This window comes from Anabrus simplex, chromosome 1 (genome assembly GCF_040414725.1).
Source record: "Anabrus simplex isolate iqAnaSimp1 chromosome 1, ASM4041472v1, whole genome shotgun sequence".
Lineage (NCBI taxonomy): Eukaryota > Metazoa > Arthropoda > Insecta > Orthoptera > Tettigoniidae > Anabrus > Anabrus simplex.
Window position 1 is genome coordinate 23,094,614 of NC_090265.1, and position 143,117 is coordinate 23,237,730.

The 143,117-nt window shown below is 39.6% G+C and overlaps 1 protein-coding gene across 2 annotated transcripts; it reads left to right on the plus strand.

Annotated features, from left to right (window-relative positions):
- The first annotated feature begins 2,544 nt into the window (after nucleotides 1-2,544).
- LOC136863968 (dynactin subunit 6) lies at nucleotides 2,545-89,731 on the plus strand. Of its 2 annotated transcripts, none has more exons than XM_067140845.2 (5): nucleotides 2,545-2,735; nucleotides 5,914-6,069; nucleotides 53,283-53,383; nucleotides 58,309-58,451; nucleotides 89,592-89,731. In XM_067140845.2, the coding sequence occupies exons 1-5, from the start codon at nucleotides 2,695-2,697 to the stop codon at nucleotides 89,640-89,642; spliced, it is 492 nt and encodes a 163-aa protein (XP_066996946.1). In that variant the 5' UTR covers nucleotides 2,545-2,694; the 3' UTR covers nucleotides 89,643-89,731. The 2 variants fall into 2 exon arrangements, with proteins under 2 accessions (XP_066996946.1, XP_068081440.1); XM_068225339.1 differs by lacking the exon at nucleotides 89,592-89,731 and adding an exon at nucleotides 83,224-83,400.
- The last annotated feature ends 53,386 nt before the right edge of the window (nucleotides 89,732-143,117 follow it).

The window sequence follows — 143,117 nt, forward strand, 5'->3', positions numbered from 1 at the left end:
GTTATTAGTGGTTCTATACTAATGAAAATCGGTATACAAAGTCGGGGAATAAGTCGCTACAATCTAGACCATAAATAATTGTATTCACGCTGAGTGAAATGGTAGTTTAGGGGAAGGCATAATATTTGATTCTCAAATATTTGTTATTAGTGGTCCTAACGATAAATAGTACATAACTATAGTTGTATTTCTGACAATTTATGTGTTATACATTGTTACCGTACCGGCTATGATCATGAATTTGGATTTTTGTTACTAAGTCCATATCAGCGCCGAGTCACGAGAAAATGAGTAAACAGAATTTAATAAAAATCGGTATATAAAGTCGGAGAAAACAACTACAGTCTACGCTACAAATAAGTTTACAAGACGCCCTAATATCACAAAGTCGAAAGAAAACTAAATGTGAAGGCCTACAATATAGAAATCTCATAAAATTGATCAACAATAACATTACATTGACCATTGTTTGTTGTGATGTGCTTTGTGTCTTCTGTTGCCACTTATCTCCGGTAGATAGGATTACTGCTGCGTACCGAGAATAGGAAAGGGCTAGGAGTGTGAAGGAAGCGGCCTTGGCCTTAATTAAGGTACAGCCACAGCATTTGCCTGCTGTGAAAATGGGAAACTACGGAATGCCATCTTCAAGGCTGCCGACAGTGGGGTTCGAATCCACTATCTCCCGGATGCAAGCTCACAGCTGCACGCCCCTAACCGCACGGCCAACTCAGCCCATCGTACCGAGTGTAACAGCCTGCCTGAATATTGAGAGTTAGATAACTTTCTTCTTTAGCATGCCATTCCTCTCGTTCGTAAATTTTCTGATACTACTGATATATAACACACTGGTCCATCATAGCATTCGAGCTATTCAATCTCTACTCTGATTGGAATGAGCAGTTTGCATGTTTAACGAAATAATGGCAGAGGAGTGTTCACGGCTGTCTGCGGCCTGGTCATTCCCGCTCGGGAACTTTGGATTGTTAGATCGGCACCGTAGTACTGTTCGTAAAAGTGAGAAAATGTGCGGTTTACATTTGATCGAGTATCTTACAGTATATGATAGCATTGCTTTTAATCGCTACATTCCTACTGACATTTTTGTAATGACCTATGTTTACTTCAGTTAGGAAAACCCCTAAGACAATCTTTCTGAGAATCCCGTAGCGAAGCACGGGTACAGCGGCTAGTTTAAGAATAAAACTCCCTTGTCCACTGGATTTACATTACTGTATTCTCTGTTCTATCATTGATAGTTATTACCTATTGTGACGAGTCACCTGTTGGAAATGTACAATAAGCCACTACTCCACTCCACACTCGTATGTTGGGTATTCAGCCCGAAGGCTGGTTGGATCCTCAACAGGTTCACCATTAGCTGTCATAGATGGCCTAGGTGTCACTGAAGAGACGTACTAGGGAAATGAGGAGTGATGTAGTTTCCCGTTGCTTTCCTCACTGAGCCAGATGTTGCTATTGCAGATCAGTCTGCCAAGCCCACTGAAATGCGTGCACCAACCGACCCCAAGAGCGACATTTTCACACCATTCATAGCAGGGGCTGGCTTCATAAGGAATGGCATTACTAGCATCGCTCATACCTCAGCCACTTTCATATTGTCAAAGCCAAGTATAAGACTGAGACAGGTCAACATGGGCGTCCGTACGACAGTTGGGCCAGACCTGGGGGTAAGTAGTAATTTTAATATTTTGGAAGATAAATGGCGATTTGTATTCTACTCTAGAATAACCCACGGTATCCGCTGCCTGTTGGTGGTGGGCGGTACTACCGCTTTTACGTAATACTGACTTTTAAATCATTTTCTTGAAAGGAAAACCCGTGGCTACACTAGATTTTTGCCTTTCCCTGAGAGCTAGAGGGTGGGCCGTGGCCCCACCTTGCCCCCGGGTATGGGCGCCCTTGTAGGTCAATGAAAGTATCAATTTTATTCTAGCCCATGCCAGAATACATGGTGCACTGTAAACACTACATCTTGCCAGCAAAGGCCTTCCACACTCGTAACCTGACTTAACATTTATTGTTATACACTAGTGCCGTAGTCTAGGCTGTTACAAATATTATAAATGTATGTCAAATCGTAATTAGTTGTTTAAATGGCGCATTCGATGAAATTAAATTATGGTTTCCTTCTGGGAACTTAATTTATGATATTGTTGTTTACGTATTAGTCAATATTTGAAAACATGGTTTCTTTATTATCTCCTGTCCGTATTTATAATACAATTAGATCAATAGGATGCAGGCAATGACTAGACAATTTAGGTTCTTTCCAACACAGTCCCTGTACCAGTACATGGTCTCCTTGCGCATGCGTATAGAGCGATATATGGATGCGTCCGTGTACTGACAGCAAACTGCGTGTTGGAAAGAACCTATATTGACAGAAGTTGCTTCGCGTCCCCATCCGGCACATTACGTTGCTCCGCCCCCTCCTTCCTGCCAGCAGAAAACATAGCGGAGCTGCTTTCAATTTTCCTCACAGATGGCAGGTCATTCGCCAGTCTATGTAGTGTATAAGTCGTTGGTCACTTCTAGTACGCTGGAGACTTCACAGGCGATTGTCAAGGCCAGTATAAGGAGCGCAGCGAGAGATCTACTCGGCCGGGGCTAATGCGAGGTCCAAGTGATTACGAAATAGAAGAATACTCCCTGAATCCCTGACTCATCATCACCATGACAATCGTAGTGACAGCTGTTGTTTTCTTCCTAGTAAGGTAACAATACTTATGGCTCGTTTACAGTTTTACAATAAGATTTCAGCTGAAGTTATGAATCTAAGTTGGAGGTGAGTTTAAGTACCTATGATTTTTCGGTAAATCTTTACCAAATTTTTACCAGCGGAGGTAGCGCTGTTTGATGTCCATTTTTGGCTAGGGATGTACCGTACTTTGTTACTTGCGACTGCTACCAACTGAGAAGGAGGGACGTTGGGTGGACCCGCTGATTAATTGATTCGTTGCTGTGTCTATAAATAAATTACTAGTTCCTGATATTCAATAGCAACTTATGGCACGGTGAGGAAAGCAACGGGAAACTACCTCACTCATTTCCTTAGTATGCCTCTTCGGTGACACCTAGGCTATCTATGACAGCTGTTGGCGGAGGTGTGGAGGATCAAACCAGCCTTCGGGCTGAATACACAACGTACAATACGCGAGCCCGAGGTTTACGGGTGAGGAGTTAGCTCAGTCGGTTTTTGTTATACTGCCAACTGGATGGAAATGAAATCTGAACTGAATCGATAATATGATCGATCGATATGAATTCTCTAAACATTTATTATCTTACGTCATCAACTGTGTCACACATACATCATTTAACATTATATAACATTTCTCGATGCGAATCTTGTTACTAGCATGAATTATATAGTTTGGCTTTGCTGTGTAAACAACAACAGTACTAGTTCGTGAAGTGTACGCCAGATGTTGCCCAGCGATGAATAAGCGATTCATAGTTTGTGTTTCAAATGTTGCCAATATGGATATCGAAGGTAACTGAGGTCTACCGATTCAGCACTAAGGAGCTCAGGGCTCAAGAAAAGGTTCGCGTATTATACTTACTGTACATGTTAATAAGCACGTTATTCGTTGCTATGGTAATCAACAATAATAGTTACATATTGCTTAAAGATCACTGATTTTAGTGAACCGGACAAAGAAAATGTGAAAACTGAGAGAATAGCATGACATTGAGTATTAGGCGAGGAAACTCCTCTCCAGTAAAGTATGTACAAATTTGCTACATTACTTTTTCTATGTACGTTGCACTTAGTTTACATGTGTGTATGAAATCATTTTTCATCATTCGTTTCCCCTAGACCAATTATGGGCAGCCCGGACCAAATATAAGACTTACTAACAAATTGTAGGAGAAATGAATATTTTTAAATAAGTGACAGCAGAATAGTCTGTTGCACACTGTTGAAAATTCTAATTAAATTTCGATTCACACATCTCTAGGACGTGGCGGCATCTTCCGTGAAAATAAATTTTCGTCGCCTTGTAAACAACTCGATGAGTTCGAACACTTTCCCTAATGGTATTCGCCGTGACCTTCAGTGCTTCTCCGTGGTCCGTACCCGCAAAACGTATTCGCTCGCCAACGATATTTTCTTGCTTTCACGGACGTGATTTCTCTCTTCGCACCTCCCCGCTTCTCAGTTATCTTAGAGTGCTGTGGTTATCTGTGTAAGTTTGAAATGATTCTTACCTCCCGAAACGAAGGACAAACTGCTGATTGAATTAGTGAAAGCATACTCTTTTTTTTTTTTAATATAATTTAGCTGATCCGCAATACATGGACAGTGGCTTGAAGAAGCGTTTATGGGACGAAATAGGAGAGAAAATGGAAGATGAAAGTAAGTAATTATAACTTTTTATTACTTATCCGATTAAGAAAAACTGTGTGTGATAGTTGATCCAAATTTAATGAATTAGTAACATTATAAACAATCATATAGGCCTGTATAATATAATAATATCATAGTAATGATAATATTAAAATATGACATTCTGAGAACTTGATATATTAGCAATTCCTTCGGTGTAATTGCAGGTCTCCAAATGTGTTATTTTTCGTTTTTAAAGGTGCGACCTTAAATAGCACACTGAATGTGTATTTCTGCTCATTCTGAAATATCCGTGAAATGTTATTTTGAGATCCATCAAACCCCTATACAGGCCTAGAGTAAAAAACTGTCCTATACCCCTGCGTTTTCATACAGAATGAGCCACTGTTTCTTTTCTTCCTCCCCTTCATCCAAGATTACAGCACGGAACAGATGTGAGAACATACGTGATAAATTCTTGTTGGAAAGACCGGGTACGGAAGCGGAGAGCGGGAGATGTGTGAATTGACCTTTAGACTTCCTTTTGTGAGAAATGTTTCATTCTGACAGTGACAATAGCAGCTCCCTCTGTGGGTGGGGGCTGTAGAATGATGCCCACAGTATCCCCTGCCTGTCGTAAGAGGTGACTAAAAGGGGCTCGGGCTCTCAACTTGGGAGCGCGTGTTGGCGACCACGGGGCCCTTAGTTGAGTCCTGGCATTGCTTTCACTTATTTGTGCCAGGCCCTGCACTTTCATCTATCTTATCCGACCTCCCTTGGTCAACTCTTGTTCTTTTCCGACTCCGAAGGTATTAGAGCACTCGAGGCCTAGGGAGTCTTTCATTCCCATTCCCTTCCTGGCCCTTGTCTTCCTTTGGCCGGTACCTTCATTTTTCGAAGTGTCGGATCCCTTCAACTTTTTCTCTCTGATTAGTGTTAATAGAGGATGGTTGCCTAGTTGTACTTCCTCTTAAAACTATCTGGTGTCGCACTTGTCCTGTACATCATGATAGTATATAAAACAACCGTCTTGGCACCAGCAGTATAGTGTTGCTACTTGATGACCGGGCGAGTTGGCTGTGTGGTTAGAAGCGTGCAGCTGTGAGCTTGCATCTGGGAGACAGTGTGTTCGAACCACACTGTAGGCAGCTCTAAAGATGTTCTCCGTGGTTTCTCATTTTCACACCAGGAAAATGCTGGTGCTGTACCTTAATTAAGGCCACGGCCGCTTCCCTCACATTCCTAGGCCTTTCCTATCCCATCACTGCCATAAGACCTATCGGTGTAAGTGCGACGTAAAGGAAATTGTAAAAAAAAAAAAAAAAAAAAAAAAAGCTGGATGACTGGTGCAGATTTAGCTCGGTATACAAAATGTTCAGACCCTAATATATAAAACACCCCACATACGAAAATCTGTCTTGGCAACATGTGTTCATTCATTTCTTTAAGTGACTGTACATGTATTTAAAGGTTCATCTGCTTTCTGTATTTTAGCAATATATGAAAGCAACATTATTGTATAATTATATCCGCTACTTTATGGAACTTTATTTTGTTACTAGTGTGAAGATTGCCCCTGGTGCTGCTGAAATGCGTGGTGATGTTACCATCGGCAGCAATAATGTAATTCACCCGCAGTCAATAATCATTGCTGAAGCCGGGCCAATCGTAATTGGCTCGAACAACGTCATTCAAGAGCGTGCAGTTATCATTAACAGGTAAGAAACTATTGCCATACTCTGAATGATTCAGCTACATGCTTGGAGGAGGTTATGGAAAACTGGCAGTTGTATTATAGAAGTGCCTGAGTGCTCATCAGTTTTTGAAATAGCACATTCTAGAACTCTTCTACACTATAAAATGCCTTTCTCCTTAAAAATTGTGACATTATCCTGTTAAATGCAGCTTTGTCTAACGTTCGAATTGGTAGTGGAAGCTTATTGTACATCTTAAGCTGTTGATAACAGTGGCTGTTTGTGCTTTTACTAAGCCTGGAGTGAGGAGTATCCAGATCATTCTTGTATCTTGTGTCGCGCATGTGAACTGTAGATCTTTCTTTAAATTCGGAAAGATTCTCTTTTATATGTATAATACACTGACTGACAGAGCAAATGCAACACCAAGAAGGAGTGGTCAGAACTTTATGCCAATTGCAGGGTAGACTGACGTCACTGAGGTATGCTCATGATGTGAAATGCGCCGCTGTGCTGCGCACGTAGCGAACGATAAATGGGACAAGGCGTTGGCGAATGGCCCACTTCGTACCGTGATTTCTCAGCCGACAGTCATTGTAGAACGTGTTGTCGTGTGCCACAGGACACGTGTATAGCTAAGAATGCCAGGCCGCCGTCAACGGAGGCATTTCCAGCAGACAGACGACTTTACGAGGGGTATGGTGATCGGGCTGAGAAGGGCAGGTTGGTCGCTTCGTCAAATCGCAGCCGATACCCATAGGGATTTGTCCACGGTGCAGCGCCTGTGGCGAAGATGGTTGGCGCAGGGACATGTGGCACGTGCGAGGGGTCCAGGCGCAGCCCGAGTGACGTCAGCACGCGAGGATCGGCGCATCCGCCGCCAAGCGGTGGCAGCCCCGCACGCCACGTCAACCGCCATTCTTCAGCATGTGCTGTTCCAATATCGACCAGAACAATTTCCCGTCGATTGGTTGAAGGAGGCCTGCATTCCCGGCGTCCGCTCAGAAGACTACCATTGATTCCACAGCATAGACGTGCACGCCTGGCATGGTGCCGGGCTAGAGCGACTTGGATGAGGGATTGGCGGAACGTCGTGTTCTCCGATGAGTCACGCTTCTGTTCTGTCAGTGATAGTCACCGCAGACGAGTGTGGCGTCGGCGTGGAGAAAGGTCAAATCCGGCAGTAACTGTGGAGCGCCCTACCGCTAGACAACGCGGCATCATGGTTTGGGGCGCTATTGCGTATGATTCCACGTCACCTCTAGTGCGTATTCAAGGCACGTTAAATGCCCACCGCTACGTGCAGCATGTGCTGCGGCCGGTGGCACTCCCGTACCTTCAGGGGCTGCCCAATGCTCTGTTTCAGCAGGATAATGCCCGCCCACACACTGCTCGCATCTCCTAACAGGCTCTACGAGGTGTACATATGCTTCCGTGGCCAGCGTACTCTCCGGATCTCTCACCAGTCGAACACGTGTGGGATCTCATTGTACGCCGTTTGCAAACTCTGCCCCAGCCTCGTACGGACGACCAACTGTGGCAAATGGTTGACAGAGAATGGAGAACCATCCCTCAGGACACCATCCGCACTCTTATTGACTCTGTACCTCGACGTGTTTCTGCGTGCATCGCCGCTCGCGGTGGTCCTACATCCTACTGAGTCGATGCCGTGCGCATTGTGTAACCTGCATATCGGTTTGAAATAAACATCAATTATTCGTCCGTGCCGTCTCTGTTTTTTCCCCAACTTTCATCCCTTTCGAACCACTCCTTCTTGGTGTTGCATTTGCTCTGTCAGTCAGTGTATTTGTAAGAATATATAAACAGGGAACTGTCATCATTTTTAGGCTCACAAAGAAAGTTTTACATGACTGTCTAAATTCTAATCCAGCAATTAGAGGGACTGCCTTTTTCTGCCAAATAAATGCATTATTTGATGTAGGACAATTGCCCCATAACCTGATCCCATACAGTATATCAGGGTGAAAGAAAGCCTGATAGGATGCAAGCAGCATATCGTCGCTGCCGGGACGAAACCTCCTATGTGAAATATTTTAGCTTAGAACTTTGGCCGGTAAGGTTCTGTCATCTAAGGTGCAATATTGTGTGAATATTGTCAAGGGATTCTCGCTCTTCATAATGTATGTGCTGCGGGTCAGTATATCCCCAAAAATATTATCACATAGGTTTTGTCGCGGCAACGACGATATCCCGACTGACGCAGGTTTTCAGTTTCCGCAACAGATACCCCACCCTGGCTAATCTCTTACAGAGTTCTGAAGTATGTATTTCCCAGGTAAGTCTTGTATCTACATGTAGGCCTAATAATTTAACAGAATTATAGCAGTCATTATTTAGAGTGTGATCCAAGGTAAACAGGATATTTTCTGTTTTAGTGACATTAATATTTAATTTATTGTGAAGAAACCAGTTTTCAGCAATATTAACAGATGTGTTGACTTGGTTTCTTAGTGCTGTGATATCAACATTACTATTTAGGAAAGTTGTATCATCAGCATATAGAATTGATGTGCAGGGAACATTACATGCTAGGTCATTGATATTGTAACAGTAACTGCCGTACTTGGGCTAGAAGGGCATGCACGGTACAGAAATGGACTGCTTACAGAGGGAGAGAAGTTTGTTGAAATAATCTTTGATTCAAAGAAGACTGAGTTTATTAACAAAAGTTCAAATTTCATATCACCTCTGTACAGAAGAAATACTGGGAAGTGTCCTTTCCTTTGTCCTACTGCTGGCGACGTTTCCGGAAATCCGGTTGCTACTCTCGTACCTACTACCATGGGTCTCCTCTCTGCGTCATGTAAACACGATTCCTCCCTCGATGGAAATTCTAGACGTTCTGAAAGATCTATAATTTCCAGAAGATTCATACGGTGTCTAGAAGATCTATATGATGTAAAAGTTCTAGTAGTACGGGCGTCGAGACTCGTCACGTATAGGATGAACGTGAATACCCTGGACGTGTTAATTTGGAAAACGGCTTCTGCACAGACGAGAAAGAGATAAAATAATGACCTTAAACAAGGTTTATAACACATGGAAATCGTGTAATCGAGGAATGAATTAATAACTATCACTCGGTAGAATGTCACTAGAATCTATCCCGTGTTCTGACACTCATCACTTGAAGTGAATTCTATACGGCCAAATGTCAATAAAATCGAACACGCAATTCAATCGTTGCACTTGAAAAGTAAATAAGTGGAGATGAATGTCAATAAAATCGAACTAGCAAACTAAATAGCCGCATACAACTGTAGGATAATGTAACTTCGTATTGTCGAATGTCCAATGAAATTCACCTAGTAAGTTCGAAGAATGTGACACTTGGCATAAGTTGAAGTATTATCACTTGACAAATATTCCTAAGTCTTTTACACAGTTTGAAAGCAATCAGTTTGATCGGATGGAAACGAAAATATTTTACTTGTGAACTTATTCTTCTTCACACGTGTTAATTGAAAAATAAATTGAAACTTACTCTCTACTTTAACAGTCCTTGGTTCGATCATACGTAAGGTTGATAAATACAAGTTCAAATACACAGTTCACAGTCTATCGCCTACGGAAATATTTCTAAGTGTTTGAGAATTATTTACGCACGAGAAAATTGCAAATCCGTAGAGTAGTTATAGAGTTTAAGTTAACGTGATACTCAATCACTTGTCAATGTTCGACACTTGAGGAATTCTAAGCCTTTTAGCACCATTATGTCAATGAAAACTCTCGAAATATTTCAATCTGTTCAAGAATCTATCACTGTTCAGAACGTCTTATTCACATTGAAATATGAGCACTTGGAAAATATACACAAGTCTTAAAATACTCATCTTAAATAATCAACCACTTGTAAATGTTAATGTCGGCGAAGCGCAAGTTGTATCGTCGGTAAATGCAGAGTGGGTTTCGGCCCTTGGGTTTCGTCCCTTAAGAGGCCACGGCTTGTCCGTGGTCCAACAGCTCTGTACTCTGACTGGCCAACCGAACAGAGGAAAGGTGGCCACGGCTCTACCGTGGCTCTACGCCTCTGCATTCGGGAGACGGGACAGGGGCACAGTGCTGGACTTCACGCCTGGCCCCACCCGTCGGCTGTCCTGAGAATGGTTTTCCGTGGTTTTCCATTCTCCTGCACTAAGGCGAATGCCGGGACAGTTCGTAGTGTAGGCCACGGCCGCCCACCCCCTCACCTTCACCGCACATCTCCCTCACCGTAACAAATCTCCCGGCCTGAGAGGCCCGCCTCCCCCTTCAGGGGAGGAATGAAAATGTTTGGTAGTAGTAGTAGTACAAGTTGTATTATATCGCTCTTAGTTTGAGAAAAATTATGTCACTCGCGAACTGGAGAAACTTTCCAAGTCCACTTTCAACACTGCCGAGTTAAAGTTCGCGAAGAAATTAAACAGTCACTACATCACGGCTGCCACGAGCCGACCGACCGGGTTCGACCGTGGTACTGTGCACACTAATCTGCCTTTTTCCCCCTAAATTTTCATTCCCCACCCTGAAAGGGTGGGGCGGGCCACTTAGAGGGTGACACCCTCTCTCTGGCCAAGAGATGCAGGCGGGTCAAGAAGATGTGAGGGAGAAGGAAGGTGGGTAAACGAAGTGAGAAATGATAGGAGATATGTGCGAAGCGGAAGGTTAGTTGAGGGTTCCAGGGCAGAGATGCAAGGTTAGGAGGTGGAGGGTGGCGGTGAGATTACAAAGGGAAGTGGTGAGGAGTCGAAAGAGAGCTGGCGTCGGAAAGGTTTGGGGGGAAATTAGTTGGAGGAAGGGGTGGACAGACGGGTTGACGAGGTTGAAAGGTAGGTGGATAGGTGGAGTTAGCCGGGGGCGACAGTAGGCAGTGGTGGAAGGATAGCGAACAGGTCGGGGTGGGGAACGAAAAGGCTCCACTCTTTAATGATGGTGGTAAATATGGGCGCCGTTGTCGATCAGGTGTTGGACGTCTGCTGCCGTTGGAAGGTGGAGGCGAACCATGTAGGTAGGGCCGGAGCTGTTTTGTTTCCGGGACGCTCGTCGGGCGGGGATTCCTGTTGTTCGAAGTTCACGAAGTATGTCCTGGTCAGAGATGCTGGGGTCTATGCCACGGAGCACGCAGCGAGGCATACCGTGGAAAGATGTAGGTGGCGACGGTGATGTTGAGGATGTGGCGGCGGCTGTTTCGGCGTTGTCTGGTGGGGATTGTAGAGTCGATGGCGGTGTTGCTGTGGTAGAATCCAATGGCGTGGCGGGGAGTTTTTGGAGACTAGGTTGTGCGGGAGTCGAGGAAAAGGGAGAGATGATGACATAGGTGAAGGGTGGCAAGGCGTGATCGTAGTGACGGGATTATAGGAAGGGGTATGGGCGGACGTCGAAGTGGTAGTGGTGGTGGTGGCGATGATGGTTGTAGTGGTGAGGTAAATGGAAACGGAAGGCGATGTAGGTTGTGACGGTGTATGAAATTGAGTAGAGGTTACGAAGGGCAGAGTTGTTGGATCTGCAGCGATTTGGGCCAAGATGGGTGGAGGAGTAGGCTCCACGAGGTAGAAGCGGTGATGTATGTTGACTCCGGTGGCGAGGAGGCGCTTCCAGTAGTCCCGCGTTGGTAGGTATAGGAGAATCTGCGATGACGGTGTTAAGCTGGAGCCATCCAACAGCCGGTAAACATCGTGGACTCCGAAGTTGGCTGCACGAAGTCGACAATTAGAGACGTAGTATGTAAGAGAAGAGACACCCCCTCTGCCTTGGGAATTAGTCCTCCTTATGTACGTAAATCGTGAAGATAGCAGCAATTGCATTTCATTGAATATCTTTAGCTTTCGTCGGATTTGCACCAAACTTGGTGCAAGTGAAGACCAAAACTTTGGCAACACAGTGATGTTGTTCCCATAATTTAGTTATCATCCTAAGGAAAGTTATTAGGTATAGAATATTTCGAATGTCCTCTGGCTGATTCAATTTTTCGGTCACAAGGGGAGGCAGGCTGTGACGTCATAAGCTCCACGTCGCATACGAACTTCATGCCGCAGCCTGCTGTTGAGTCGGCGCTGAGCGCTCAATTCAAGCTCGAAGTGCGGGTACTTTATCTTGGACCAGCGTTCCTGGTACAATATAGACCAAAAGCAGGAAAGGTCCCAAAACAGACCCTTGTGGGACACCTAATTTAACAGTTTCCATATCAGATTTCTTATCACTTATTACCTCCATCTGTTTCCTCTGATTAAGATAAGATGCCATTATTTTCAGTACATGGACCCTTACTCCATAATAACTGAGCTTATGAATTAAGATTTCATGCGAGACACAATGAAAAGCTTTTGTCAGGTCAATTAATGTAGCACCTGTGACTGTTTTATTCTCAAAATTATTTAATATGTCTTTGATAACACATCCAACTGCTTTTATCGTTGAATGACCCTTTCTAAACCCAAACTGTTTGTTGTACAGCAAATTATTTTTGAAAAAGTACTCGTTGAGTTGCATAAATATACAGGATTCAATAATTTTACTCAGAATGGGTACTATTGTTATAGGGCGGTAATTTTATGGGCACATTTTATCCCCCTTTTTAAAGATAGGTATCACTTTAGACAACTTTAAACACTCAGGAAAATCACCTTGTTTAAGCATTAAATTTATTTAAAATGTCAATGGCATCAATATCATGTCAATAACTGCTTTGATTGTATTGTTGGTGAGACCATAAATGTCTTGGGTACTAGATGAATTCAAATTTGTAACAATACTTCTGACGACTGTTTGCGGATTTATCTCCACCCACCGAAAACCATTATTCAGTACATTTGAGGGAAGACCAAAGTTATGCAACCGGTCTTTAAAAATTATGTTTACTTGCATCCCCATCTGATGAAATGCTATTATCCTGATCACATGTGCTTTCATGTGCATTGATAAAATACCTTTTACGCTTCTAGAGGAATCACATCTTTGTTATTTAAAGTTTGACTAGCACTTCTTATGACAGACCATGCAGCTTTGCATTTATTGTTCGCACTTTGGATATACCTGTCATTTGCTGCAAGTTTAGCCTCATGTATATGTTTTTATATAATTTCCTGTAGTTTTTGAATATATCTCTATCCTCTAAATTATTATTTAGCTTATACTTATTATAATAAGCTAACATAATTTCACCCAAATCAGGCTTAAACCAGTTTCTAACACTATTTCTTGGTTTAGAGCTGTTGGCGTTAATAGTTACAACTTTTTCAGGCAAAGCTGAATTAAAATATGTAATTATCGTGTTAATGAAATAAGAAAATGCAAAGTTGGCATCAATCATGGCATAAAGGCTAGTCCAGACTGTTCTTATTAATTTGTCTTCGAATTCATTAACCTCTTTAATTGATATGACACGTTTGAGGCATTTTAATTCTTTTGATGACTGAGAAACTCTTCTCTTACAGTTATTATCTAGGCATGCATTTATGTGTACAATATAAGTCATGTGATCTTAACATATTAAGGAAGTTTTGAGTATTTTGTGATACCTCTAAGATATTTATATTGAAATCACCAGCTATAGCAATATTTTGATCATATTTACAAGTTAAATAAGAAATTAACTTCTCTAACTGTGATATAAATAATTTTACGTTGATGTTAGGGGCACGATACATAGATACTGCAACAAAATAATATTCACACAATCTAATAGCTACTGATTCACATAGGTTGTTATTATTATTAACGCAAAACGAAGAAATATCTATTACTTCAAATGTAAGTGTTTTCTTAACATATATTGCAGCTCCACCATGTGTTAGTGGGAAGTCTCTAGTAAAAATACTTCCTAATTCAAAATCATGAGGTATATATAGATTGGTCTCATCTCTAGTCAGCCAGTGCTCATTTACACACAAAATATCAGTAGGCCTTTTATTGAGTATTACATCTAATTCATCCAGTTTATTTCTAATTGACTGTAAGTTAATGTGAAAAATAACTATGTTGATCATGATTGTTTTCAGTTTTGTTTCTACAGGTTCATTGATTTTACTGAACTGATGAGAACCTAACCTAGTCTGTCTACCTTGCACATTAACACTATTCCCCAATAGAGTTTTAAAAGAACCTAACTTGTATAGACTAACATAAGTATTAATATCATTCCTCGACTCTATCACGACAGACCGACCTACATTCGTCATTTTCTCTAGGTTTTTTTAGAGGAGTGGGAGCAGTTTTACAATCCACATCTTGAATTGCATTAGCAAACTCTATTATACTATTTACAACAAACCTTTTTCCCAACCTATTTAGGTGCAGACCATGCCGGGTATAAAATTTTCTCCCTAAATTACATATATTTACATATTTTTAATTCTTGAAGTGCCTACATATTTTCAAAAGTTCTTCATTAACCTTGTTTACATCCTTGTTAACACAAGACCATGCCGGAAGATCGTGTCTATGAGGAACCGTAAATACTACAACTTTGGTGTGATGCAACTCCTGTAGTCGTGATCTGAGGGAAGAGATCATTCCTCTTGCATTATTCCTTCCCACGGCGTTAGTCTCTGCCAGATAAACAGCAACCCCAGTAGCTCCTAATTGTTCACAGTATTTGTGACTTTCCAAGGTTATGTCATTAAAGTTTGCACAAGGCTTATTCACAGCAGAAACATCATAGAATAGTACAGAGTAATAAATAAGTTACAAGATTGTGAGCAACTGCAACGTGACCTCGATAATGTTGTGAGATGGACAGCAACGGGGTTAAAAGTCAGGTTGTGAGTTTCACAAATAGGAAAAGTCCTCTCAGTTTTAATTACTGCGTTGATGGGGTGGAAGTTCCTTTTGGGGATCATTGTAAGTATCAAGGTGTTAATATAAGGAAAGATCTTCATTATGGTAATCACATAAATGGAATTGTAAATATAGGGTACAAACCTCTGCACATGGTTATGAGGGTATTTAGGGGTTTTAGTAAGGATGTAAAGGAGAGGGCATGTAAGTCTCTGGTAAGACCCCAACTAGAGTATGGTTCCAGTGTATGGGACCCTCACCAGGATTACCTGATTCAAAAACTGGAAAATATCCAAACAAAAGCAGCTTGATTTGTTCTGGGTGATTTCCGACAAAAGAGTAGCGTTACAAAAATGTTGCAAAGTTTGGGCTGGGAAGAATTGAGAGAAAGAAAACAAGCTTCTCGACTAAGTGGTATGTTCCGAGTTGTCACCGGAGAGATGGCGTGGAATGAAATTAGTAGACGAATAAGTTTGTGTGGCGTCTTTAAAAGTAGGAAAGATCACAATATGAAGATAAAGTTGGAATTCAAGAGGACAAATTAGGACAAATATTCATTTATAGGAAGGGGAGTTAGGGATTGGATTAACTTACCAAGGGAGATGTTCAATAAATTTCCAATTTCTTTGAAATCATTTAAGAAAAGGCTAGGAAAATAACAGATAGGGAATCTGCCACCTGAGCGACTGCCCTAAATGTAGATCAGTATTGATTGATTGATTGATTGATTGATTGATTGATTGATTGATTGATTGATTGATTGATTGATTGATTGATTGATTGATTGATTGATTGATTGATTGATTGATTGATTGATTGATTGATTGATTGATTGATTGATTGATTGATTGATTGATTGATTGATTGATTGATTGATTGATTGATTGATTGATTGATTGATTGATTGATTGATTGATTGATTGATTGATTGATTGATTGATTGATTGATTGATTGATTGATTGATTGATTGATTGATTGATTGATTGATTGATCATGCTTACTGTTGCAATTGCTTTCATGGCCCGTACTTATAGACATGATATTGAACCATTTCAATCACATGCTTCATTGGCATAATTTTAATCATGACAGAACACTGTGGACTTATTGCCCAACATAGTGTACCAGGAAAAGATGTTTATATTTGAGGCGCTTGACACTAAATTGATGAGCATGGACTATATCTTAGGGAGTGGCTTAAAACATTGGAGTTGGTACAGAGAGGGGTATAGTTCATCGAACTAAGAGATTTTTTGATAATCTGAGTTTATTGATAATTGAAAGCAAGTTAAATATCACCTTCATACAGTAGAATTGAAGTGTCGTGGCTGGTTGGTAACTCCGGGTCCTGAGATGGTGCTGGATACGGCCTGGGTAGGAACCACGCCCGCCTGGATGTGAGGTTTCTAGAATTTCTCGAAGTTCTGGAATTTCTTGAAGTTCTGGAATGTCTCGAAGTTCTGGAATGTCTCGAAGTTCTGGACGCACACGTTCCAGGGTTCGATTTAAGATGTGATTCACATGCGAGTTCCCTGCACGGCATTCCACTCATTTATGGCACTGTCAAATAGATATGACCCTTCAATTATTGCATCTACTCGTACAACGAAATGTGACAAGTGTCACTACATCCTTGATTCAGACACTTCATTGAATCGAAAATGTTCCAAAATAGTCACTTGGAAAACAGGATGATTGTATCAAGTATTTGACCTTGTACTGGTAGAATTAATGTGTAAAATGTAGTTCATGACGTGAGCTTACTAACATAGGCACGGTAAACTAGAATGTTCTATAGGATTACAGTCACCACAGTTCTTAGTGCACAGTTTATGAGGGTTCGAAACACATTGGCACATTTGCAATAAGCTGAGTAAATGAAATAGCACTCGGAAAATGTCTTATTCCATCGATAAGCAAAGTAAATAATCATTAAAGAAAAATGGTACTTGGAAAACGTCTAACTCCATAAATTGTGAGTTCACTTAAAATTATGTTGACATGAATCAAAGCACAAGTCCTGATGTAGTACTCGGAAAGTATTTCATGTTTCACAATCGAACGCAATGTTTAAAAATACCTTAAGTCCCACAGTTTGTCACAAGACATAAATTCAATGTGGTACTTCGAAGAAGAGTCATACCATTCACGTGAAAGTTTACGTTGACACATCTTATTGTAGAACACAAGTCCAACCTACACACTCGGAGAATTTCTATGTTCCTGAAATTGATCCACGAAAGTACAAGTTTGAAATATAAGTTAAAACGTGGTACTTGCAGAAGTCACGACACTCACGAGAATTCTAAGTTCTTTCAATAGTCACGGGATAACAAAGTCCCACCGCGACACTTGAAGAAAATAACAAAGTTCCAATGCGACACTCGAAGAAAATAACAAAGTTCTAATGAGGCACTTTAAGAAAATAACAAAGTCCCAACGCGGCACTCGAAGAAAATAACAGAGTTCCAATGAGACACTTCGAGAAAATAACAAAGTCCCAACGCGATACTCGAAGAAAATAACAAAGTTCCAATGAGGCACTTTAAGAAAAGAACAAAGTCGCAACGCGGCACTCGAAGAAAATAACAGAGTTCCAATGAGACACTTCGAGAAAATAAGAAAGTTCCAATCCGATACTTGAATATAATAACAAAGTTCCAACGCGACACTTTAAAGAAAATAACGAGGTTCCAACACTCGGATTTCAATTTTTTCAACTATAACTTCGGCACTCACAGTGCTCCTCCCGTCACCCGTGCCGCAGAGACGGTGGAGTAACAGATACTGAATTTGTAGCCCGGGTCGTCCTCCTTTTATACCCGATTGTGTGGAAGCATCTAGAATATGGGTGTTATCTACCCTTATAACTCTTAAAGTATACGGTGGATTTTCCTGAAATTTTGACAAGTTGCGTCCATTATAATAGTTTTTATGATGGCAGTGTCAAAATAGCAATAGTGTAACGCAAAATAGACTTTTGCGGGTAAGCTGGGACATTACCATATATGGTCATGTAGAGCTCACTCGAGGCGGCTACGTCACTCGCTGCGTACGTCATTGAGATCGGCGGGCTGCATACCTTCCCCCTCGCGTGAAGTTCAGTAAACATACTTCGAACTTCTCTTCCGTAGCGGCGTTCCAGGTACCACAGCTTTGCGTGGGAGTCTGTTTGGAAGACGGTTAGATACCGGACCACGCCAGCACGAAAGGGAGCGGCCAGGGCGAGGCTTTATACAACGAGTTTGTTTAACTTTGAATGATTTTGCTGGAAACCTCCGCAGCACTCTTTGTCCAGCCAGTTTCGAACTCCGCCAATCACGAGCTAGTATTAGGACTTTGCGAACTGCCGAACCGCGATGGTAGGATGACCAACTCTCTAACTGCATGTTTGAACCAATTTCATTTATGATAATAATCTGTCATTGCGCCTATATTCCACAGTTCGGATGTGTCCAGAAAGACTAGTATAATTTTTCTGATGCTTGAGAATATATTTGATGCCTACTTGAGGACTAGATGTTTATTTCGCATTTATCAACGGTTTCTCATTCAAACTAAACCGCCGCTCAACAGACTTTCTATTCATCAGAAAGGAGTTCCCGCCTTTTGAATAAACTCTACGAGTCTTTATAACTGCTAGTAACAAGGGAGCGTCATCCCACTCTCTGTCTGAATTTCGTGCCGTTTGGTCGATCGCCTGCCGAAGACCATATTTATTAGAGGACGCTTCATTCTGATATTTGAGAACTGAACCAGTGATATGTGTTGGAATATAATACAATTTATAACTGTTTAACTGTGTCACAATGTATGTGCAGTATTTTAATTCGATCCGGGAGTGATCAGTATAAACGTAATAAGATAGTTACCTCTATCTGTAACGGTCGTGTAAGTTACGCCAAGCGCGGAAGTGGCGTATTTATCTGACGCTATCAGGACGGTAACGAATGGTGTTTCCAGTGCCGCCTATAATCCGGCCGATAACTCACGTCAATATTTGCATAACCACAATAACAATAAGAGTCCGCGATCCCGGAAACTTTCGTAATCGTATGTTGCGTTGCCACGCCAAGGACTCTTCGCGTCCGTGCCGACTTGCCCAGTCAATGGTGAGCGGAACGAAATAATTTTTCGCTTGCAGGCCGTAGTCAATTAACGGCCAAGCATTAAGGGCGTGATCTTACACACGTGTGTGACTAGCGGCGAAGATACGGTGCCTAATTCAAACGTTTACAGGAGCAACATCAATCAGCACTATGGAGCCCAGGCCGAGCATCGATGGAGTGACTTCCCACATCCTGAAGACTGAAATGACCATGGTCTAAGTTCGTGATGACGCCAGTGGCCATGTAATCGTCATGGATGATAAAGCCGGCGCAAGATAAGCTCTTTGTCATTTTTAACATGCCTGGGTAGTAGTCGCACACTAGTTTAGATCAGCGGTGTATAAATAATTTAAAGTTAATTGTCAGCCAGAGGGAACAGTGGTTTTCCAACTCAATTTACAGTAATTACGTCCTGGGCTGATGCATGATTTTATTTTCCTTTTTATCCTTTTTTCAGTTAGTTTAGATGGGTTTGAGGGTATGTCAGTGTAGTTATAGGAGTGTTGTTTTGTGTTTTTCAGTGTATTCCATTATGTGGTCAGTATACAAGCTCTGATCGTCATTTACATAGGATATACGCCGGTGATGATGAATGGGAGATCAGTTTACAGCTGTAGTTTTTCTCTTTTATTTTATTTTCATGCATGGGAATTTCAGATGTGGTCAGGAAGCAGAATCGCGGAAATTCAACATTGTTAGATAGAGTCATTACTACACTAGGGAAGGACGACTAACGGTTTTATCGAATAACTGACCGGCCATGTAAGACGCCGGAAGTGCACGTTACGATAGATGAATGTTAACCTGGGTCTGGTTATGTGAGCCGTGTGGAATCACAAGTATACTGATGAATAATTCAGGGGTTGATAGGTTGAGACATGTGAAGGAGGCTGAAATTGCCGTAGTCATGACATAAGGAGGGTCGAGAACCCGTACACTGCAAAATGCAAGGCCCGAGTATGGTCTAAGGATTTACAGTATGTGATGTGTGTATTCATGTGAGAGAGACTGACGCCCGTATTGATGTGCCTTTGTTTTTAATCTGCGAATTGAGATCACAGGTCATTATAAGTAAGAAGCAGTAATGGTGCTGCGAATGTTGTGTATTTATCCTTGTCTCCGAACGAGAGTTAGCAGGTAGAGACCAACTCTTTTCTTGAGAAGTTAAGTGTACCGCCCCAAGGCCGTGTTTTCGTAGAGTGCTAGGTGGACCGTTATTCGTATTCTCTCTCGAAAAGTAGGAAGTTACAGGTACCAGCTGTTTGCGTTAGTGAAAGTGTTTTCAGAATGAATGGCCGTTGCGTCTGACTTCTGGACGTAAGCCATGTGTCTGCCTGCTGAGGAAGATTTCGATGACCACATGTGGATTATTCATGCATTTTCCATGTGTTACTTTTACAGGTTCAACGCCTACTTTATTTACATGTGTTATGATGCCTGTCTGGTTTGATTGATGACATGGGTGTGATGATGATGGCTGATTTGTTTGTTTGTGTTTGTTTTGTTTCGATGTGATCAGCGTTGCTTTAGGTTAATTTTGTGTGTGTGTTTTATTGGCTCGGTAGATAATTAGATGGTCACTGGCCTTGATGCCATCCAATTGCTATGTGGGCGGCCACATATTTAGAATCTGTGTAATTATAAGTTGCAGCTCAGGGCTAGTGTTGCATTGAATTGATTGGTTATTGATATGTAAATATGTATAGTTTGGATCGGTTACTAGTGTGTTTAACTATCAACCGCGGCCATGTATAGACATTTTTCGAAGCGCATCCCATAAGGGAATTATGACATTGAAGCGAAGATTGCGTCGACTTAAATTAAAATGTATTCATCCGAAGTCGATCCTAAGTCGTGTGTTGCTTTAGTAGGGCCGAGTCCCTAGTGTATTAAATTTGTGTTTAACATGGAAATGTCACTCCACATGTGACATATTTTACTTTGATTTTATGTGGCCAACTGTCTTTAGTGTTATATATTTTCATGTCGTAAGTGAATGGATTAATGTCTTTAATAAATCCATTGTACCCCCATTTCTCTGTCTTATTCACGTAGTCTATGTACCCGAATTCCTGTCATGTACCTTTGGTATATTGCTCATGACGAGTTTTGAATTTAGTTTCACCATATCATTTTTTCGAACGGTAACCACGTCTCTGCCGCGACTAGCCCGGGATATTATGAAGACGGGTACGGTACAATGTAGGCTTTTGGGCCTATGCCGTGTCAAGAAAATAAGGTGAAATTCTTTACGTTTCTCTGGGAAACGAAAAAATCTTGACACGGCATAGGCCCAAAACCTATGTCATGTCTATCATGCTTACTGTTTCTACTGTATTTAGTTCTGAAGAAATATTCCTCCTCTGACTATCGGCAAAAAGTCTTATCTTCACAGATTTCCGCGAGGTTTTGCAACTTGGTTTTACAAGATTCCTGTTACTTTCACTCCGAGCTTCCAACAAATTTACTTCAGAGCTGTTATCTATAGATTCATGAGTACCACTTGCAAAGGGTTCAAACCTATTCTTTAAAACAGGTAAGTGACAATCGTCCTTTATACGCTTTCCGAAGCCCGCCCGGCGCCGATTCCCATCTTCTACAGTTTTTAGGCCTAATTGTTTCACTTCGCACAGGTTCGTAATTCGAATCCAACCCGAGCTCTAATCCACAGTTCAAATACTTGCTCTCCATCACATCGAAATGAAACGGCGTATGGCTTTTAGTGCCGGGAGTGTCCGAGGACAAGTTCGGCTCGCCAGATGAAGGTCTTTTGATTCGACTCCCGTAGGCGACCTGCGCGTCGTGATGAGGATGAAATGATGATGAAGAGGACACATACACCCAGCCCCCGTGCCAGCGAAATTAACCAATTATGGTTAAAATTCCCGACCCTGCCGGGAATTGAACCCAGGACACCTGTGACCAAAGGCCAGCACGATAACTATTTAGCCATGGAGCCGGACTCCACCACATTAATTTTATCTTTAAGTACGTCATTTTCAGCTTTAATATTCTCAATGTAATTTTGCAAAATATTTATAACTTCCAACGCATTTTCATACTCTATGTCTTTAGATTTCGATCCGCCACCAGCGATCGCACAAATCACTCAGGATGCCTTTTTTGACTACTTTAAGGCATTTACCGCACTTAACATCAAATTTTACACTTACATTCTCGGGAGTAGACATAACCGTGTTCACATTGCCGGACGTCATTTTGCAACTTCTTGAATTCTTGACTTAATCAATGCTAAGAAAATTTGCAATTGGTAGTTGTTGTTGTAAGAACATTAACATTTCACTGTCTTCTTTCTCGCCCTCTCTTCACTTCGTCGTTCTCCAGTTAGAGTACCGATGGCAAAGAGTTTTACATAGCTGCCAATATAATGAATACATAATGCACTAATCGCATTGTGGACGAACATTACTGTCAGTTAAGACTTCTTAATGGTTCTTGATGGTTGCTATTAGTGACAGGGTTAGGTTAGAGTTTGGCAAGGTCATACAGTGAATGTTATTCCAGGCTGTGTCAAAATTACTGATAATGATGGTTAGAATGTTGTGTTTGACAAAATGACTAATAGTGACTGGTTATGTCTGTTCGAAAATCACAGCACGCAGTAATCGTGTTCATCACAGTATCGTTCGGAGCTTTTAAAGGTAGGAACGGTAGAGGAATTAGGGAATGGAATCATTTATCAAGTGAAGTGTACAATAAATTTCAGAAAAGTTCTTTGAAATCATTTTAAAAAAGTCTAGGTAAACTAGTGAAAGGGAATTGCTACCAGTGCGACAGCTCTAAATGTAGATCATTGATTGATTGATTGATTGATTGATTGATTGATTGATTGATTGATTGATTGATTGATTGATTGATCTTAATTTCATCACAGTAATATTTTCAGATCAGATTCGTGGTTAAAAAACATGATTTTGAAATGCCTTATCTTTCTCCTTAGGTACAATTGTTTTACTTGGGTTCCTACCCCCTACAATAATAATAATAATAATAATAATAATAATAACATACAATAATAAATCTTCATTATAGACTGTTATGCCTTTCAGCATTCACTTCGGAAGCCTCTGTGAATTTACTAACTGCCGTCACAATCCTCTGTTTGTAGAGATGGGCCACGGTAACTCTTCAATCGTGCGACGTCATGGGTCACCGCCATGACTGACTGCAAAAACATCAGTTTAGATTTCAGCGAGCAGGTACCTGTCAGCGCTCTGTATGTTATATTGTATTCTATTTTGTTTCATCCAACAGACCATACAGTGATATAGGACGCGTCAATAAACATATTTACAGTACCAAAGCATAATATACATGCCAGGAGAAATAGAGAGAATTATACACTGTAGTAAAGAAGCACAGATAAAAAGGTCGATACATAAGTTAATTTTCAAGAGCTAAGTATTCTTCAATAGAATAAAAACAATGGTTAGAAACAAATTTCAACAATTCTTTCTTAAATTTTGAACATGGTTTTATATGCTTAATGAAGTATGTTCCGTTCCTATTGTCCACCACACATGGCTGTCTATAGTTATGTTATCCCGGAAGGCGAGTTAATTGTCGGACGTAATTTGGGATACTTTTAATAGCATAAATGATTTCGTTAGTGAGTGAATGAACAATAATAATCGCTGTACCAAAACAGTCCTTGATACACACAAATGAACGCTGAATGAAATGTCATCGACATCAACCGTTAATTCAAATTGGTCAAGAAATGACCTTATTCTAGCAGTCTGGCATTAATTTATTGTTCATAGGCCCGGTTTCATCAACACATGTTAGTACTTAACAAGGTGTTAAATCATTTTAACATACGATTTAAGGAAATTTGCGTTTCATCAACAACTGTTAACGTTAACATATGTTAAACTGCGTATTAAAGTTAACATCAGCCATTTCCCATGTTAAATGGAGCAACCTGTTCCAAAATGGCTGCTGTGAATCTCCCTTTAGATGCGAAATTGCTCTATTTAAATATTTTACACAATAATCCTGATTGAAGAAGAGTTCAGCGACGTAATGAATTTGAAAATTTGACGGATGCAGAATTCCTTCATAGATACAGGTTATCGAAAATAGTCGTTGCTACGGTTGTTGACGAAATTCGAGTGAGGTTGGAATATCCTACTGTACCGTACCAAGGGGTAAATACCCTCTAGGACGATGCCTCCATTTCTGTTTGAACATCCGACTAACTCAGGGTTGGGCAGAGAAGTGGGTGGTTACCGTAAGGGTCAGAATAAAAATCGAAGTTCAACTCTAAAATATCAGTAAATGACAGGAAATGGAGGTATAACACGAATGAGAAACAAACATAAGGGGGTAAGATGGATTTATTGATAAAGATTCCCAATCATATTATTTGAAAATAATTAAAATCAATGAATAAAAATATATCAAAATGAACTCAAAATATGGAAAATAAATGGACATAAAAACGTTACTAGAATCATAAACAAAATTTGAAATAAAAAATCAAGTTCAACAAAGAACACTTGTATATATCAAAACTGAGTTTCTTCTTATAGTCCATTGTTTATATTGTATGGCAACAAGTGTACGCAAACACTGCCACGTGATATTTCCGGATGGAGTTTCACACTATCGCATCATAACGATACAATTTCCAAAGTTAAGTTGAAAACGAGAGTCGCCAAAATTTTATCGTTAAATAAAAGTTACATTGTGAAGAAAAGTTACTATGAAAAAGAAAAATTTAAGACGCAATGGGACGCTATGTAAATTATGCAAAATACTAGGGTCATATCCTACACTATATTTACAACAAGTCAAATCATCAAACTAAACACTTCTATATACATCGGATATCGAGTAAAAACCTTAAATACGACACTGATTCTAATGTGAATCGCGGTTCACTGCAAAAGATCTAGGCAAAACTAGATAAACCATCAATAATTTAGCACTCGGGCTGTTCCCTTTTAAAACAACGAGACAAGGTATACAACAACATAATAGCACTGCAAAACATCATCCTGTAAGGGAAAACATATAAATAACCCTTGATGTCATGAAGAAAGCAATGGGCAACATTGCCTCCTTCTGTTGCGTTTAAGTGCTCAACAGCGCGGTCATCCGTCATGTACTTCCGGGTAGATTACGAGCTGAAAAGAAATGTTGAACTCCACTATGCTAAAGTTTGGATTCTGTCTCCCCGAGGCTGTCACAAGGAAGTCTCGTCTCATTCGCGCCTACTAATAAACACAAGGCCAGTAATCAGCTTGCCACGAGATAACGTCTCTCGCTGGCTACAGGAAACTCACGTATATTCACATCATCTTAGCATGCATTTACCATTTAACATCAGACTCAACAGTCTGGAATTAATACTTGCCAATTCTGATCACAATATACACTCAGAAGACACTTGCAGGAACACATCTACTGCACAATATTCTTTCTCTTGCCAGGCATACAATCAACCTGCACCAATACATTATCATTCAGCATGCAATCTAATATCTCATCTTTCTTATGAATCACATTGGCCTTCCACAATTATGAGACTCGGTTCGTTTCCTTGTCAAACCATCAGACAGAATAGATTCCAACTTAATTACAAAGATCTTATTCTAACAACGACGTTCTGCAGCTCCTTCCGTCAGCTTCTGTAATATCATGCGTCATGCAGATTATCTATTCCTGTCTCTCTGAATAGCCGAAATAAAATGAAGTCATACGTATTTAACGTTGTATTAAGATGAACCTGTCACACTAGCCCTTCTAGCATATATATAAGGAAAACTCGGAATATCCTATACTAAGGTAAACATGCATACATGAACAACAACTAATCCTATCAATCCCTCGTTTTCCCAAACATCTAATCATAGATCAAAATGAAAATAAAATAAACATGCATTACTCTCGTATCCGAAACTATCATAATCACAAAATCAAACAAATACATGCCGTCAGGCTTACTTTACATGAAATTAAAAGTCCTATCTACACTGGCCTAGTACCTTAACATAACTTACATATCATGCCATAAATAACACATGCGCCTTACTGTATTTACATGACGACTCTCGAGATACCAGGATAGCAGCTTACATCCCTGCTAATTTAGTGATCTACTCCATGTCAATCACAGTATTAGCATGTGGGAATACACTTCCTTCTTCTACGGTTGTAGCCATCATCTTGCTGGAAATATTCACTGGAACACAGAAGACTTTGGTTGACAATATCTTCACTGCTCAATGCTACGAGCCGAAATACCCTTTCTCCTTACTAGATCAGCAAACACACTGATACATTTATAATACACTTCACTTAAAGGGTAAAAACACAATTTTATGAGCAGCACACGATACGCAACGAGAGTTCCTCGCGATACGCGCCCGTCGCGAAATAGTGAAACGATCACGACTCCACTGCACTGACTACTCAGCGTTCAATTAACACCGTCTTTGGATATTGAAGGTATACTTCGCCAGAATATACTTTCCCATTTACTTAGGAACAGTTATACCTTCCAACTGCACTATTTAAAGACACTATTTAGAATCAAATACTACTTCTGGAACAGCACTTCAATAATAATGATCACCAAACAGAGTTTGTACTTCCGCACCATCCAAGCCTATAATCCCAAGTTTGTGCTTCCACACCATCCAAGCGTTTAATCCAAAGTGACGCTCTCCAGAGCTCGTGCTACCCAGGAGGCTTCGGTGACGCCGTTTCGATACAGGGATTCCCGGGTGTCTGAATCAACCACCAATCAGAATCTTCGTTGTACATGATGACACAACCTCAATTAGAATTTATATACAAAACACAGCTTAAACACTCGCAAATTTCTTTCTCTAATTACTATGTTACATTTTCGATGATATCTGACTTCTATATCTGTGAAAAACCGGTGACTGACAGAAATTGACTTTAGCGACTGAGCACGTTGGTCATACTGGAATTTCGACTTGGCGCGATGCAGCCCCCATGTTTAACTAATCTTCCAGTTCCTATTGGCTTAAATATAATGCTTGGTCAGCATCTAATACACGTGTCGATCCTGGCCAACGCTTGGCTTCACCAACCTTTTCTCACGGTCACTCGGAAATGTGAAGCAATGTCCCGCGACTTACTGTCGCCGTCGACATCCGGTATTACTGTCCTGGGATGCGATACTTTAGCATTGAAGACTGTAACTCGTGTGAATAAATTTTATATGTTGGGTCAAATAATACTCTAATTATTATTATGAGCCAGGAGGATACGGCTCACTACGAAAAGAAACTTACTTCTTTCTCCAATGTTGCAGGTACTGATATTTTTTGCTACTGGTTCTTTCCACATAATGGTCGGAGACAATGCTGGAATTTCTAAAGCCACTGTTAGTAGAGTTGTTTGTCGAGTGTCTGCAGCAATAGCATCCATGAGAAGAGGTATATAACATTCCCTTCAGTAGACGAGCGTCAGCAAATTATCCGCGACTTCTATGAAATAAGCCGTTTCCCTGGTGTTTGCTCTAGGTGCAATAGATTGCACATATGTAAGAATCCAATCACCTGGAGGAAATTGGGCCGAAATATATCGTAATCGGAAGGGATATTTCTCTGTTACTGTTCAGGTGATTAGTGAGCCTAACCTCCAAATCAGGGATACACTTGCTAGGTGTTCTGGTTCTGCACACGATAATACAATATTTAATAACTCTCATATCGGAGCACAGTTTGAAGTGGGGACACTTAACGAAGTGATTTTGTTAGGTGACAGTGGATATCCGCTAAGAAAGTATCTGTTAACCCCATTGACACCCTCGCGGACTTTCTCCCACGCCTCGTCCTTTCCTTTTATCGTCAAGCCATATGTGAGCTTGCACTCAATAACTTATATATATTTACTAACTAATTCAATTAACAACTCCTTTTCGAAGGAGGAAAAATTAGAATTACGATTCCGCTTCACTTCACGCGCCATATTTTACAGCTGTACAAAAACAAAAGCGCATCGGAGCGCGCTGTAAAACAGCATGTTCGTACCACTGCCTCCTTGATTCGCACCAGTTCGCAATGTTGGGAGGGTTAACAGTCGATTAGTTAACACTTCACAAGAAAAGTTTGATGAAACGCAAGAAACCTAACAAGATGTTAAATTTTTAACTCCGTATTAACTAACTACTTGTTAGTATATATTTAACATGTGTTGATGAAACCGGGCCTATAGTGTGGTAGAGAACATCAAGCACGAAAAGTTAATAACAGCCCGCAAGAGAACAATTGTGCGCAACTTATTCGAAACTGCGAGCGTAACGAGTGTTTTGAAGTATATACTGTTGATTAAACTGAGAAACAAGGAGTCACCCCATTTAAATGTTATGAAATTCTCGCTACAGGTGACTGAAGTTGCTTCTTGTTTCATGAACTAAGTCGCTGTATAAATTACACCTGCCTGCGAAAGAAAAACAAACCCATTCCTTTTTGGCGAAAGGTTGAAAAGGTGATTTACCCTAATTTAGGTGTACTGATTTCAAATACGGTATGTAAACCGTTTTTACATATCACGTACATTTTTTTTTTGCTATTTGAAATCCAAATTTGACATATTGTTATAATTTAGATAGAAAACACCATAATAGAGAATATATGTAATTTTAATGGGACACGATCAAATTGCAACGAATATACAAAAAGGCAACATGTTCATTGCTAGAATGTATGAATCTCACTACAAGAACACTATTGTTTGCTGCACTTTGATGTAAATGAACGCTGTGTTGATTTGCGTTTGTGTTCCTCAGTAGTGTTATCTCGCACTAGACACCAACAGTAAGCAGACATCGTGGACGCGTCACATCACCCCTGATACCTTCGTTCCATTTCTTTTAGATCCTGATGGAACCGCTCGCCATGTTCCTTGCTGAATGTTCCTAAATTTGTAGGGAAATAATCCAGATGACTCTGCAGGAAATGTAATTTTAAGCTCATGTGGCAACCCAATTTCTGGAAGTTGTACAGCATGGTTTCCACAATCTGTTGGTAGTTGACAAACATCCTAGAGTGATTCCCATGCCTAAAGCTGTGCTTTATTCGTCGTACTGAATGTCGGATCCTTCATAAGCTTCCGAATTTGGGGGCCGTCAAAAACACCTTCCTTAATTTTGGCATCCGACAGTCCTGGAAATTTCTGACAGAGGTAGCGAAAGCAGGGACTGCCTCTATCCAAAATCTTCACGTACTGTTTCATAGTTCCCAATTTAATATGCAAATGGGGCATTAACACACTTTGAGGATCAATTAATGGACGATTTACAATTTTTTCTCCAGACACGAACTGTTTCCTCTTGGGCCACTCAGACACTAACCAGTGACGATCCCTGTCCCGAGAGTCCCACTCACACAGGAAACAAGGAAACTTTGTATATCCTCCTTGCTGCCCTAATACTGTATGATACCGCACACTTTTAAATCACAGCACAGCAACCAACTGTGTTCATTGTAGTTCAGTTTCTGCAACACCATAGATAAACTGTGGTAGTTTTCACGAAGAGATGTGGATTGGGCGACTGCCACTGAAGCAAGTTTTTATTTCCATTGTGCAGAAGAACACCTTTCAGACTTCTTCTACTGGTATCAATAAACAGATAGGGAATCTGCCACCTGGGTGACTGCCCTAAATGCAGATCAGTAGTGATTGAAATTGAAATTGAAGGAGATCAAAAATCCAGACGCCAGTCCTTTGCTTGGTAAATAATTCCAAGACGAGGAATCAAGCCAGGGATATCACAGCAAAACACAAGTTCGTCTTCGTGAACAAAAAATGCCGGAATTCTTCCTCCCGATTCCTGTAACAAAAAATTTATCTCCTTTAATATTTATCCTAAAAGTTCACTCTTTCCTTTAGTGAGGCCTGGGTCACGAACCAAATCATTTAAGTCACACTGATTATAAAGACGTAAAGTTTTATTATCGACATCCGGTACAAAGGTATCATCATCACCATCCTCCGCACTTGAAGATGATGAAGACACACTCTCTGGTAAGTGTATTGGAGGTTTTGGGACAGGAATATCGGGTCCATGTAGTACAGGGGTTATGGCAGATGGAAGGCAGGGATACACAATGTGCTTTTGTTTTTCGTATTGAACCCGGACACTTTACATACACAAAAATAACATTCCTCAAAATGATTTCTTTGTTCCCGCGAAGTCATTGCGATTCCGAATGGTATTGGTGGCAACAACCCATTGTACCATGGCCGCATGTTTTCTACACAATATGGGGTGCGAAATACTTGTCCTGATCACCTAACTTTATGTCAAAATACCAAGTACAGGCTTGTTATAAATGGCGTAATATTTCGCTTCTGACCTTTAATTGTATACTGGCCACGTGTATAACAGAAGGAGTTGGGATTGTTCACACATAACTGCCACTTGCCATTTAAACACAAACTGACTCACTTATTCACACAATTGACTTCAAGTGTACGTTGTAACTTGTAGACAAAGGCGTGACACGCGTTCTTAGATTCTCCTCTCGGACTACGGAGAAACGCGATCTTGCGCATACGTGCATATGCGAATTGCAACTGTTCTAATTTTTCTTCCGGTGTTCCTCTATGATTACCTACTCCCCTCCAAAACAGAGCACTTACAGTATCTTCTCTCAGACATGTCCACACGTGTATTCCATACAATGAGATACCTGGATACTTATTGCAATTCTCCATGTTCCCTTGCTTATAGGTAGGTGCAATTACTTCTTTTGTCAAATCAGAAGGTACCTTACTAACACTCCGTATTAATCTCATTCCACTACGAAGCCTTCTCATCCCTGCCTCCCTACTATACTTCACCATTTCAGGTCTAATTTCATCTATTCCTGCTGCTTTATGACAATGGAGTTAATTTACTATTTTTTCCACTTCCTTAAGAGTAATTTCACTAATATCATTGACCTTCTTCGCATGAGCTCAGTTGTTTGCAATGTCACCAGGAAGATTTCCTTTTATATTAAGAAGATTTTCAAAATATTCCTTCCACCTGTCTAGTGATTCCCTCGGATATGTTATGCGTTCACCTGATTTACCCAAAACACTCTTCATTTCCTTTTTCCCTTCCTTACTCAGATCCTGTATTATTGTCCAGAAAGATTACCCTGCTGCTTGACTTAGCCATTCCAGATTATTACCAAAATATTCCCACGAATTCTTCTTGGATTCACCAACTATTTGTTTCGCTCTGTTTCTTTCATCTACGTACAATTCCTGTCACCATCCGTTTGTTTGGAGACAATTTTGATACGCCTTCTTTTTACATTTGCAAGCTGCTCTCACTTTATCATTCCACCAAGATGTTCGCTTTTTCCATCTTTACACACAGTTGTTCCTGGGCATTCCCCTGCTGTTTTTACTACAGCATCCCTGTATGCCACTTATTTTCTTTCTATGTCCTGAACCTGCTTACGGATCAGATAGTGGTCTACACATATCATAAAAAATATCCCTGGAAACCCCGCACATTCCTAAAAGAATTATTTAATTCAAAGTTGGTTTAGATATACAGTAAAACCTCGTTAAGGCGTATCTGCAGGAGACAAGAAAAAGAACGTGTTAAGCGAGAAACCGTATTACTGAATATACGAATAAAAGCTAGCCAACAGGAATATGGAAACACTAGATACGATTTTGTCCGACATAAGGCGATTTTCCGTCGTATATCCGTGGGAACAGTGAAAATTATATGAGAAGAGAGTATTAAAAATGTGAAAAAACACGAGAGAACAAATATCAGAACTTACTCCGGTGGGGCTTATAACATAACAATAGGGCACTGAGAAGTGTTGAAAACATCAAACAACAAATATAAAAACATTTGAACGGGGTCCTTAAATATATCGAAATATTGTTGCAGATCACACTCTTTCTAAAACAAATGTTAGTAGAAGCCTTTTACTTCGGACCAGTGGGTTATTACACATATTTTTCTGGTCACACACTTAGACAATGAATTGAAGGTTATACACGACCATGTGTGACTGCAACAGAATGACTTTGGCCGCCATTTGCAATCGAACTAAACTTCGACTGATCAAGTCCGATTCGAGTGATCGAGTCCAAATTGGAAGATGCGAGTTTCAGATTCACGCCACCTCTGTGCGCTTAAAGATGTAGATGTCAGTCGACTTGACGACAGACTTCAATTTTCTTTTCGTTAGGAAGGAATTTCACGACTTTTTCCGTATCCATAATTAGGCTATAAAAAGACAAATATGCAACACGCTCGTCGACTTCACCACGATTATGTTCCAGATGTAGGCTATCGCGAGCTATTCGCTACCCGTCACTGTACAACTAAACACGAAATACATTTCTAACTTCTGAATGGAATGCGAAATACAAGCACAGACAGGATCATAGTGTTGTTATGCAGTTTCACTGCTAACCGGCAAGCAAAACTGAGCATTCCTGAGGTTAACGGTTTGCACCCCGAACGTGCAAGTTATCCTGTGAAGATCACGAATTCAAGGCCTTTTCCAGTTATCACACAAAAGCGGCGAGGGCCCTTACCTGAGTTGGAAATCGCGTTCCTTCCACAAGGGATGACAAATAACATTTTCAGGGCTAGGAAAAATGTGATCGTACTGAGCGGTAATAGCGAAAATTCGTGATTTTGCAGCAAAATGAATGACTCAGAAGTGTTTCCCGGCTCGCTGATATTGTTCCCACAGCTTTCCATGATTGCCGGGTCTGTGCCTGTGGAGTGGAAAGAAGCCAACATAGTCCCGTTTTTCAAAGATGATTACCGCCCAGTTTCGATAACATCAGGGGTCTGTAAAATGTATGGAACGTCTAGTTGCTAAATGTATGTTGGATTTTCTCAAGGAGAGAAACCTGTTGAACTCAAACCAGCAACGGCTTCATTCCGGAAAAATCCTGCACAACACTTTTAAGAAAAGGCATTGATGACTGGCAGTTCTGTTAGGAGCAGACTGATGTCTCACAAATAGACTGTGTGACTCTGGACTGGAGCAAAGCTTTTGACTAGGTGTCACATCAAAGAATACTGTTAAAACTTAACAACTACGGCATTCAGAGTAAACTGCTGGCATGGCTGAGTTCATTTTTGGTGGATCGAACTCAGTGTGTTGTGCACGGAGGAGCCAAATCAGACCAAACCACAATTACTTGTGGAGTAATTCAGAGCAGTGTGAGAGGGCCCCTCCTGTACACGATTTATGCTCTCGACTTACCGGATTGTGTAAATTCGACCATTGCGCAGTATGCCGATGACACAGTCATTTACAGAGCCATGAAAGACAACGATGATATTGTACAATTTCAATCGGATCTGGATAGTATAGGTCTGTGGTGTGAGGAAAATAAAATGTATATAATATTAGGAAGTGTAAATATATAAGACTAAGTAGAGCTAGACAACCACTGCAAAACCAAACTACTCTATGTGGAATCCAACTACCGACTTCTAACTCCATCAAACTGCTCGGTATTCACATTACGGACAATTAAAGTTCGTGTTTTATAGCATTTAAAAATCACCAATTTAGCGTTTTGATTTTCAAATTTAGCGTTTTGTAGCATCTATACTTCTGAAATTTAGTGTTTTTTAGCAAATTTGTTGAAAATAGGCATAATTTGTGAATTGCACACACAACAGTTGGGAGTAAAATCATACTGTTTAATCACCAATTGTTCGTCATGCAGTCTTCAATACACTATGCAAAATAAAACAAATATCAATGTAAAACTGCAAGAAGTATTAACACACACACGAATATGCATATTTATAATTTTACCAACACAGTTTCAAAGTGAAAAATGCTATTCTGAACGTATTCAAGTTAACATGGCGCCTGCCGGTCGTGTTGCTCCTCAAGCTGTTGAGAATTTTCAGAAATGTAATAGTTTAATGGAAAGTAGTGAGTGCATAGAATGTAATGACGGGAAGAAGAAGGTGTCAAATACCAGTGGAAGTGTGGATCAGGACATAGGCCAAAGGGGAAATAATTCGCGAAGTGTTTGTGTATGTGACGCACGCATCGTGCATGCGGAAGCGTGTTGACTGTGTTAATTTATTATCCGAACTAGCCTCAAAGGATGAAATTATTTGAATGTTAAGGGAAGACATTGAAAGTAGTAAACGTACGGTAATAGACTTAGTTTAAATGGTGTGACTGAAGTGCAAACCGAGACATGGTCGGAAGTAATTACGAGGAGTTGCAACAGTAGGCCTAAACCTAATCATGATCGGGGCGTAGGCCAAGGTATTGAATTAAGGAATAATGTCCAGGTCCTTGAATCAATTACCTCTAGTGAAGAAAAATGTGTAAAGATTAATAACGTTCCAGTCATTACATGGAAGTCTGTACTGGGGTTGAGGAAGAACGAATGTAAGGTAGTTGTGTACGGGGAGAGCCATGGTCGGGGTATTGCTGTCGAACTTGGTGATATGCTACCGGGGACTGAAGTTGTAGGTTTTGTCAAGCCAGGTGCTCTCTTCAAAGAGGTTCTTAAGTCAGATATGGAAGAGATGGGAACACTTAATGAGAATGACTACGTGGTTATTATGGCAGGGACGAATGATATTGCTAGAAATGAAGCATCAAATGTGATTTCTGGGGTGAAGAAAGCACTTTGCAAATTAAAGACCACCAATGTAATATTATGTAATATTCCACATCGACATGATTTAATTGAATGGTCTTGTGTGAATAAGTTAGTTGATGATACAAACAGGCGGCTACAGAAAATTGTCGAATGCTTTCAAAATACAGAAATAATTGATATGAGCAATATGGATCGAGGATATTTCACAAATCATGGCATACATCTTAGCAGAAGAGGGAAAAAGCAGCTATGTGATATGATAAGGAAAAAACTACCACAGACCCAAGGAACAACTATCATGAATAATGCCATACCATTGCTGTTCGATAAAAATGAGGAAGTTGCAGAACATTTGAAGGTAATGAAAGTAATGAGGAAGTAGTTGAGGTGAGTGCTACCACCAAAGAAGGATGCCCAGGAGAAGAAAATCAGCTGAAATGGATTAATGTGATTCTGCCTCAATCATCAGAGACAGAAATACCAGAAACCACCGAGTACTCAGGGGAAACTCGTGAGGAAACCATTGAGCTCGTCAGTAGCAGTCACTTGGATGAACGAGGAGAGGAGTTACTGGAGAAGATGGATGTTGGAGCACCATCAGGACGAACTGAAGGAGGGCAAGCTAAACAACCAGAAATAAGAACGTCAAGTAGAACAAGGAAACGACCAGTATTACTAGAGCAGGATTTTTTAAGGTAAAAGGTAGCAATAGTAATAATTTCAAGGGAGTGCTAAATTTGTTCCACCAGAATGTTCAATCTTTAAGAAATAAAATTCTAAGTATGGAGGTTCTGTTGGCAGATAACCTACAAGGGTATGATGTTTTATGTTTACCTGAACATTGGTTCATAGGATGAGATTTCAAACTTTCTATTAGAAGGTTATGCTCCTGCAAGTAAGTTTTGTAGAAAGAAAATGAAGTGTGGAGGTTCATATATATATGTGAATAATAATTTCAAATGTAAGCAGCTGGATATCTGAATGTAGAGGAGCATTTCGAGGCTAGCTTTGTTGAACTAGTGGATTATAAGTTAATACTTATTATATGCATTTATAGAAATCCTTCTAGTAATGTTGTAACTTTTTATAATATTGAAATTATTTTAGATGACCTACAGAATAGGAACAAAAATGTATTAATCATGGGCGACGTTAATGTAGATTTTTTAGGAAATAATGGTGGGCGAGATAAGCAAAGGCTAGAAATGTTGCTTTCCTTGTATGGTCTAAAGGCAGTTGTAAATCAGCCAACTAGAATATCTGGGGATACAAAGTCAGCAGTAGATCAAGTTGTATTGAATGGGGAAATGTGGAATTATCAAATAGAAGTTTATTATACAGGTTTTTCAGATCATTTTGCTCAAATTGTGCATCTAAATTTAGGGTAACAGGAAACCGTAATTTAAAAATAACCATGCAATTTACATGGAAACTAGAATGTGTAACGGAAAATATTTCATATTTTAACCAGTTATTTTCCAAGGAAACCTGGGAGAGTGTATATAGAAATAACTCAACTAATGAGGCCTTCAGTGAGTGGCAATACCAGTCAAAAGGGTAATTGTAAAGAATTATAGGAATGGGTGGATTACAACAGGAAGTAGAAATTCAAGTAGACGATTAATGTTTTTAAGCAAATGTGTGAAAGAGAGTAACACCTCATCTGTATTGAAGGATTATTATAAGAAATATAAGAACATGTATTGAGAAGTTTTAAAGATTGCATAATGAGAATGAGCTAAAAAAATTCCAAACAGGTCTAAATGCATGTGGAACATTATAAAAAGGGCGAAAGGTACTCTAGTTCCAATAAAAAAGAATATTACTCTTACAAATTCAGGGAAAGAAGTCAGTGATCCAAAAGAAATTGCAGAAATCTTTAGTAACTATTTTCTAGAAGCAGTTTTGAGGTTAATGGAAAATTTTCAAACATCAATGACAAGAACAAACTTGAATACAGTTCATAGGAATGTATCATCCAGTTTCTTACTCCTGTGACTGAGAAAGAGATAGAGAAGATAATAAAACAGATGGGTAAAAAGAAGTCTTCTGGTTTAGATGGTTATTCAAACTATCTTATTAAATGCTGTTACCAATACATAATCAAACCCCTCTGTTATTTGATAAATTTGTCAGTAACCACTGGTATATTTTCAGACAAATTAAAGGTAACCAAAGTTGTTCCGATACATAAAAAAGGTAGCGAAGTAGATGCTGGTAACTATACGTCTGTCTGCCTCCCCTCTGTATTCTCCAAAATACTGGAAAGAATTATGTACGACAGACTATTATCGTTCTTAGAGAAGCATAATATATTAGCTGGTTGCCAAAATGGCTTTCGTAAAAGTAGATCAACTACCATAGCATTCATTAAATTTATTGAACGGATATATGACACACTAGATGGGAAGTGTGCATGCTTATGTATTTTCTTAGACTTAACAAAAGCTTTTGATATAATTGACCACAGCTTGTGTTTAGAAAAGTTATACATGTAGGGCATATGGAGTTCGGGGAATGGCCTGTAACTGGTTCAAATCTTTTTAAGGGATAGAAGACAGATTGTTGAAATATCACATACCGGTACTGATTTGAGCAAAAATGTAATTAAGAATGTGTATTCCTGTGCCAGAAACATAGATCATGGTGTTCCACAGGGGTCAGTTTTAGGACCATTATTATTTTTAGTATTTATTAATGATATTGTCCAAATTGTCGATGATATTCAAGGAGTGCAATTAACTTTGTTTGCAGACGATATCACTGTTTTTGTAAATGATGAAATTTCTGAAGGGTTAGAATTAAAGGCAGGCAATATAGTGAGTAATATCCTGAGCTGGCTTGAAGATAATAAATTAATTTTAAGTAGACAGAAAACTTCTGTGATTAGATTTCACCATAAGATTAATCTAAATATGGAAATTAGTCCAATATCATTAGGAGAGACCATAGTTGAGTACTCATCAACAACAAAGTTTCTTGGCTTGTGGATGGATGAATCATTAACCTGGAAAAACGTACAGAGTTTATAGGGAAATAGCTTAGTAGAATTAATTTCATGATAATATCTTTGAAAAATAGTTTTAATTTAGAGGCCTGCCGAATAATATATTTTGCATATGTCCATCGCATACTAACCTATGGAATCATTTACTGGGGGAATTCACGATATAGAGAAGTCATCTTTAAGTTACAAAAGAAAATAATTAGAGGAATCGCCGGTGTCGGCTGGAGGACAAGCTGCAAGAAATACTTTAAACTTTATTTTATTTTACCATTGCTTAGCCTTTATATCTTCCATACACTTGTATATATGAAGGAGAATGTAAACAGTTTCACCATAAACTCCGATGTACATAGGTATAATACTAGAAATAGACACAGTCTGCACATAGAACCACACAAAACTAAGCTATATGAATCAAGTTTGAGTTATGCAGGGGTACATTTATTTAATAAATTGCCAGACTACATTAAGCATATAAAACCATGTTCAAAATTTAAGATAGAATTATTGAAATTTGTTTCTAACCATTGTTTTTATTCTATTGAAGAATACTTAGCTCTTGAAAATTAAAATTCTTAATCTGTGCCTGTTTACCACATTGTATATTTCTCTTTATTTCTCATGGCATGTATATTACTGTTTTATCCTTTGTTACTGTAAATATGATTATTGACGTGATCAATTGGATGAAATAAAATACAATACAATACAATCACAGTACAACAGACCTAAAGGAAGAGGAATTTCAATGATGTTTGAAGTACAACATGCCAATTGATTGAATGGTATCCTCCTTCATTCGAGACCGCCTCTAAGTTACAATCATCTTGTACTTGCTAACAAACCCCTCTACCGTACATCGACACTATTTGTAGGGGCCCAAATGCACTGCAGTGTTGCCGAGGCAAAGGATGGACTCCAAAACATCTTTCTTCTTCCATTCAAGTCTTTGATTGCAAAGTCGGCACGCCAATATATCTGTATCGCTTGCATAAACATGCTACGATTTCTAACTCTCCGCACGCTGTTTGATCGTCACATCGCTTCTGCCCATGGCTATCAGACAATAAATCGGTACAGTACTTTAAAACAGAACGACTACTCAACACCTATGTCAAGAATAACTGACTATGATCAAGGGTCAGCACAAAGTGAATGAACGCATGTGCTTGAAAATGTATTAAGCTTTTTGAGTGGTTGTTCGTTGTACTGCTCTTTGGCCGTTGAAATATATTCCACACATTGAAAGATTTAAAGCTCCGTAATACAGCTTTCCCCTGAAATAAATAACAGCTTATATCTTATTTTTAAGAGAAATGCATCGTTTTTAAAAAGATATGTTTATTTCGCATAAAACGGAGAATTTCACATCTATTTCGCATAAATTGTATAATTTCCCATTTTGAACAAATTTCGCATTTTATCGCTAATTCAAAATTGCTAAAAACCACTCGTAGAGGTCATATAAGATGAAGGCACATACACTGACAAAGTTTCAACATACTTCGCATTTATCGCCAATACTAAAAACCACAAGCTCTACGGACAATCTGAAATTGAATAAGCACGTGGAGGAAGTGAGGTGTAAGGCATACAGAGCGCTAGGTTTTGTCCGTAGATATATCTCTGGAGGAAGAAGTAAAGCCCTACGAACGGCTTATATTTCCTTAGTGCGGCCTTCCTTCCTGGCATCCAACGACAACGGAAAATATGAGGAAACTAGCAGGTGTCTAGCGACGAGCAGAACGTTTAATTAACAAACACATCCATTTAAAGACAGCCAGGTCATTGCCACCAGTGAACTCGTTTTGTACACAAATAGACGTAGCCTTCCTTAAGAAATCCCTGACAGACAACACACACCATAATTACCGCTTCGTTACTCTCGTTCCTCCCTTCGCTATAACAACAAGGTCTTCTCGTACCATCTGAGGTAAAACTGCTTCCTCTTCCTCACTTCCTCCGCGCAGTAAAAGAATGAATATGTAAATAGAAACCCATATGCGATGTATATAACTTGTATAAATTAGAATTGTAAGAAAGATGGGTGCAAGTACAGTTGAATGCGGGTGAATGTGTATGCGTGTGGGTGTGGTTGTGAATGAGTGTGTATACAAGGGTATGTGTGAGAGTATAAATGACTGGGTCTTCTTACTCTAATATTCATTCATTCATTCATTATCATTATAGACTGTTATGCCTTTCAGCGTTCAGTCTGCAAGCCTCTGTGAATTTACTGAACGTCGCCACAATCCCCTACCTTACTCTAATATGTATAGAATAAATCTAGATAATAATTATTATTCTAAGAGTGCAGTGTTTGGAGTGTAAATTTGTAAATGTAAAATTATCTACATATATGTAAATATTTAGGAGAGCTTATGTACACATACATGTGGAGATGGAGGCACTTCCGTGTATGTGGGGCTTGCCCTTTCTCCATCTACCACCCAGAAATTGTACATTAAGGAAAATAAATAATAAGAATAAGAATAAGAATAAGAATAGATAGATAGATAGATAGATAGATAGATAGATAGATAGATAGATAGATAGATAGATAGATAGATAGATAGATAGATAGATAGATAGATAGATAGATAGATAGATAGATAGATAGATAGATAGATAGATAGATAAATAAGGAATGGGTGAGCCCTGCCTTCGCAGGGCTGCACATGTAAGTCTATGAAGACCCTTTGTGTCCCTTAAACAGGTTTGCCTAGTCCAGCCCTAGTGCTCCTATAAAGGATACCAGTGTCCGGATAGTGGCATTCCTGATGTCTTCCAGGTTCACGAAATGTGAACCAAGATAACGATGTCTAGTGCATGCAAGTGCCTCGCACTGACACAGCACATGCGCGGAGGTCTCTTCCTCTCTGCCGCATCTTCTACACAACGGATCTTTACCGATTTTCATGATGCGTAGGTGTCTCTCTAAGGTGTTATGGCCTGTTAACAGTCCAACTACCATTCGTATTCTGGTTCTATTCAAGTTTATTAGTACCTTTCTGTATCTTTGGCTGGGCCCTTCGATAAGTTCGCGTGCCTGCCTTACCGTAGTTAACCTCTTCCAAGTGTCTAAGTGAGACTGCTTTGTCCACTGGGATATTACCAGTTTCACAATTTGGAATGATATTCCCAGCAAGAGCTCTGGTCCTGTGAAGGAACCTTTTGAGCCCTGTTTCGCTAGTTTGCCAGCTTCTTCATTTCCACTGATTCCTGTGTGCCCGGGAACCCATAACCGGGTGACTGAGCTAAGTTCACACAGCTTATCTAACATCCTTTGGCACTCCCATACCATTTTGGATGTTGTTCTAACTGCACATAGTGCTTTTAACGCTGTCTGGCTGTCGCTACAAATGGTGATGTATCTTCTGCGCCCCGGCATGTTCCATACATATACAACACAGGCCAGTATTGTATATACTTCAGCCTGGAAGTCAGTAGCATATTTACCCATGGGAAGGGAGAGCCTTGTCTTAGGCCCCCAGATCCCGGCGCCTGTGCCAGTCTCCGTCCGCGAGTCATCTGTGTACCTTGTACAGTTCACAGACTTAAGACGGGCCGCAGCATCCGTACCCACTCCTCCCTCGTGGGTATCACCACTGTGAACTTATAGTTCAGGCTTCATCAGGTCCCCGATCATCATTATCGTCAGCCAGATCTGATGACCTCTATTCGGATTCTTGAAAGACCATCCTCCGAGTGACCAGAGGCGGTAGGCACTCATTCCCGCCATCTACTTAACATATAAATGTAAGGGAGGAAGGCATAGGATGGCCTCCATTGCACCTAACGGTGTGATGTCCAGAGCCCCTGTTATTCCTAGACACGCAAGTCTTTGGACACTGTTTAACTTGGTGGTTACAGTCTTACTCTCAGAACCTGGCCACCAGACTAAAGATGCATAGGTGATCGTGGGCCGTACGATAGAAATATAAAGCCAATGGACCACCTTAGGTCCTAGGCCCCAAGTCTTACCGACGGCCCTGGGACAGGCCCACATGATCTTGCGAGCCTTTTCCACCTTACAATCTATATGTTTTTTCCAACTCAGTCTTGCCTCGAGGATTACCCCTAGATACTTAACTAACATAATAATTTCGTGTGACTATTTCTAACCGAGTGCAGCCCTTGTAAGGCAGACCCTCCGATGAGGGTGGGTGGCATCTGCCATGGGTAGGTAACTGCGTGTTATTGTGGTGGAGGGTAGTGTTATGTGTGGTGTGTGAGTTGCAGGGATGTTGGGAACAGTACAAACACCCAGCCCCCGGGCCATTGGAATTAACCAATGAAGGTTAAAATCCCCGACCCGGCCGGGAATCGAACCCGGGACCCTCTGATATGAAGGCCAGTACGCTGACCATTCAGCCAACGAGTCGGACAGATACTTAACTGAAGTTGTCTTAAGTAGTTTTTCCCAAATAGGAGTGTCTAGCCTCCTCCTCCTGGTGACACCACGAGCTCCGTCTTATTGGCATTGACCGACAAGTCCGTATCGTGGCACCACCTTTCCACATTACGTAGGGAGCTCCGAAACCGTACTGGGGAAATTTCCTACGCCATTAGGCTGATATCATCTGCATAGCATTGGGCATAAATTCCTCCAACATTTAACCTGGTAAGTAGTTCATCCACTACCAGGCACCATAATGTTGGTGGACACCCCCTGTCTATATTAGCTCTCAACATTACTGAGTTGAGGGTAAACAGAACTTGACGGCCCCGCAATGACGCCATAATCCATCTTATGAGCATCCTGCTCATGCCTCTTCTCTCTAGACTAAGTTATATGGAGCCTAAAGACGTATAGTTGAAGGCCCCTTCTATGTCTAGGAATACCACCATAGCAAGTTGTTGTTGTTGATCCAAGGCACTCTCCAGCCTGGGGACGAGCTGGTGTAGTGCATGTTGATGAGAGTGCAGGGAACGATCTTTTAATACTTTCTCCCTGATATGTCTATCCACCAGTCTTTCCAGAGTCTTTTTTTTTTTTTTTTTTGCTAGTTGCTTTACGTCGCACCGACACAGATAGGTCTTATGGCGACGATGGGACTGGAAAGGGCTAGGAGTAGGAAGGAAGCGGCCGTGGCCTTAATTAAGGTACAGCCCCAGCATTTGCCTGGTGTGAAAATGGGAAACCACGGAAAACCATTTTCAGGGCTGCCGACAGTGGGGTTCGAACTTACTATCTCCCGAATACTGGATACTGGCCGCACTTAAGCGACTGCAGCTATCAAGCTCGGTCCAGAGTCTTAAGAAGAAAAGACGCCAGACTGACGGGTCTATAATCCTTAGGTCTAGTGTGTGATGATGACCTTCCGGGTTCAGGTATATATATACTACTTTCGCCTGACCCCACAAGGAGTACACGTACCCCATAGTGAGACACTCTAAAAATTCTGACCAGGTATGGTATAAAGACCACTCCCGCCTCCTGAAGAAGCGATGGATAGGTCCCATCTATTCCTGGACTTTTATAAGGGGCAAAAGATTCTAAAGCCCACTTTACCCTTCTTGGAGTAACGATCTCTGCGGCTTCCTTCCACCGACTTCTATCAGGTCGGAAGGACCCGCTCGATTCTATTGCACAGTTCGTGACTGCTAATCCTGGAAAGTGGGCATCAAGCAATACGCTCAGGGTCGTCTCCTCTGTGGATGTATGTCCACCCGAGGGAGACTCCAATGAGCCCAGCCTTGCCCTCCCATCCAAATTTAGAATTCTATGGAGCCTTGCCGCTTCATGTTGACTCCCAATGGAGTCACAAAATTGTCTCCAAGATTTCCTAGAGACCTTTATGACTTCTGACTTATACTTTCTTTGAGATTTTTTATAAGAATCTAGACTTTCTCGGTCTTGAAGGTCCCTGTATTTATTCCAGAGCCTTCGTGTATTTCTCCTCTGGTGACCAAATAGCTGTTACCGGGCGAGTTGGCCGTGCGTGTAGAAGCGCGCGGCTGTCAGGGGGATAGTGGGTTCGAATCCCACTGTCGGCAGCCCTGAATAAGGTTTTCCGTGGTTTCCCATTTTCACACCAGGCAAATGCTGGGGCTGTACCTTAATTAAGGCCACGGCCGCTTCCTTCCAACTCCTAGGCCTTTCCTATCCTATCGTCGCCATAAGACCTATCTGTGTCAGTGCGACGTAAAGCCCCTAGCAAAAAAAAAGCAAATAGCTGTTCCACTTGAAGCTCTATTGTCCTTTTTGCCTTAACAACTGGGCAACTCAGCTCATAAGAAGTAACTAGTGTCTGTGTGAGAAAATTCACACTGAGCTCTAGCTCTTCCTTGTTCTTAATTATATTTGAGGGCCCTCTTTCCACTCCCCTCCTCAAGTCCTCCCTGAAAGACGCCCAGTCCGTTCGTCTGGGATTTCTATAGGATGGGATCTCGAAGGAGCCCTCTATATGATACACAATGTGTCTGTGATCTGACAAGGAAGGTTCCAAAGAAACCTTCCAGTCTTTAAATTCCTATATGATTCCCATGGAACCCAGGGTAAGGTCTATGATCCCCTCACTCCTATTATTAAATGAAGGTCGGGGTATCACCTATGTTCATGATCTCAAGATCGGTTGTATATAGAAATTATATGAGGTCCTCTCCCCTTCGGTTTGTATATTTGCTTCCCCAAAATGCTGTGGTGAGCATTGGCGTCACATCCTACTATGAGGCTGAGTCCTTGTTTCCTTCAGTATATCACCAGTCTCTTGAATTTCTCCGGCGGGGGTGGAAATTCAGAGTCTCCTGGGAAATATGCAGAGCAGACAACCAAATCCCTTTGTTGTCCGCCCTCTTCATATCTCACCAGGACTGCTACTAGGTATCTAGTAATGAAGCCCGATATAGCACAGTCGGTGTGATCTTTAACTAATATACATGTTCTAGGCTTCTCCTCCGCTACTCCACTAAAGAGAGTGAAGCTTGCACATTTTAGTCCCATGATTAGGTCCTGTCTAAGCCAGGGTTCTTGTAATAAGGCGACTGAAGACCCACCTTTCTGGATACCTCTTGCAGGTACCCTAGTGGCCGCTATACAATGTTGTATATTTGCTTGTATGAAAGTAATCATTCTTACCTCCATGCAATACATTATGCAGTCTCCGGAACCTGCGACTCCAGCTCCCGCAATTGATCTTGAGGCTTGGCTGGTCCGGGCTCCTGCGCCTTGCCCCTGTTGCTCTCGATGATATCTGTGGTGGGGTTAGTCCTCTGCTTGTCGCGCTTACCCCCCACCAAGGTGAAGGTGGCAACATGCGCCCCACAGAAGATCTTCTTCCCCACCACTTTTTCCACATCCCTGGAGTCCATGCTAACCACAAGGCGTACACCTCTCTTCTCCTCCTTGCGGTCGTAGATTCTCCATCTACTGGGATTTAATCCATGGTTCTGGCGTGCCATTCTTCCCAGAAGGATATCATTGTCCTTCGGTTGTCCTGGTATCCAGACCATGACCCTCTTGTAGGAAAGGAGTTTATCCATGCCCATAATTGTGAGCCTGGCTCCTTCCCACGGCTGCATACTTATAACAAGACTGGAGAGCCATGCTACGTTCTCCTCATTTTCTCAGATTATAATGGCAGCACCTCTCGACAGATAGCAGTACAGGAACTAAGGCTTAAGAGACCCCTGCTCCGGAAGCTCATCTATTAGATCGGTGATAGCCTCTTCTACTGACTCCATCTGTTTTCCCGTTAGTTGCTGATAAGTTTATCCTTCGGGTACTATGGCCCTCCTGATCCCAGCTTTGGCTATTCTGGCATACTCCACCCTAGGTTTCTTGTAGACTTGCCGATCTTCTTCTGGGGTTGCCCCCGACAGGAGTCGTTTTTCCACCGACGTCTCGGTGGGAGGAGTCCTCTGTGCCCTCGAAGCAGAACCCGTTTTAGGGTCCCGCCTCTCCTCTTGTTCCCATTGAATCCCTCTACAGTCGTCGTTGCCGTGGAGGTAGAAGGCCTCTCAGATCCAGGAACTAAGTCCTCTTTAGCCTGATTCCGGCCCTTTAAAGTCTTCTTATACATTCTCTCCTCAGCGCCGGAGCGTTGTTTCTTCTTCTTCTTCTGAACTCGAAGCTTGCCCACCTCTAGAGTGAGCTCTCTTAAGGTCGATGTAGTGCTATCCGAGGGAATCTCCGCAGAATCCCCATCGGTTGAACTGGTGTTTCTCTCAGAGGCCCCAGAGGAGCTCTCCGGTTTTGGGTTCACTACAGTACTCATATAGGTCCCACGACTAGCTAGGGTAATATGGTGTCCGTCCAGGCAGAGCCCCATACCTGGGTAATGCTGCTTTCTTCAAGAAGACACCAGGTATCTCGAAGGCTCCGTTCAAGACACATCTTCCATGTGTCATGCACCCCATCGGCATGGGTCGCGTTACACCTTAGGGTTGAATGGTGCTTTAGCTTCCTCCTCCTTGTATACCGAATGGTTCCCAACAGGGCTCCATCCGGCATCTCAAGAAAGGAGCTACTAGTCCCCCTCACCACGCAGTTGAAGAGAGTAACCGAAGTTAGCCCCCTACACAAGAGGGGGAATAATAATAATATCCTTCAGTTCTATTTCAACCTCTCGCATTGAAATCGGGGACTTCATTTCTCCCATAGTTCCTAGACTTGTTTAAAATGTTATGCTTGCCATCATATTATCCTTAGCTGCTTTCTTTGCTAGATTCAATTTCCTAGTAAGTTCCTTCAATGTCTCCTTACTTCCACAGCCATTTCTATTTCTTTCCACTCTGCACCACCTTCTTAGTCTGTTTATTTCTTTATTATAATAAGGTGGGTCTTTACCATTCCTTACCTCCTTTAAAGGTACAAACCTGTTTTCACATTCCTCAACAATTTCTTTAAACCCGCCCCAGAGTCTGTTTACATTTTTATTTACCGTTTTCCACTGATCATAATTTCTTTTTAAAACTGCCTCTTGCCTACTTTATCAGCCATATGGTACTGCCTAATAGTCCTACTTTTAAAACTTTCCTTTCTATCACATTGATTTTTAACTACGACAAAAACCGCTTCGTGATCACTAATACCATCTATTACTTCGGTTTCTCTATAGAGCTCATCTGGTTTTATCAGCACCACGTCCAGGATATTTTTCCCTCTAGTCGGTTCCGTCACTTTCTGAATCAGCTGTCCTTCCCATATTGGGCAATTCGCCATACTTAGGTCATGCTTCCTGTCTTCGCATTTCCTTCATAATTAACATTTGGTAAATTCAGATCTCCCACTACAATCACATTATTTTCCATGTCGTTTCCCACATAGCTGATTATCTTATCAAATAATTCTGAATCCGTGTCAGCGCTACTCTCTACCGGTCTGTACACTCCAAAGACATCAAGTTGCCTATTATCTTTAGAAATGAGCCTTACACGTAGAATTTCATGTTTCTTATCTTTAACTTTTTCGTAGCTTACAAATTCTTCTTTCACCAGAATGAATACTCCCCCTCCCACCATTCCGATCCTATCTCTACGATACACTCTCCAGTTCCGTGAGAAAATTTTTGCATCCATGATATCATTTCTCAGCCATGATTTAACTCCTGTTACAATATCTGGTAAATATATATACCTATTAAATTACTTAATTACATTCCTTTCTTTACAATAATTCTACAGTTCAACACTAACATTTTTATGTCATCCCTACTTGACTTCCAGATCTCTGTACCCTTATCACCGCTCCCTAGACAACCTCGTTTCCCTGAATGTACCTCCCTATTACCCTTCCAAACAAATTTCCTAACTAATATGTACCACTGCGGTTTAAGTGAAGGCCATCTGAGCGCAGATCCCTATCTCCTACCCACCCATTAGGATCTAGAAATTTCACTCCCAGTTTCCCACATACCCACTTCATAGTCTCATTTAAATCCCAAAAAGCTTGTTATCAGAGATCTTGTATATGTTGATATTGTACGACTTGGAATGCCGAATGAACTTTCTTCCGCCTTTCAACATTTGTCTGCCAGGTTTGAAGCTGCGATCTTGTGGTCTGCAGGCCACCACTGATCCACAGAGAGAGCTTTGATCTACCATATAGTATTTTTCTTGCTCCATTAAAATATGTCACGGTACCCAACCTCGTAAACAAATAGCCCTTAATTTCCTAATTTGTCCACGAGAAGAGCTGTGTGACATTTTCCGCATAACACAGGTACTAAAAACACATATATGAAATATATGAACTAATAAGCACAGTAACTTTTTCCCCAACACAGAGAAACGCTCATATCTGAGGCACATATTTGTTCCACCATCCGTTTTATTCATTGTAAGCACAGTGATGGAGTTTAGTGATGAAGAAGCCGTTACCGTAAAACGTCGTGATAATGATGATGCTTGTACTTCGAATGAAGGCTGGAGGGAATACCGTGGCTTGGATATGGACTTTAAACGTATCCCTTTTACAGGTATGTCTGGTTACAAGGTATCACAAGGAAATAAACTTAAAACAGAACTTGATTTTTTTTCAGTCATTAATGACTGATGAACTGGTGACTGAAATTATGCAGGAAACTAACCGATATGCAAAGGTAAACATTCAGAAGGTTACGCCCCTGAGGCGAGAATCTATTTGTAAGTGATGGATATACGTCACTCTTTCCGAGAACGACTTGAAAACATATTTTTCTGTAACACATGCACACAAAAAACCTGGGTTACATCCTGGTTTTTAAAAGTTCCATACACAGCATGATTACTGCTGAAAATGAACGAACCTAGATGAATATCTGTGTCGGGTGTCCAAAATGCTTAATAATAATAAAGGGATACGTTTGAATAACGTCGAAGTGTACTACATTGTTGTATGTTATTTTGTTGGGAAATTGTAGGTAAATATTCTGTAGATTGTTTGTCAGCTACTAAGTGAAGGTATTTAAATAGACGGTGGTGGCGGTGATTATTGTTTTAAGAGGAAGTACAACTGGGCAACCATCCTCTATATAACACTAATCAGAGGAAAAAATGGAAGGGATCCGACACTTCGAAAAATGAAGATGTCGGCCAAAGGAAGACAAGGGCCACGAAGGGCGTGAAAATGAAAGACTCCCTAGCCCTCGCAAACCTAATAGCGTCGGGGTCGGAAAAGAACAAGAGTTGACCAAGGGAGGTCGGATAGGATAGATGAAAGTGAGGAGCCTGGCACAAGTAAATTTAAATAGACGTAGAGTGGCAGGTGTGTGCCTAGAAAAATGAGAGCTAAGGTTTAAAAAATACCTTGTAATCAAATCCTTCTGCATGTATTAGAATTTTAACTTTTATATTGCATACCTCAGACCATGGTAGGCAACGTTACAAACAATTAACTTCTAAAATTCAGCTGTAATAATTGTTTATGTTATCTGGTGGAAGATGAGTGGGACTTCCCGATGACTCGCAACTATAACACAGCCGGTGACATGCTGAACCAGCTTGCCTGGTGGCAGTCTGAGCTGATGTAATGATTGTGTGCATATATCTCCTCTTTCCTTCTTAAGTGATGGATTTCCTCTTGATGGCTTATCAACTGACTACTGAACAGCGTATTTTCATGAGTTGTTAATTCCTAAAAGAAGAAATCTGCTGCAAGAACAAGGGTATGTCGTGATGAGTTCCCCGGTGCACGAGTTCCATCCTGTCATGGAATAAGAAAAATTGTGAATAAATTCCAATGTGGAGGCACTGTGTCCAACCATAGCCGAACTCAGCCATGCATAGCAGAATATATGTTTTGGAGAGAGAGTGGACTGTATGTAGCAAAATGCTGAAATATAACAGAATTTCATATCTAAGATACAGTCGTCAAAAATATTAGTTCATTCTTCCTTCTTTTATTTACATTCTCAATGGTAATTTTCCTTTTAGTTTGATTCAGCGTTTCTGAACAATTCAATTTTAAGGGAAAGGATCTTTACTGTACCCACTGTGCTTATAAGAGAGGAAGAATATTCCAAGTACCGATTAACACACAACAGATTGGCAGCAAGTGACAGATGAACATTTCCTCCCATCCTATACTTAAAAACAAAATATTTTCTACAGTATGTCTTTTGATCCCGTGAGTGCATTGTTTGTGTATTGTTTGTTTAGTCTCCATTTTTAATTTAATTTAATTTTACTTTAAATACGTATGTTTTATCCTTCTACTGCACGAGTAGAAAAATTAACATTGTTAATGGAGGAACGACTGCAGTACATAGCGGAATAGAGGTAAATACTTGTGATTATTCTAATCCTTAGGGAATTTAACCCTACGCTGGTCGAGGGTTCGTGAACGGATGAGCGCAGCGCTCACCTGCACTTTTTACACTTCTTATGCGTGATAGGTTACTTATTTGTGTAATTTAAACCATTGCAACCATTTTTGTTTATTTAATCCTTATTTTGCGTAGAGAAATGTTTAACAAGACAGTTGTATCGTTAAGAAACGAATCAAGACTTCAGAAAAATTACTGAAATTTTATGGTATACCGGGTAATGAATGTTCTTATCGAAAAGTGAAACATTAAATTAGTTATTTCTAAGAGAAACTACCTGAAGAAAAAATAATTTGTATAATAAAGGTAATTGGTCAAGTTTTACAAACTTATTACCTAAGATGTAGTCTGATATTCTGAGTCCGATCCATTTTCAACATTGTTTGTTTTGCATTGAGTGCAGAGTGTTATTGTGTGTTCCCCACAAATCGGTGCTACACACGTTGCTGTCGTCGGCCTGTTTTTCTTCTTAAGGCAGAAGTCGCACTTTATCCGTTCATTGCTTCGTACTGGCTGTGGTCTGGGTCTTCCAACATCCATCCCAAGGTGTTTTCTTATTTTCATGTGGAGATCATTTTGCAGGCCATTACCTGAAACTCCGAGAGCCGTATGTGTCTTGACGAGATCAACTGCCACATCTTTGATCAGCTTTCTTCTTTTAAACTGTTCTCCTGTGTTACCATTTAGGATAATTTGAGCATGAATTGTCCCTATGTCAAGAAGAGAAAACAAGATATGAAGAGGCCACCGAAATGAAACTCTTGCAACAGTATATTCTCCACCAAATCGACTCCTCTCTTAGTGCTCTCAACTCTCCTATGTTCTTGTCAATGTCATCAGAGTCATGCATACTCGAGATCAATATCACATTATGGTATTTTTGGAACATATAATACAAGCATTGATTGTTCACCGAATGTAAAGAGACTACTGTTGACACGTCTGTGCCCACAAGTCCAATAGGTTCAGGTGTGAAGATGTCAGCACTCCTGCTATGTAGAGTAGTCGAATAAGAGCCTTAACTCCTTCAGGGTTCGTATCCATCACGTCAGACTTTCAGTTGTAATTTTGCCTAACTTTCTTTAGACGAATGTTCGTGTGTTTAGTTATCTCCTCACCAATTACATTGGGGAAAAGAAAAAAGACTCCATGCTTCTAATATTGTTGTTTCATTCCGAGCTTCACCTTTTACTACCGGAAGATGCACAGCAATATTTCTTGCTAAACTGCATCTACGTTGAGGGAACGCATGCTTGTTCCACAACGTAACATTGTCTTTGCCAGTGTAGGTTGGCCCAGTAGAGAAAGTAATTCCTGCCTCTTCTTCTTCACCTGACTGTTAACTGCCAGATTCGTGGTCAACGTTATTTATAACATTATCTTCATGATCAGAAGATAAATAATCATCTGCAATAGTGTCTTCTCCTTCACAGCCACTGCACTATTTTATTGCTCTTCACTCATAACAAGGGATTGAGTGACAAACTACATGTAATTAGAATTGTGCTTAAAATCACATAAAACGCCTAGGAAAATCTGACTTTGGAACAAACAATTGTAACACAGGTGGTCGTGAGGTTAGCGCTGCGCACGGGAGTTGCTAATCTGCGCTGATTTAAAGCAAAATAAAATTAAAAGTGAGCGCCGCGCTCATCGTCGACCAGCGTAATACTTAACTGATATCATATTTCACAAGAATTGTTTTACCACTTTAGATCAACTAATAGAAAGCAGCAGAATAGTCTCAGTATTAGCAGAATTATTGATGATAGTGGAAGATTTTTACATCAGCAGGTTGGCAACACTACCAAAGGGTTTCAGTGTTAAATCAGAAAGCTAACAGTGCTAACAGCTCCAAGATATTCAGGAATTACCGGAGCAATCCCTGAGGAAATCTTAAAGGAAACTTTCCCAACAAGCTGATGTTTACTGCAGAAAGGGTAACAAGAAAACTGAAATTTGGACGACATAAAGTTACAGAAGTGCCAAGTTTAAGCTGAAGAGATCCTGCCAATGGAATACACTAGTGTGGTTGGTTTCTTCGGCCTGTGAACAGAGGTGATTTCAACCCTGCATTAGTACTGTTCTCTGACGAGGTATGGTTTAATTTGAACGTGTGGGTAAATCCACAAAATAACTGATATCGGTCCCATTATTCATGAAACTCCATTGATTGTTGGTCTGCCATAAGTGCAACGAGAATACTAGGGCCGATTTTTTCAAGAAACTATACATTCTGACGGTTATATTGAGTAGATTCCGAATGTTTCCCACCCCGCAACTGACTGAAGAGGAAAGGACACTTAGATACTTTCAACAAGAAGGGAAAGCCGCTCACACGACAGTAATTTGTACAGGTTTAATGCCAGTCAACAGTCCCTGAGACTTTTATTTGTGGGGTAGTTTAAGAACCCCACGAGTTAGATATACTCAAAACTGCAATCTGCTGTGAAATTCTCAAAATTCCTGTGACTGAGTTGCAAAGGGTAAACACTAATATCACTTCACACTACAACACATGTATGCAGGCTAGCAGAGATTTACAGAATTTGATGGACCCTTAAAAAGAGGTGAGATGCCATATTGAAATTTCTAGATCATCATTTCATAAGATAACTTCATTCTTTTGTGATGAAAATCTGAGCCTCAAACTTAGGCAAAAGATGTTATGTCTGGTCGACACTGCTTTATGAAGTAGACATCTGGACTGTCAAAGCTTTCTCCAAGAACAGATTACAGGCCTTTGAAATGCAGTTATACAGGAGAATGCTCAGAATACCCTGAATACATCTTGGAACAAATAATGGAATGTTAAGATTAGCTAGATTAGAGTGAACTAGGCCGTGTGCTACGAGGTAGAAAGTACAGTTTTATACTCCTGTCATTACAAGGAAGAAGAGCTGGTAGGCCACCGATTTCATGGTACTGGACTGGCAACAACAACACCAAACAAAGGTTCAGGTTAGCTAAGGAAAGGGTGCTTTCTCCACGTTGACCACCAACGTCTGGGGGACCACATAATGGCACTTCTCTGCCTCTCTGTTTGTAACCTGTAATGGTTGAACATCGCACTAACACATGTAAGGATGGAAAAGGGGTAGGATTGGGAAGGAAGCGGGCATGCCCCCAGCACTTACCTGGTGTGAAAATGGGAAACCATGGAAAACCATCTTCAGGGCTACGCGACCCTAACTGCATGGCTAACTCACTCGGGACATATTGCAAGTGTTGAGGTTATCTTCTCTTGTCTTTTGGTGATTTTGATTTCAGGAAAGAAAAGGAAAGTCCCTGCAAGTGATATTGACTGCATAATTTCAGTATATCTTGAAGAATATAAGACAATTACCGGTATGTTGTGTGATTGTTAATAGTAAGAATGACTTGGTATTGTTCTCTTAATGAGGATGAAAATAATTTTGTTTTAAATTCCAACCTTTGAAATATTCTTTAACTTACTGTGTTGGTTCATGTTGCAGGCAGCCTCAAGTACTCAGGATTGGACATAATAATGTTTTTAAAGTGGACAGTCATTCAGAGGCTCTGAGGTTTGGAAACAACAACGTCTTAGAGCCTAGATGTAAGTCATTCACCTTCTTGTATAGGCAGCGCTCTTGCCGCTCTCCACATTTTAGTAGGTTATTATTTATCACTAAAATAATGTCTTGTAACATACTCTTTACTCTAATTTAATTTCATCAAAATCATTAGCTTGCATTTACTCCCTGATACATAAAAATACATTAGAAGATGATGAAGAAGCAGTTCCCCTCCCCTCTCCACCGAACAGAGTTATTGTCCACAATTCTCTCACCCCACTACATAGGAACCACGACCAGAGCAGGGAACTGGCTTCAGTCCAAATGTAGTTGCAGGAGGTAACGAACAATTAGCAGCTTGTTAATTGTTATTGAAGTTGTTATGGCTTGCATAATTGGCAGTCATACACATTTTAGTGAAAAATGGAAGGATACGTACAGGTACGTTATGGCAGAAACAGGTTCCAAGAAGGACATTCCAGGAATCATTAATGAATAAGGGGTGTGTGTACGAGTACAGTATGTGAGGATCTTCCTCCAGACGGAGGAGGTGACTAATACTAAAGAAGTATTAAAATTTACCTGTGATAACAACATATACTATAAGATACAAAAGTTGAAATCTAGAAAAGCAGCTGGAATTGTTAAGATTTCAGGGGATATACCAAAGACAATGGGTAGGGATACAGTACCATATCTGAAGTACTTATGTGATTATTTCATGAAGGCTGTACCAAATGAATGGAGAGTAGCTATACTAGCCCCTGTGTGTAAAGTAAAGGGTGATAGACATAAAGTTGATAATTACAGGCCAGTCAGTTTGACATGCATTGCCAATAAGCTTTGGGAAAAAATTCTTTCTGATTATATTAGACATGTTTGCGAAAGTAGTAACTGGTTCGATAGAAGGCATTTCGGGTTAGGAAAGGTTATTCCACTGAAGCTCTCTTGTAGGATTCCAGCAATATACAGCAGATATCTTGGATTCATTAGGTCAAATGGACTGTATCGCGATTGACCTATCTAAGATATTTTGATAGGGTAGTTCATGGGAGACTACTGGCAAAAAATGACGGCTATTGGACTAGACAAAGTAGTGATTGAATGGGTGGCTATACTTCAAGATTCAGGAACTGGAAAAAATCCAAAGAAATGCAGCTCTATTTGTTCTGGGTCATTTCCGACAAACTAGTAGCGTTACAAACATGTTGTACAATTTGGGCTGTGAAGACTTGGGAGAAAGGAGACGAGGGTGGCCTCCATGGTATGCACTAGTCTTAGTAGGTGTGCCATATACCAACTGAAGAGCCCTACTTAGCATACTGGGGCGAAATGCTGATAACCAGGAATGAGTTAGCTGGAAAAATGATAATGTCCAATAACGGGCCAACTATATTGATATTAAGTGGTATGTTACGAGCTGTCAATGGAGAGATGACGTGGAATGACATTAGTAGACAAATAAGTTTGAATGGTGTCTTTAAAAGTAGAAAAGATCACAATATGTAGATAAAGCTGAAATTCAAGAGAAAAAATTGGGGCAAATACATTCATTTATAGGAAGGGGACTTAGGGATTAGAATAACTTACCAACAGAGACGTTCAATAAATTTCCACTTTCTTTGCAATCACTTACGAAAAGGCTAGGAAAACAACAGATATGGAATCTGGCACCTGGGCGACTGCCCTAAATGCTGATCAGTATTGATTGATTGATTGATTGATTGATTGATTGATTGATTGATTGATTGATTGATTGATTGATTGATTGATTGATTGATTGATTGATTGATTGATTGATTGATTGATTGATTGATTGATTGATTGATTGATTGATTGATTGATTGATTGATTGATTGATTGATTGATTGATTGATTGATTGATTGATTGATTGATTGTTATAACATTTCAATAAATATTAAGACTTATTTACACATCTTAATAACGTTAATCAATATTTTTAAAACAGTGCAGTTTTATAGAATCTGATGTTTTTCAAGAACGGAACATGTCATAGTATCTTTAATGAAATTATTTCCTTTTCAGGTATAATCCCTTCTTGTATGTTTTGCTTTCGTGTATTTTCTAAATGTTATTGTATATTAAATTCGTTTTGACTGATTTAAGAACCTGTCGGTTATTCTGTAGACCATTGAGGAATGCCATAAAGAAGTGACCCAAAATACATTAGATCAACAGTCAACCAGCTTAATTAAATTTTAACATTCCACATACAAATGTTTTATAGAATTTGGACATAACATGAAATGTTTTCATGTTTGAACTTTTAATAAATATTCTTGTATTGTCATTTTATCCACAATCTGTTAGGACATAAAATAATGTTAAATAAAGTCTTCAAATGCATGTGATTTTATCCGTAAGCTGAAGAAGAGAATTTAAACTTCTCGAAACATGTACTTTTGTGTATATATGTATTTGATGGTTAAGATATATAATATATTTTTGAATATTATTGACAAGGCCGAATTACTCTTAATTAACTGTAGTGATTCTGAAGGTGATCGGGATTAGATACCGAGAACGAAGAATTATGTACAGGGTGGGCCAGAAGTCACGATCGTAATGTGTTTCCAGTAACTTAATATACATTTTCACAGTTACATGGTTCTGAAAATGTGTTATAGTTTGAGAATTCTGTAATGTTCATTCCTGCCATAGTATGTCTGTCTTCTGGTAGAGGTCACTAAAATTACAACAATACCGGCGATATTTGCTATGCGTCACTCCATGGAAGTACGGCGTGTGATCGTGTACTATTTTGCTTGTGGTTCAGGTGATACTGTTGTAATGGGAGATACAAGCAGATTCACAACTGAAGAATGTCTTCTTGCTGCATGGGTGCATGAAAAGGAATGAACGGGTGAGACATGATGAAATTAAGGAAATCTTTTATAATTGCTTCAATAAAGAAGCCCCAACAGAGGCTAATCGTCGGAAGCTGGAAAGAAAGACATTTGCAACTGGTTCTGTGTTGGATGTACCACACAGTGGAAGACCCAAGAAATATGACAATGATAATGAAGTCACTGAAAGCTGAAATGCATCATTGCTTTGCTCACCAGCAATATCAACAAGGAAGCGGTCAGCAGAGATGGACATTCCCGGAACCTGGAAATGAAGAATGAATGTTACCATTCATTTCGACCCAGCAGCATCAATGAATTTAGTGATCACGATATGAATATGCGACGTCATTTGTGGGCTTGCAGCTCTTCCAACATTAGTGGCTCGCTGTAAGGTTATGAAGACAGATGAATGTGCTGTGTATCTTAACTCTCTATCTCGAAATGTTTATATCTGGACAAAAGACATCCCTTATCAGTATGAAGAAATTAAGCAACACCCTCCTATTGTTATGCTATAGGACGGTGTTACCAGTGATCTTAACATCGAGTATTTCTTCGATGGGTCTGTGACGGGAATTGTACCACCAGATGATATCTCACTGGCTGTTAACTAAACTCGACAAAGTTGGCCTTCTGAATCACGTCGTTATGAAAGAGTATGGTGCCCCTGGACACTAAGTTGAACAACCAGTTTCCATTATGGATTGGACGTGGAGGGACTCTAATTTGGCCCCGCAGGGGCCCAGACTTAACAACATGCAATATTTGGCTGTCGTCCTTCTTAAAGGAAAATAATTCAACAAATCGTATGACTTCTGTTGAAGAGCTGAAAAAAGAGATTACACGTACCCTGAGAATGATTACCCCCGAAATGCTCCACCGGGTAAGCAGACGCACATGGCAGCGAAGAATGAAGGTCAGCATTCCGAGAGAGTTTGAAATATGTAAGAACATTCATTTCTGTCTTAATCCATTGTTGCGTGTGTTTTTCTCTGTTAAATACAATTGTTTGCCTTTCATGTTGCTTCTCGTTTCAATACAATATCATTCAACGTTTCCGATCGTGACTTCTGGCCCACCCTGTAAATCTGCATAAAAAACGGTCCGCAGTCATAAGAATTCAGAGCATTGAAAAAGCAGCAGCAGTCTACAAAGGAGTGAGGCAAGGTTACAGTTTGTCCCCCATCCTTTTCAATGTTTGTATAGAACAGGCAGTAAAGGAAATCTAAGAGGAATTTAGGAAGGAAATCACAATCCAAGGAGAAGAAATCTAACACTGAGGTTTGGTGATGATATTGTTATTTTATCTGAGACTGCAGAAGATCTGGAGAAATTGCTAATGGTATGGACGAAGTCTTGGGTAAGGAGTACAAGATGAAAATAAATAAGTCCAAAACAAAAGTAATGGAGTGCAGTCGAACGTAGGCAGGTGATGCAGGAAATATTAGATTAGGAAATGAAGTCGTAAAGGAAGTAGATGAATATTGTTACTTGAGTAAAACAATAACGTAACAATGGCAGAAGTAATGAGGACATAAAATGCAGACTAGCACAAGGAAGGAAGGCCTTCGTTAAGAAAAGAAATGTGCTCTCTTCGAACATTGATATCGGAATTAGAAAGATGTTTTTGAAGACTTTTGTGTGGAATTGAAACATGGACAATAACTATCTAATAAAGAAAGAGAATAGAAGCTTTTAAAATGTGGTGTTATAGAAGATGCTAATGGTGAGATGGAGAGATCGAATCACGGATCGAGAGATACTGAATCGAATTGGTTAGAGATCAATTTGGCTAAATTTGACCAGAAGAAGAGATAGAGTGATAGGACACATCTTAAGACACCCATGACTTGTTCAGTTGGTTTTGAGGGAAATGAAGGTGGTAAGAACAGTAGGACTAGACCACGGTGTGAATACCGTATGTCAAACAGATTAGAGCAGATGTAGGATACAGCAGTTGCGTAGAAATGAAGAGATTAGCACAGGATATGGTGGCACGGAGAACTGCACCAAACCAATCTAGGGACTGATGATTCAAACAACAACAACATAGCTCTTCTATGTAAACAGCTCTTAACATTGTTTCCTGTTGCAGGCTTTGTTGGAAGTGCAGTGGAGGTGACCGACAATAATGTTGTGAGCGCAGGCTGCAGGTTGACGTGCCCAGAAGTGGTTGGCCCGAACGCAGTAACATGTGGTCATCAGTGTACATGGAGCCAGCAGGAATACCGTCCTCCTGTAAGTACAATGTTCACAGTCTACTCCATCAGGATATACTCAGTGCATTTAGTGTTTTTCTCCAAAATGTTGAGATAGTATTAATCGTCTGATGAGTGATTACTGGTATAAGTAACAGATACTCCTTGCTCTAAACAGTGTGACACTGCCTTTGACATTGAAATCACCACGTTAAAATTGTCAAAGCCATATCTCACATGTTGTAATCGATGGGGCGTGTTTACCATATATTTCTACCAGCCAACGATGACTTTCCACAGCCTTTTTTTATTAAAGCAATGCGTGCCGCGAATGTTCTTTTTCAGGCACAAATGTCGACATGATCATTGAACGGCACAACACAGACACTAGTGTTTGGCGGACTCAATGTGCGTGTTGGTAGGTTAATGTCAGATGAACAAACTGACGTATGTGTCAAATTCATACGCTGCGTACTGTTCGCGGGCGCCATCCCTTAGTGAAACCGGAAAAGACTTATGCATACACCTGGTATACCTTGCTGGAATCCTACAAGTTGAACTTCAGTAGAATGACCTTTCCTGAACCCGAACTGCCTTCAGTCAGTGATTTCGCAAACATGTCTCATTCCACCACGGTGACTTCTTTCAGTCCCATCAGTGTCTACCAAAGGCACTATCTGTCCCACTTACAAATGCCCTTTTTATATTTCTTCCAAACAACATTCCCCTAAATGAACAATCCCCAAGGGTAGGAAGCCCCGAAGAATTCAAAACACCAAAGAAAAAATTCCCCCAACTAATAATTGATTTCGTTGCTATACGCCGAACCATTTAGAACATGGATGTTCAAATTATTAGTTCAGGCAGCAGTTGAGTAAAACTCCTAATGTCGCACTGAAGAATACCAACATCAAGCAAAATTCCTGGTATTTTATTCATGTTAATATTTAAATCTGTATGCTCGTTACCTTATTAGAAATCATGGCACTTAGATTTTGAAACAAGCACATGTTCACTGATATGCAAACTTGCAAAAGGATACTATTCTCTATGACTGTTCAGTATTGAAAACTGGATACGGACTGCCTTAATCTTCAATGTAAGTGGAAAAGATAAAGTTCACACTTCCCAAGTAATTGGTTACCAAAGTCTGCGACATACATGTTACTTCGTTGAGTTTTGAGAACAGAGGATTCACCGCCCATCATTGAATTGGCTTCCAGGCAATAAGAAGTGGTTTTCCCTTTCAGGGCAGCTATTCTTCTATTGCCTTGCGGTGAGCAGCGGTTGACAAACTCTTCTAATCTGCAGCCTTGATCATGAAATGAAATTTGAGCAAATCACGTTTCTGTTCACCACTTGCCAGTGTCATGCTCCTCTCTGATGGGAAGTTGTAAAGTAAATATAAACTTGTGTCCTCGCCCTGAGATGATGCAGCTCTTTTTAGGCACACCCCCAATGGAGATGAGCTGCATGTACCATTTTAACCACATGCCAGCACTCCTGCCATTCTTAAATTCCTGGCAGTTTCTAGAATCGAACCCGGGCCCTCTAGGATGGCAGCTATGCACTACAGAGTAGAGTTTGACAACTGTTGATTGCCGCAAAGCGATAGAAGAATACCTACACTGGGTCCACACTGTGCAGGTCCTGAAAACGTCAATCTGAACCTTCTCACCTTGGTGCCCACTAGCCCAGGTCATTTCATCTGAACTGTAGTTGAAATGGTCGTATATTTGACGCCCTAATATACTGGAAAAGATCAAGGCGTATCAACGGACTCTGGCCAAGGAAACCTGCACCAGTATATAAACATTGTTTCTTAATCACTACATTGAGAGAAATATCTGCACTACCTGGAATTTTTCATATTACTTTTCTAATCATTTTTCTTGAATAATTATACTAATAGTAGAAATATTTTAGGAGGATAATCTACGTGACTGTGTAAAAAAGCTCAGATTGCAGGACCTGCACAGCGTGACCCAGTGCAGCGAGCAGTGGTTACCAACCTCTACTAATATGCAGCCTTGATCGTGAAATGAAATTTAAGGAAACCTCAATTGTGTTTACCACTTGCCAGTATCATGCTCGTCTCTGCTGAGAAGCTGTGGGGACAACTGTTTCAACAGGAAGGAATTTCTGGTCCTCACAGTATCATCAGTAGAACCCGAATGTTTTTAAATAAGCTGGTTACACTTCACAAACTTTACAAATATTCGTTTTAATACTTAACGATTCCAAATAACCGTTCTTTTTTCCCTGCATGTTTGCATGTTTTGGCCTTTTCAGGAGGAAATTCAAGCTTATTGCATATTTTGAAGATTTTGGATTTAATAGCGATATTTGGTCATTTATATTGCATAATATGACTTTTCTTCTGACTTTAGCACATATAAATAAACTTGCTTGATATGCCTTATATGAATGTTGGTTTGCAGAATTTGGGATCGTTTTTCCACGTTATACAGTATATCTGTCATTGAGAAACGGAGAGAATGTATTCCTGACATCCTATCTGACAACCAAAGTTAGTACATACGGTAGAGATCCTATAAACCGATCAACCAAGCACTTTCTTATCTGTTGCACTAGTAAACACTGATGTAAGCCGGAAGGCCCCTCGTCGATCTCTGTTTTTTAGGAATAAGGTGTGTCAGTTATAAATTGCTATAATTTGGACCGTGAATAGTGCATTCCTAAATGACGGTTCATTTTTTCTTCTATGTTAGACAAACAAAGCAAAACTTGTATCAAACTTCTGTGACGCCGCGTTACTGAGATAGCAGCTTACAAACCTTGGTTTTGCACTGAACCTTCCGTTGTTATCCTGGAATTCCCTACCTGGAACTCTCACTCGTCACACGTCTTTGTTATCACAGCTTCAATCCTTCGCAGTTATTGAAGACATAATGATCTGCAATCATCGCACGGAGAAGTAGCTGCGGCAACTAGAAATAAGCAGAACAGAATCTTCCCTACAAATCCTGATTTCGAATTCGTCAAGCTTATAAAAGGCGTATTGTAGTGACAATGGAGAGACGTACAATCTGACCTCACTTTGTCCCCAATGTCTTCATTGAAGTATGCATATGTCACTTCTTGTGATGTTAGAAGGTCATTTTCTGTTCTTAACACTTATAGTGTCGGGCGGCCAATCTATCTGCAATGTGAGCTGCTGCTAAAAATTCCGGGGGTCACCCCGTCGGCCACGTTTTTCCTTCGCCTGTATATTCAATTATTGTTGCACGATGGCAGCATAAGTAATGCCGCCGGAAAGATTGAAGCTTTCACTCTCTGGAAATATTGATAACATGGGGTATCGATATCAGTGAAGTTTTACAAACACTTTCTTAGACGCATTGTATGTTTTGCGCGTGGTAACCCTGCGCTCTGCCGCTTTGTATCACTTGCTTGTTATCTCGTTTGTTTACTTAATTCCAATAGTGTAAGAATGGGTAAGTAAATGAAAGGTAATTGAAATACGCAATGTTTTAACATTAAGTGATTCATTAGAGTATAATTTATTGACTGACAAATGTTCGAAGTAAAGAAGAGTTTATTGAGTGTTTAACCTGCGAGTGCATAATTTTTGTAAAAATTCGTAATTCTAAAAAAGTACTATCAAAAATTGCGTAAAACATCATTTTTTTTAATTGAAAATTAGCTTAAAATTCTCACAAATGTATCATATCCATGATAAAATTACACAATAAATGTAAAAAAAATTAGGTCACATTTTTAAATTTAATTTTTCAAAAATAATAAAAAATGCGTACACTTTTAAATAAAGAAAATGAAACACTATTGCAGTTATAGTCACACTACATGTTGTCTATTCACCTGTCTGTTATGAAAAAACCAGGGATTTACCTCCAAAAATGTAAGAAAATATCTTTCGTTAGTAAGTCCATTTTTATTAAAATTGTGTTGGCATTCATAGCACAATCACTACTTAGAGCCTGGCATCAAAAAGGTTAAGAATGTGCTAACAGATAAACGGATGAGCTTAAATCAAGACAATTTGGAGAAATTCGTTTTTGCATAATGTTTCAAACGGTACTGAATTTTGACAGTGCCTATTATCCAGTTTACTGTGCATGTTACATGTGCATGATATTTGATAGTTCATGAAAAACCGGGCACTAATCATCATCAGTCAGAAAGGATGACAGGACATTTCACTGTGTCATAAACTATGTGGAGCTGTAAGCTTGCATTCAGGACATGATGAGTTCCCCTCTACACACAAGAACTTACAGAGGGAAAGGAACACACAATAAGATAAACACAATGACAGGAGGGCTCTTTACTGCTTCTCAGCTTCATCAGGACATCTTCAATTTGATGTGGGAAGTGTCGGTTAAGAAGATAAAGTCAAAAAAGGGAAGAGAGAGAAAAAAGGTACAGATGAATTCAGATGATAAAGGACTATACAGGCCATAACAATAAAATTTAAAGGAACGCACATAGTGTCCAATGACACGAGAGTGCGGCTGCAATGTTGCCACGTTGCCACATAATAGCTTTGGACCTGCGTGCTGTAATAATCAAGAAATAATACAGTGGAACCTCAATTATCCACTCCCAGAAACTACGTTTTTCCAGATTATTCCTTCAAATTATATCGTCCTCCGAACATCCTAATTAAATCATGTTGTAAAATTCCTGCGTTATCCGTTCCACGAAGAAACGATTTCCCAGAACAACCGTCCAGAAATTTCAGTCCCATCAACGCTAAATCCTCAAACAAGCGTTTTTCAAGAAAAAGCTTTTCACAAAAGGACGACTACGACTTACCTATGGTTAGTGTCTCGTCATTGTGATAATTAGATCAAGTACAGTACTGTCCTGGGACCGTCTTAGTACCGCGTTCAATCAATCAATCAATCAATCAATCAATCAATCAATCAATCAATCAATACTGATCTGCATTTAGGGCAGTCGCCCAGGTGGCAGATTCCCTCTCTGTTGTTTTCCTAGCCACTTCCTAAATGATTTCAAAGAAATTGGAAATTTATTGAACATCTCCCTTGGTAAGTTATTCCAATCCCTAACTCCCCTTCCTACAAATTAATATTTTCCCCAGTCAGCTGAGACTTTTAGGGAATAATCGGAAATCGTAAAGGAGAGTGTCCACAACATTGGAAGGAGACAGAACGTATATCGACAGCTCTACTTGAAGACGGAATGAGTTTCGGCAAATGTTCGTTCTTGTAAAACATTTACATTATGCCCAGGGTTAGATGTTTATTTTTTAATTTTTCTATAGTATTTCCGACAGGTTTTCGGCACTTCTCCCTGGGCTTTCAGACAGGAATCGAAATTATTGCCACTTCCTAACACGAATCTAGTATTTTAATATGATCAGATTCGATTTTCTCCAGACCAAATGATATGTTGCACCTTACATAATATATAAATACATTATCAATAATAAATCAATCAATCAATCACTACTTATATGCATTTGGGCAGTCGCCCAGGTGACATATTCCCTATCTGTTGCTTTCCTAGCCTTTTACTAAATGATTTCAAAGAAATTGGAAATTTATTGAACATCTCCCTTGGTAAGTTATTCCAATCCCTAACTCCCCTTCCTATAAATGAATATTTGCCCCAGTTTGTCCACTTGAATGCCAACTTAATCTTCATATTGTGATCTTTCCTACATTTATAAACGCAACTCAAACTTATTCGTTTACTGATGTCATTCCACGCCATCTCTCCACTGACAGCTTGGAACATACCACTTAGTCGAGCAGCTCGTCTCTTCTCACCCAAGTCTTCCCAGCCCAAACTTTGCAACATTTTTGTAACGCTACTCTTTTGTCGGCAATCACCGAGAACAAATCGAGCTGCTTTTCTTTGGATTTTTTCCAGTTCTTGAATCAAGTAACCTTGGTGAGGGTCCCATACACTGGAATCATACTCTAGTTGGGGTCTTACTAGAGATTTTTATGCCCTCTCCTTTACATCCTTACTACAACCCCTAAATACCCTCATAACCATGTGCAGAGATCTGCACCCTTTATTTACAATAATATTTATGTGATTACCCCAATGAGATCTTTCCTTATATTAAGACCTAGGCACTTACAATGATACCCAAAGGGAACTTTCACCCCATCAACGCAGTAATTAAAACTGAGAGTACTATTCCTGTTTGTGAAACTCACAACCTGGCTTTTAACCCCGTTTGTCATCATACCATTACCTACCGTCCATCTCACAACATTATCGAGGTCATTTTGCAGTTGTTCACAATCTTGTAACTCATGTATTACTCTGTACAGAAGAACATCACCTGCAAAAACCTTATCTCTGATTCCACTTCTTTACACATATCATTGATGTATATAATAAACCATAAAGGTCCAATAATACTGCCTTGAGGAATTCCCCTCTTAATTATTACAGGGTCAGATAAAGCTTCGCCTACTCTAATTCTCTGAGATCTCTTTTTCTAGAAATATAGCCACCCATTCAGTTACTCTTTTTTCTAGTCCAATTGCACTCATTTTTTCCAGTAGTATTCCATGATCTACCCTATCAAATGCCTTAGATAGGTCAATCGTTATACAGTCCAACTGATCTCATGAATACAGGATTTCTGCTATACCTTGCTGGAATCTTACAAGTTGAGATTCAGTGTAGTAACCTTACCCAAACTGCCTTCTATCAAACCAGTTATTAATTTCGCAAACATGTCTAATATAATCAGAAAGAATGCTTTCCCAAAGCTTACATGCAATGCATATCAAACTGACTGGCCTGTAATTTTCAGCTTTATGTCTATCACGCTTTCCTTTATACACAGGGGCTACTATAACAACTATCCATTCATTTGCTATAGCTCCTTCATGCAGACAATGATCAAATAAGTACTTCAGATTGTCTTTAGTATATCCCCTGAAACCTAATCAATTCCAGCTGGTTTTCTAGTTTTCAACTTTCGTAGCTTACTGTAAATGCCATTATTGTCATAGGTAAATTGTAATACTTCTTTAGCATTAGTCACCTGTTCTATCTGGACATTATCCTTGTAACCAACAATCTTTACATACTGCTGACTGAATATTTCTGCCTTTTGAAGATCCTCGCATACACACTCTCCTTGTTCATTAATGATTCCTGGAATATCCTTCTTGAACCCTGTTTCTGCCTTAAAGTACCTATACATACATTTCCATTTTTCGCTAAAATTTGTATGACCGCCAATTATGCTTGCCATCATGTTATCTTTAGCTGACTTCTGTGCTAGATTCAATTTCCTAGTAAGACCATTCAATTTCTATTTATTTCCACATCCATTTCTAACTCTATTTCTTTCCATCCTGCACCTCCTCCTTCTTAGTCTCTTTACGGTACTTCTCTGCTATAATATATTCGATCTTTAACATTCCTTACCATCTTTAAAGGTACAAACCTATTTTCACATTCCTCAACAATTGCTTTAAACCCATCCCAGAGTCTTTTTACATTTCAATTTATCGTTTTCCACCGATCATAGTTAATTTTTAAAAACTTTCTCATGACTGTTTTTTCAGCCATATGGTACTGCCTAATAGTCCTAATTTTAATATCTTCCTTTCTTTCACATTTATTTTTAACTACCACAGAAACAGCTTCGTGATCACTAATACCATCTATTACTTCGGTTTCTCTATAGAGCTTATTTATTTTACCATCACCACATCCAGAATATTCTTCCCTGTAGTTGGTTCCATTACTTTCTGTGTCAGATGACCTTTCCATATTAACTTATTTGCCATTTGTTGATCATGCTTCCTATCGTTCGCATTACCTTCCCAATTGACATTTGGTAAATTGAGATCACCCGCTACAATCTCGTTCCTTTCCTTATCGTTCCCCACATAGCTGAATATCGTATCAAATAATTCTGAATCAGCGTCTGCGCTACCCTTTCTTGGTCTGTACACTCCAAAGACATCAAGTTGCCTATTATCTTTAGAGATGAGGCTTACACCTAGGATTTCATGTTTTTCATCTTTAACTTTTTCGTAGCTTACAAATTATTCTTTCATCAGAATGAATACTCCCCCTCCTACAATTCCTATCCTATCTCTACGATACACACTCCAGTACCGTGAGGAAATTTCTGAATCCATTATCATTTCTCAGCCATTATTCAACTCCTATTACAATATCTGGTGCGTATATATCTATTAAATTACTTAATTATATTCCTTTCTTTACAATACTTCCACAGTTGAGCACTAACATTTCTATGTCATCCCTACTTGATTTCCAGTTCCCTGTTCCCTTATCACCGCTCCCTAGACTTCCCCGTTTTCCTGAATGTACCTCCCTATAACCTTTCTAAACAAATTTCCTAACATCACCGCGCCCTAAACTTCCCCGTTTTCCTGAAATGTACCTCCCTATAACCCTTCTAAACAAATTTCCTAACTTATATGTACCACTGCGGTTTAAGTGAAGGCCATCTGAGCGCAGATCCCTACCTCCTACCCACTCATTAAGATCTAGAAATCTCACTCCCAGTTTCCCACATACCCACTCCATAGTCTCATTTAAATCCCAATCACCTTCCAGTCAGTATCCTTCCTACACAGTATTCCACTGATAACAATCTCCGCTTCCTTAAACTTCACCCCAGCTGCATTTACCAAGTCCCACACATCCCCAACAATGTTGGTACTTATACCTGCTTGCCTTACGTTGTTAGTACCAACGTGAAACACTACCACCTTCTCCTTTTCCTCGTCCTTCTCTTCTACGTTACTCAACATCTGCCTTAACCTAATTCCCGGGTAACACTCTACCCTGGTACTCTTTCCTCCACACACTTTCCCGACATGTCTAACGATGGAATCCCCCATGACCAGAACATCAACCCTACCCACGTCATTTAATCCCCTCCCCTCCTGGTCAGTCCTATCTTTCCTGACAGCTACAGAAGCTACTTCCTCCACCCTTTTCTCCATTCCATGACCCTGTTCCACCTGTCTTTTCCTATCCACTACTCCACATTTCCCTTTCCTACCTTTTCCCTTTCTCCTACTTCCACACTTCTCAGCAACAGTTCCCTGTTCCTCATCTTCCCTCTGTTGTTCTACCTGCAGAGACTCGTACCGATTTCTTACAGACACCTGTCCTGAATTCTGATCCTGAACAGAGCCCTTAGCCTGCAATCTCCTTCCCCTTAAAACATCAGACCGCCTGTCTTCTACAATTCCCCCCTTTCCTTCCCATCCCTCTCTTACATCTACTGTATCCTGTACATTGTTTGAGGGAGGCCTACTTTCCTTCCTGTCCTCTGAGAGAATCCTAATTATCTCCCTCAAACTCTCCAACTCCTCCCTCATACTCCTTAATGCCTGGCCACACCCACAGTTCCTACACTTGCACTCCATACCCATTATTTACTGAATAATGAAAAGAAAAGAAAAAAATATGATGACGTATTCTGTGCAAAATAAAAATGAAAGGAAAGAAATATCGCCTAGGATAGTTCACAAATATCACACGACAAGAAGGTAATTATTATAGGGTACTACTACACTACAATACTACTTAGTTGTACGATTTTTTATTCCTACAACACCCTAACAGGTTGAAAATTGCTGTTAATTACTGGAAACGGTGATTAATACACAAGAATTACAAAATTCTAAACTGCAGTAAAGTCTACCCTAATATCTGCATCAGAATTCTAGTAAGAGATTTACTACAGATAGCACAGATACTATAACACACAAATATTTCTCAGTACTAGAATAAACACACTATTTTCTAATTGTTGTTGGGTATTCAGCCCGAAGGCTGGTTTGATCCTCCACAGTTCCGCCAACAACTGTCATAGCCTAGGCATCACTGAAGAGGCATACTAGGGAAATGATGAGTGAGGTAGTTTTCAGTTGCTTTCCTCACTATTTTCTAATAAGATACTATAATACACTAAAATAATTTTAAACTACGTTCAGACGTATTCTAATTACAACAGGTTATTACTAAGCACAAACAGAAAAGGAAATTACAATTAAAGTTCGAAATTCGCAAGACTACTCAAAATAATAGAATAAGCTATCTAATTTGTAGTAAGTTACTCTAATACACTACAATAATTTTTAAACTACGTTCTGGCGTATCCTAATTACAATAGGTTATTACTAAGTACAAATAGAAATTAAAATTCCAATTAGGCCTAAAGTTAGATAATCGCAAGAACTACCGGTACTCAAGGATTACCAACAAAGTTAAACACGTAGACAGTTTAATATCAGTACCGTACTACTTTATCCTACTATGCTGTAATAGAAATGTTTATTGTTTTGGTCCTAATATAAGACAGGGGTTTTTACTTTTATGTTATCTTAAAATGTCCTTACAAAAGCAGCAGTCGTTTTACTGTATTTGCGCAGCGTAGCATTTAAAAAAGTTTGTATCATTTCCCATTCGCACTGGCGTTTGCAGCAAGCGCGCTTTCCAGCTTAGTTGTACCTCACGAATAAACAAAAATTTCTGGAGTTTTGATGTGTTTTGTTTTCCTCTATTCAATCTCCTTGTGATTAGTGATGAGCAGAGTTGAAAATTTAATGCACTGGAGAACTTTTCAGAATCAATGCTTACATTCAAAACCATATTCTCGAATTCAGCATAACCTTTAAAAGTCGATGTAGCCTAGGCCTAATTTACGTGTTACTAGATTTCCATAACCTTACTACAAACACTATACTGGTGACCAAATTACAATGGAAGATATAAAAGAAGGGATTTTGCCATCATGTTGGGGCTTTTGTATCTGATGTGCTTTATTTGATTAGATTAGAGGATTAAAAACTACTTGCAACTGATTGTTGTTCGGCTTGGTGTTATTAGATTTTTCTGTGAGCTTGGCTGATCAAGTTGCTGACATGAAAAAAGTTTTCACAGGATACTGATGAAATTTCCCCGGTAAAACAATGTAAAGTATCGAGATTTTAACTCATCCAACTAATGTCTACCTTGCCTACCTCTCACCCGTAGGCCCCGGGTTCGATTCCTGGCCACGCCAGGCACTTTTACCTGGATATGAAGTCTGGTTCAAGTTCCACTCAGCCATGTGATTACCATTAAGTGAAGAGCTATTTAACATTGAGATGGCGATCCCGGTCTAGACAGCCATGAATAATAGCCGAGAGGATTCGTCACACTGGCCATGCGTCACCTCGTAATCGTCAGACCTTTGGGCTGAGCAGCGGTCACTTGGTAGGCCAAGGACAATTAGGGCTGTAGTTTGATTTGTTTTAGGGGTGTTTGTTAGATGATAATTATATGTATTTAACTATTGTGATGTTTAGCCAAATTTCACTGTCATCTCTCAGATTAATGATAACTGGCTGCATAATCTAATCTTTGATGAGTTCCTTTTGGACATCTCTTTTTTGCAGTTGTTCTGCATGTCAGACACGTGGAATCCATTCTTCCCTTGGCACTCTGTCAATTGCATCATGCATTCGTTTCTCGATGTCCACCAGTTGAAATGTCACAACTTTACTTTTCACAGTAGCTCACATCAGTTGAATAGGGAGATAGTCTGATGATATGACGGCTTTGCCTGCTCTTTCAAAAGGCGCACGCAACATGCAGAAATTCTAATATTGTTTCAATGGCTTGAAATTCCTGCAACCAGTCCTTAATATGTTTCTTCTGTTATGTAGTGTTGGGTATTTTATTTGACAGTACAGAATAATAATTTGACTTCAAGGTAATTCAGAAATATGTTTTGAAACCAGTCTTTAAACTCTCTGAATTCATTTCGGAATGGTAGTCTGTATTGCACAAGTGTGCTTGTGAACGAAACCTGTTTATGCCAAACATTCATGACACGCAATAAGTCTGATTCCTTTCCATGGAGGAACTTTCAAACCTCACTTCCCTGATGATGCCTGCCAAATATACATATCTTTTGTGGTTCTGGTCAACCTAATGGTAAAATATAGGGCGTTGATCTCCAAAAAATCTCAAATTATGTACTGCCCTCGACAACATAATTTATTTGGGAACTATGTCCCCATGTTCCATGAGGAATTTCCGACCATCATTTGTCTTCCAGCACTTAATCCCAATTTTATTTTAGCAGGATATACATAGAAGACATCTATTAAAAAATTACAAAAAGCCTTTCCCTACACACAAAACTGAAACACTATAACACAGTTACAAAACCAGATGCAGCATATTCAGCAGAGGCCCTCTTTCATCTGAATGAACAATCAAAGACCGACAGACTCCGGAAGATTGAAGGGAGCACTGGAGGAACCTGCACCAAAAAAAATTACCAGAAAGATGGACAGTGGTGGATCGTACCCAACAAAGTCATATGCAGAGAGTTAGACCCAATTAATGAAACTATGCGTAAGAGAAGACTGGGATTGTTTGGACACAGAAAGAGAATGCAAGATTCAAGACTTCTGAAACAACTGTTACAGTATAATCTCGAATCAAAAATACCACGACAGGTTGCAGATCGATCAAAGAAATAAGAGAGGATCAGAAGGAAATTGGCCTTACACCAGAAGACACCACAGATAAGATAAAATTAAACAAAAAATCCAGGACACAAACTTCCCGTTTATACTTAAAAATAAGACACAACACAAATATTTTTAACACAAGAAAGGGCACGAAGATCGAAACACATGAGAAAGTACTGGGAGAACCTCAAGGCCCGAACAGTCCCTTTGAAGAGACTTAGATAATGGACTGAGTAAAGTGATCCTATGCGGTCATGAAACTGAAAGAAAAATAAGAAGGAAATAGAAGACACTGAGCCTGTAATTATTTCATTTTTTTCCTTTTCCAAAGTGAACTGCCACCCTTTCCCAAAATAATCAAGATTATTTCACGATTCTACATTTTGTGTTCCTTTGAGGGCACCTGAATATTGGAGTAATCTCCTGTTGGAGCAAATCTTTCACCTCTGCACAAAGTTTTGTCATTAAGCAAACTCCCCCTTCCGCAACCTTCAATGGTCAATTCTTGTGCCTTCAAACAATGTATTTTTACTCCCTCTGATTTAGACAATAATTTCTTAAAGGATGTGTAGACACTGAAAATAACGTTTCTTGTCTGTCCGCGGAGATGTTCACGTTTTTTCGCCAATCCTTCACCATTATCGGCTTGTTACTAAAAGTATTCCATGATACATACTTGACATAAGTAGTTATAATCATGATGTTTCCTGTAAATCGCACTAGTAAATTCCTAAGCACTATAGGCTCCGTGCGTATAGCAATTTGCTGCTGCGGGTGGACATTACGAGAACTACTTTCGGGCACCTTCATCAACAGCCGACCATAAGAAGCTGGATTATGTGTAATGTTTACATACATATATTCAATCATTTTACAGTGGCCCTCTATCGCTGAATCCCTTTCTGTGTGTTTGTCTAAAGCCATTATTAGAATTCCCGGCCCCGTGTTGTAGGGGTAGCGTGCCTGCCTCTTACCCGGAGGCCCCGGGTTCGATTCCCGGCCAGGTCAGGGATTTTTACCTGGACCTGAGAGCTGGTTCGAGGTACACTCAGCCTACGTGATTAGAATTGAGGAGCTATCTGACGGTGAGATAGCGGCCCCGGTCTCGAAAGCCAAGAATAACGCCCAAGAGGATTCGTTGTGCTGACCACACGACACCTCGTAATCTGCATGCCATCGGGCTGAGCAGCGGTCGCTTGGTAGGCCAAGGCCCTTCAAGGGCTGTAGTGCCATGGTTGTGATGTAGATAGCCGCCGTGGAGGTGCGCACTGTCCCTGTACATTCTCTATGCCAAGTTTTGTTTTGTTTTCGACACAGTGTATGATACCTACGTATGTTTTTTCAGCTAATTTCTTATCTTCCCCCCTTTTATAATTAATATACCATCCTTCACAGTTTTGGCTTTACACGATAAAACGACTAGTGGCTGGGTATAACACGAAAGCGGAACCCATGAAATAAATTAAGGAGAATCAGCAGAAGAAGAAGAATCATTTTACAATGCTGTCTTCAGAGGATTATTTTTAAATGCGATAACGTTCGGGCAGAACTATATGCTGCATTAATAGATACTGTGATACGACCTCATGAAATGCATTTGAAAATACGGTGGATCATAGCAGTAAATCACAAGAAGTAATTCTGGATGTATACATTTTAATTAATACAAACTAACTCTTTACAACATGTGTTTTAACCATTTTACAAATAGGTAAACAATTAGAAACAAATTATTATAGCAATATTATATTTGCAAAGCAGGCTGCAGTAGGCCATCTTTTTTACAGAACATACATCATAATAGATAGGCCTACACATTGTATTGTTTTGCCACGGCCTTAATTATAGTTATAATAATAATGATAATAATAAATATACCATATTATACTACAAACCAAATTGTGAAATTTTATAGTATTTCGTTACAACCTAACGAAATGGCTTTGGGAAGGCAGTAGAAAAATATAATTACACAAACAGGCCTCCATTACACAATATCAATAGCTCACAGAAATACCGTATTTTACATCCGTACATTCATGTCCTCGTCCTAAGGTGGTGCATTTATTTTCAAGCACACCCCTAATGGAAATGACCTGCATGCACCGTTTTAACCACGTACCAACCCTGAAGCCAATCTTAAGTTTCTGACAGTGTCAGGATTCAAACCGGGGCCCCCGAGGAAGGCAGCTAGTAGCGCCAACCGTTATATTACCGAGGTGGAATTGAACATACAGTATAATACATACAGACACACAATATAAATAATCACTTATTGGCAACCTTAAGTGATTCTGAACTTTTCATCTCATGCATAATTTTTTGATAGTGTACATGCGGTTTCAATATCAGGAATTTCAATAGGTCCAACGTCAAGCCTGAGCCTTTTTATCATAAAAAGTTCCTCTACACTCTTTCCCCTATTGTAGTTCACTTTCCCTACGTTTGTGATGCGTGGTCCAGACCATTCACCATCAGTACGTGAGGTGACATGTTCTGAACAAAACTGCATAAACAACAGCTGAAATATGTTTATATTTCATGGAAACAATTATTCGCCTTCATGAAATAATAACGATTCTTACCTAGGCCTTCCTTAGACAACATGATTATGTTTAAAATTATTTAAAATTTAAATTTAAAATCAATCGCCTCCCTAGCAACATTAACCTAAGCTAACATGATATAGTATTAGAAATAGACCAAGGATGTTTTTCTGAAGACAGCATTGTTGAATGTGTATATGAACACTAATCTCGTTATCACCACTCCACTGTCCGTCTCGTTGGCTGAATGGTCAGCGTACTGGCCTTCGGTTCAGAGGGTCCCGGGTTCGATTCCCGGCCGGGTCGGGGATTTTAACCTTCATTGGTTAATTCCAATGGCCCGAGGGCTGGGTGTTTGTGTTGTCCCCAACATCCCTGCAACTCACACACCACACATAACACTATCCTCCACCACAATAACACGCAGTTACCTACCCATGGCAGATGCCACCCACCCTCATCGGAGGGTCTGCCTTACAAGGGCTGCACTTGGCTAGAAATAGCCACACGAAATTAAAATTAAAACCACTCCACTACTAATACATAAATGACTACGTTTCTTCTATCGTGAAATGGTAGGATGTCTAGTGAACCAGTGTTTCTTTCTGATCACATTTGCACTTACTCTGTTGCTATTTCCTGCGAACTGTTTTTCTTGTAAATTATTACATGATCACTTTCTGCAAGTTTGGAATAATGTGGCCAATTGTTCTTGCATAAAACAATCTGAAATCCCACTGTTATTATTTAGTCGACCGTGGCAGCACGCGGTGAGAAGACAGCAGACGTGCGCGATGAATCGCATTAACTTACAATGTTCGCCACTCGCTGCGCAGCGGTGCATTTCTCCCATCAGCGCACAGAGCCTATATAGTAACACATACTTATCCGATATTGTGTTTTATCTTACATGTTCATAAAAAGGAAAGAAAATGGCTCAAATTTCACATCAGAATTGGTACAAACTGAACATTCCTTCCCTGCACCACGCATATCCAGCCCAAACTCTACTCCAGTACGCTTTTGCTGAAAGAAATCCCTGGATGTGCATTTGCGACTGATGAAATCCTCGATGAGTGGTTTTCCCTTGAAACAGCGAATAATAGGTCCTTACCACCTTTAAAAGTACATATCTGTTGCTTTAAACCATCCCACAGGTTGTTTATATTTTTATTTATCATTTTCTACTGATCATAATTGCTTTTTAAAAATTTCCCCATGCCTTCAGTCGCAGCCATTTAGAATTGCTAAGTCCAATTTTAACAATCTTCCTTTCTATCATATTTATTTTTACCTGTGACAAAATCAGCTTTTGATCACGTATATGATCTATCACTTCAGTTTCTCTATAGAGCTCGTCTGGTTTTATCAGGAGCGCATCTAGAATATTCATCTTTCTAGTTGATTCCATCACTTTCTGATTCATCTCTCCTTTCCATATTAACTTATTGAACATTTCCTAATCGTGCTTTCTTTCATTCACATACCCTTGAGATCATGCACTAAAATAACATTCCTTTCCGTGTTGTTCCTCACTTAGCCGATTATCTTGTGAAATAATTCCTCATCAGTGTCAGCCCCACCTTTGCCAGGTCTGTACACCCCAAACACATCAAGTTGCCTACTATCTTTAGAAAACAATTATTATAACTAGAATTTCATTATTTAAAATCCGTAACATTTTCGTAGCTTACAAAATCTTCTTTCACCAGTATGAATATTATTATTAATGAATTAATTATTATATTACTACTGTGACATGAAGAGGGCTGCTCCCTTGAGTGGAGATACAATGCTCTATCTCAACACCTTCACTCCCGTAGAGGAGTAAAGTCCGTTAGCGCTCCTTCAGTATAGCGCGCTCGGATTTTGCATGTATTTTCGGAGAGCAGAGGAGTTCCCTAGAAGTTTCTTTTTCTTCCGGTAGATGGCACAAGGTCGGCCGCGCGGTGTACGGGTAGCGTGCCTACATCTTACCCGGAGGCCCCGGGTTCGATTCCAAGCCATGTCAGGGATTTTTACCTGGATCTGAGGGCTGGTTCGAGGTCCACTCAGCCTAAGTGATTACAATTGAGGAGCTATCTGACGGTGAGATGGCGGTCCCGGTCTAGAAAGCCAAGGATAACGGCCGAGAGGATTCGCCGTGTTGACCACACGACACCTCGTAATCTGCAGGCTTTCGGGCTGAGCAGCGGTCGCTTGGCAGGCCAAGGCCCTTTAGGGCTGTAGTGCCATGGGGTTAGTTGGTTAGGTTTTAGATGGCACAAGTGTCCTCTTTGTTCGACACTGTGTTCGTTTACTCATTGTTTACGGTGCGAGCTTATTTTGGCGCTTCTCAAACGGATTGAAATTGCAAGTGTTTGTGGTTGTGTAGTACACAACGCTTAAGCCTAATAAGAGTGATTCAGGAAGAAATGTGTGATATTTTTGCACATTAACGATTGGCGATGATCTGATAGCTTCAGATAGTGAAAGTGAAAGTAAGTGTGATTACGTGTGCAGTTAACCCTACAATCGGCAAGCTTCGATGATACCAATATAGTTGGCCCGTTATTGGACATTATACATTTTCCAGCTAACTCATTCCTGAAAGTCCAGTAACGGACCAACTACATTGGTATTATAAATTTACTCATTCGGAACAAATATTTCAGGTTTCCTATGAGAATCAACATTCTTTTTCAAGCTTCGATGAATCGACGGTTTGCTCATTTCTGTAGCTGCAGAGTCGATTCTTCGACGCATTTTTATTTCCTCGTTTAGTAGCACTATTCCGTTAACAGGTGCTGTGACATGTCTTGTCTTGTGATCCTAGAAGTTTACAGATGCTTCTTACACATTTTCATCATAGAAGCAAGATCCTTGTATATGTTCTTGGAACCTAATGACAATGAGCGACTCGCTGCTGTACAAACCAAAACACAGTTTCATGGCGCTCTTATTTTAGGGCTGTAATTATATGTATTGGCGAGTTAAAAGTGCACCTTTGTTGTTGTTATTTCCGCCTACAATATTTTCGTTTTAGTTGGCTTTATTCTCCCCTTCGGGGAGGGGAATGAAAACTTTCACCTAGTCCCTAGTTGTACTTTATGTTGCATAGCTGCTGTAATAACATTTATTATAACAAGTTCGTGCACCCGTATAGGTTATAGGCGCATGGGCGCCCATATGACAGTTTCTAGAGGGGGCCCAGACCTGGAGGTACGTAGTAATTTTAATATTTTGGAAGATAAATGGCGATTTGTATTCTGCGGTAGAATAACCCACGGTATCCGCTGCCTGTTGGTGGAGGACGGTACTACCGCTTTTACGTAATACTGACTTTTAAATCATTTTCATGAAAGGAAAACACGTGACTAAACTAGATTTTTGCCTTTCTCTGAGAGCTAGAGGGGGGTCGCGGCCCCACCTTGCCCCCGGGTATGGACGTCCTTGTATAGGCCTAACGTGGCCCATATATGGGAAAATAGTTATTTTTCTTACCAATCAAACAAATATTATTGCATAGACTTGAAACTTTCACACGTACTATGTATATATGTGCATCATTCTGTATATCTTGGATATTGTGTTTTCATGTTTCATCTCGTATTTTACATTGTTAGAATGTTGATATTGCTCGTGAAATAATAATTCCACAATTTTCAAGTCTCAGTTTATTTTCTTATGAAGTCTCATTAACGTTAACGTTTCCATCTGAATCTGTCGTTTATTAGCTTTCCAAAGACATGCAGCAGTGCTATGGAACATGGTTTACAATAGGATGAAAATAATAATCCACTTGGTAGGTAAATATCACACAAAATAGCTGCCGGTACAGATTTTAACATTGCCGGTTCTATGGTTAAAGCTCTGGAAGAGTGAACAGTAATCTCGACAGAAACAATGACTGAATTTCCTTTCTGTGTCGTCCATCGGTTAGAATATTTGACGTACGTACAACTGTAAATAAAAACAATGTTATATAAAAGGTGTTAATGTAAAGTTCTGAAGCCTACTTATAAATAGCAGTTTCCTGTTAGAGGCTGCCACCTCGGAACCTATTTTAGAACGTTCATTCAGTGAGAAATGTAATAGTTAGGGGTTGGCATCTCTTCCTCTCTGGTCACATCTAAGGGTTGTACCTACTGAACTTTATTCAACCAACCATAACCCAGTCTGCCATTATAAAAGGGCTGGCCAGTTGTCCGCTAATGATTGTCTTGACTGTGGGATAATCGGCTCAGGTTCTCACCTCACTTAAGGCAGCTCGCGTGGTGAGCAACGAGACTAAGGTAGATTTCTTCATCCTAAAGCAGTGGCTCTAGACGATTCTAGTGTTATCGGGAATTTAAAGCTTAGGGTTGTGCCGTTCTTGCTTCAGATTTAATGTAGGGATTTTATTAACTTATTTTAATTTTGTATCATGTAGGTTTCTGGAAGTTTTCAAGCAGAGAATGTCACCGCCCTATTGGATGATATGCCTTCAAAGGAAGTACGAGTGTGGACCCTTGTTTCCCTTATCTTAAATTGTATTTCTTGTGAACAGGGTTTTCAAAATGGTATTGTATCCTTCAATTTCAGCCATTAATTTCTCTTCCTCTTAGTTACAATGTAGAATGGGATTATCATTTGCTTGTCTGGTCTTGTGCCCAATTAGGTTATACACTTATGCAGTCCAGTGGGGCCGCTCGACAGTTTTCAGCATCCTCTTTTGCGTGTTTGCCTATTTTCCAAATATTCCTTTTCGGACCTTTTTGGATTTAGCCTAACTTATTCTTGGCCGATATTTCTAGCCATGTAGTTTAGGCTCCCGATCAGTTTGTATGTGCATTTTTGTTGGTTTCCCTTGCAAATAAAAGGGCAGCAAGTGTTCAATAGTGCTAGTTTGATACGTGAAGGTGCGTAGACCTTTGAAATTACGGGGAGCTCAATTCCCTCTTATTATTAATGAAGCTCTGAGTGCTGTCACCTTCTTATAAAGAAAGTTTGGTTTTTGAAATGATTACCAAACTGTTAAATGTGATCGATCATTCTTAACACGTTCATACTGACGTGCGCCGCCAGTGGTACATACATTACATAGATACATAATCATTATAGACTGTTATGCCTTTCAGCGTTCAGTCTGCAAGCCTCTGTGAATTTATTAAACGTCGCCACAATCTTCTATTTGCAACTAGTGCTGTGGCCTCATTTAGTTCTATACCCCTTATCTTTAAGTCGTTAGGAACTGAGTCTAACCATCGTCGCCTTAGTCTCCCTTCTCTTGCCCTCCATAACAGATTCCATTAATCTCTTAGGTAACCTGTCCCCCTCCATTCGCCTCACATGACCCCACACCGAAACCGGTTTATGGGTACAGCTTCATCCATCGAGTTCATTCCTAAATTAGCCTTTATCTCCTCATTTCGAGTACCCTCCTGCCATTGTTCCCACTTGTTTGTACCAGCAATAATTCTCGCTAATTTCATGTCTGTTACTTCTAACTTATGAATAAGATATCCTGAGTCCACCCAGCTTTCGCTCCCGTAAAGCAAAGTTGGTCTGAAATCAGACCTATGTAAAGATAGTTTCGTCTGGGAGCTGACTTCCTTCTTACAGAATACAGTCGATCACAGCTGCGAGCTCACTGCATTAGCTTTACTACACTTTGATTCAATCTCACTTACTATATTACCATCCTGGGAGAACACACAACCTAAATACTTAAAATTATTGACTTGTTCTAGCTTTGTATCACCAATCTGACATTCATTTATGTTCAGTTTCTTACCTACTGACATCAATTTAGTCTTCCATCAAACTGAATCCCTCCCTGCCATTTTATACCTTTCAGCAGATGATTCATGTAAACTACGAGCAGCAAAGGTGAAAGATTACAGCCTTGTCTAACCCCTGTAAGTATTCTGAACCAAGAACTCATTCTACCATGAATTCTCACTGAAGCCCAGTTGTCAACATAAATGCCTTCGATTAATTTTAATAATCTACCTTTAATTCCATAGTCCCCCAGTATGGCGAACATCTTTTCCCTCGGTACCCTGTCATATGCTTTCTCTAGATCTACGAAACATAAACACAACTGCCTATTCCTCTCGTAGCATTTTTCACTTACCTGGCGCATACTGAAAATCTGATCCTGACAGCCCCTCTGTGGTCTGAAACCACACTGGTTTCCATCCAACTTCCTCTCAACTACTGATCGCATCCTCCCTTCCAAGATAGCAGTGAATACTTCGCCTGGTATACTAATCAATGAGATACCTCAATAGTTGTTGCAATCCTTCCTGTTCCCTTGCTTATAGATAGGTGCAATTACTGCTTTTGTCCAATCTGAAAGTACCTTACCAACACTCCATGCTAATCTTACTACTCTATGAAGCCATTCCATCCCTGCCTTTCCACTATACTTCACCATTTCAGGTCTAATTTCAACTATTCCTGCTGCTTTATGACAATGAAATGTACTTACCATCCTTTCCAAATCCTCACCAACATCATTTTCCTCCTCCCCATGAGCTTGGCTGTTCGCAACACCACCAGGAAGATTTTTTTTACGTTGAGAAGATATTCAAAATATTCCCTCCACCTCTCCAGTGATTCCGTGGGATCTATTATGTGTTCACCTGGTTACTCAAAACACTGTTCATTTCCTTTTTCCCTCCCTTCCTAAGATCCTTTATTATTGTCCAAAAAGGTTTCTCTGCTGCTTGACCTAGCCTTTCCATTTTATTACCAAAATCTTAACACGACTTCTTCTTGGATTCAACAACTATTTGTTTCGCTCTGTTTCTTTCATCTACGTACAAATCCCTGTCTGCCTCAGCCCTTGTTTGGAGCCATTTCTGATAAGCCTTCTTTTTACTTTTACAAGCCGCTCTCACTTCATCATTCCACCAAGATGTTCGCCTTTTCCCATCTTTACACACAGTTGTTCCTAGGCATTCCCTTGCTGTTTCTACTACAGCATCCCTGTATGCCACCCATTCACTTTCTATATCCTGAACCTGCTTATTGTCTACTGTTCGAAACTTCTCATTAATCATATCCATGTACTTCTGTCTAATTTCCTCGGCCTGGAGATTTTCTACCCTTATTCATTTGCAGGCAGATTTCACTTTCTCTACCCTAGGCCTAGAGATACTTAGTTCACTACAGATCAGGTAGTGGTCTGTATCATCGAAAAATCCCCGGAAAACTCGAACATTCGTAACAGATTTCCTGAATTCGAATTCGGTTAAGATGTAGTCTATTATGGATCTGGTACCCCTAGCCTCCCATGTGTAGCGGAGAATAGCCTTATGCTTGAAGAATGTATTCGTAACTGCTAAATCCACACTAGCACTGAAGTCCAGCAATCGCTTCCCATTCCCATTATCTTTCATATCTTCCCCACATTTACCAATCACTCTTTCGTATCCTTCAGTTCTATTTCCAACTCTCTCATTGAAATCGCCCATTAGCACTATTCTATCCTTGCTGTTGACCCTGACCACGATGTCACACAATGTTTCATAAAACTTGTCAACTTCACCCTGATCTGCACCCTCACATGGTGAATACACTGAGACAATTCTCGTCCTATTTCCTCCAACGGCTAAATCTACCCTCATCATTCGCTCATTTACGTGCCTAACATAAAGTATGATGCGTGCGATGGTATTCCTGATAAACAGCCCTAGCCCATGCTCTGCCCTTCCCTTTCTAACACCCGTCAAGTACACTTTATAATCTCCTACCTCTTCCTCATTATCTCCCCTTACCCGTATATCTTTTACTCCTAGCACATCCAGATGCATCCTCTTTACTGACTCAGCCAGTTCTACTTTCTTTCTTCCATAAGCCCCATTAATATTAATAGCTCCCCATCGAATTCCATTTCGTTCGCCAAGTTGTTTTCAAGGAGTCCCTCGCCTGTCGAATGGGAGTGGGACTCCGATACTCCCATAGGTCCGAGGCTTGCTTAAAATGTTCTGAGCTTGGTAAATTCATGAAGCAGGATGCTACACTACTTACAGATAGTCCAAGTGAGGATCTCTCCTCTAACGGGTTATGGACCACCGGTGGATTGTATAGTCCCAGCCGCCTGAGCACAAGGAGGGCCGTGACTCAGAATATGTCCGAGATGCCCACTCCCATTCCATAGCAACTGGTATCCCGACTCTCAGGACCACTTACTAGGCCACTCAGCCGTTGCCCATGGTTCACGAACTAGGACGTGACTACAGTAACCCATACCATGAACCATGCCAGTGGTACACGATTTAAAAAAAATCCTCTCAAAAATTGCATTGCATTGTATTCCTTAAAAGGCGACGTAGGATTTTTTTTACAAACAACATTGTTTATCACATGAAACTTTGATCATTGGTCAGTCTGCGTATTACAACAGTTTTAGAGACATTTTACGCACTTCATTTCGTGCGCCACCGATGGCATTTGGTAATCACGCGGCAGCCTCATGCAGTCGTACACAGTGGTACGTGCAATTTCATGGTCATTGAAATAGATTTTGAAGATCTTTAATCAGATTCTGAAAGTGATAGTGACGTAAGTGTCGTAGAAGAAAGCGAGGAAGAACGAAGTGATGAAGAAAGGAGTGACGGTGATCCAGTACAAACAGTAGTAGTATCTATTCATACTGATCACGTAAACAATATTTTGGATTAGACCGACTTGAAAGCCTTGTAGGGGGAATTTTCTTTTTCTATACAGCCAGGGCTGCAGTATAATTTGGATATATCAGACCCTTTCCTGTATATAAGGAATTTTTAGATGATGAAATCTTAGATGTAATTATTTTAGAAAAACATATATGCATGGCAAACGCTGTCTCTAGAAAAGTAAAAAGATGCTCAGCAATGGCTAAATGGAAGGACTGCACGAAAGAAGAAATGAAGAAGCTGCTTGGAGTTCTTATGATCATCTTCCCCCACAAAAAGTATGTACTGGTCTAACAATCGTATGTGCGGAAATGAGGTTATAAAGAAGACTATGACACCGATTTGACACCCTGCTGAAATGCTTGCATTTCCATAATAACAAGGAATCAACCATTGTTGAACCACGCCTAGCAAAAATCAAAATCTGTGTGTTCTTACATTATGAAAGTTTAGTTGCGTTGAATTTTAATAAATCAACCTTATTATAACTATACAGAATTGTTTAATCCTACAAATTGTTTAAATAGACAAAATTCTATATTTTCGTAAATAAAGGAGCTTATTGAATGGCAGTCATTTAAAAGATTTTTGTGCACCAATTTTTGTTATATCATCTACGATTGGTGGTACACGATGCACACAATCCTAATAAAGCCGAAGCATTACTATGTTTCCTTGCACAAAATGCCATCTTTAATATAAAACAAATGTATCTCGAACCACATTGTGCGCCACCGGTGACACACGTCGAAATTTTAGGAACTCAATGGTTGTCCACCGTCGGGCTTCTTGTGGTATCTTGTTAAATGAGGAAAGTGTGAGTTAGAATATATATGTTTTCCCTTTTGTGGTTATTTATATGTCCAGCCCCACACCCTGCGGACCACTGTTACAACTACCATTACTGTCTTGAACTAATAGAAAATTGTTATGTGCCCGACAGTGTTTAAAATGGATAGAAAAAACATGTAATACTTGAAAATTGTTTATGGTAACTATGACCACGATGGTGCTGCCTGTGTGTGTCCTCTGTGTGAACGTATTCTACGCTAAGAAGTAATTGATGAATGATGTGTTTTGATCCATGGAAGTGTACTTAATGTTATGTGTCCTTATTTCAGCCTCAGACCCCTCAGCTGTACTTCTTGACAAGAGTGTTTCCAAATTACAACCAACGTTGATTATCCGCCCTCGACATTCATACCACATTTTGTTGGATGAAATTTTCAGTATGGTCCAAATACTGTAAATTGTTTATTTTTATAAATGTATTTCTTATTGTTTTTAATGCTAAATAAATAAAGACTGAAATCCATGTCCAGTCCTGCATCAGTTCACTTCCCAAGTACAGTACTTGAACTTTCCAGAGTTTCAAGGACTTATGATCTTTCCCTTCTCTTTCTCCACTAGTCAACACCATTGCCCTACTTATTTCCATTCGATAATTACCAATATACTCACTCAACATGTCCTCTTGTCCTATACCTCATCTCACTCGACACACATCATTACCTTCAGCTCCCTGTCCCCTTACGTTCCTTTGCCTCCTCCAAAGATACATCCATTACCGTTATGAACAACAATGGCCACAGAAGACTTCCCTCACTTATTTCAATTACATTTAACACATTAGCTCCCACGGGGTCCGATCGGACCGGCAGTATAGGTATTTATTAACTCTTTCGCTTTCAAGCTCTCAGCTGATGGATGTGTGCAAACTGTCAGCCATATTTACCCTGCAATGCACACATTTCATTTACCATTACATGGAAGACACACCAATGAACATATCAACATGAAAGCTTGTAATCTTATAGAGTATACATCACTTATTATCACTACATGAAAGAAATAGAGTTAGAAATGGCTGTAGAAGTAAGGAGAAATTGAAGGAACTTACTAGGAAATTGAATCTAGCAAAGAAGTCAGCTAAGGATAACATGACGGCAAGCATAATTGATGGTCATACACATTTTAGTGAAAAATGGAAGAGTATGTCCTAGGTTCTTCAAGGCAGAAACAGGTTCCAAGAATGACATTCCAGGAATCATTAATGAACAAGGAAAGTGTGTATGTGAGAATGTTCAAAAGGCAGAAGTATTCAGTCAGTAGTATGTAGAGATTGTTGGTTACAAGGAGGTGACTAATACTAATGAAGTATTAAAATTTACCTATGATAGCAATGATATTTACAATAAGATACAAAATTAAAACTAGAAAAACGGCTGGAATTAATAAGATTTCTGGTGATATACTGAAGGCAATGAGTTGGGATATAGTACCATATCTGAAGTACTTATTTGATTATTGTTTGCATGAACGAGTTGTACCAAATTAATGGAGGGTTGCTATAGTAGCCCCTGTGTATAAAGGAAAGGGTGATAGACATAAAGTTGAAAATTACAGGCCAGTCAGTATGACATGCATTTATGTAAGCTTTGGGAAAGCATTATTTCTGATTATATTATACATGTTTGCGAAGTTAATAACTGGTTTGACAGAAGGCCGTTTGGATTTGGGAAAGGTTATTCCACTGAAGCTCAACTTGTAGGATTCCAGCAAGATATAGCGGATTTCCTGGATTTAGGAGGTCAAATGGACTGTATTGCGATTAACATTATCTAAGGCATTTGATAGGGTAGATCATGGGCGACTACTGGCATAAATGAGTGCAATCGGACTTGACAAAAGAGTGACTGAATGGGTGGCTATATTTCTAGGAAATAGAACTCAGAGAATCAGAGTAGGCGAAGCTTTAACTGACCCTGTAATAATTAAGAGGGGAATTACTCAAGGCAGTATTATTGGACCTTTATGTTTTCTTATATATATTGTACCCGTCCAAATGGTATTATATGGGATTTATAGAGGTTGGTTCGGTTCTCGTAATGTAATACGTGTATACGCAGAGAACAAGCATCAGCTGGTTACCAGGCCGTTCCTCTGCGGGTGAGCTAAATTGGGTCAGCAGTCAAGGACATGGATATGTCATAGTACGGCTTACGTCATACAGCGAGCGCCGGAGACGGAGAGAGAAGGATTCCAGAAACATCTACACCAAATAAGGAACAACCAATCACGTCGCAGAATAGCTATCGACCAATGAGATGCAAGGAAATCGCTCTACAGATAGAAATGACTTCTGGAAGGGAGAGAAACAGTGTGAGTGAGTATTTAGCGTGAGACTGAGCGATTGATGGACTACGATAGTTACTGCTAATGCTATTGAAGAAGTTGGTCAACTACAAGACAGTACTGCACGGCGTCATAGTATTCGAGTACGCTTGTATTAATTTTCCATACAGATGGATCAGTCAAGTGCGACATCGCATGACATTACATACGACTGGGTGTAATAGTCAAAACCACGGACAGTCACAGCAAGACGATACGCCGCATGTTGATCACCGTAACTTATGGAATGATCTAGTAGGCACCACGAGGCACAGTAATCACCGAACTAGAAGCTTCGAGAGTAAACCTGGCCGAGGAACATCGTTCAAATATATTAACTGTTCATGTGTAGTATTCGAAATTATGACGACTCAAGGAAGTGCTGCAAACTGATAATAGGGTCAAGATTTGAAGCTTTAATAAATGGTGAACCACATTGTACATCATTGCGCCAGTTAACTATTGTAAGGCAAGCTATTGGAATACAACGAGTGAGGATCCAATTCTAATATAAAATTTTAGTTTGAGCAAAATCTACGAGAGCCAGTTATCATCATGGACCGACCAAGAAGGAAATCCTGGGGAACTCTAAGACATCGCTGGAGTGATTCCATATTATCTGGCTGCGCAGGAATCATGAGTTGTTAAGCTGACCTGTGTGTGCCAGCACGATGAATTTGTTCATCTATAATTCGCCATAATCCGGAGGAGGAACCTACAGCTACATCTGCATTCAGGACGCCGGAGGCATACATCGGAATAATAAGTACTCTTGTTACATTATCCTTTCTTTCTGTAGATTACTAGTTGGATTGTAGTCTTATACAACGAAACTTTGAATTTGGTTAGAGAAGTAGAATTTAAATTGTGGTGATGGTAGAGTATACATTGATTTATTGATTCATTGATCTCTTATTTTATTGACTTCTTGAAGTGTTGCTGTGTTGATTCGTTGATTAATCCCCATTTGTTGGTGACATTCAAGAGGGTACGAGAGTAATTAAGAACTTCAAAATGGATTACGGGGAAATGAAGGCTATCCCTTTCAGACCGAGTACGCACAATTGTGCGGGTTCGTATTTTAGTTATCGCTGACCGTATTTGATGTTTTTTCGGCGCTACACCGGACTGCAGTGATTGTGCAGGACACGTGGCGTGTATTTCAATTGATTTTAGTATGCGCTTGACCGCCAGGGCGAAGGAAGAAGAGTTTAAAAAGCACAGTTGATCGGCGAGATGGCAGGAAGCAGTAGTGCCGAAAGTAAGTATTTATTTACTGCGTTTATATTAATCTAGAAGCTTTACTGAATACCGGAATATATTCAATGAAGTGTGTACGTTGGTTAGTGAACGTAAATTTTGAAGCTACACCATCATACGTGATACAACGAGGTTTTGAATTTTGATACGCACAATTGTGTGGGTCTGTTTTTCGGATGTTAGTTTTTATTTTGTAAAATAAACTATTAATATGTGTATTGAGGAGCATTTTAGTCAGTTCTTGACGTACAAACAAAAATTCACACCTCCAGTTTTCTTTCAGGTCTGAAAGGGCTATAATAATAATAATAATAATAATAATAATAATAATAATAATAATAATAATAATAATAATAATAATAATAATAATAATAATAATAATAATAATAATAATAATAATAATTTATCCGTCAATTAAAGCAATGATTTAACCGAAGCATTAGTAGAAATGACTTGTGAAATAATTCAGACCTTAAAAGGGAAGGCGATAGTTGTTAATCAGTAGGCAGTTCATCGAGAGGATGCACTGAGGAATAATAATCATGGAGATAATAATAATGAGAAGGAATAATGTAATGTTGTTGTTGAGAGATAAAATGCGAGTGGTGATTGTGTGGTGAATATAACTGACAACATGATGACCGCTAGGGTACATGTTAGTCGTGAAGTTATTCGTGATTAAAAATAGAATATGGCTCAACAACTTGCATTATGTAAAGTAGAGACTCAGTAAGTTTTCCATGAGGCTAAGTGAGTGTATTCTTCGAAGTATCCCTAAGTGATGGTGGTGATGATTTTTGCTCATCTAATTATGGTCATTTATTGCATGTCACGATGTATTTCATTGCTATGATCTGTGAGTATTATGCACTGGTCTTCAACCTAGTCCGGAAGGGAGACATACAAAATTCTATCCAAAGCATTGCAGCGGAGGCTTGAAACACATCGAGATAAACAAATTGGTGAATGCCAGGCAGTGTTCTGGAAAGGGCGTTCATGTGCTGAGCAGATTTATATTCTAAAAACACTTATAAAAATAAGATCAATGAGAAATCAGAAGAGGACAATCATAACATTCGTTGATCTCAAAAAGGCATATGATTCCATAGATCGTGGAGTGCTCATGAACGTTCTGCAGGAGTTTGGAGTGGATGAGAATTCTCTGGCCTTAATTCGACAATCTCTTACAAACACCTTTTTTCAAGTCAAATTTATTGGCGAACTCTCACATCCATTTGAAATAAAAACGGGTTTGAGGCAAGGAGACAGCCTTTCTCCACTACTCTTTAATTGCATTTTAGAAAAGTTATTAGGTAATGGAGGCTGAGAATGACTGAAAATGGAATGAAGAATGGGGTAAAGATAGGTTGTGGAAAAAATGCGATGATGTTGGACTGCCTTGCCTTCGCAGACGATGTCGTTCTTATTACAGACAACCGTCAAACATTTAAGAAACAAGTCGAAGAACTAAAAAATGTTGCAGTCAAAACAGGGTTAAGAATTTCCTTCGAAAAAACAGCATTTATGGATTCTATAAAAAAGGCGACACGGACAGACTTCTTACACTGTATGGAGATATCTAGCGTGTGCAAAAATTTAAATACCTTGGTGAAATACTCACCCCCAATGGAGATGAAAAGGAGGGATTAAAGGAGAGGGTGAGAAGGATGGAGTTGGCATTCAGACTATGTCATGACACCTATAAGTCCAAGTCTCTCTCAATTCAGGCCAAGTTAAAACATTACTGCACAGTGGTTAGAACAGAGTGCCTTTATGGAGCAGAAACCTTGACGAGGATGGCTGACCCACTCCTAGAAAAAAGAGAAAGAAGATTCTTGCGAAAAATCTTAGGCCCTAGAAAGTCGACGAGTGACCCAAACACATTCTGGTTAAGATCGAATTTGGAGCTCTACAAGACAGTAGAAAGAATCACGATTGTGATGAGAAAAAGGAGACTGACGTTTTATGGACATATCAAAAGAAGGAACCCTGAGAGATTGGCCAACAGGATACTTCTTCTGCAGGAAAGGTGGAAAAAACAACCGGGATGGCTTACACAGGTGCACAATGACTTGGCAGAAATAGGTATCAAGGAGGAGGATATAAAAGAAAGGATATCATTTAGGAAGAAGGTTGTGGGAATTAGGGATGCGTCTGAAGAGCAACATGCGAAGCCACGGAACATCTCGGTGGAAGAAAGAGCAAGAAGGAGTCAAGACTCAAGAATCCTTGGCGAGAGTGTAAAGAGAAGGGTATCAGTCTGCGTGATAGGAGGAAGATTGTGTAAACGTGGCCCACAGGTGGCCGTATCGACAAATAAAATAATAATAATAATAATAATAATAATAATAATAATAATAATAATAATAATAATAATCTTGATGCTATGATAAAATTTACTTATAAATAATTGGGGGAGATTGTGCGATTGCGTGACGGTTTATCTGTGTATTTCAAACCGTAATATTTCTTTTGGTGATTTTTCATGTATTTTTGACACGTGAGATTATGACTCAGTCTGTTGTACATTTATTTATGTGATACTCTACTATCCAGCTATAAGTAATTTAGAAAGTGGGTGATTGTTTGAAAATTTGAATATGGAAATACATTCGGACGTAATCCGAGAATGAGGGGAAATTTGCCAAAGAATTTTCCAAAAACTTGTACAAACAGTTTTCCAAGAAATTTGTAAAAAAATATCCAGGAACTTGTAAAAGGAAATTCCCAATGAATTTGTAAAGAAATTTTGGCAGTGAAGTTGTAAAAGAATTATCTAAGAATTTTTCAATGAATTTGTAAAAGAATTTTTCTAAGAATTGTCAAAGTGTTTTCTAAGGAATTTCCTAAAGAATTAATTGAAGAATTTGTAAAGGGTTCGTAAAGAATTTGTGAGTTAGTTGGTAGGAATTCGCCGAGGGTTTATAAAAGGATTTGAAATAATTGGTAAAGAATTTACTCATTAAATTCACAAGTGTAAGATTGAAAAATCAAATGTAGCAATATTAGCTATAACGATATTTTCGCTAACATTGTGGTCTGTTCATTGTTACAGTTCGTAGATCTACAGTTTAGACCAGAAGCGTCGTTTCAGACATGGCGTTAAGAAGCGATGGATTGTAATTAATGGAACCCATAAGCATGCAGTTATGTTAAATTGTACTTAATTAAAGAGTTTTTTTTGTTATTTGCATGTCCAGACTGTCATTTTAATTTAATAAATGTTATTGTTGTTTTGTTCCGATTTTCATTATGATATTTCACCTATCCAGTCACCTATGGCCCTGCAAATAAAAATTTCACAAGGTCTGTCCCGAAAAAGTAAAGACGGCCCTGCTGACGTTCCACCCGTTGGGACTCTCGCTCCACCGGCAGAGCGACCCCAGAAAAGGGGAAAATAACAATGATATGTGTAAAGTAGTGGAATCAGAGATAAGGCTGTTTGCAGATGATGTTATTCTACACAGAGTAATAGGTAAGTTCCAAGATTGTGAGTAACTGAAAAATGACCTCGATAATGTTGTGTGAGATGGACAGCAGGCAATGGTATGATGATAAACGGGGTTAAAAGTCAGGTTGTGAATTTCAAAAATAGGAAATGTCCTCTCAATTTTTATTACTGCATTGATGGGGGGTGAAAGTTCCTTTTGGATATCATTGTAATATCTAGGTGTTAATATAAGGAAAGATCTTCATTGGGGTAATAACATAAATATGATTGTTTATAGGCCTAAAGAGTACAGATCTCTGCACATGGTTATGAGGGTATTTATGGGTTGTAGTAAGGATGTAAAGGAGAGGGCATATAAGTTTCTAGTAAGACCCCAACTAGAGTTTGGTTCCAGTGTATGGGACCCTCACCAGGATTACTTGATTCAAGAACTGGAAAAATCAAAAAAAGCAGGTCGATTTGTTCTGGGTGATTTCTGAGGAAAACAACTGATAGGAAATCGGCCACGTGGGCGACTGCCCTATACGCATATCAGGATTGATTGATTGATTGATTGATTGATTGATTAATTGATTGATTGATTGATTGATTGATTGATTGATTGATTGATTGATTGATTGATTGATTGATTGATTGATTGATTGATTGATTGATTGATTGATTGATTGATTGATTGATTGATTGATTGATTGATTGATTGATTGATTGATTGATTGATTGATTGATTGATTGATTGATTGATTGATTGATTGATTGATTGATTGATTGATTGATTGATTGATTGATTGATTGATTGATTGATTGATTGATTGATTGATGTCCCTAAGCCAGAAAGGTTCAATTTAAAAAATAACAAATGCAGAAACAAAAGTACAAGTTTCAGATTTTGAAAGTTTTGAAGTAATTCTGAGAAATGGAGTTCAATGCAGAAATTTGAGATTGATGTTAGTAGAAATGCCATATTATTGTTTATTAGCGTGGTAAATATCAAGATTCTATGTGCATTAGATCGAAGAATAGATTAAATTGCGTAAAATGATGTATCACTGAAAAAAGTCGGCCATTTTGTATGAAATGCACATTTCTTACTGGAGGTGCTGGATTACTGTCATCGTTATCTACACTTTCTGATTCGAACCAAGAAACACCATCACTTGAATAACTGTCAAGATATTCAGTGATATCGTCAGCTAAATGAACTCTCTTCGCCATGTCGCACGCGATAAATAATTAGGCCTAACCTAAATGAACTATATCCGACTAGGGTATATCTAACACTTCGCTTACAATATGGACCTAATTACCTAAGAAAACTATTTAATAATGAACTAGCAAGTAAACTAAATATAATGCATATGATACTGCTTAATTTCACTATCTAATCAGTATCATCAACAAAAAAGAGAGAAATGCTCGCATGTTAGCCGCCAACCACGACGTAAAGAAGCATGGCCAGACTACACTAAAGGCCGTGACACTGAAACTTGGCAACACTGTACTGGTACTCCTTGGAGTCTTACTTGTAACATATGGGAAGTTCACCTCCAATGATGTTTTCTCAAATGAAACGTTGATGGAAGAGCAGTTTTCATTGGATACATATAAAAGAAGGTGAAAATTTAAATAAATACGTCAATGTAAATATGAGAATAAACAAACATATGGCTACAACTAGAAAAAACTATACAATTCTATGTCCATCAAAATACATTTCTAACATTGGGAATCAACTTACAACATAATCACTCCAGGGTCATCAGTTTTCTTTTCTTGCCGGAACTCTTAACCATGGCATCAGCATCATTAACATGTTTTGTGTAGTTGTTGATCAAAATATTTGCAAAATAGGGCAAAAATAGGCAGAGAAGAACATATAGAGGTTTTCCACAATATGAGCAGCACTCCCTTATAGGCCTATTGCTTACACTTTGCCTAGCAAGCTGAATCAATACACATTTCTGGTTCTTACTCTGAAGGAATGCTACTTCATATTCCTCAGAGGTTAAAATCTGCATGATCTTATATACACTTGTACACACATTTAAGAGCAATTCTGATGGGAACAATAACCCACCTCTGTTTTAAGTTATTAAACATGTCATTTTCCACTGTTTCGAGATACAGTATCTGCAGTTAAGTTTACTGGCTAGCTTAAAAGCTACATAAAATGAAATGTAAATGACAGGAAACATGTTATCAAAGTCTACTTCTATTTCATTTACTTTAACTAGCACACTGGAAAATGTTACAGGCAAGAGCCACGTTCTGCCTCTCTATGACTGATGGAAACACTGACTTGTAATTAAGTCTAGAGGCACACTTCAATAACTTGTTGGACTCTAACTTGTACAATTCTCTCAACACTGAAAACTGGGATTTGAAAACTGAACAACCATGACCAACGACAGGATCAAATTTGGGATAAAAGAAGGTTTTAGCTTCATCACACAGATTTAACCAATTATTTCTGACAGATTTAAGGAGATGAACAGTATCAAATAAAAAGTAAATAAAAGAATCACACTTTCGGTTGGGCATCTTATAATTTAAACTTCCACCTAGAACAGAAAACATGTTGCAATTTATCCGATTATTATCAGAAATAATGCTAAAACCGCAATTTTGGACAGTACTTATAGCTTTTTTGTCAAGATAGCTAAGTCATCACCTGATAATTTTTTTTACTGGCACCAGTGCAACTCCAGCAGAAACACTCCCAAAAACAGAACTTACCATATAGGCCTGAAAGGTTCTAGCTAACTTTCCTATTTGATTCTGAGTATGGTCATGCACAACACCTGACTTATACTGGCAATATGAGTTCACATACATTTCATCCAAAAGGAGATTTACATAATCGCTGTCTTACAGAAAGAACACGTGCTATTCTCGTAAGAAAACTGTCATTATCTTGATCAGGTGACACATGTTAATGCATTTGCTATGCGCTTGAGATGTCTAGAATGAGTAAGGAACATAATGTTTTGACTGCGAATAGCAGCATAAGAAGAAGAAGATATGCATTAAATTAGAAATGAAAACTGAAAAAGAAGGCAGGAATATAACTTCTTGGAAACACAGTGGAGTTGAAACTGATGGCTTAAAAACACTGCTTGTTTCGAGTCTGGAAATTCTTCATCTGAGTGAGATTCATTGAAAGTCTCAAGATCTGACAGCTAGCTTTTGATATGGTTAACCATTTTCTTGTAATGCACCTGAGGTTCCAACTCATTATTTGCATGGCATACACAATAATTGTTCAGAATGTCCCTGAGTTGTGACCACTTCTGTAACTTTCCCTTTAATAAGGGATCATCGTTACCTACATTTTTCCCTTTCACAAACGCTGATAGTTCCAACAACACTGACACTTTTATTGCTACCTCACTGATTGACAGAGTGTAAAATACAAATTCATTTTCACTACTTTTTGTCAACCATCTGTTTCCTAAACAGTCAGCAAGGAGGGTTTTACAATCTTTTTGGGCTGCAAAATCTACAATTTTGTCTTGTTCAAAAGTTTTTGAAATTTCTCCTCCTCTCTTTTCTGAATTTCTTTACGCCTGTCATCTGGAGTTTTTCTTGAGGATGGACTGGGTTTGGATAAATAATAGGGAAGGTGTGAGAAAATCCTAGGGAGAGCACCAGACTTTAATGTAGGTCTAAAAACGATGTGGATTTTCACTCTTCTACATACTGCAACATGAGAAAGCTCACATTTGCCGTAAAACCCTTAACTTGGCACAACAAACTTTTCATCTGAAATTTTTGCCACATATACATATTCTTCATCTTGTTTGCTCTCTAACACCTATAAAAATACTTTTAAAAATATTTAGTTGGTTTTTATAGTAAAAATCTACAAAAATAATTATGTATCCATTTGGATACAGTGCCAAGTATTCTGATAGTGACTGTCACTTTTAATATGTATCCATATGGATACATTGCCAAGAATTACATAAACATGGAAACTATAAATTCTCAGTCTAAAAGTAACAATAAACTGCTGTTAAAAATATTTAATTACACATGAACCCACACTTCATTATCATGTTCAAAATAATTGTTCAGCTCAGCTCAGCTCAGAAAAGTTTCTTGAAGGCCACGGCCGCTTCCTTCCAATCCCTAGGCCTTTCCTTTCCCATCGTCGCCATAAGACCTATCTGTGTCGGTGCGACGTAAAGCCACTAGCAAAGAAAATCTTGAACTCCCATTTATGAGGTTTGTTTTTTATGTACTGACGTCTGCTCCCTGCTAGAGTTCCCTTGTAAGGGGCCATCATTTCGTCAAAGCTATACTTTCCTTCTTCTTCCACGGCCAAAACGTTTCTTCTCACAATATCTACTAAAGGACGGATTTTAAAGTATCTGTCACTATCTTGAGCTTGAAGAGTGTTGTCAACAAAGTGTATATATCTACGGATCAACTGATACTTCTTCAAGGGCATTAGAGAGGCAATCTTCCCAAAGCGACGAGCTTCAGACCAATAATCAGTGTATGCAGGCATCTGTACCACGTTCATTGCAATCGACATTCCAATAAAATTTTGAATGCCTTTTCTGGTAACATGAATGGCGTTATTTCTCAGACTGGAGCTGTATAGAATGGTTTGTTCTACTATAAGGTCCCAAATGTCGTCAGAGAAAAATCTGAAAAATACTGAAGAGGTTTACGAACATTGATGTTTCTTGACGGGGTTGTGTCCGTGGAACCATTGACAATGTCAATGTCTGTGACTAAGCACTTAAATGGTTCTTTTCTCCAGCTAAATTCAGAAGAGCATACTTTTTTTCTTGACGACCTTTGCATTTCCAGGTCAACAGCACACTCACCTTCTTCCATTACTTCAAATTCAATATTGTCAATAACACTATCTTCTTTTGCTTCCAGTAGACATTGACGGGTCTCAAAGTCAGTTCCTCTGATATTTTCTCTTCTTGAAGTGATCTTACTTCCTCTTGGTTTCCTAAAACATCTAGTACGGGATCAGATGTTATTAAATAACGCTGAGTTCTGGACTATAAATTTCTTTGCGAATATCAGAGAGATTTGTTTGCAAATCATCTCTTGGAATAGAAATCAGATTACTAGACCCACTGTATATTTCATCGCAGCCTTTGAATACGAGCGATTCTTCATCATCTGAGCTGCTTGAACCTGAATCGTACGGGGGAACAAGAGCCATAATACGGCTTGCACGACTTTTACACGCTGAAACTACTTCCTTTCGTTCCTTCAGTCCATTCTTGAAAACCGTTGATGAAGAATTGGCCTTATGATAGTTTGCCAGAATTGGGCTTATGATCGTTTGCCATCATTCTATCTGTAAGTGTGCAGAATTTCTGAAAGAAAGACATTTTAGCACACTACATGACTAAAACCTCAATATGTATCATACAGCTTGCACAAAGAACGTATAAACTTCTCAGTGATAGCAAACTAGAAATAAGCTACTGCACATTAAGTGAAATAATGAAGAAACATGAATTCCCTCTTTAAAGATATAATAATAAAAACCTAAAATGTGGTAACTTGGTTATGTGAACATATGAATACATAGATATCAATATTACAAATGTCTACTGTCTTGGCAGTGTATCCAATTGGATACGTTTGAATCAAACATTATATGTCTACTGTCTTGGCAATGTATCCAATTGGATACGTTTGAATAAAACATTATACGTCTACTGTCTTGGCAGTGTATCCAATTGGATACATTTGAATTTCTTCCTGCATCACAAATACTACTACTAATAATTTCATTTTAATCATTTACCTACCTTCTTAATATTATTATCCACGCTGTCTTCAATATAATCACAATAATATCTTCACCAATAATGTAATATTGCCTTGGAAACAGCAACAATACCTAGATGAGTTGACTAGTCAGCGCCATCTTGTAAACTAATGTTTATCACTTTCCCGCTTATTACAAAGTAGTTGCTATGTGTTTCAAAGAGACTTGTAATAGTCATGTAAGTTAAGGGTTAATCCCGTTCCAGGATACCAAATAGCGTGTAGGTTAATTTTTTGAACTATAACACATAAAATATCTTCAGTATTCTCTGAATTTTAAACAATGCCATCAAGTTAATTCACGCACAACACAAAATATAATGATACACCACGTTAGACTTGTTTACAAATTACGAACACATAAGTCACATGCTTGACTCCAAGCGACGTTGTCGGATCTCCAATGTCACGGCCTTAGTCAACACCTCCTAGATAATAAGGCCTAACAACAGCGTAGTGACGTCACGCTACGGAGGCGATGGCAATGCAGAGAAACGCGGAACATAGTTAAACACAGACATGAATTTAATATTTTTTGCCAATGGAATAATTTATTTACTAACAAATAGCGTTTCAGATTTGAAGGATATTGAATTATACTGTCGTTATTACCGTATTTTAGTGACTCTGCCATTAAAGATAAACAGCAGACAGTTGTAAAACACGACAGCATTTTGCAATGTTAACTCACTTAGGCCGAATTGCTAACATCACAACAGAATGTTACAAACATATTTCAATTTAAATAGGTATTACGTGATCTTAAAAGAAAACTAGCACGTATAATATTAGCATAGGCCTAACATCTAAGCTGATGTAGCATCACTGGCAGTATTTGCACATGAGCCTACAATGTTTCCTCTCTTGAAGTTCATGTATGGTTTAATGAGAATTTCACCTGCCATCGATGTTACTAATTTGTAATTCTGTTCGAAACCTTTATGTATTCCAGAAAGTATGTAAGTTTCTAACCTAATATTGGACTACCATTCGGACTGGAGCCTACTCTTTTAAAAGTATTGACATACTGTGGCAACATTAAATTGCTACTGTCTCATAAATTTGTAAAAATCGCGCAACAGCCCTGAAGGGCTTGGCCTTGATCCTGCTCAGCCCGAAGGCCTGCAGATTACGAGGTGACTTGGGTTCCGCATGACGAATCCTTTCAGCCGTTATTCTTGGCTTTCTAGACCTGGGCCGCTATCTCACCGTCAGATAGCTCGCAAATGTAAACACGCAGGCTGAGTGGACCTCAAACCAGCCCTCAGATCTAGGTAAAAATCCCTGACTTGGCCTGGAATCGAACCGGGGCCTCCGGGTAAGAGGCAGGTATTATATCCCCTCACCACGGGGTCGGCCATAAATTTGTAAACATGAGGAGATATCAGACAGAAGGTTGAACAAATAACAAGAAAATCATGCACATACTCCTTTATGAACTAAGAAATGTTTTAACTATGGCTATTAAATTAACTGTGGGGACATCATCCTCGGTGTCCAATTCACCAACTAGGACTAGAATTAACTTATTTATTGAATCTTTCTACACATTGTTGCACTCATTCCTTGTGATGCAGCTATGATGTTTTGTAACTAAAGAATATGCCGCATTTATATTAGTAATTTTGTCCACATATACATTAGAATATTTTTACTTTAATAAAACCCGTTTAGAATAAAGGCCATGTCATATAAGATGATTACATATGCCATGCAGTATGGTTGCCTTGATGTATCGACGTACAGAAAAATTACTTACGTTCCCTTCATCACAGTACAACAACCATCAGGTAACAACGTGTTTATTGTACTTTTCAGCTGTGTTGAAATTCTGTGTATGAGATATGTACTATCTTCAATGGCTCTGTTTATTGCTCTTTTCTATTCTACATTTTTGCCTGGTTCTTTTAACTACTCCTCTTCCAAGACCATGATTGTCAGAAAAAGCAGTGGCTTATATCTTTTCCAACTGCCCATCATATTTATAGTCACATTCTGGCAGGATCAGTACCAGTTACTTCCCATAAAATATCACCGACTTTGAAATGTCTGTGGCATACCTGTAAAATAATGTATCACCGTGAGCGAAATTCGTGCATTTACAGAGTGAATCGGCCTACACCAGCAGCTCCTGTAGGTGGCATGTTTTAATGCGTATAATAATAATAATAATAATAATAATAATAATAATAATAATAATAATAATAATAATAATAATAATAATAATACCGTTGAAATAATGTATTCCATGATTGTGATCTAACATAACCTTATATCATTAAAGAGTAAATATGCCTACATATCACCAGCTGTTGCGTGTAGTTAAATACGTCAAAGGCCTATACTCATTATGATTGTGTGAGAATGTAATAATAATAGTTACTCACCATTGAGTTATTAGTAAATCTGTAGTCTTGTCTTGGAATTGCACGTAAACATATCTGCCGCATAACCTCGTCTTTCGTAAACTTAATGCATGCACTTCGTTATCACTGCCGGAATTCTCCTTAAAGTTGAGTACGCAACACATCAGTACCATTACGTACAACGGTATTAACAATTGGCACCATTAAACGAATTAAAACTCTTCTAATTTCAGCGTTACATGGCCAAACTCATTGCTGTGTTATTACTGAAAAGGTTCAAGCTTGCCTCCCGATTTTGACGTCACAGTATATTCCCAGAACAGTTGTGAGGCCTTATATATCTAGGAGGTGTTGCCTTAGTAAAGTCCGGCCATGAAAGAAGACACCGAAACTCCAGTGAGCCGATGTTTTAAACACTCAGAATATTGATAAATACGGATAGTCGGCAGTTCCCGCGGATTATAACGTGAGTTAAAATTGTGCTCTTCTTATTCCATGCAAAATGCTGCTATCTGGAATGTAAATAACGAAATAATAACAACAAAGGCCGGTAACGATGGATCATTACCAAGTCAGTTTTCGCAGGAACCGTGGGTACCGGTAGATCGTTACCTTGAAAGCATAAGGGTTAATAACTGCGCCGTCCGAGTGGGCCTACAATAGTTGGTTGCTAGGTAATGTGAAATTGAATTCTTATTCTAATTGGATGCATTATAACGCGGAAAAAGTAACCAGGGTATCTCAAGAGTCTCTTTGGAAATCCAATGATGTCACAGTGTCGCCCAGTTCAGTCGGCTACGCAGCATAGCACAGTTAAAAAATGACGGAATATGTGACGTTACTTATCGGCCCGATCGGGTCGGCATATGATTTTACCTAGTAAAGCCCGGGTGAAATTGAGTATTAGAACAAAATATACGAAAGTGTTAACTCCAACAATAATGCAAAATAAAAGCCACACCAAACAACCCGCATGGTGGCCATAATCATTGAGGCATTGAAGTCTAAACCCATCAAAATGTTGGCCGGCAGGTATGGAGATGTGGTGGTAAAAATTCCTAATCACTAGATTGCTTGCCAAAAGCCTGAATTAAATTCGAAACCTCTCCACAGTACTCATATGGAGTGAGGGCATATGAAGCTGTTGATGGTGATTCGTCCGTTGGATGGGAACGTTAAGACTTGAGCAGACCCTTTGGTGCTATCAACAGGAGTAGGCCGTGTGCCGGAACCGGGCTTCACCTTCTCCCTTCTTACTATCATGTATCACATCGTTCATTTCATCTCATTAACTCCTCTGATGAGGTTGACGTCAGGAATGGCATCCGGTCATAAAATCCCTCGATGACAGATTCTTCTCACCTCATATCCAGCCACGTAGAGAAACGGGATAAGGGTTGGACAAACAAACAAACAAGCAAACAAAAGCTACACCAAACGGGCATCATAATAATATACTGTTTTATATTAAGACTACGATTTCCTTAAAAGGAAAAGTGACACAAAAGTGTTGGATATATATGCAAGAGGCATCAATTTTAATGGACTCATGTGTAATCACAACATATCTCATCAATGCTTCAAGACATGCCAATAGTGTTATATTAGCTGTTCGTGTTTTCAAATTACACTCATTGTTCGTTTCCATTTATAATTTAAAGCTGAAGATGATGCAATACAAGGGTCGAAACAAGTCCCGAGGTAATGAATAATATCAATCACTACTGATCTGCCTTTAGGGCAGTCGTCCAGGTGATAGATTCCCTGTCTGTTGTTTTCCTATATTGTTAAATGATTGCAAAGAATATGTAAATTTTACGAACATCTCCCTTGGTAAGTTATTCCAATACCTAACTCCCCTTCCTATAAACGAATGTTTGCCCAATGTGTCCTTTAGAATTCCAATTTTATCTCTTATTGTAATTGTTCCTATTTTCAAAGACACCACTCAAACTTATTTGTCTACTAATGTCATTCCATGCCATCTCTCCATCGACAGCTCGGAACATACCACTTAATCTATTAAACAAACTTTTAAAATAGTTTCTTTAATACAGTTAGACAAGTCAATACAGGATCAAATAAAATACCTGTTATGGTTAAGTTTACCAACATACCACTTAGTCGAGTGGCCAATCTCCTTTCTCCCAAGTTCTCTCAGCCCAAACTTTGAACATTTTTGTAGCGCTACTCTTATGTCCAAAATCACCCAGAACAAATCAAGCTGCTTTTCTTTGGATTTTTACCAGTTCTAGAATCATGTAATCCTGGTGAGGGTCCCATACAATTGAAACACACTCTACTCGGGTTCTTACCGGGGACTTATATGCCCTCTCCTTTAAATACTCACTTCAACCCAAAAATACCCTCATAACCATGTGCAGAGATCTGTACCCTTTATTAGCAATCATATTTACGTGATTACCCCAATGAAGATATTTCCTTATATTAACACAAAGGTACATACAATGATCCCCATAAGGAACTTTCACCCCATCAATGCAGTAATTAAAAGTGACAGGACTTTTCCTATTTGTGAAACTCACAACCTGACTTTTAACACTGTTTATCATCATACCATAGCCTACTGTCCATCTCACAACAATATCGAGGTCATTTTGAAGTTGCTCACAATCTTGTAACATATTTATTACTCTATACAGAATAGCATCACCTGCAAATAGCCTTACATCTGATTCCACTTCTTTACTCATATATTTATAAATATAAGAAAACATAATAGTCCAATAATATTGCCTTGAGGAATTCCCTTCATAATTATTACAGGGTCATATAAAGCTTCACCTAATCTAATTCTCCGAAATCTGTCTTCCATTTTTGCCAGTAGTCTCCCATGATCCACCCTATCAGATGCCTTAGACAGGTCAACCATGACAGAGTACATTTGACCTCCTGAATCCATGATATCTGCTATATCCTGCTGGAATCCTACAAGTTGAACGTCAGTGGAATAACCTTTCCTAAACCCGAACTGCCTTCTATCGAACCAATTATTAATTTCGCAAACATGTGTAATATAATCAGAAAGAATGACTTCCCAAAGCTTACATACAAGGCACGTCAAACTTACTGGCCTGTAATTTTCAGCTTTATGTCTATCACCCTTTCCTTTATACACAGGGGCTACTATAGCAACTCTCCATTCATCTGGTATAGCTCCTCCGACCAAACAATAATCAAATAAGTACTTCAGATATGGTACTATTTCCCAGCCCATTGTCTTTAGTATATCCCCAGAAATCTTATCATTTCCAGCTGCTTTTCTACGTTTCAACTTTTGTATCTTATTTTAAATGTCATTGTTATCATTATAAATTTTAATACTTCTTTAGCATTAGTCTCCTCCTCTATCTGGACATTATCCTTGTAACCAACAATATTTACATGCTGCTGACTGAATACTTCTGCCTTTTGAAGATCCTCACATGCACAGTCCCCTGGTTCATTAATTATTCCCGGAGTGTCCTCCTTGGAACCTGTTTCTGCCTTAAAGTACCTATACATACGCTTCCAATTTTTCACTAAAATTTGTATGACTGCCAATTGTGCTTGCCATCGTGTTATCCCTAGCTGACTTCTCTGTCAGATTCAATTTCCTAGTAAGATCCTTCCATTACTCCTTACTTCCACAGCCATTTCTAACTCTATTTCTTTCCAACCTGCACCTCCTGCTTAGTCACTTTAATTCTCTGTAATAATATAGTGAGTCTTTACCATTCCTTACCACCTTTAAATGTAAAAACTTGTTTTCACATTCCTTAACAATTGCTATAAACCCATTCCAGAATCTGTTTTACCTGGCGAGTTGGCCGTGCGGTTAGGGGCGCGCAGTTGTGAACTTGCATCCGGGAGATAGTGGGTTAGTAGGTTAAGTTTTAAGGAGTCTGGACTACCTCAGCCCCTGCGCGTGCTAGCTCGCCCTGCTGGGGCCCACGGCAGGGCCACTGGCAGCAAGGCGATGCCTGTGTGGAATGTGCCACACCTGTTCTGTTTCTTGTTTTGTATTCTTTACTGAAGGCTAATATCAGAGCGAGCAGGATAACCTGCTTCACCCCCAGCTCTACGAGTGTGGATGAACTCTACTGAATGCAACTAAGTGGTCAGTTCTTACAATTCTTTATGTACAGAATTCTTTTCTACCTATTTACCTATTATCATTTATGAGCGCTTATTTTATCTTGATTAGCTCTCAAATATATACCTTGGTGTCAGGAAGGGCATCCAGTCGTAAATCTTTATGTTGGATAATTGCATTGTCTACGTATTTTTGTACGATATTTTTTTACATCGCACCGACACTGTTAGGTCTTTTGGCGATAGGAAAGGCACAGGAAGGATGCGACCGTGGGGCCCCAGGTAAAAGACATCAATCAATACTGATCTGCATTTAGGGCAGTCGCCCAAGTGGCAGATTCCCTATCTGTTATTTTCCTAGCCTTTTCCTAAATGATTTCAAAGAAACTGGAAATTTATTGAACATCTCCCTTGGTAAGTTATTCCAATCCTTAACTCCCCTTCCTATAAATGAATATTTGCCCCAGTTTCTCCTCTTGAATTTCAACTTTACTTTCATATTGTGATCTTTCCTATTTTTATAAACGCCACTCAAATTTATTCGTCTACTAATGTCATTCCACGCCATCTCTCCACTGACAGCTCGGAACATACCACTTAGTCGAGCAGCGCTTCTTCTTTCTCCCAATTCTTCCCAGCCCTAACATCGCAAAATTTTTCTAACGCTACTCTTTTGTCGGAAATCTCCCAGAACAAATCGAGCTGCTTTTCTTTGGATTTTTCCGGTTCTTCAATCAGGTAATCCTGGTGAGGGTCCCATACACTGGAACCATACTCTAGTTGGGGTCTTACCAGAGACTTGTATGCCCTCTCCTTTACATCCTTACTACAATCCCTAAACACCCTTAAACCATGTGCTGAGATTTGTACCCATTATTTACAATCCCATTTATGTGATTACCCCAATGAAGATCTTTCCTTATATTATCACCTAGATACTTACAACGATCCCCAAAAGGAACTTTCTCCCCATCAATGAAGTAATTAAAACTGAAGGGACATATCCTATTATTATTATCGAGGTCACGTTGCAGTTGCTCACAAACTTGTAACTTATTTATTACTCTATAGAGAATAACACCATCCGCAAAAAGCCTTACTTCTGATTCCGCTCCTTTGCTCATATCATTTGTATATATAAGAAAACATAAAGGTCCAATAATACTGCCTTGTGGAATTCCCCTCTTAAATATTACAGGGTCAGATAAAGCTTCGTCTACTCTAATTCTCTGAGATCTATTTTCTAGAAATATAGCAACCCATTCAGTCACTGTTTTGTCTAGTCAAATTGTACTCATTTTTGCCAGTAGTCTCCCATGATCTACCCTATCAAATGCCTTAGACAGGTCAATCGCGATACAGTCCATTTGACATCCTGAATCCAAGATATCTGCTACATCTTGCTGGAATCCTACAAGTTGAGCTTCAGTGGAATAACCTTTCCTAAAACCGAACTGCCTTCTATCGAACCAGTTATTAATTTCACAAACACGTCTAATATAATCAGAAAGAATGCATTTCCAAAGCTTACATGCAATACATGTCAAACTTACTGACCTGTAATTTTCAGCTTTATGTCTATCACCCTTTTCTTTATACACAGTGGTTACTATAGCAACTCTCCATTCATCTGGAATAGCTCTTTCAGGCAAAGAATAATCAAATAAATACTTCAGATATGGTACTATATCCCAACCCATCGTCTTTAGTATATCCCCAGAAATCTTATCAATTCCAGTCGCTTTTCTAGTTTTCAACTTTTGTATCTTATTGTAAAGGTCATTGTTATCATATGTAAATTTTAATACTTCTTTAGCCTTAGTCTCCTCCTCAATCTCGACATTATCCTTGTAACCAACACGCTTTACATACTGCTAACTGAATACTTCTGCCTTTTGAAGATCCTCACAAACACACTCCCCTTGTTCATTAATTATTCCTGGAATGTCCTTCTTGGAACCTGTTTCTGCCATCATGTTATCCTTAACTGCCTTCCTAGCTAGATTCAATTTTCTAGTAAGTTCCTTCAATTTCTCCTTACTTCCACAGCCATTTCTAACTCAATTTCTTACCAGTCTGCAACCCTTCCTAGTCTCTTTATTTCTCTATTATAATAAAGTGGGTCATTACCATCCCTTACCACCCTTAAAGGTACAAACCAGTTTTCACATTCCTCAACAATTCCTTTAAACCCATCCCAGAGTCTGTTTACATTTTTATTTCCCGTTTTCCACCGATCATAGTTACTTTTTAGAAACTGTCTCATGCCTGCTTTATTAGCCATATGGTCTTGTCTAATAGTCCTACACTTAAGACCTTCCTTTCTAACACATTTTTAACTACGACAAAAACAGCTTCATGATCACTAGTACCATCTATTACTTAAGTTTCTCTAGAGAGCTCATCTGGTTTTACTAGCAAACCATCCAGGATATTTTTCCCTCTGGTTGGTTCCATTACTTTTTGAATCAGCTGTCCTTCCCATATTAACTTATTTGCCATTTGTTGTCATGCTTCCTGTCGTTCGCATTTCCTTCCCAATTGACATCTGGTAAATTCAGATCACCTGCTACAATCACATTCCTTTCCATGTCTTATCAAATAATTCTGAATCCGTGTCAGTGCTACCCTTTCCCGGTCTGTACACTCCAAATATATCAAGTTGCCTATTATCTTTAGAAATGAGCCTTACACCTAGAATTTCATGTTTCACTTTTTCGCGGCTTACAAATTCTTCTTTCACCAGAATGAATACTCCCCCTCCCACCATTCCTATCCTATCTCTACGATACACACTCCAGTTCCTTGAGAAAATTTCTGCATCCATCATATCATTTCTCAGCCATGATTCAACTCCTATTACAATATCTGCTAAATATATATCTATTAAATTACTTAATTCTATTACTTTCTTTAAATTACTTCTACAGTTCAACATTAACAATTTTATGTCATCCCTACTTGATTTCCAGTTCCCTGTTCCCTTATCACCGCTCCCTAGGCCTCCCCGTTTCCCTAAATGTACCTCCCTATTACCCTTCCAAACAAATTTTCTAACTTATACGTACCACTGCGGTTTAAGTGAAAGCCATCTGAGCGCAGATCCCTATCTCCCACCCAACCATTAGGATCTAGAAATTTCACTCACAGTTTCCCACATACGCACTCCATAGGCTCATTTAAATCCCCATTCACCCTCCAGTCAGTACGGTATCCCACCTACACAGTATTCCACTAATAACAATCTCCGCTTTCTTAAACTTCACCCGTGCTGCATTTACCAGATCCCACACATCTCCAACTATGTTGGCACTTACATCAGCTTGCCTTACGTTGTTGGTACCAACGTGAAACACTACCACCTTCTCCTTCCCCTCCTTCCTCTCTTCTACTTTCCTCAACATCTGCCTCAACCTAATTCCTGGATAGCACTCTACCCTGGTTCCCTTTCTTCCACACACTTTCCCCACGTGTCGAACGATGGTATCCCCCATGAACAGAGCCTGAACCCTACCCACCTCATTTGATCCCCTCCCCTCGTAGACAGCCCTATCTTTCCTGATAGCTGCAGAAGCTACTTCATCCTCCCTTTTCTCCTTCTCCTTCCCCTGACCCTGTTCCACCTGTCTTTTCCTGTCCTCTACTCTGCATTTCCCTTTCCTACCTTTTCCCTTCCTCCTACTTCCACACATCTTAGCAACAGTTCCCTGTCCCTCATCTTCCCTCTGTTGTTCTACCTGTAGTGACTCGTAGCGATTTCGCACAGACACCTGCCCTGAATTCTGATCTTGAATAGAGCCCTTAGCCTGCAATCTCCTTCCCCTTAACACATTAGACCACCTGTCTTCTACAACTTTCCCCTGTCCTTCCCCTCCCTCTTTTACACCTACTGTAACCTGTACATTGTTTGAGGGAGTCCTATCTTCTTTCCTGTCTTCTGTGAGAATCCTAATTATCTCCCTCAAACTCTCCAACTCCTCCCTCATACCCCTCAATGCCTCTTTGCACCCACAGTTCGTTCATTCGCACTTCTTAGCCATTCTTTACGGAAAAAATGAAAATAAAATAACTTATTTGCAAAAAATAAATGAACGGAGGGATATATTGTCTGGATAGTACTCAAAGATCGCACGACAATAAGGTAATTAATATACGACTACACTACAATACTACTTAGTCGTACTGTATTTTTATCCTACAACCCCTGACAGGATAAAAACTGCTGTTAATTACTGAAAATCGAAAGGAATACACAAGAACTGCACAATTCCAAACTGCAATTAAGCCTATCCTAATTACAACAACAGAATTTTACTAAGAGTTTCTACGGATACCTCTGCTACGCCAGTACTACAAAATTATTTTCAATAATAAAATAAGCACACTAAATTCGAATAGGATATTGCTCGTATACTACTGTACATTACACTACAATAATTTTTAAACTACGTTCAGACGTATCCTAATTACAATACCGGTACCGTATGTCACTACTAAGCACAAACAGAAATGAAATTTGCAAGAACTACTGTACTGCAAGATTACCAACAAAGCTAAATGCTTAGACAGATTATTATTAGTATTACGGTCTAATAGATACACACGAAAGATAACACACGAATATAGCAGGCAAGGTACGGCACTAACTAAATATAGGCCCTACTGTATCTACACTACAAATTTCATCTGAAGTGTGGTTATAAGAAATTTTACCGCTGATGGATAAGTATTATTTTCGCTACTACGCGGGACGGAGAATAAAAATGTCCTTAAATGTTGAGAATAAGAGATTGTCTACAATAATTTCTGTCAAAACCACGCCGGGGGCTTTAAGTGCAATATTATTGGGATATAGGAATTTGATTATTAACATTTACTCGATGAATGAACGAAGGTGGAAAGTACAGAGTAAGCAGGGTACTAAGGCTACAAATTATCGGAATAATGAATCAGTTGACTTTGTATTTATATACACAACTACCATGTGCATGTAGCAACAATCGTCAACAATCCAAAAAATGTTAAGTACCGTAATTATCCAGTGAAATTACCGTGTATTCTCTTTAACTTTTCTTTAAATTGATGTTTACAGTCGTATCGTGTTATTACCTTTATGATAGTTTGAACGGATATCTATACGAAAGGTAAGGTACAACCTCAGCATTTGCCTGGTGAAAAAATACTTGACGTTTATGCATGAGAGGTTGGAAGAATTATTTATATTCAAGCTAGTCTACTAATATGTAGAACATAACACTATTTTATTTATTTTTGCTCAAAATACATTCCTTGATTCCTTCTTCCACGGCTCGCATTTCTTAATCATTGGAATCGGACATTCAAAATCAACTCCCTTATCTCCACGAGGATTTTAGGGGTGCTGGCAAGGACGACATGAGTAGATATAATGGAGAGTTCTGCGGCCACCTCCGCCTCCGCCTCTGAGGTGCCCCCTCCACCTCCTCCTCATTTGGGGCCTCTTCCACCTCCCCTCATCAGGAGCCTCGCGAGGGGCCTCTTGCACCTCCTCCTCCTCCTCCTCCTCCTCAGGCACTCGCGTGGGGCCTCTTCCACCTCCCGCGGGAAATTCGAATTTGTAAACAAAGCCACGTGCTTTTTGATAGCTGTCATCGGCAACAACGCATCGCTAACCTCACTGCTGCCATCTCGATGGGCCTAAACCTCCGTGCTGCCAACTTAACCTCACTAGCGCGAGATTTGAATTAGTAAACAAAGCCACGTGCTTTTTTGACAGCCACGTGCTTCTTGACAGCTATCTTTAAACAACAAAGCATCGCTAACCTCAGTGCTGTTATCCTGACGGGCTTAAACCTCAGTGCTGCCAACTAAACCTTACTAGCGCGAGATTTGAATTTGTAAACAAAGCCACGTGCTTTTTGACATCTGCCATCCGCCATCTTGCGTCACAAACCTCAGTGCTGCCCACTTTATGGCACTGCGGGCAATTTAAAATCCACGTAACAGCTGCCATCCGTCATCTTGTATCACTAACTTTAGTGCTGCCCTCTTTATAGTACTAAACCTTATCGTGGTGGTGGTTGTGGTGGGAAATTTAAAATCCACGTGCACTTTGACAGCTGTCATCCGCCATCTTCCATCGCTAACTTTAGTGCTGCTATCTTTATGACACTACCTTTGAAATGTGGTGGCGGCAATTTGAAAAATTATTTTTGACAGCAGCCATCTTTAATCAACAGAGCACCGTGCTCTAGGCACATACCTTTGAAATGTGGTGGCGGGCAATTTAAAAAATTCCACGTGCTTTTTTTTACAGCTGTCATGCGCCATCTTTAATCAACAGAGCACCGTCCTGCTATCTTTATGGCACTAAACCTTACTAGCGCGAGATTTGAATTTGTAAATAAAGCTACATGCTTTTTTGACAGCTGTCATCCGGCATATTGCATCGCTAACCTCAGTGTTGTCCTCTTTAAGGCACTATCTTTGAAATGTGGTGGCGGCAATTTTAAAAGATTCCACGTGCTCTTGTTTTTGGAAACAAACCCACGTGCTTTCTTGACAACTGTCACCCACCATCTATAATCAACAGAGCACCGTGCTGCTATCTTTATCGTAATTTGGGGCTTAAATGCAAAATGTTAAATATCTCGAAAACCGCGCGTCGTAGAGCAAAACGGACATTTTTTTTGCCTAATACTTAGGTTCGCAGTATGAGGAACATGTTAGCATAAGAAAAAGTAGTCTAATAATGAGATTAACGGTTCGGTTCCTACTTAGGCCCTTTGGCATTGGCGACTATCTAATTCTACAAGATGGCGGCTATACATAACTTCTTATGAGACAGCCTAAGGGTGCTTGCACAACATGGCTGCTGCTATTATGAGACTCCCTAGGGATGCTTACGCAACATGGCGTCTAAAAGATGGCGGCTATTCATAGCTTCTTATGAGGCTGCTTAAGGGCGCTTGCACAAGATGACTGCTGCTCTTATGAGACATCCTAGGGATGCTTACGCGAGATGGCGAACACAAGATTGCGGCTATACCCAGCTCCTTATGAGACAGCCTAGGGGTGCTCGCACAACATGACGGCTACTCTTATGAAGAAAGCTAGCTTAGAGGCTACTGCGCAAGATGGCAGCTGCTGTTATGCATGCGGTGGAGGGAAATTTGAAATTCTACATTCTTTTTGACAGCGGCTATCTTTAATCAACAAGGCATCGTGCTGCGATCTTTAGCTACTACCTTTGAAATGTGGTGGCGGTAATGTCTACGTAACAGGTGCTATCTTTAATTAACAGAGCACCGTGCTTCCATCTTTAGCTACTACCTCAGATAGGTGGTAGCAAGTAATTAAAAAAAATCTACGTGCTTATTTTGACAGCGGCCATCTTTAATCAACACAGCATCATGCTGCTATCTTTAGCTACTACCTTTGAAATGTGCTAGCAGGCAATTTGTAACAGCTCTCATCTTTAATCAACAGAGCATCGTGCTGCTATCCTTACAGCACTAAAACTCATTCCTTTGAAATGTGGTGGTGGGTAATTTAAAAAATTATTCGTGCTTTTTAACAGCTGTTATTTTTAAACAATGACGGCTATACATAGGCTGTTAAGGCCTCTTCCTATGTCAAGGCATTGCTTTATCGAACAAGTTTAAACCTGCATCGCGAAGGCAAGAGTGTGCAGCGATAACATCATTATGCGTGTTTAGACTTGCAGATGACAAAAGAAATGATTGAAACATAACAATACTAGAATCGAACACTGCATTCGATGTCGTTAACTTTATTATGTGATCACAACATTGATTGATGTGTTCAGAATACTCAATAAGTGATCAAGACTAGAATAGAACACCGTACTCGATACAGCATGTGTTCAGAACATGTCAGGGGATACCTTTGTTCTAGGAAGATTAGATTACCGCACATTCCTTGTAGGGCTAAAGGGCTAATGGGCAAAAGGGATAATAGTCAAAAGGGCTAAAGGGCTAATGGGCTAAAGGGCTAATGGGCAAAAGGGCTAAAGGGTAAAAGGGCTAATAGGCTAAAGGCCTAATGGGCTAGGGTGCCTCTCCTCTCTTTATCCGGGCTTGAGACCGGCTCTACATCTAGAGGCGGAGTTAATACCCTAAGGAAGGGGGAATGTTGTAAAATAATCTATACGAATATAGCAACTCGACTGACAGAAGGATTACTTAGGTGAGGGTAAGCGTTGGATTGTAGGAAGGTATTTAAGCTGTTATAGTGTCGAGACAGAGCTATCACTTAATAATACCTGCACTATGTAATTCTTGCTCTATTTCAAAAATATCTGCTTTGTACTCTGTGTAACCGGCATCATGATAGGCTCTTAGCAGTTCCAAACGTTTTACGAGTACGTTGGGGTCTTTACAGTAGCTTATATCTACATAGGGTAACAGAGGCTTGTTGTGAACTTTGAGTCTATATGCAGACAGTTGATGTGCAGGGACTTGTTTTGATGTAATACGTGCTTCAGCAGTAGCGTTTCTAGGTACAAACTTAACTTGTTTCGATAGCGATGAAGCGTTAAAATTTCCTTCTTCTTTAATTTGCATCTCTTCTTGAGATGTTTGCACTGCGACAGAACGTGTAGTAGGCTTAGGAAATGAAGTAAAATCATCAAGCTGTAATGGCAATGAATTTTCTTCTTCTTCTTCTACTTTCCCTTTACTACTGTTTTGATCAACATCATTATCCTTATTATCATAATCATGATCTTGCCTCTCTTTATCTAGAGGCGGAGTTAATACCCTAAGGAAGGGGGAATGTTGTAAAATAATCTATACGAATATAGCAACTCGACTGACAGAAGGATTACTTAGGTGAGGGTAAGCGTTGGATTGTACGAAGGTATTTAAGCTGTTATAGTGTCGAGACAGAGCTATCACTTAATAATACCTGCACTATGTAATTCTTGCTCTATTTCAAAAATATCTGCTTTGTACTCTGTGTAACCGGCATCATGATAGGCTCTTAGCAGTTCCAAACGTTTTACGAGTACGTTGGGGTCTTTACAGTATCTTACGTTTACATAGGGTAACAGAGGCTTGTTGTGAACTTTGAGCTTATATGCAGACAGTTGATGTGTAGGGACTTGTTTTGATGTAACACGTGCTTCAGCAGTAGCGTTTCTAGGTACAAACTTAACTTGTTTCGATAGCAATGAAGCGTTGAAATTTTTTTCTTCTTCATCCTGCATCTCTTCTTGAGATGTTTGCACTGCGACAGAAAGTGTAGTAGGCATAGAAAATGAAGTAATTCATCACGCTGTAAAGGCAATGAAACATCGAAATCTTCCTTTTCTTCTTCTTCTACTTTTCCTTTACTACTGTCTTGATCAATATCATTATCCTTACTATCATAATCATGATCTTGCCTCTCTTTATCTCGAAGTTTGTGGTTAGTAACAGAACTTGTAGCAGGCCTAGACAACAAGGGAGAATTAAAAATCTCTTGCAGAGGTGCACTTTTTAAAAATAAATCAGTGTTCGCTTGACTACGGTTGAGCTCTTTGTATTTTCTTCTCGATGAAGCTACATTACACGCGGCTTCATGACGTCGAGCGTTGTAGGCGTTCTTGAACTCTCTTCCACAATGTTTGCATTGAAAAATTGTCCGGCATGATATCTCATGACGTCTCTTGTGATAGCTTCGGGAAAATGCTTTTCCACACTCTTTGCAAATATACCTAGAAATTGGTTTTTCCATGACGGACATTTATCTCCTGCTAACAGATTCTTCTTTAAAACTTCTAGACACTTGTTACTCTCTACTTCGATGATGCGAACAGCTTAGTGATTAACAGTAAACTAACACAAAAGCGTAAAACTAAGGTAGCAACAGTAAGGTTTAAACCCGTTAAGATAGCAGCAGTGAAGTTAGCGATGTTCTGTTGTTGGATTTTAAATTCTATGCTACGACATCTATAAGGGGGCAGCTTTGAGGTTTAGAGCCGTGAAGATGGCAACAGTGAGGTTAGCGATGCTCTCTTGTCCTTAAAAGTGAGGTTAGGGTCCGTCAAGATGACAGCTGTGTAAAAAGCACGTGGCGTTGTTTACCAACAAGTGCACGTGGTCGCGACGTCACGGTCACGTCGTATGATGCGTCAGCACGCGAAGTATAAAAGCCGCGCCTACGTAGTTAAAACTCTGCTATGTTCACATAATTTTTGAACATAGCTATTCTTTGTGCTTTAAGCTTCTTGCTGCTGCTATGTTCACAAGATTTTTAAACATAACTATTCTTTGTGCTTTAAGTTCGTGCGCATAGGTCATGCTAAGATAGCAGCACACACACATGCGAACGTGGCTAGCGGAATAAGTTTAGTACGACTGTCGATGCATGTATTTTTGATAACTGATGTGTACTCGCTTTTAAACATCGTTATTTTCACTGCTGCTATGTTCGCAAGATTTTTATACATCGCTACTCTTTATGCTTTAAATTCGTGCGTATAAGTTATGCTAAAATAGCAGCACACTGATACGATTTCGGCACAATCTAGCGGAAGAAGTTTAGTAAGATAGTTGATGCATGCAAAATTGATAGGTGATGTGTACACGCTTTTTAACATAGTTACTCTTTGTGCTTTAAGTTCGTGCACATAGGTTATGCTAAGATAAGAGCACATATGCGATTGCTGCATGCTCAAGCGGAAGAAGTTTAGTATGTTACTCGATGTGTACATTATCGATACGTGTGTACACGCTTTTAAACATAGCTATTATTTGTGCTTTAAGTTCGTGCGCATAGGTCATGCTAAGAGAGCAGCACACACACATGCGAACGTTGAACATTCTAGCGAAATAAGTTTAGTACGACAGTCGATGCATGCATTATGGATAGCTGATGAGTACTCGCTTTTAAACATCGTTACTTTTACTGCTGCTATGTTCGCAAGATTTTTATACATCGCTATTCTTTTTGCTTTAAGTTCGTGCGTATAGGTTATGCTAAAATAGCAGCACACTTATACGATTTCTGTACAATCTAGCGGAAGAAGTTTAGTACGATACCTGATGCATGCAAAATAGATAGGTGATGTGTACACGCTTTTAAACTTGGTTACTCTTTGTGCCTTATGTTCATGCACATAGGTTATGCTAAGATAACAGCACATATGCGATTGCTGCATGCTCAAGCGGAAGAAGTTTAGTATGATACTCGATGTGTACATTATCGATACGTGTGTATACGCTTTTAAACATAGCTATTCATTGTGCCCTAAGTTCGTGAATATAGGACATACTAAGGAAGCAGCACAAAACTGCGATTGTTGTACACTCAAGCAAAAGAAGTTTAATATGATAGTCGATGCATGCAAAATCGATAGGTAATGCGTACACGCCTTTAAACATCGTTAACCTTACTACTGCTATGTTCAAAAGATTTTTAAACATGGCTATTCTTAATGATACTCTTAAGGATGTAGAGCATGGAATTTAAAATCTTCGTGCTCTTGACGAGTTCTAACTACGTGGGCGCGGCATTTAAACTTCGCGTGCTGACGCAGCATACGACGTGACCGTGACGTCGCGACCACGTGCACTTGTTGGTAAACAACGCCACGTGCTTTTTTGACAGCTGTCGTCTTGATGGACCCTAACCTCACTTTTAAGGACAAGAGAGCATCGCTAACCTCACTGTTGCCATCTTCACGGCGCTAAACCTCAAGGCTGCCCCCTTATAGATGTCGTAGCATAGAATTTAAAATCCAACAACAGAACATCGCTAACTTCACTGCTGCTATCTTAACGGGTTTAAACCTTACTGTTGCTACCTTAGTTTTACGCTTTTGTGTTAGTTTACTGTTAATCACTAAGCTGTTCGCATCATCGAAGTAGAGAGTAACAAGTGTCTAGAAGTTTTAAAGAAGAATCTGTTAGCAGGAGATAAATGTCCGTCATGGAAAAACCAATTTCTAGGTAAATTTGCAAAGAGTGTGGAAAAGCATTTTCCCGAAGCTATCACAAGAGACGTCATGAGATATCATGCCGGACAATTTTTCAATGCAAACATTGTGGAAGAGAGTTCAAGAACGCCTACAACGCTCGACGTCATGAAGCCGCGTGTAATGTAGCTTCATCGAGAAGAAAATACAAAGAGCTCAACCGTAGTCAAGCGAACACTGATTTATTTTTAAAAAGTGCACCTCTGCAAGAGATTTTTAATTCTCCCTTGTTGTCTAGGCCTGCTACAAGTTCTGTTACTAACCACAAACTTCGAGATAAAGAGAGGCAAGATCATGATTATGATAGTAAGGATAATGATATTGATCAAGACAGTAGTAAAGGAAAAGTAGAAGAAGAAGAAAAGGAAGATTTCGATGTTTCATTGCCTTTACAGTGTGATGAATTACCTCATTTTCTATGCCTACTACACTTTCTGTCGCAGTGCAAACATCTCAAGAAGAGATGCAGGATGAAGAAGAAAAAACTTTCAACGCTTCATTGCTATCGAAACAAGTTAAGTTTGTACCTAGAAACGCTACTGCTGAAGCACGTGTTACATCAAAACAAGTCCCTACACATCAACTGTCTGCATATAAGCTCAAAGTTCACAACAAGCCTCTGTTACCCTATGTAAACGTAAGATACTGTAAAGACCCCAACGTACTCGTAAAACGTTTGGAACTGCTAAGAGCCTATCATGATGCCGGTTACACAGAGTACAAAGCAGATATTTTTGAAATAGAGCAAGAATTACGTCGTGTAGGCATTATTAAGTAATAGCTCTCTCTCGACAGTATAACAGCTTAAACACCTTCCTACAATCCCAGCGCTTACCCTCACCTAAGTAATCCTTCTGTCAGTCGAGTTGCTATATTCATATAGATTATTTTTCAACATTCTCCCTTCCTTAGGGTGTTAACTCCGCCTCTAGATGTAGAGCCGGTCTCCACCCCGGATAAAGAGAGGAGAGGTACCCTAGCCCATTAGGCCTTTAGCCTATTAGCCGTTTAGCCCTTTAGCCTTTTAGCCCCTTCACCCTTTAAACCTTTTGCCCATTAGCCCTTTAGCCCATTAGCACTTTATCCCTTTTGACCATTATCCCTTTTGCCCATTAGCCCTTTAGCTTATTAGCCTATTAGCCCTTTATCCCTACAAGGAATGTGCGGCAATCTAATCTTCTTAGAACAAAGGTATCCCCTGACATGTTCTGAACACATGTTGTATCGAGTACAGTGTTCTATTCTAGTCTTTATCACTTATTGAGTGTTCTGAACACATCAATCAATGTTGTGATGACATAATAAAGTTAACGACATCGAATGCAGTGTTCGATTCTAGTATTGTTATGTTTCAATCATTTCTTTTGTCATCTGCAAGTCTAAACACGCATAATGATGTTATCGCTGCAAACTCTTGCCTTCGCGATGCAGGTTTAAACTTGTTCGATAAAGCAATGCCTTGACATAGGAAGAGGCCTTAACAGCCTATGTATAGCCGTCATTGTTTAAAGATAACAGTTGTTAAAAAAGCACGAATAATATTTAAAATTACCCACCACCACATTTCAAAGGAAAGATATTTAGTGCTGTAAAGATAGCAGCAGGATGCTCTGTTGATTAAAGATGAGAGCTGTTACAAATTGCCTGCTAGCACATTTCAAAGGTAGTAGCTAAAGATAGTAGCATGATGCTGTGTTGATTAAAGATGGCCGCTGTCAAAATAAGCAAGTAGAATTTTTTAATTACCTGCTACAACGTACCTGAGGTAGTAGCTAAAGATGGAGGCACGGTGCTCTGTTAATTATAGATAGCAGGTGTTACGTAGACATTACCGCCACCACATTTCAAAGGTAGTAGCTAAAGATGGCAGCACGATGCTTTGTTAGTAGTGTAATAGGACAGTTCTGCGGCCTCCTCCTCCTCTGGCTCCCAAAGGCCTCCTCCTCTTCCTCCTCCTCCTCCTCCCGAGGGGCCTTCCCAGGGGCCGCCTCCTCCTCCTCCTCCTCCCGAGGGGCCTTCCCAGGGGCCCACTCCTCCTCCTCCTCCTCCTCCTCCCGGGTGCCTTCCCAGGGGCCCGTGCCTCCTCCTCCTCCCGGGAGTCTTCCAAGGGGCCTGCCCCTCCTCCCGCAGGAAATTTCAGTTGGTAAACAAAGCCACGTGCTTTTTGACAGCTGTCATCGACAACAACGCATCGCTAACCTCACTGCTGCCATCTTGACGGGCCTAAACTTCAGTGGTACCAACTTAACCTAACTAGCGCGAGATTTGAATTTGTAAACGAAGCCACGTGTTTTTGACAGCCACGTGCTTTTTGACAGACAACAACGTATCGCTAACCTCACTGCTGCCATCTTAACGGGCCTAAACCTCAGTGGTACCAACTTAACCTAACTAGCGCGAGATTTGAGTCGGTAAACATAACCACGTGCTTTATTTGACAGCTGTCAGCCGCTATCTTTAAACTACAGAGCACCGTGCTGCCCTCTTTATCGCAGTAGCTGCAAATTCGTCACCTGTTATCCGCAGTGCTGCCAACTTAACGGGCCTAAACCTTAGTGCTACCAACTTAACCTCACTAGTGCGAGATTTGAATCGGTAAACAAATTCACGTGTTTTTTGACAGCTGTCATCCGCCATCTTTAATCAACAGAGCACAGTGCTGCCCTCTTTAGCTACTTACCTTTGAAATGTGGTGGCGGATAATTTGAAAAATGCTTTTTGACAACAGCCATCTTTAATCAAGAGAGCACCGTGCTGCCCTCTTTGTGGCGGTGGTATATTCCACGTGATCTTGTTTGGAAAGAAACTCACGTGCCTTTTTTCTGGCACCTGGCATCCGCCATCTTGCATCACAAACCTCAGTGCTGCACACTTTAGCTAGATACCTTTGAAGTGTGGTGGCGGCAATTTGAAAAATTCTACATTCTCTTGTTTGGAAACAAACCCATGCGCTTTTTTGACAGCTATCATCCGCCATCTTTAATCCAGAGAGCACCGTGCTGCCCTCTTTAGCTACTTACATTTGAAATGTGGTGGCGGCAAATTGTACGTGCTCTTGTTTGGAAACACATCAACGTGCATTTTTGACAGCTGTCATCCGCCATATTTAATCAACAGAGCACCATGCTGCACTCGACGTGCTCTTCAGCTGTCATCCACCATCTTTAATCAACAGAACACAGTGCTGCCCTCTTTAGCTAGATACCTTTGAAATATGGTGGCGGCAAATTGAAAAATTCCACGTGCTCTTGTTTGGAAACAAAGCCATGTGCTTTTTTGACAGCTGTCATCCGCCATCTTTAAACAACAGAGCACCATGCTGCTATCATGCGGGCAATTCCGTCAGCTGTCATCCGCCATCTTTAATCTACAGAACACCGTGCTGCCCTCTTTATGGCTACTACCTTAAGCATGTAGTAGCGGGCAATTTGAAAAGTTCTCTTAGCTATCATCCGCCATCTTTAATCAAGAGAGCACCGTGCTGCCATCTTTAGATACCTTAAAATGTGGTGGCGGCAAATTGATAAATTGCAGGTGCTCTTCTTTGGAAACAAACTCACGTGCTTTTTTTGACACCTACCATCCGCCATCTTTAATCAAGGGAGCACCGTGCTGCACTCTTTAGCTAGATACCTTTGAAATGTGGTGGCGCGTAATTTGAAAAATTCGATGTGCTCTTGTTTGGAAACATACCTACGTGCTTTTTTTATAGCTGTCATCCGCCATCTTTAATCAACAGAGCACCGTGCTGCTATCATGCAGGCAATTTCGTCAGCTGTCATCCGCCATCTTTAATCTACAGAGCACCGTGCTGCCCTCTTTATGGCTACTACCTTAAGCATGTTGTAGCGGGCAATTTGAAAAGTTCTGTTAGCTATCATCCGCCACCTTTAATCAAGAGAGCACCGTGCTGCTATCTTTAGCTAGATACCTTTGAAATATGGTGGTGAATAATTTAGAAAGTAAAATTCTACAGCAGCCATCTCTCGAAGCTAATTGCACAAGATGGTGGCTATATATGATTCCTTAAGGGTGCTTACGCAAGATGGCTGCTATACATATGTTCTTATGAGACTCCCTTGGGATGCTTGCGCAAGATGGCAGTTATACATGGCTCCTTATGAGATGCCCTAGGGATGCTTGCTCAAGATAGCATCTGCTCTTATGGGACGGCTTAAGGGTCCTTGCACAAGATGGCTTGAGACGCCCTAAGGAAGCTTGCTCAAGATGGAAGACACAAGATGGCGGCTATACACAACTCCTTATGAGACGCTTTAAGGGTGCTTGCGCAAGATGGCTGCCGCTCTTGTGAAGAACGCTAGCTTAGAGGCTAACGTGTCGTGCTAGTTCGATTCGTTAAAATAGAGCTTAAATGCAAAATGTTAATTATCTCGAAAACGGTGCACCTTAGAACAAAACGGACAAAATGTTTCTGCCTAATACCCAGGTTCGCAGTATGAGGAACATGATAGCATAATAAAAACATAGTCTAATGATGGAATCAACGGTTCGGTTCCTACTTACGCCCTTTGGCATTTGCTCTGTTTTAGCTTGTATTGAAGCGAGTCTTCGTAACATGATCAGGTCTAGCTATGGTAGAGAGTATAACGTACCCTGCTGGTTCGATTCATTAAATTTGGGGCTTAAATGCAAAATGTTAAATATCTCGAAAACGGTGCATCGTAGAGCAAAACGGACATAATTTTTCCGCCTAATACTTAAGTTCATAGTATCAGGAACAAGAAAAACATAGTCTAATGATGAGATCAACGGTTCAATTCCTACTTAAGCCCTTTGGCATTGGCAGCTATCTAATCGTACAAGATGGTGGCTGCTCTTATGAGACACAAGATGGCTTGAGACGTCCTAGGGATGCTTACGCAAGATGGCGGACACAAAATGGTGACTATACATAGCTCCTTATGAGACAGCCTAGGGGTGCTCGCACAAGATGGTGGCTACTCTTATGAAGAAAGCTAGCTTAGAGGCTACTGCTCAAGATAACGGCTGCTGTTATGCATGCGGTGGAGGGCAATTTGAAATTCAATGTGCTTAATCAACAGAGCACCCTGCTGCCCTCTTTAGCTGAAATGTGGTGGTGGATAATTTGAAAAATTCTTTTGACAGCAGTCATCTTTAAAAAATGGCGACTATACATAGGCTGTTAAGGCCTTATCATTCTCCTCCTCCTCCTCCTCCTCCTCCTCCTCCTCCTCCTCCTTCTGTACCTCCTCCTCCGCCTTTTATGTCAATGCATAGCTTGATATCGAACAAGTTTAAACCTGCATCGCGAAGGCAAGCGTGTGCAGCGATAACATTATTGTGCATGTTTAGACTTGCGAAACATAAGAAGAGTAGAATCAAACGCTGTACTCGATACAACATGTGATCAGAACATTGATTGATGTGTTCAGAACACAAAATAAGTGATGAAGACTAGAATCGAACACTGTACTCAATACAACATGTGTTTAGAACATGTTAGGGGGTACCCTTGTTCTAAGAAGAGTAGAATGAAACATAACAAGTCTAGAATCGAACACTGTAATCGATGTTGTTAACTTCAACATATGATCAGAACATTGTTTGATGTGTTCAGATCAAAAGTACAATTTTAATGATCTGCTTAGTGTAAAATCAAAAACTATGGAAACACACTGTGCACATATCGCGTAGCTAACTCGCTCAGTAAACGATATTGCAAAACTACAACTTCAATGATTTGCCTAGTGTAAAAATAAAAAATACACTGTACACATACTGCGCAGATAACTCGCTCGGTAAACGATATAGCAAAGTAGTATAATTGGATGGTTCTGGCGCCACCGCCACCGCGGGCACCGAGAGGCCACCTCCACCGCCACCGCAGCCAGAGGCCTCCCAGAGGCCACCGCCACCGCACTGGGGGGGGCCTCCCAGGGGCATCCTCCACCGCAGCCAGAGGCCTCCCAGAGGTCTCCTCCACCACCCGCGGGAAATTTGAATTTGTAAACAAAGCCACGTGCTTTTTGACAGCTGTCATCGACAACAACGCATCGCTAACCTCAGTACTGCCATCTTGACGGGCCTAAACCTCAGTAGTACCAACTTAACCTAACTAGTGCGTGGTAAACAAAGCCACGTGCTTTTTTGACAGCTGTCATCCGCCATCTTTAAACTACAGAGCACTGTGCTGCCCTCTTTATCGCAGTAGCTACAAATTCGTCACCTGTCATCGGCAGTGCTGCCATCTTGGCGGGTCAAAACCTTAGTGCTACCAACTTAACCTCACTAGCACGAGATAAACAAATCCACGTGCTTTTTTGACAGCTGTCATCCGCCATCTTTAATCTATTGAGCACAGTGCTGCCCTCTTTAGCTCCTTACCTTTGAAATGTGGTGGCGGATAATTTGAAAAATGCTTTTTGATAGCAGCCATCTTTAATCAAGAGAGCACCGTGCTGCACTCTATGTGGTAGCGGCAATTTGAAAACTTCTAAGTGCCCCTGTTTGGAAACAAACCACGTGCTTTTTGTGACAGCTTCAACCGCCATCTTTAATCAAGGGAGCACCGTGTCGCACTCTTTAGTTGAAATGTGGTGGTGGCAATTTGAAAAATTCCACGTGCTCTTGTTTGGAAACAATGCTACATGCTTATTTGACAGCTACCGTCCGCCATCTTTAATCCATAGAGCACAGCGCTGCCCTCTTTAGTTACTTACCTTTGAAATGTGGTGGCGGATAATTTGAAAAGTGCTTTTTGACAGCAGCCATCTTTGAGCACCGTGCTGCCCTCTTTAGCTAGATACCTTTGAAATGTAGTGGCAGGCAATTCCACATGACAGCAGCCATCTTTAATCAAGAGAGCACAGTGCTGCCCTCTATGTGGTGACGGCAATTTGAAAAATTCTACATGCTCTTGCTTGGAAACAAACTCACGCGCTTTTTTGACAGCCGTCATCCGCAATCTTTAATCAACAGAGCACAGTGCTGCCCTCTTTAGCTAGATACCTTTGAAATGTGGTGGCGGCAAATTCCACGTGCTCTTGTTTGGAAACAAAGGCATGTGCTTTCTTACAGCTGTCATCCACCATCTTTAATCAATAGAGCACCGGGCGAGTTGGCCGTGCGTGTAGAGGCGCGCGGCTGTGAGCTTGCATCCGGGAGATAGTAGGTTCGAATCCCACTATCGGCAGCCCTGAAGATGGTTTTTTCGTGGTTTCCCATTTTCACACCAGGAAAATGCTGGGGCTGTACCTTAATTAAGGCCACGGCCGCTTCCTTCCAACTCCTAGGCCTTTCCTATCCCATCGTCGCCATAAGACCTATCTGTGTCGGTGCGACGTAAAGCCCCTAGCACAAGAGAATCAATAGAGCTCTGTGCTGCTATCATGCGGGTAATTTCGTCAGTTATCATCCGCCATCTTTAATCCACAGAGCACCGTGCTGCCCTCTGTATGACTTGTAGTAGCGGGCAATTTGAAAAGTTCTGTTAGCTGTCATCCGCCATCTTTAATCAAGACAGTACCGTGCTGCCATCTTTAGCTAGATACCTTTGAAATGTGGCGGTGGCAATTTGAAAAATTTTATGTGCTCTTGTTTGGAAACAAAGCCACGTGATTTTTGACAGCTGTCATCCACCATCTTTAATCAATAGAGCACTGTGCTGCTATCATGCGGGCAATTTCGTCAGCTGTCATCCGCCATCTTTAATCCACAGAGCATGGTGCTGCCCTCTGTAGTAGCGGGCAATTTCAAAAGTTCTGTTAGCTGTCATCCACCATCTTTAATCAAGAGAGCACCGTGCTGCCATCTTTAGCTAGATACCTTTGAAATGTGGTGGCGGCAAATTGAAAAATTCCACGTGCTCTTGTTTAGTAAACAAACTCACGCGCTTTTTTGTCAGCTGTCATCCGCCATCTTACATCGCAAACCTCAGTGCTACACTCTTTAGGTACATACCTTTGAAATATGGTGGCGGATAATTTAAAAAGAAAAATTCTACAGCAGCCATCTCTCGACGCTAATTGCACAAGATGGTAGCTATACATGACTCCTTAAAGGTGCTTATGCAAGATGGCTACTATACATAGGTTCTTATGAGACACCCTTGGGATGCTTGCGCAAGATAGCGGTTATACAAGGCTCCTTATGAGACGCCCTAGAGATGCTTACGCAAGATGGCGGTTGCTCTTATGAGGCGGCTTAAGGGTCCTTGCACAAGATGGCTAGAGACGCCCTAAGGATGCTTGCGCAAGATGGCGGACGCAAGATGGCGGCTATACACGACTCCTTATGAGACGCCTTAAGGGTGCTTGCGCAAGATGGCTGCTGCTCTTATGAAGAAAGCTACCTTAGAGGCTAACGTGTCGTGCTAGTTCGATTCATTAAATTTGGGGCTTAAATGCAAAATGTTAAATATCTCGAAAACGGTGCATCGTAGAGCAAAACGGACAAATTTTTTCTACCCAATACCTCGGTTCGCAGTATGGGGAACAAGTAAAACATAGTCTATTGATGAGGTCAACGGTTCGGTTCCTACTTAGACCCTTTGGCATTCGCTCTGTTTTAGCTTGTATTGAAGCAAGTCTTCGCAACATGATCAAGTCTAGCTATGGTAGAGAGTATAACGTGCCGTGCAGGTTCGATTCATTAAATTTGAGGCTTAAATGCAAAATGTGAAATATCTCGAAAACGGACAAAAATTTTCTACCTAATACCTAGGTTTGCAGTATCAGGAACAAGAAAGACATAGTCTAATGATGAGATCGACGGTTCGATTCCTACTTAGGCCCTTTGGCATTGGCAGCTATCTATTTCTACAAGATGCCGGCTATACATAGCTTCTTATGAGACAGCTTAAGAGCGCTTGCACAAGATGGGTGCTGCTCTTATGAGACGCCCTAGGGGTGCTTGCGCAAGGTAGCAGCAATAAGACGGTGACTATACACAGCTGCTTATGATACGGCCTAGAGGTGCTCACACAAGATGGTGGCTGCTCTGATGAAGAAAGCTAGCTTTGCATCGCGCAGGTATTTTTACAGCACTAAACCTCATACCATTGAAATTTGGTGGCGGGCAATTTGAAAAATTCGACGTGCTTTTTCTTCACAGCAGCTATCTTTAGACAATAGCGGCTATACATAAGCTGTTAAGGCCTCCTCTTATGTCAAGGCATAGCTCTATCGAACAAGTTTAAACCTGCATCGGAATAGCTAGAGTAAGCACGTGCTGCAGTGATGACGTCATTATGCATGTTTAGACTTGCAAATCACTAAAGAAACATAACAAGACTAGAATCGAACACTGCACTCTATACCGTGATCATGTGATCGGAACATTGATTGAAGTGTTTAGAACACTCAATAAGTGATCAAGACAATAATAGAACATAGGGCTAATGGGCTAAAGGGCTAAAGGTGCAACAACCTCATCGATCGCTATCAGCAAGAACGCTTGTACTTTGTTAAATGTAGAAAATTAATCTTTATTTGTAAATGGTTTCATGTTCAGAACAAGGAATGGAACCTAGGGGTTACATCTTACCTAATAAAATCCCCGAGGTGCGATGAGTTACGTTTTTCGAACTAGTGTTTGGAACACTGAACTTTTCAAGATGATAGCAGAGAGTTTAGCAATGTTCTGTTGTTGGATAATAAATTCCGCGCTACAACATGCATAAGGTAGCAGCCTTGAGGTTTACCGCCGTAAAGATGACAAGAGTGAGGTTAGCAATGTTCCGTTGTTGGATTTTAAATTCCGCGCTATACCATGCATAAGGTGGCAGCCTTGAGGTTTACCGCCGTAAAGATGGCAGCAGTGAGGTTAGCGACGCTCTATTGTCCTTCAAAGTGAGGTTAGGGTTCGTCAAGATGACAGCTGTCAAAAACGCACGTGGCTTTGTTTACCAGAATCTGTGAAGAAAGTGTAGAGGTGAGGCCATCAACCAGTCGATAGACATTGTGGACTGGAAGGCCAGCGGCACAAAGGTCGTCGAAGATGTCATGGTAGAGTAGAAGTGTAAATAACTAATATGATATTAGTGTACTTACCGCCGATATTTTTTTAGAATACATATTCCTTCGGAATCCAAGAATTATGAGTGGCGTCGAAACCCAACCAGGATACCAATGCTTTGTTGCCTCATCTAAGTAAAATTTTATCAATAACGTATATTCTACGATGTTTTGCCTTCTTCAGTTCTTGTTCATAGAACGCTCCATAAATTGGTTTATTTTGTGAAATATCGCTTAATTTTATTTATTCGTACTATGTCACCGACTTTAAATTTTGGTGGATAAGTAGACTTCTTTTTCTTCATTTCTCGTAATTTGAACACAGTTGCAAATTGTTGAGGATCATTTGTGACTTCTATAGGTTTCATACCAATCGTACGATGTTTTCGATTATTATATTCGTCTAAGAGTTTTGGTAGCATACGCAGCTAGCGATAACACCAAATGCCAAGAATTTCTGCCACATCGACTGCTTCAGTGTTCGATTGAAGCGTTCAACTACGCGTGCTTTCAAGCTGCTCCCTGTCGAATAATGTTTAATTTTTCTTTCTGTGATGAACAATCTTATAAAATTATATTCCTGTGTCAGGTTGAAAATGTTTCGGAAAGCGTTTACATTTTAAATAAATACGATACAGATTATCTACTACTTTTTCCTGTTTTCGTTTTAAGTGGAACTGCCCATGCATATTTTGAATAAACATCAATTATAGTCAACATGTATTTATATCCACTATTAACTTTCGTAAACAGAGACATATCAGCAAGATCAGCGTGGTGAAGATCATCTTTCCCCTTGCTAATTACACTCCGTTTTTAAATTTTTTTCGTAGTGGAGCGTGGAGTTCATTCGCTATTTCTTCTCTGATTTTGTTCATAAAGTATGGGTAAAAGAATTCGTTCTGTAACGTTTACTCATTTCTTAAATCGAAGTCTGTCTATAGCTAGTTGTTGTCAATTGCTCCTTCTGTCCTCACATTCAATTTCGTAGGTTACTGATATATACTTAGAGAATCCAACCACTTTAAATCCAATTGCGAATGGAAGTTCGTCCCACGCAATGTTCATTTATTCAATAAAACCCGATTTTCGAAGTTCTTCTTCGATTGACAAGATTTCAATACAATCAATCAATACTGATCTACATTTAGGGCACTGGCCCAGGTGGCAGATTCCCCATCTATTGTTTTCCTCACCTTTTCCCAAAATGATTTCAAGGGAATTGGAAATTTATTGAACATCTCCCTTGGTCAGTTATTCTAATCCATAACTCCCCTGCCAATAAATGAATATTTGCCCCAGTTTCTCCCCTTGAATTCCAACGTTATCTTCATATTCTGATCTTTCCTATTTTTATGTACGCCACTCAAACTTATTCGTCAACTAATATCATTCCACGCCATCTCTCCGCTGACAACTCGAAACATACCACTTAGTCGAGCAGCTCGTCTTCGTTTTGCCAATTCTTCCCAGCCCAAACTTTGCAACATTTTTGTAACGCTACTCTTTTGTCGGAAATCACCCAGAACAAATCGGGCTGCTTTTCTTAGGAATTTTTCCAGTTCTTGAATCAGGTAATCCTAGTGAGGGTCCCATACACTGGAACCATACTCTAGTTCGGGTCTTACCAGAGACGTATATGCCCTCTCCTCTTCATCCTTACTACAACCCCTAAACACCCTCATAACCATGTGCAGAGATCTGTACCCTTTATTTACAATCCCATTTATGTGATTACCCCAATGAAGATCTTTCCTTATATTATCACCTAGATACTTACAATGATCCCCCAAAAGAACTTTAACCCCATCAACGCAGTAATTAAAACTCAGAGGACTTTTCCTATTTGTGAAACACACAACCTGACTTTTAACCCCGTTTGTCAACATACCATTGCCTGCTGTCCATCCCACAACATTATCTGGGACACGTTGCAGTTGCTCACAATCTTGTAACTTATTTGTTACACTGTACATAATAACATCATCTGCAAAAAGCCTTACCTCCGAATCCACACCTTACCTCATATAATTTATATATATATAAGAAAACATAAAGGTCCAATCATACTGCCTTGAGGAATTCCCCTCTTAATTCTTACAAGGTCAGATAAATCTTCGCCTACACTAATTCTGTGAGATCTATTTGCTAGAAATATAGCAACCCATTCAGTCACTCTTTTGTCTAGTCCAATTGCATTCATTTATGCCAGTAATCTCCCATGATCCACCCTATCAAATGCTTTAGACAGGCCAATCGCGATAGAGTCCATTTGACCTTCTGAATCCAAGATATCTGCTATATTTTGCTGGAATCCTACAAGTTGAGTTTCAGTGGAATAACCTTTCCTAAACCCGAACTGCCTTCTATCGAATCAGTTATTAATTTCGCAAACATGACTAACATAATCAGATAGAATGCCTTCCCAAAGCTTACATACAATGCACGTCAAACTTACTGGCCTGTAATTTTCAGCTTTATGTCTATCACCGAGCTCGATAGCTGCAGTCGCTTAAGTGCGGCCAGTATCCAGTGTTCGGGAGATAGTAGGTTCGAACCCCACTGTCGGCAGCCCTGAAAATGGTTTTCCGTGGTTTCCCATTTTCACACCAGGCAAATGCTGGGGCTGTACCTTAATTCAGGCCACGGCCGCTTCCTTCCCACTCCTAACCCTTCTCGGTCCCTTCGTAGTCATAAGACCTATCTATGACGGTGCGACGTAAAGCAACTGGCAAAAATTTATGTCTATCACCCTTTCCTTTATACACAGGGGCTACTATAGCAACTCTCCATTCATCTGGTATAGGTCTTTAAGGCAAACAATAATCAAACAAGTAGTTCGGATATGGTATCATATCCCAACACATTGTCTTTACTATATCCCCAGAAATCTTATCATTTCCAATTGCATTTCTAGGTTTCAACTTTTGTATCTTATTATAAAGTTCATTGTTATCATATGTAAATGTTAATACTTCTTTAGCAGTCTCCTCCTCTATCTCGACATTATCCTTGTAACCAACAATCTTTACATATTGCTGACTGAATACTTCTGCCTTTTGAAGATCCTCACATACACACTCCCCTTGTTCATTAATTATTCCTGGAATGTCCTTCTTGGAACCTGTTTCTGACTTAATATACCTATATATACATTTCCATTTTTCACTAAAATTTGTATGACTGCCAATTATGCTTGCCATCATGTTATCCTTAGCTGCCTTCTTTGCTAGATTCAATTGCCTAGTAAGTTCCTTCAATTTCTCCTTACGTCCACAGCCATTTCTAACACAATTCTTTCCGGTCTGCACCTACCTCTTAGTCTCTTTATTTCTCTACTATATTAAGGTGGGTCTTTACCATTCCTTACCACCCTTAAAGGTACAAAACTGTTTTCACATTCCTCAACAATTGCTTTAAACCCATCCCAGAGTCTGTTTACATTCTTATTTACCGTTTTCCACCTATCATATTCACTTTTTAGAAACAGAATAATGCCTACTTTATCAGCCATATGGTACTGCCTAATAGAGTCGTCCTACTTTTATGACCTTCCTTTCTATCACATTTATCTTTTACTACGACAAAAACCGCTTCGTGATCACTAATACCATCTATTACTTCGATTTCTCTATGGAGCTTACATGGTTTTACCAGCACCACGTCCAGGATATTTTACCTCTTGTTGGTTCCATCACTTTCTGAATCAGGTGTCCTTCCCATATTAACTTATTTGCCATTTGTTGGTCATGCTTCCTGTCGTTCGCATTTCCTTCCCTATTGACATTTGGTAAATTCAGATCGCCCGCTCCAATCACATTCCTTTCCATGTCGTTTCCCACATAGCTGATTATCTTATCAAATAATTCTGAATCCGTGTCAGCGCTACCCTTTCCCGGTCTGTGCACTCTAAATATATCAAGTTGCCTATTATCTGAAGAGATGAGCCTTACACCTATAATTTCATGTTTCTCATCTTTAACTTTTTCGTAGCTTACAAATTCGTCTTTCACCAGAATTAATACTTCCCCTCCCACCATTCCTATCCTATCTCTACGATACACACTATAGTTTCGTGAGAAAATTTCTGCATCCATTATATCATTTCTCAGCCATGATTCAACTCTTATTTCAATATCTGGTAAATATATACCTGTTAAATTATTTAATTCCATTCCTTTCTTTACAATACTTCTACAGTTCAACACCAACATTTTTATGTCATCCCTACTTGATTTCCAGTTCCCTGTTCCCTTATCACCGCTCCCTAGGCCACCCCGTTTCCCTGAATGTACCCCCTATTACCCCTCCAAACAAATTTCCTAACTTATATGTACCACTGCGATTTATGTGAAGGCCATCTCAGCGCAGATCCCTATCTCCTCCCCACCCATTAGGATCTAGAAATTCACTCCCAGTTTCCCGCATACCCACTCCATAGTCTCGTTTAAATCCCCATCCACCCTCCAGTCAGTATCCCTCCTACACAGTATTCCACTGATAACAATCTCCGCTTTCTTAAACTTCGCCCGTGGTGCATTTACCAGATCCCACACATCTCCAACTACGTTGGTACTTATATCAGCTTGCCTTACGTTGTTGGTACCAACGTGAAACACTGCCACCTTCTCCTCCTCCTCCCTCTCTTCTACTTTCCTCAATATCTGCCTCAACCTAATTACTGGATATCACTCTACCCTGGTTCCCTTTCCTCCACACACTTTCCCCACGTGTCTAACGATGGAATCCTCCATGACCAGAGGCTCGACCTTACCCAGTTTATTTGATCCCCTCTCCTCCTGGTCAGCCCTATCTTTCCTGATAGCTGCAGAAGCTACTTCCTCCTCTCTTTTCTCCTTCCCATGACCCTGTTCCACCTGTCTTTTCCTATCCTCTACTCTACATTTCCCTTTCCTACCTTTTCCCTTCCTCCTACTTCCACACATCTCAGCAACAGTCCCCTGTCCCTCATCTTCTCTCTGTTGTTCTACCTGTAGTGACTCGTACCGATTTCACACAGACACCTGTCCTGAATTCTGATCCTGAATAGAGCCCTTAGCCTGCAATATTTTTCCCGTTAGAACATTAGACCACCTATCTTCTACAACTCCCCCCCTTTCCTTCCTCTCCCTCTTGTACACATACTGTAGCCTGTACATTGTTTAAGGGGGTCCTGTCTTCCTTCCTGTCTTCTGTGAGAATCCTAATTATCTCCCTCAAACTCTCCAACTCCTCCCTTATACGCCTCAATGCTTCGTCACACCCACAGTTCGTACACTTGCACTCGTTAGCCATTCTTTACGGAAAAAGTGAAAATAAAAGGAAAAATTATGTGCAAAAAGTGAACGGAGGGATATGTTGTCTGGGGTAGTACTCAAAGATCACACAACAATAAGGTAATTAATATACGACTACACTACAATACTACTTAGTCGTACTCTATTTTTATCCTACAATCCCTAAGAGGATAAAAACTGCTGCTAATTACTGAATACCGAAAGGAATACACAAGAACTACACAATTCCAAACTGCAATTAAGCCTATCCTAATTACAGCAACAGAATTTAGTAAGAGTTTCTACGGATACCTCTACTACACAAGTACTACACAAATATATACAATAATAAAACAAGCACACTAAATTCTAATAGGATATTACCAGTATACTACTGTACACTACAATAATTTTAAACTACATTCAGACGCATCCTAATTTCAATTCCGGTACCGTATGTCACTACTAAGCACAAACAGAAATGAAATTTGCAAGAACTACTGTACTCAAAGATTACCAACAAAGCTAAATGCTTTGACAGATTATTATTAGTACTTTGCTCTAATAGATACACACGAAAGATAGCACACGAATATAGCAGGCAAGATACGGCACTATCTAAATATACTGTAGTAAGAGAGTTTCTACGGATACCTCAAGTATACCGGTACTACACAAATATTTTACAATAATAAAATAAGCACACTAAATTCTAATCAGATATTGTCGTATACTACTGTACAGTACACTACAATAAGTTTAAACTACATTCAGACGTATTCCAATTACAATACCGGTACCGTATGTCACTACTAAGCACAAACAGAAATGAAAATTGCAAGTTTGTAATTTACAAGAACTACTTTACTCAAATATTACGAACAAAGGTAAAAGCTTAGACAGGTTAATATTAGTACTATGCTCTAATAGATACACACGAAAAATACACACGAATATAGCAGGGAAGATACGGTACTATCTAAATATAATGTAGTAAGAGAGTTTCTACGGATACCTCTACTATACCGGTACTACACAAATATTTTACAATAATAAAATAAGCACACTAAATTCTAATCAGATATTGCCGTATACTACTGTACAGTACACTACAATAAGTTTAAACTACATTCAGACGTATTCTAATTACAATACCGGTACCGTATGTCACTACTAAGCACAAACAGAAATGAAAATTGCAAGTTTGAAATTTACAAGAACTACTGTACTCAAAGATTACGAACAAAGGTAAATGCTTAGACAGGTTAATATTAGTACTATGCGCCTATAGATACACACGAATATAGCAGGAAAGGTACGTACTATCTAAATATAGGCTACTGTATCTACACTCCACTTCTCAGCTGAAATGTGGCTATATGAATTTTGACCGCTGGTGGATTACTATTGTTTTCCCTACTACGCGGGACGGAGAATAAAAGTGTATTTAAATGCTGAAAAATAAGAGGTTGTCTACAATAATTTCTGTCAAAACTACGCCGGGGGCATTGAACTGCAATATTATTGGGATATAGGAATTTGATTTTTAACTTTTACTTGATGAATAAACGAAGGTGAAAAGTATAAAGTATGCAGGGAACTAAGACTACAAATTATCGGAATAGAGTAATCAGCTGATTCGTATTTATTTACACAACTACCATGTGCATGTAGCAACAATCGTCAACAATCCAAAAACTGTTAAATACCTTAATTATCCAGTGAAATTACCGTGTATTCTCTTTAACTTCCTTTTTAAATCTAAGTTTACAGGCGAATCGTGTTATTTAATTTAAAAAAATTTTTCGTGATAGTTTGAACCTTTATCTATACGAAATATCGGTAAAGTTGCGGCGTAAATTACAATGAGTTACAACTCCTTATGATAATCTGCCTTTGTAAGTATTATACCAACGAACCTACAGATATTTAAAAAATATTGTTTTAAAAGTTAATATTATCAAAAGTATTTCCTAATCTTCTACTAATGGCTTGATAACTTTTTGAAATTTGAGCGACTTCGCCCCTCTCATTTGCTTGCCTGCGTCATACTGTTTTCTGTGCACGTTAGTGTAATTTAATATATGACCGTATGCTGCCAGATCATTATCATCACACAAGTTTGCGTCTGGATCTTTCTGAAATATTAATTCAAGAAGACCTCCGGTTAAAGGATTGTTGTAATTGTCAATTATGTGATTATTATCCTGAAACAGTACTTTTTTACTCCCCAAATGGTATTCTCCATTAACTACTCGTATCCCAAATATTATATCAACTTTGTGTCTTAATTGTGGGTTAAGATAATTTTGCAGGAGAGTTGTTTCCTTTTTTTCAGAGCTTCTTCTTCATATTTTTCTTCATCACTTATTTAACTATTTAATTTTCGATTTTTCTTTGCATTTAATCCATTCAAGTTAACTGTAAGCAGCTTCACTTTATTTAATGCTTCAGTTGTTGGTTTAAATGTCTCTTGTAACTTTAATTGGTTTAATGCCATATCTGCTTTAAGAGAGTTCTATTTTTTACATCTTTTCTTAATTTAGGTAATTTATCCTTTACACGACTTTTTGCCATAATGTTCGCCTGCATTTTTATAACTAAAGTTAAACATCCATTGTTTTACTCATATATAGTATATTCAAAGAGTATATAGGGCGAAAGATCGTTAGTATTCCATTGCTCTGGATTTTTTAGGCGGAATTGAATTTCATTACCTTCTTTTACAGCAATTAGTGCACCTTCTTCTAATTCGATTGGCTTCTTAACATGATTAATCATCGCATATACCAGAGAACTACGTGAAACTGTTAATGGTGTTAGTGTACCTGTGTATGGAAGCTTATACATAAGGCGACTATTTTGTAGCATGTACTGTATATTGGTGACTGATTTGATGAAACTCTTATTTTGCAGTAGCAAACGTTTCTAAATACTGTTTGTTAACAACATCTTGCTCGTGGATAGGAGAATCAACATTTATAATTCGTTTATTCTTCATATTTAATTCTCCGTTATATTCTACTGGTAGATAATTTTTCTGAAGTTTAGATAAATCAAGATTTAACTCGTCATCTTCTCTCCGCGCAGCCGCATACTGTTCTACAAAGATTTTATTTGCAACAACTTTCTCATTTAACGGATTGTGTACGTTAGTAATCCGCTTATTTTCCATACTCAACGTGCCACCCACATCAACGTTGAGTTTCTGTTGATTGCTTATTTCATTCTTCAGTTTTCAGAGTTCTTCTCGCGCTGCTGAATGTTTTTCCAGGTATGCTTTATTGATAGCATCGGTCGATTAAATAGGTTTGCTGATGTTTGTTACTCTTTTATTTTGCATATCTATTGATTCATCGTCATTCAATTGAAATAGCTTACCTTTTGTGTGCTTTTAAAAATTAAAGTGATATTTCATCATGTTCCTCATCAGGATCTGCCACACCCGATATTCACTTGTTGTTCATGTTGAGTTTATTGTAAATAGGAGGAAGGTGATCCTCCACGATATCACGTATAAGCGAGTCAACATATTCTATGCGTGCTGAAACGTCATTAACTTGTTTCTCTAAATTTCTCTGCACATTATTAGTGTGCGTACGCATTGTGTTAAGCGAAACTGTTTCGTTTCCATTTATCGCTGGAGCTATTCCTTTCAGCCTTTTGTTCTTAAAATCAACTGAATCTTCACCTAATTCACATACTTCACGTATTTGATTTTTAAGATATAAAATGTCACGTTGCATTTCTTCTTTATTAATACTTACTTACACGACAGTAGTTGCACGACCAGGGAAAATAAAATTAAACAAGCACTTACCAAGATGTTCCCAACGCAAGGTCGTAGCAAGGCGTGGAAGTTATCCGAGCCCACCGAGGTTAGGTGGATTAAGCAATAAATAAATTATTACTGACTAAAATAAAAACCAGTTTCAAGTTAAACAGAAACTTTCATGTAAAGATAAGAAATTAAATGACAAAACAAATTGCAAGTCCCTAAGTTGAAGTAAAGAAAAGATTAAATTGAATCAGGAAATATAGGTCATTAAACTTTGATTAGGGTTAAAATTAAATAAGTCTGTTTTCGCAATTAAGTTCCCAGTTTAAAAATAAAATGAAGAAATGGAGTACTTACTGAGAATCCCAACACTGAGATCTTGGATTAGCTACAAAATTATAGTGGAGTAGAAAAGTGCTTCTTCTGACTACTTCAAAAGTAATCCAAATGTAATCCGGATAAGCTAAGTCACCGATCATAAGTTCCACCAAGAACAAACATTAGGAACGCATAATCTAGCATAAACATTAACGAGAAAAATATACACGAGGAATCACCAGAACAAATAATTTTACAGAATCAGATATTAAAAACATTAACCACCGCGTAACACAGAAATACGAAGGCACGTATCCAGTCCCACGTCAATCACCAAGAACAAAATCACACAATTCCCGAACGTCAGATGTGAAGAATTAAACAAAGGTAAGAACCGTCAAATGTCAAGTCAAACACCGAATACGCCCCCAAACGTTAGTTATGAATGCTACCATAGCAACGAGGTCACGTGACCAAATAAAGCAAAATGGCGACTCCCCAAATAGTTACCTACCAAAGGCAGAACTAGTCATCAGAAACAATTTTCAACTCTTACATTCCTCTTCTTTCACCCATTACTACAGATAATAGGATATTTAAGATATAACTGGTTGAATGAACACAGACGTAAGTGATAAGGATACTCATTTCTAAGTGTAGTAGTTCGGGACACATACTTGTTACCAAAACATCAATTAATGTATGAATTACTTTTAAGAAGACGTTCTCAGCATGATTATCAAATCAAATAATTCTACAAATTATTACATCAAAGCCCCACAATGTTCTCAACAAGATAACCTTGAATTACAGTCTCCTTTTGTCAAAATAGTTTCTCACTTTCGGAAATAATAAAATTTTACTTAACACTATTTGGATTAATGTATTCCAAAACCATTTAGTAAGATTCAATCATCGTTAGGGCTTGTCACTTCATGGTAGTTCCTGGACCAACAAGAACAGAAATGCTACTTACAGACATCAATGATGAAAAGAAAAATAAATGAAAAGAAATTTGGCGTATCACCATATGGTGATACAATCACCCAAGATCAAAAGTTAACATTTTTGCTCCTTCTCCTCAAAATATAATCCAAAAGTCCAGCCGCAACAGCAAGAGTTGATCCTTCTTGTACAAATCAATCCGTAAAAACAACTGCCACTCACTTGATTGTCATTAATGCATGGAGAAAACGATGCTGAGTTAAGTTCGGCAGTACAATCTCGACAGCATGCCTACTGGACGCTAGCGCTACCGTGGCGGATCCGTTCAATTATGAGCTTGCAGCATAATATACTTCCAGTCAAATTCCGACGAGCTCAGTAGGCCGAAATAATACACGATAATGAGTTTTTATCAAATATAGTAACTTGATAAGTGTCAACGTACATTATAACACATCCCAAATCCGTTACAGATCCTCCTTCCCCGGAAGACTAACATGGGTTTGGACGAACCCAAGATGAGCGGAGATGAAAGTTCTCTTCAAATATACATGTAGTAAAAGTTCTTACTTGACACTTCTAGGAGAAACTAGGTTATCGGTTAGAGCAAGATCCTTGAGCTTTCATGGTAAACGGATACCCCAACAGTTAGTTTGAGCAGATCAATGTGCGTCAGAGTCCATAGACAGATTTGTAGAGCATGGAGACATAACTTCATACGAGAATGATCTTTTAACACAGAAACAGTCAATAACAAGTAGCACACAAATCGTTACAGTTTCTTCTCATTATATTGCACGAGGTTTCATATTAAATTCCCGACACTAAGGAAAACAGGTTTCAACTATCCTTTGAACAATACTAATAAATGAAATTATTAATGGAAATTTGGGGCTTCTACTATAGAAAAAGGCACACTTCACTTGCAAAAACTAATTTGATAGCGAAACATATTCACATACACCCTGGAAGAAATTGCAAACGATTATCATAAAGAATCATTTAATTAAGGGAACACACAAAACATAAAATCCATTACTACATCCGACCATTCCACTCAAGTTTCAAACCAAACAGGCACCGAGCTCGATAGCTGCAGTCACTTAAGTGCGGCCAGTATCCAGTATTCGGGAGATAGTGGGTTCGAACCCCACTGTCGGCAGCCCTGAATATGGTATTCCGTGGTTTTCCATTTTCACAACAGGCAAATGCTGGGACTGTACCTTAATTACGGCCACGGCCGCTTCCATCCCACTCCTAGCCCTTTCCTCTCCTATTGTCACCATAAGACCTATCTGTGTCGGTGCGAGGTAAAGCCAATAGCAAAGAAAACCAAACAGGATAATGCCAGAAGTTCACAAATAAACTAAAAGCAGGACCCCAAAGGAAGGAGTTACATAGGAAAACAAAGTAAACTAAAATACTCCTTGAACACAGTAGCCGCGGCACTACTAATCAGTGAGTTAAATAATTAATAACTAAAATCCTTAAATAGTGCAACAAATAATTTAGCAGTTTAAAGTAGGTCTGGAACAACATCTCACAAGTACAATGCATAACCAACAGAAGAAGAAAGAGACTAGGAACCAACTCTATCAACAAGAGCAACACGGAATAGACAAGGTTTAAATTTAAACCCAACCATTGCATAGAGGATGAACATGTTCTAAGCAAGGTAAGAATTGACTAGACCAGTTGGAGACCTCTTAAATTTCAAGAAGACAGGTTCCGGTATAGTATGTCATCAACAACAGATCAGACAATTAACACCAAGCTATGAATAACTTACAGATCGAGTACTAACACTTCACAAGACCATAATAAGCACCATGGAAGCTACAGGACAGAAATAAGGAAGGAAGAAACTCACGAGGGAACACCATCTGGAATCTGATAACTAACCTACTCTACAGGATCACTAACACAATACATCCCACAATGATACATCCAATCAAATTAAAAGCAATGAAAAACACAGATCAGGAAACTAAAAGGAAAATAACGAGCAACGACCCGCACAGCGTACACCGCCGGTTATCCCTTAGGATCTCAGCATTATCCGGTCTATAAGTACGTGATATCCACATCACACTGTCGCTTAAGAGCCAAATAGGAACCTCTTCCTATTCCCAGGAGAGCAGTCAAATAAAATATAAATGGCGGAATACGAGGCAAGAGATGCTAACAGAACCACTGAGGAAAAGAAAATGCCATAGAGTGGCAGGTAACATCAAATGAGCTTTACAGTAGAACAAATTAAACACAAGAGCACATCAGATCAACAGGTCATGCAAGAATACATGGGATGAAGAAACCAGAACCAACAAAATCAACAATGAACTAATAACAAAGCAAGGTGATTCACTAAGAGTTGCAGATAGATGCAAAAATTCGTTCCAAAATCTACAGGGACACAGAGGTAAATTAAAGGCAACACACCGTCCATACCGAAGTGCCATACCCACTGAACACCAGACATAATAACACAATAACAGTAATGACTGGCAAGATACATGAGTTAACTCATAAGAGATTAAAGGATAGTTATCCTCCACAACATGACTCCCAGTCAACATACTATCACCAAATTGAAATCACATCCCCGAAAAGAACCATAATCCAGGACTCTAACCATGCCATTTAGGTTCAGATTAATACAACCCTCAGGATAAGATTTCCTTAATGGAACCAAAGAACACAAACATCTAACTGTAGATCAGGTAAATCACGCTTCATCATCTGCAATCCACAACCCAAAAGTGAAACCCAAACACTAAAAGTATGCCAAGATTCAAGTTTGAAAAAATTCAAATACCAAGCTCAGAGTAGTGCACTATCCAATCCAATCAAGGTGATTAAAGAGCAATAGAATTGAGGCAGCTTCCAGTCGACTAGATTGTAATAATAAATATATGACTACATTCACACGATAAATGAGGTTAAAATAGTTCATGCGTAGAATGAAGCACCAGAACAAATAATTTTACACAATCAGATATTAAAAACATTAATCACCGCGTAACACAGAGATACGAAGGCACGTATCCAGTCCCACATCAATCACCAAGAACAAAATCACACAATTTCCGAACGTCAGATGTCAAAAATTAAACAAAGGTAAGAACCGTCAAATGTCAAGACAAACACCGAATACGCCCCCAAACGTTAGTTATGAATGCTACCATAGCAACGAGGTCACGTGACCAAATAAAGCAAAATGGAGACTCCCCAAATAGTTACCTACCAAAGACAGAACTAGTCAACAGAAACAATTTTTAACTCTTACATTCCTCTTCTTTCACCCATTACTACAGATAATAGGATATTTAAGATATAACTGGTTGAATGAACACAGACGTAAGCGATAAGGATACTCATTTCTAAGTGTAGTAGTTCGGGACACATACTTGTTACCAAAACATCAATTAATGTATGAATTACTTTTAAGAAGACGTTCTCAGCATGATTATCAAATCAAATAATTCTACAAATTATTACATCAAAGCCCCACAATGTTCTCAACAAGATAACCTTGAATTACAGTCTCCTTTTGTCAAAATAGTTTCTCACTTTCGGAAATAATACAATTTTACTTAACACTATTTGGATTAATGTATTCCAAAACCATTTAGTAAGATTCAATCATCGTTAGGGCTTGTCACTTCATGGTAGTTCCTGGACCAACAAGAACAGAAATGCTACTTACAGACATCAATGATGAAGAGAAAAATAAATGAAAAGAAATTTGGCGTATCACCATATGGTGATACAATCACCCAAGATCAAAAGTTAACATTTTTGCTCCTTTTCCTCAAAATATAATCCAAAAGTCCAGCCGCAACAGCAAGAGTTGATCCTTCTTGTACAAATCAATCTGTAAAAACAACTGCCAGTCACTCGATTGTCGTTAATGCATGGAGAAAATGAAGCTGAGTTAAGTTCGGTGATTGCACCTAGATGGCAGTACAATCTCGACAGCATGCCTACTGGACCCTAGCGCTACCGTGGCGGATCCGTCCAATTATGAGCTTGCAGCATAATATACTTCCAGTCAAATTCCGACGAGCTCAGTAGGCCGAAATAATATACGATAATTAGTTTTGATCAAATATAGTAACTTGGTAAGTGTCAACGTACATTATAACACATCCCAAATCCGTCACAAGCGCGTGCTTTATTTATACAGTATAAAAATAGTACACCCAGATGTCCACAAATTGATCAATTAAATGTTTGATAAGAATGAAAATTATACCGAATATAACAGTATTTTAAACATTCTAATACCTCTTTAGGGGGACGTAAATTACCAAAACTATGGAAGTAGTAAACATATGCACCTCGTTTACTGAACGCAACCCAGTGCGAACCAGGTTTACTTATCGGATCTAAATTCAAAATACAACCCTCATTTTTATGTGAAATGCTCGGTAACGTATCTCGCATAAACACTCCTCTGAAGTAAGGAATTTTCAGACGAAATGCGTAACGATATAGATCTGTTTGTTAAGGTACTATTTGGCAAATCTTCCATTATCTTTCGTATGCAGGAGGATTTAAGTAAATGCCCCTTCCTTTGTTTTGAGTAGAAAGCCGTTTCCCACGCATTGCTTCTAGCATTCCATTGTGTCGCTTTATTTCTTTTAATTCTTCCTGTGCAGTTTCCCCCTTGTTTACAGCCGATGCTATGCCTGCAGCTCTACTTGCTAGACCGCCCAAGCCTGACAAGGCTGCAAATATCGGAAGGAGTGTAAGAAAACCACCTTTGTTTTTTTACAGCATGCTGTCTTTTTCGGTTTTAAACGTTCTCTTCGCTGTTTTGATTTTCTTCTTCGTCTACCACCAACTACTTTAGTTTTCGCTTACATAATACCTGTAAATGCTAGTGCTGCTGCTCTTTCTCACATTGATGCGTCCTAGAGTTTACACGAGACCAATCCTTAGAGGCTAGAATCTCATATGCTTCTTTTATTCTGTTCTGATCTTTGTATGTAGCATAAGCGATATCGTGTTCTTTACATGCCTTATCTAGTAGGTTTTTTCCTTTGTCAATACGTTTAAGTCGCTTTTCTAACTTTGTCCCAGGTCCACAGAATTCATACCCAAGGTGTCTGAAATTCAACTGGCAAATTATCTATGACTTTATTGAGAACTTTGCCTGTTATTCGTCCTCTCCCTACTCTTTTACATGGAGTTGCAGCGACGTTGCGTCTTCGACGCAGCATACTCAAATGAGAGCCCTTGCTGCCAAGTGTGTTCTTATATACGAATTAAATTTCACACGATGTGCAACTGTTGCCTACTAAATTATATTTGAGTTTTGATCTTTCTTTCTTAGAAGGTTGGTTAGCTTGTTCCACATTGCGCGCAAGGTTCAATTGGTTCCTATTGAATTGGGAATATTCCTTGTAACACAGCAAGTTTTTTAACATATCACAAGATTGTCGAACAGTTTTATCAATATTTAACTTCTGTTGTGGATTATTGGACATCAAGCAAGAAAAAATAATTCCCTCTGCGCCAATGTTGAACTTCATATTTTCTAGAACTCAATAGAAGCTTTTGAATATTGTTAAAAACCGGCATAATACAATTTTTAATTGTGCAACCTTAGACTATTCGTCAAAACAGAGCTTATTTTATTCAATTTCGAAATAATTGTACGATAAATATTCTAATTTTACGAGACATACATCTAAAAGATTTTAATTGTCACTGATCAACATAACATTGCCACATCTATATCAGTTCATAATTTCACCACTTTATATGTATATCATTCCACCACATACTCAGTCCATTGTTTTATATTACATCTCACCGCATAACTATGCTTTAGGACTATGGTATATGCATATGTACCTTGGCTAGGCTGATGATGGCCCTTAAAGGACTGACACTAGTACCTACCTCGTAATAATCTATTGTAATGTTTTTGTAAACATCGCATTATTGTTAAGTATTGAGAAGGTGGATTAAATATTGTATTTTTCTGATGTGTAATCTTAATTCAATACGGAACCAGCTATGAAGTTTATAACCTTGAATGTATCGAAATGTTTAACATTTCATGCGAAAATAAATGAAGTACTGTCCCTGGACTTTTTTCAGATCAGCCTACATACGTGAAAATTCACCAAACATTTGTCTTTTCGATAAAATATAACTTAACCACTCCCGTTTCCTCTTCTGAGCTCTTCTCGCTAGCAGAGGTGTACCTAATGAATAAAAACCACACAAATCTTCAAAAACCGCCATTACTCCAGGTATATAGCCTACCTTAGGTTTGTTCCAACACACAGTTCGGAACGAGTTCGGAACGCTTTCAGAACCGATACCAACAACTATGAATGCACAAGCGCGTACTGAGTACCGTTCAGAACCAGTTCGTTATTGAGCATGTTGGAACGCAAATATAATCGTTCCGTGTGTAATCAGCGTCATCTAGTGACAGCGGGAGAAACGAATCATTTATTTGGTGGGTACTTGATTACTGTAATGAGCAGATATAGAATAAATTATGTCTGCATTCCTAACGTATTGGGATCTTTCCCACCGTCCCCCATGACTCATGGGACCATGTGACAACAAACTAACCCTGTCGGGTCACGATCACATGGGACCATGCTCCACGGAAGGCGATAGTCAAGGGACCTTTTCGGCCTGTGACGATTTCCCCTCATTGGGATTGTATAATTAATCCACTCACATGAGAGGTCATCGCCCATACGGCACAGCAAGGTCGCTGCTACTCTCCCGTTCCCAAGGTCTCAACCCCGGCTACTCAGGGTCGTAGACCGTCCGCGGCAAATAGAGAATATCAAACTTAAACTACCTTAAAGGCTTACAATGAACGGAGGAGGCTTTTGGATGCTAACTTTTCGGTATAGATAGGCACAAATTAAGTTTCAAAAATATTTACTAACACGCTCGGTGAAATTTACAAAAATTACTGACATCCTCGATAACAACAACACAACAGATATTACCAAAAACACACATATTCTAGCAGCGGAGGAATCCGTGCTACCATTTATATCAGCCGTTGCCTCCACATTCCATAGAAAGATCTATGTGAATAGCAACGAACCGCTGATCACATCTCTAATACAATACATCTTCCCTTAGGATTCGTAAATTGATTGTTACCTCCTCTTTATAAAATGAAAAATGTCCGAGAGGAGCATACTATTTGTTTACACTTCACATTTCTTTCACATTGGTTTGCTTGTATCTTATCATCCCGGTTAAACATAAACTGTCGAGTATAAAAACATAATCAAATAACCCTGAATTATTTACAAGTATAAGCTATGCCCCTCCCAATGCAAGTATTCCATGGGACTAAATCCCTGATTACAAATTACAAATTTATTTACATTAAAACAAAAAAATCTCCGCATTAGAATGGTCGGCTAACTTAAATCTACCGCCAGAAAATATCTATCAAATAAATTAAAATTAAATTGGAGATAATAAATCCAAATGCTCCGACCGTATTATAAAATCCAGCACTTAGGCACGAAAAGAATAAATGGTCTCAAGTCTTCCATAATTGAATTAAACACCGACTTGAAAAGGAAACAAATCACTTACAACATGGACTTTCACGAAGGCTAAATTCAAATTGAGCATCGATTAACGATAAACATGAACACACACTGAAAAAACATCTCATATACATGTACACATAATATAGTGGCTGTAGTCACTCCTGTGTGACCCGCTGCATGAGCGAGCTGTCGGTCCCTTCTGTGCTATTTTGAGGTTCGAACCTACGTCTCTGGTCGTCTCCATCAAGGATACTGAAATAAAATCCCTAATTAATCTAATCATGTCATAGACAGTCGTAAAAATTCTACATTGCTTTCGGGTCATGGCTCACGGACTGAGTGTGGTAGTTACATTAATATTCTGTCTTTCTTCTCACAGAAGAATGCAACATTTTAAAAGAAACACTTCTCTGGCGAGGCAAGTTCTCTTAGCTGCTTCTCACTTGGACCTGCCCACTCGGGGTAACAAATCACTGCTTGTCAAAAGCTCCCTTCCACAGCACGGGCGAAAGGACATTTAGCACGCACAATAGCGGCAGTCACTGGGTCAATAAAACCATACAATTGAGCTAATGCAGGGTACACCTGCTCGAACTAACTCATACTATCATTATGGTCCATCAATTTATTTCTCAAATTCAGCAGCCATATTATCTCAAAATTCCCTCATTTTGCCAGAAGTCTGGAGTTCAACCACACATTCCTTCCCGTAGCCTTCATCACACTCTCGTCAGCCTTTCCCAAAGAGCAATGTCCCCTAATCTCTCCCCCTAGAGGCGAGATTGTGTACCTGTCATAAACTAGCCTGACACTTAAATAGATCGGCATAAAATCATCGATCAAAAATATATAAAAGAAATAATAATAATAATAATAATAATAATAATAATAATAATAATAATAATTGCAATTATTAAATCTTGCCAAAACACTAAACAGACTTTCTACATGTAACCTCACTAGAGTAGGGAGGACAGTGTTCGAACCTCTGCACAGCATTTCTCGAACATCTTCAGTTACAGCCAAAACTTATACACTAG

Bases quoted from the DNA above. Each gene is read 5' to 3' on its own strand.
- LOC136863968 (XM_068225339.1), top strand. From the start codon at position 2,695: ATGACAATCGTAGTGACAGCTGTTGTTTTCTTCCTAGTAAG. The intron at 2,736-5,913 runs GTAACAATACTT...TTTTGTTACTAG, and splicing joins GTTGTTTTCTTCCTAGTAAG to TGTGAAGATTGCCCCTGGTG. The intron at 58,452-83,223 runs GTAAGTACAATG...TCCTTATTTCAG, and splicing joins AGCAGGAATACCGTCCTCCT to CCTCAGACCCCTCAGCTGTA.